The sequence below is a fragment of the Cyprinus carpio genome, chromosome A6, assembly GCF_018340385.1.
Source record: "Cyprinus carpio isolate SPL01 chromosome A6, ASM1834038v1, whole genome shotgun sequence".
Taxonomy (NCBI): Eukaryota; Metazoa; Chordata; class Actinopteri; order Cypriniformes; family Cyprinidae; genus Cyprinus; species Cyprinus carpio.
Genome location: NC_056577.1, coordinates 32,866,590 through 33,010,768, shown reverse-complemented (window position 1 = coordinate 33,010,768; position 144,179 = coordinate 32,866,590). Strand labels below are relative to the sequence as shown.

At 34.8% G+C, this 144,179-nt stretch overlaps 3 protein-coding genes, 2 long non-coding RNA genes and 1 other non-coding gene across 12 annotated transcripts; 5 read left to right on the top strand and 1 right to left on the bottom strand.

The window, feature by feature from the left end:
- Positions 1–32,008: 32,008 nt before the first annotated feature.
- On the top strand, positions 32,009–64,160 carry LOC109092059 (replication termination factor 2-like). Its single transcript, XM_042759086.1, has 9 exons — positions 32,009–32,185; positions 33,531–33,625; positions 34,135–34,228; positions 35,101–35,240; positions 36,249–36,327; positions 57,055–57,168; positions 57,438–57,489; positions 61,157–61,231; positions 63,322–64,160. The coding sequence occupies exons 1-9, from the start codon at positions 32,117–32,119 to the stop codon at positions 63,519–63,521; spliced, it is 918 nt and encodes a 305-aa protein (XP_042615020.1). The 5' UTR covers positions 32,009–32,116; the 3' UTR covers positions 63,522–64,160.
- Positions 43,135–54,867, bottom strand: LOC109068925 (beta-1,3-galactosyl-O-glycosyl-glycoprotein beta-1,6-N-acetylglucosaminyltransferase 7-like). Of its 2 annotated transcripts, none has more exons than XM_042759085.1 (4): positions 54,717–54,867; positions 44,813–45,799; positions 44,568–44,663; positions 43,135–43,848 (listed from the first exon to the last, which is right to left on the bottom strand). In XM_042759085.1, the coding sequence occupies exons 2-4, from the start codon at positions 45,762–45,764 to the stop codon at positions 43,607–43,609; spliced, it is 1,290 nt and encodes a 429-aa protein (XP_042615019.1). In that variant the 5' UTR covers positions 45,765–45,799; positions 54,717–54,867; the 3' UTR covers positions 43,135–43,606. The 2 variants fall into 2 exon arrangements, with proteins under 2 accessions (XP_042615019.1, XP_042615018.1); XM_042759084.1 differs by lacking the exon at positions 54,717–54,867 and adding an exon at positions 53,034–53,372.
- A 600-nt stretch (positions 64,161–64,760) lies between the features above and the next one.
- Positions 64,761–76,671, top strand: LOC109092388 (transcription factor AP-2 gamma-like). Of its 4 annotated transcripts, none has more exons than XM_042759082.1 (7): positions 64,761–64,912; positions 68,936–69,394; positions 69,477–69,528; positions 71,838–72,060; positions 73,633–73,751; positions 74,846–74,987; positions 75,194–76,671. In XM_042759082.1, the coding sequence occupies exons 1-7, from the start codon at positions 64,883–64,885 to the stop codon at positions 75,486–75,488; spliced, it is 1,320 nt and encodes a 439-aa protein (XP_042615016.1). In that variant the 5' UTR covers positions 64,761–64,882; the 3' UTR covers positions 75,489–76,671. The 4 variants fall into 4 exon arrangements, with proteins under 4 accessions (XP_042615016.1, XP_042615017.1, XP_042615015.1 ...); XM_042759083.1 differs by having other exon boundaries at positions 64,771–64,912; positions 68,939–69,394; XM_042759081.1 differs by lacking the exon at positions 64,761–64,912 and adding an exon at positions 67,153–67,632 and having other exon boundaries at positions 68,939–69,394.
- An 11,489-nt stretch (positions 76,672–88,160) lies between these two features.
- On the top strand, positions 88,161–114,128 carry LOC122145381. 3 transcript variants are annotated; one of them, XR_006160312.1, is made up of 5 exons: positions 88,161–88,527; positions 88,667–88,761; positions 88,862–88,988; positions 106,438–106,649; positions 108,825–109,315. It is a non-coding gene; the product is annotated as an uncharacterized LOC122145381 (long non-coding RNA). The 3 variants fall into 3 exon arrangements; XR_006160313.1 differs by lacking the exons at positions 106,438–106,649; positions 108,825–109,315 and adding an exon at positions 89,122–89,559 and having other exon boundaries at positions 88,172–88,527; XR_006160311.1 differs by lacking the exons at positions 106,438–106,649; positions 108,825–109,315 and adding an exon at positions 113,582–114,128 and having other exon boundaries at positions 88,176–88,527.
- A 3,990-nt stretch (positions 114,129–118,118) lies between these two features.
- Positions 118,119–130,630, top strand: LOC122145380. Its single transcript, XR_006160310.1, has 3 exons — positions 118,119–119,295; positions 124,671–124,795; positions 129,908–130,630. It is a non-coding gene; the product is annotated as an uncharacterized LOC122145380 (long non-coding RNA).
- An 8,244-nt stretch (positions 130,631–138,874) lies between these two features.
- Positions 138,875–138,979, top strand: LOC122145436. The gene has a single exon (XR_006160324.1). It is a non-coding gene; the product is annotated as a U6 spliceosomal RNA (small nuclear RNA).
- Positions 138,980–144,179: the final 5,200 nt, after the last annotated feature.

Here is a 144,179-nt window from a genome sequence, read left to right as displayed (position 1 = left end):
ACAATCTTACAAACCTGTATGAGATTCTTTCTTCTGTTGAACACACACACACACACATACACACACACACACATACACACACACACATGTTTGTTTTTGTGAAAAGTGGGGACATCCAATAGGCGTAATGGTTTTTATACTGTACAAACTGTATATTCTATCGCACTACATCAACCCTACACCTAACCCTACCCCTTACAGGAAACTTTGTGCATTTTTACTTTCTCAAAAAAAAAAAAAAAAAAAAAAAAAAACTCATTCTGTATGGTTTATAAGCGTTTTGAAAAATGGGGACATGGGTTATGTCCTCATAAGTCACCCTCTCCTTGTGATACCTGTGTCATACCAATGTTATTATACAAAGTTGTGTCCTGATATGTCAGAAAAACATGCACGCACACACGCACACACACACACACACACACACACACACACACACACACACACACACACACACACACACACACACACACACACACACACAAAGATATTCTGAAGAAAGTTGGTAACCAAACTGTAGATGGGAGCCATTGACTTCCATAGTATTTTTTTTTTTCCCCAATGGCTACCGTCAACTGTTTGATTACCAACATTCTTCAAAATATCTTATTTTATGCTCAACAGAAAAAAGAAATCCATAAAGGTTTGGAACAACTTGAGGTTGAGTAAATGTAGACAGAAGTTTCATTTTTGGGTGAACTACACCTTTAATTCTATTGTCTGGTTAGTCAAGTAATGAGATTCCACACTGTACATTTCCAATCCCTAGATTGATGTTCTAATTTGCATATTTACAAGATTAAAAACATTAATTACACAAATGCAAACCATTTTAATTATTCAAATGCATGCTAAAATAATCACAGCGTGAAAGTTTCTGAAATTGTGCAAAGTGCATGAATATTTAATGAGGTTAGCACTGTATAGCTTGTAAGCGGTTTTCTGTTCCTGAACAACTTGCTGTAACATTTTAGCATCACACGGCACACATTTAGCAATGTAATGTAATTTGGGTTTGCACTGCTGTTGTTCTAAAAAAAAGAACCCAAAGTTTAAAATGGTCTTGTTATGGGGTTAAAGAAGTAGTTCACCCAAAAATAAAAATTTGCTGACAATTTATTCACCCTCAGGCCATCCAAGATGTAGATGAGTTTGTTTCTTTGTCAGATATGGAGAAATGTAGCACTGTATCACTTGCTCACCAATGGATCCTCTGCAGTGAATGGGTGCCATCAGAATGAGAGTCCAAACAGCTGATAAAACCATCACAATAATCCACACCACTCAAGTCCATCAGTTCACATCTGGAGAAGACAAAAGCTGCATGTTTTTAAGAAACAAATCCATTATTAAGACATTTTTAACTTCAAACCATTACTTCTGGCTTCTCCACTGATCTGAATCAGTAGAGAAATCTGCACAGATCAAACACCATTTAGAAGCTAAAACAGTCCTAAACAAATATGTGGGTGCAGGGTTTTGATGTGAGAGACAACAGGAGATTTCATGGTTTGGCACTCATTCACTGCAGAGGATCCATTGGTGAGCTGTTGTAATGCTACATTTATCCAAATCTGCTCCCATGAAGAAACAAAGTCATCTACATCTTGGAAGGCTTGAGGCAGAGTACATGATCAGCAGATAAAATTTTTTTGGTGAGCTATTGCTTTAAGAAATTTATTTTTCTCAGAAATCTGAGTGAAAGGTGTGTACAATCTTCTGTTTAGCTTAAAAACAACTGAAGAAATGTTTCCAGGTATGTTCTGTCAAATATGCACTGATTCAAGAGTGCCTTGCAGGAAGGTATTTGATACAAACAGCACTATTATCCCATGAACTGGTATTCAGTCTTGTCTTGTTGACTGATGTGAAAATGCCATTCAGGAATCGCAAAAACAAGGACACCTACAAGAGACATTAAACAGACACTAATGACACATACCTGAAGAAATGATGAAAATTAAAACCTTAATCAGTGTCAGGAATCAATCTTAGCTTTTGTTAGGCTTCTGGTTTCAAATTCAAGTGGATTTATTGGCATGCTAAATATCTGTACATTGCTAAAGTTTTTATGCCTATTAAATATATTTTCAGTAGTTTTAAAACTTAATGTTGAGAATTTGGTTTTAAATGTATAAAAGAATGTAATTTCTTTAACATTTTCACCATTTTTAATCACATTTTTTATCTTCACTATATGTTTTTTAAATTGCACTGCTCAGAGACAAAGTCGTTTTTAAAAGCACAAATGATCCAAATCTTTTAAAAGAGCAAAATGCTGTTTAATGTACAGTAGTTTTAGATGGAGTGTACATATCTATTGGAATATACTGTACATAATATTAATAATAAAAATTACTGTATTTTTTTTTTTTCAGTGCTTTTAGTACCAAGATGTTTTCATGCATTTATATTCTGTTGTACAGTGTCTTTTTTACTCACATTTGTTGGCCATAACATTTGATTGGCACCTGTTCTGGCCTGTTGAAGTTAACAGGCCCCAGATGATTTATAATAAAGCCGGGCCACGAGTAGTCTGGACACTTTATGACAGATCAGGACTGTGTGAAAGTGCGAGTGAGTGTCTTTCACAGCGCGTCTCTTCTCTTTTCCCAGCCCAGCCCCAGAGCTGAGATAGATACGTTCACACATTTCATTTTGTGGTTCCCACGGCAGTCAAAAATGCACCTGACCCCAGGGCTCATGTACTGGGGGATTTTTTCTATTTTGCTCTTAAAGGAGCAGCCGTGACTAATGCACCTTGTACTGTCTCCTTTATGCTGCTGGATATCATGAAGTTTCATACAACGTGACTGGATGTGCGTGTGGGTTCAGCAAAACACATCCTCTATCACGTTTGTCCATAGGTGTACAGATATCTATGTACGCTTGTGGATGTATGTGATTTTATAGACCCCTTTGTGTCTTTTAAAGGAATAGTACGCCCAAAATAAAAACATTTCTGTCATCTATTCCAGTCTTGTATCATGAAGTGCTTTTGTACGTGTTTCCCACAAAGAACACAGACCCAGCTTACAGGCGACGTTCTCAGAATGTTCTGGCAACGTTTTAACTTTAATAAAACTATAATGCATTGTATGATCTCATGAATAATTGTAACCACAGTTACATACTTAAACTTAAAAATACTTATGTATTCTTACGAGTAAATGACAAACAACCATTTTAAGGTGTAACAAAGAATTTGCAAAATTTTAATGCATTTTAACTTTGGTTACTAAGTTATGAAAATATATTATGTACATTATGAATACTTTCATAATGCACTATACATGGAAGTGTTAACAAAACATTTATAAAACATTAAACTTTAGTTAAATGTTCTTAGAACATATTTTTGTTAGTTGGGGAAACTGAACAACAAGAAGGTGAGCAAATGATGATGGAATTTGTATTTTGTGCATGTGCGTGTGTGTGTGTGCATGTATCTGTATCCTCCCTCGGGCAGAGGCGACTGTTAGGAAATGAATAGAGGCTGTTCTCAATAGCTTTGTGTTTCTGTTTGTTTGTCCCTCTGTAAGCTGGGTGTAGGTAGGAGGGTCTCTGAGAACACTGGCGTTTCGCATGGCCACAGGCGCTGAAGCATTGTTAACCAAACAATACAGCAGGTCCTGGCATTAGCACGTCTCTGTTTAAGAGCTGCCAAACAACTGTTCCTTCCAGCTGCCTTCCCAACAGCAGCACAGGCCTGCAACTGAAACTTATGGGTCAGCCTTGATTTAGGAGCTTGCAATCTCTAGTCTTCACAGGAATACTGTTATTCAATACGCTGAAAAATAGGAGTGAACGCAACAAACATGTAATCATACTCCATTTTAATATTGGATAATTGTTATGATAAAGTGTTGGTGCATATTTACGCTGAACTTTTAGATCACATAGTAAAACTTTATTTTATTGAGGTTGATCTTTCTTTGTTCAGAAGATTCCGTTTCCATTTAATTATCAACTTGTCAGTTTATCTTAATTGGTTGATTATCAATTTTATTTTATTTTATTTTATTTTATTTTATTTTATTTTATTTTATTTTATTTTATTTTATTTTATTTTATTTTATCAGTTATAACATTTAAATATCAACTTGTCAGTATGTTATAACTGATTATTAATTGTCAGTTTGATTTTTAATGATTAAATCTAATAAAAATTCCTAAAAGTAACCAAAGCTAGACAATAACTGACATATAGTAAGAGTATACAGCTATAAAATGCATGTGGAGAGCAGCTCAGATCATTAGATGAGAAATGTTTGAGTTTATATGGAGGTATCTGACTTCGATGGCAGACTTGGGTCTCTTTGCCAATTCTGAACACAGTTTGAGATGTCAAGGGCCTTCCTTTTGTCCAGGAAAGACAACTGAGAATTAGAAGATAAAATCCAATATCTGTCTGAGAAACAGTTGAGATATTAAAGACATCTTTTTTGTTTTGTACAGGCCCTCATATTCTCCAGAGTTTTGGATCAGTTCAGTGTACATTAGGAAGCCATTAGTGGAGAGATGTGATGAGGTAAAGAAACAGTCCTAATTGAATAAAACTGATGGCGAACAAATTTTGGACTCAATCTGAGTTTCAGTGCTGATCATTGGCCAAATTTTTCATTCAAATGTCAAAATCCTCTGTCAATACTGTAGCTACTAATGGTGATCTTGGGCACACCGTATCAATAATCTGGCATATTAATATCTGGATCAATAACCTGACTGCACTTATAGAAAGACCTGGACACTTTAAACCTTTTAACTAGTCATGTAATTAGTTTAGCCTGATCACAGTGGCATGAATTATTGATAAGTTATTGGATTCCAGCTTTGGGGAATTATTAATAATAGATTACGCATCTGGCAGCTGGAAACAGATGTAAACCTGGACCCTCATTTGTTAACAACCTCTCAGTCCTTCGATATGAATCAAATCAAAGGGAGGAGAAAACACTTTTCTTATATTTTGTTTTCAATGTCAATAGCCACGCATCCAATAAAACCATATTTTGTGGTTTATCTGTCACTTAATTCTTCTGACTTTCATCAATTTCATTAAGCAATAGTCTAAATCCAAATTTAAAAATATAAATTACACAATCTATTTAGTTTATTTTACCTAATTTTCTTTCAATTTTCATTAGGCTGAATCACCATAAACCATTATATTTTCTTCTCAGATATGTGTAATCATAATAAATTATATTTATTTTATATTTATGTATAGTTTATAAATTATAAATAAATTATTATACATTATATTATTAAATTGTATATATATAATATAAAAATAAATAATTTAATAAATTATATATATTTATACATGCATACATACAATATATTAAAATATTTTATATTTCTATACTATTATAAAAAACAAATATTTTTAATGAAAAATATTATCTATGCACATTTGTTAAAAACAAATATAAAACATAAAAATAAATGTAATGCATTTAGTAGATGTGAAATGTTGAAGTCTGGGTCTGACGAATGTTAAAGGGGTCATATGATGCTGCTAAAAAGAACATTATTTTGTGTATTTGGTGTAATGAAATGTGTGTATGTGGTTTAATGTTCAAAAAACACATTATTTTCCACATACTGTATAGTATTGTTTCTCCTCTATGCCCCGCCTACAACGAGAATTAAAGGTACACCTTCTATCTTTGTGTGAACATCTGGGCGGTGTTATGCAAATCTTCCCACATACTGACGTAGAGATGTGGGGGGTGTTAGAACGAGCCGTTTCAGAAGGGCGTAGACAAGTGTTAACTTTTATAAAGAATATCTCTTTGGATTTGAGACTTTAGGCTTTGCAACTTCACAGATCTTCTTTATTCACCAAGAGCTAGTAACACTCCAAAGAGAAAGGAAAATTTGAAATCGCATCATATGACCCCTTTAATATTTCCCTCTTTCTTTATGATGAAAATGAGATGTTCGACTGCTCTCATGAAATCCTCTTCTATGTGATGGTTGACAGCATTTATGAAACGTGTGGTGAATCGAAGAACAAAGGAAAAATCTTAAAATAAGATAAGATGACTTTAAAGAAATCATAAATTGCATTGTGGAGTTGTGTCGGTCATGGCAGTCTTGTTCTAATTACATGTGGTTTGACAGGCGTTCCAGCATCTTCCACACACACACACACACACACACACACACACACACACACAAACACACACACACACACACACACACATAAAGTCACAGGGCGTGACGCAGTTCCACTGGAGACTGTTAAAGCTCAAAGGACAAACCGTGTTTGAACATTGAGGTCAGAAACTACACAGCTTTCTGACTGTCTGACTGTACGTTTTATACATATAATTTACCCATAGTTACATTTATTATAAACACTCTCAGAATTTTTTTTACAAAAGCTGTCACTGGGGCAGTACACTTTCTAAAAGTATGCATTTGTACCTTATTAACCCCTAAATGGTGCATGTACTGTAAGTACCTTAAAGATTAGTACCTCATGTGTACATAGTACTGTAATGGTACTGCTCCAGTGACAGCATTTGCACCTTTTTTCTGGGCGCTTAATGTTCGTTATATGGTGTTGCTAGCTTAACAATACACCAATGCAATTTGTTTCTTTTATCTTTTATTTGGGATTGTTTGTATGGTAGATTAGGAAAATAAAGAGAGAACGCTCACTTTTTTTTCTTTTTTTTTTTTTTTTTACCAGCTTTGGTGCTGGAAGTATTTAATTTCATTAATTTCCTCCATAAGAATAAAAAAAAAAAAAACCCACAATAAAACATTTTAAGACTTGAACCAAACCAACCCGCTTACTTGCAATATTACACATTTTAATTTGAATTAAAAAAGTACATGAAAGTGTAAGAAAAAAGACAAAGGTTGAAAAAAGTTTTTACATTATTTTACATTTACATTAATTTTACATTATTTACATTATTTAGCAATACATTATTTTACATTCACTTAATACCTTAATGTATAAATTAAAAAATGTTTAGATATGTGTCTTTCAAAACAAGTCAAAAATACTGAGCAAGGAAATCATTTTTGCAATGTGCACTGGAAATTTGGTAATTAAACACCAAAAGTTTAACTATTTAAGTTGAAATACATTGACTTGTGTTTTCTGCATAAGCGTATATCATCATTTAATAACCTAAGAGCTCATGGATCAGTTCTTTTTGGAGAAAAATGAATGCGAGTTTCACTTCAGGAACTCTGTCATGCTCTACATACAGACAGAAGAATTTATAATGCAAACTGCAGGTAAAAGTGACGAGAAAGAAAGTGCCTGACACAGGTTCTCATGGTGTGCAGGCATTGATAAGCCTCAGTGGGAGGAGTTTTCACATAGGTTTGAGTGACAAGCGAAGGCCAGAGAGAGAGGCAGAGTTTGGGAAATCTTCAGCCTAGAGCCAGTTGGCGAACAGGAGAGGAAATGCACCGAATGTCTTTTTCTTTTTTTGTTCTCACACCTTCGTACTCTCTCGTCACCCCGGGCGTTGAGAAGTGCCGAACACCCCCGCTCACCTGCCCTGCCCTCCCTTGTGTGTGAGAACAAAAATAGTCTAAGGTCTCTGTCTTTCCCCCTTCCTTGAGTTTCTCTCAGGCTTGCGCCAAAACCACCTGAGGCGCGCTTCTTTATAAGACACTGGCAGAAATGAACTTACTCCCCTGACTCTCTCCAGTCTGCTTTTAAGATCAATATTAATGCTTTAAGCAAATGACCTCCGCGTGGCCTTTCACCCCCACTGACCCACAGTTCTGACAGATTCACTTGTATTGACAACATTAGAGCTGCTCCCAAACCTAAGAGCAGCATACTTAGACAGTGTAAGGCATCATATGAGCTTTACAACATGAAGATGGTCCCACAAAGGCACTTTTATAATTTTTTTTTTTTAATATTATCTACTTTACTTTCTGTATTGATAGCTAGTTATAGAAGCCGTAACCAACCCAGAATAAAAGAGGTAATTCTGAAAAAAAAGAGATATAAACTTGCATTTCTGAGAAAAAAAAAAAGTCTAAATTATTTTATTCATTTTTTTATCCAGTGGTGAGGGGGTTAAACAATTGAATTGCATGATATAAACTCAGAATTCTGAGTTTCTTGAAATTCTGTGTTTATTTCTGAGGCTGAGAAAAAAATAGCTTTTCCATGGTGGAAACAAGCTTCTGTAACTATTTGTATTGATATATACTTTTAATCAAAACCAACCAAATTCGTTTGGCAACATTGCATGTATTGGTAATGCTGAAAAATAATAATAATTAATTCCATTCACTACCAAAGAAGTATCAGTTAAAAATCAGTTTTTTAAAAAAAAAAAAAAGTTAATTTGGAAAAAATAAATAAAATAATAATATAAAATAGTACATATTCAATTATAATAATTACATTACCAATATTTGTGTGTGATGTATCAGTGTTATTTCAGTATTACTTAAATACTGTTATAGTTTGTATTAATATTTAAATTTGTAAAAATTTAATTGTTTTAGGAATATATGTTCATTTTTAGTTTTAGCAATTTTAATAATTCAACTTAAACCTTTTATTTCAAGTACAGTAGTTGTTACTCCAACATTTTTTTCTAACATTAATTAATAGTTTTTTTAAGTTTTAGTTTTTTTTTTTACTAATATTTATATTAATATTTACAAATATTATTTGAATAGTTTTATTTTAGTTAATAACAACAGCACCACTATTTATTGTAATGTTCATTTACTAGCTGGCTACTCAGGGTGCTCCCTTAGATGGTATAGTAAAAATAATTTTCTTAACTAATATTTTTTCAAGTCTTGTTATATTGTAGTTTCTGTTTCAAGAATGTGGTGGAAAGCGAGATAAAAAACTAATTAAGAAATGATTTTTTTTGTCTTGTTGTCTCCTGTCTGACTGACGTTACCACAGCAGTCACTCGAATATCAGTGCGTTTTCATTTTGATGAGCTCACAAAGGGAGTGTCCTTCCCTTCTGGCTTCACAGTGAATTTAATTTCCTCAATAAAGGCGGCTTATTTTCATATTTTGCTCCAGACATAACAATAAGTCGTTACTGTATGAGTTCAATCAAATCCAAACCATCAAAACAACTTTTAATTGCATGCCAGACGAAGCGGTTGGTGGACGCAGTCTGAATGACCTTTCGACCGCAGCTCACAGCTAGTAAAGCTTTGTTTTCAAGAGAGTTTGTAGGGTTTGATGAACTCAAAGCGACCAGTGGTTGTTTTTTTTTACCTTCTCCAAAATAAGCAAAAATCAGAGGCAGTGCAGAGATGTGGATTTAAAAGAGAATGAAAGACAGAAAAACAGAGGTTTCAGGGTGGAGTGTTATCTTCTCAGTGGAGATGTTTATTCACTTACAACCCCTGTGCAGTTCAAGCCCTGAGATGGAGAAAGACCTGAATTCTGGATGGTTATTGGACAAAAAAAAAAAAATGTTTTTTGATGTTTACTTGCATTTGGACTCACGCAGATGTAAATGAACAATCTTTCACTGCACACTTCATTCGCATTGCACATTTACTGTCCATTTGCCCCCCTCCCCCCCAAAAAAAAAAACTTTAGAGCACCTTTGTTTTGGTTGTGGTCGATGTTAACTAGTACTGCTATTCACCTCCTCCTCCTCGGGTGACTATCATTATGTTCAGAAGAAAACATCGGGGAATTTCCCCATTGTTATGCTGTCATACACAGAATACTGGTCATGTCCCAAACACACAAAAGATGTTTTACGACACGAGTGACTGGGAAAATACCCACAGGAAAGAACAATCACACATGAGATTCTTTAATATCGCAGCCGTTTTGTCTAGACAGCAATGAGAATCAATGTAGAACTGAATCTCATTGATTCAGTGTTCAATGAACAACTTTTCACATTCTCAGATGTTTTTCATGAGGAAAAGAGAAAAAGTAATCTCAAATGTATCTCCTTTAAAGTTTCAGATCTCAACAATGTGCTCAAAATACCAAATTCTGCAATAAAAGTCAGAGATCTCAACATGATATTCATAAATCTTCATTTTATAGCTCTATAATCTTATTGTATGGCAACTGTTGACTCATAGGTCTAGTTCGTATAGGAGAAACAGCTGACACAATGTTGATATTTAAATGAAACAACAAGTGCGTGAAGATTTTTTTTTAGCTGTCATCTGCTCCTCTTACAGAATCTCATATTAAACAGGAGCAAAATCATTGATCTCACTCATGTGTCAAATTTTAACATCCTCTATAACCCAGAATTGTGTCTCATCGTGAGAAATATCAGCGGTTGAAGTCATGTGAAAATGAGCTCAGTCTGATTTAGGTTTGTTATATTGTGTTACAAAGTTTTCCACGTTTAAATGTTCTTGTCAATCATAACAGTCACATGAAACGTTCAGCTCTACATGTCACTGTCAAAACAACTTATTGTCAGACAAGAACAACAGAAACATCATACTTCTTATCTGTGACTTTTTTCCCCTATAACACATTTAAATGTCCTTAAAACAAGATCAACCTGAGAAGTTAAACTACGTGAGAGATATAGGACCTTCAGAGACTCTGTGATTTAACAATTCTGTCATCAGTTACTCACCCTCATGTTGTTCCAAACCAGCATGACTTACTTTCTTCTGTGGAAAATCAGTGGGCGCCAACGTTATTTCATTGTATAAGCAAAAACTCTTGACTGATTTTGTGACTTAAGACCTTTTAACAAGGTTTGTGCTTCACTAGCAAAAAATAGCAGAGTGATGCCATGTTTCTTTGGAGGTGTATAATTGCATATTTCTTCTGACCTAAGTGTGACTATTTTAGACATTCACTGTGGTAATATCATGTGTCATGATATATATTAGGGCTTTCAATAGATTAAACATTTTAATCATGAGTAATTACGCAATTTCACATGATTCAGTAAATTTGTGTTAACTGCATTAAATATTTTGAATCAATCATGTGTTAACGTTAACAGCCCTAATATGTGTGTGTGTGTGTGTGTGTGTGGTTTATTTTTACATCACTTAGCACCTTATTTTATTTTAATTCAATTTTAATTTTATTGTAATAATATTTCTCTTTCCTTTCACTTGTTTTGTATGATAATACAATAATAAAGCTTTGGCAGTATTGTATGTATAAACACAATCGTTCCAATAGAGTAAAGTTAAAAAAAAAAAAAAAAAAAATCATGGTATCATGGTTTATATCGAAGTGTTTTCATGTAATTTTTGTTCTTCATTTAAACTGATCTTGTTTAAAGCATATTCATTTATTTTAAAGAGGGAAAAAAAAAAACACCTGTCACACCAAAAGCTGAGCTGTAAGTGCCATTCTGATGATTTGACTTCCTGTTGAAACATTAAAAAATGAATAAACAGAAAAGGCAAACACAAGCGTGCTAAAAGGCATCACTTCTACAAAGACAAAAACGAAGACTGACAAGATGAGGAAGAGACCAGAGGGGATGAAGAAAAATATCAGAGTGGTTTTTGGCAAAGCAGCTCTTAAGTAAAGCAAACACGGTCCGTCTGAGCAGAACCATCTGTGGAGAGCGAGCGCTGGCATCTGGAGCCGAATAAAACGCCTGCTAATAGAAATAATAACCAGCAGGGTCTTCCATAAAGCCTCTGCTTAGGAGCTCCAGTCTTGTAAGAGTCTGCCAGGCGGCCCATGTCACCACCCTGACACGGGGATGATGGGATGAACGTATCCTGGTTCTGCCAAACGCACCACTCGGGTAAAGTTGCCATGTTGGTTTTGGCACCGCGCCCCCGAAGTCAGCGACTGGACCATCCACAATCTGGGCACAGGACTCCCGTATGGCACGGAAAAGCTTGCTCGCTCCATCACGGTGAGCGCCAAACCACGGCTGATTTTCTGCCTCTTGCTTCAGGGCTGTTATTTTCCCGTTTATCCTCCTTACCACCCGATCACTCTCCTCCTTCACCACTCACAGCCATTTATTCTCTCTCTCAAATATAGGCATAAACCAGCAGGTAAAACTCACTAAGTTCAGACTGAAATATGCCCAAACAGCATGATTATTTAATCTCATATAAAGGTTTACCATGGTAACTGTGGTTTACACCAAAATAGCAGTTGCTGTTAAACCATAACACATACATTTGGTATTTCTTTCAAACTGTAAGTAGCTTCCAGAATCTTTGTCATTTTTTTTTTTTTATTTGTACATTGGTGGAAATTATACTCAACTTTGTACAACTTTAAAGGTTTTTTTTTTTTTTTTTTTTAAAGCACTATGGTGGTACCTTGGTATTGTGATATAGGTACTGTATAAAATTAAAATAATATGGTATTTTGAAATATGCAATGGTTTTTTATATTGTACCCAACGGTACTTCCAAGAATACCATGGTACATTTCCATAATACTGTGGTAGTACCTCACTACTATTTGGTACTTTGGTAAATAATGTATCTTAGCAAAACCTTGGAGTACTATGGTACAGTACTATGGTAAATTACCATGGCATGACCATGTCTGACATTACTATACTGTAATACCACCACTTACAAAAAAGTACTGTGGTATTAAGTATTATGGACATTCACCATGGTATTATTGGAAGTACAAGTATAAAAACTATGCTACATTAGTACATTTTAGTACCATGGTATATTTCAAGGTGCCATAGTATGTGAACAAATGCCATCACAGTACTTGCAGTATTTACATGGTACACCAAAGAATAACATGGTATTTTGGTGATGCATGGTCCTTGACTGTGGTAATAGTATGGTACTTTTTGTTATGGTAGATAGATCTTACATTTTAGTTACTTTGTCAATTGACTCATAGAAACCTCTGAAGCCAAACATCCTTTTGGATCCCTCAGCCGAGACCTGGGATGGAGGTTAATTGTCACTTTCTTGTATTGACACTATAGAGGCAAGGAGGGAAGAAAAACATGTTGTTGGTGGTGAAAACTGCTAATACATAAAATGGTAAATGAATAACACGGGGGTTTTGGTTTTGTTTTTTGGTTTTGCATTTCAGCTCTTCTCAGTCCCTCAAAGTGTCTGTCTGCCATGGTGGGCTGAACGGCAAGGGCTTCACACTCGTCTGATGAATGAGAACGGACGGAACGCAGTGAAAACAGAAAGACAGACATCAGAATCATAACTCAACATCAACACAAATCCGGTTATTACAAAGCGACTACGCCCTTCTCCGAATGAACAGCCTTGACAAGAACAGCCTAAGTCCAAGAGAAGGGAAGAAACACAAGGGCTACAAGATAAGACAGATGTTTGAGAACATGTCATGATACTGATAATGAAAAATCTATTGTTAAATTATTTCATATTTTATATTTCCATTTTTATTCATTCATAAACACCATGACTGTCAACAGAGGACAAAACAATACCATAAAGGTAGTCTGCAGATCTCTATATACCAAGTCTTCTCGCGTCCTATGCTAGTATATATGTGAACATAATGAAATTTGAATCATCATTTACGTCATATGGACTACTTTTAAAGTTCTTTGCTAATGCTGCTTCCAAGAACCACTGAAGAACTTAATTTTTAAGAGCATATAGACTGTACCACCAGAACAAACATCACGTTTACTCGATTCAAAGCACATGTATGATTCTGGTACATATGAAACCAGCCTTCAGGATGAAAGTGATGAAGGTGTAATAATAAATAAATAATAAGTGTTATTTCTCTGGGGAGGTTAAAGAGTGTCCTCAGACACTCCAGATTTGTGTTCGTTGCGAAAGCTCACAGCTCTGTTTGCTCTTAAGGATTGTTTTAAAGTTTTAAGTAGGGAACAGATTTGTAAACACTTCCTTAGGAAGAAACTATGTTGCTGGTTAACACCCATTTTAAAGCCCCGGGGTAACGAGAGGCACAGAGTATAATGTATATTTATATAACAACAGGTTTGCTTGGGGTTACAGCACTGAGGTTATAGCAACAGAATTCCTGCACTTATTCCCAAATAATGGATACAAACCCCTTTAGGATCATTCTACCAAGTTCACAGTATATATATATATATATATATATATATATGTGTGTGTGTGTGTGTGTGTGTGTGTGTGTGTGATAATAATAATAATTGCATCCACAAAATGCAGGAATGCTGATATAACCTCATGCATATAAGAATAATATAATAAAATGTAGTTCTTAAAACTGATTAAGTTTATATATATTATGTATAATCATTAAAATGGAAAATGTATAATCATTTATAAACTTATAAGTCTTGTACAATTAAAACAAGAAAGAAAATAAATATATTACTTTGTGATAGGAAACGTAAAGTGACTTTTATCATAATATACAAAAGAAATCCATTATCTTTTATTGTGATGAATCTCATGCACGTCATCATGTGTGGCTTGAGCTTAACTCATATGTGCCCAAAATAATAAGGCCCATGAATGGCTTGATTTGAAATCCCATAGCAGTGGGTCATGATGTAAGTGTTTGTAGCACCGCCGAAGTGCCTCACTCGACTGGAAACACATTCATGTGGAGTTGATTAAACTTGTGCTCCTCTTTGTCCTCAACTGGGCTTGAGTATGATTCAGGCTCTGAAATTCACCTTGATCCACGCACACACACACACACAAACACACACTGCCCCAGGGCAGTGTGATTGACAGGTTGGGGTTGTGTGGTGGGATTAAGGGGTGGGTGGGTCAGGAGGGGGAGGTGGGATTAGGAGCGGTGAGCTTCATTAACCCGATTGTTTACACAAGCAGATCCCAAGCAATGAGAGCTTTTCCTTCCCACAAGATTCCCCTTCAAACCCCTGCCATTGTGGCCATCAGGGACTTGTCTGTAGGCCCGTGCACTAGTGTGGATGAGTGTTTAATAGCCATGCAATGTTATTTATTCATTAGACTTCATGTCAATGCAAAAGTGAAAAGTGAAAGTGAAGTGCAACAAGATAAATTTGAATAAAATATTTTTTTTTTCTTTTTCTCACAAAAGTCACACAGCAAGCTAAAGACTTTCTGCTTAAATCTTAATTAATTTTCAATTTTAAATATGCACCAAATCATGACACTTTCCTAATGTTGTGTAGCATGGCATAATGAATTAATATTCATATTGTAATAAAAAATATAATAATAACAACAACTAAAATAATAATAATAATTGTTGGTGGTGTTAAATTGATTTATTTATTTTACTTTTATCAGATTTTTTATATAACATAAAGCTATTTACAGAGTAACTCAAAGAACACAATGCATTACCATTTTTGTAGTGTTTAAAACCATGGTATTTAAAAAATCATGGTAATTTTATGGTATTGTTATTATTTAGCTTTGACTGTAATTTGAGTGTAATAAATGATTTGTGTAATATTTGTGTAAAATATTTTGTTTCTGTAAACATTATTATTAATACTATAAAATAATTATTACAAAATGATCAAAACATTTTTTTTAAATGTAATAAGCTATAATAAAAAAAAGTTTAATGCGTTTAATTAATTGTGTTTTAGTGTTTAATTCATTATGTATTGAACTCATTTACTTAAAGGGGTCATATGACGTTGCTAAAAATAACATTATTTTGTGTATTTGGTGTAATGCAATGTGTTTATGTGGTTAAAGGTTCAAAAAACACATTATTTTCCACATACTGTACAGTATTGTTTCTCATCTATGCCCCGCCTTTCTGAAACGCATAGATTTTTACAAAGCTCATCGCTCTGAAAAGCGAGGTGTATGCTGATTGGCCAGCTATCCAGTGCATTGCGATTGCCGAATGCCTCAAGCGTGTGACAGAAATATTAATATAATTGTAGGCTAGTCTCACAGAAACAGTCCTTGTCCTCCGTAAAATGCGTTGCACACAGCTGAATATTTGGGTTGAACTGTTCTGGAACAGTGTTGTAAATACCACTTAACCACTGATTTCTAGTTGTGTCCTCTTTTGGAAGGCCAAACAAAGTAGCTTCACTTTCACAACGAAACACAGCATCTCCACAACATGACGCCGGCGGAAAAGCAAAATAAAAGTTATGTCTTCTTTCTTTGCGTGAACATTTGGGCAGTGTTATGCAAATCTTCCCACATCGTGATGTAGACGTGGGGGCACGTTAGAATGAGCCGTTTTAGGTAGGAGTGGTTGAATCTTAACTTTTATAAAGAATATCTCTTTGGATTTGAGACCATAGTCTTTTCAACTTTACAGATGCACCAAGAGCTTGTAACAGTCCAAACAGAAAGGAAAAATTTAAATGGCATCATATGACCCCTTTAATTTGACATACAATATCAGTTCTGTGTGATTTCTACTGAAAATACCATTGAAACATTTACACTGGGCAAATACAAATGAAATTAAATAGGATCCAAGCAATTTGTGGCAAAGATTAAGTGCTTAAAAACTATGTAACAGCAAGCAAAAGTGTATAAATGTTAAAAGGTCTTGAAAGTGCACATTACAGGCAGCTTTATTACCCCAAACCTCTCCGCACATCTCGGGCCTCTTTATATGTCAGTGAAAGGGGTAAGGAGAGAAGAAGACAGCCATAAATTGAGCCCCATCAACCTGCCTTGGACTTCAAACGCACTGATTCACTCTCTAAGCGGGCCCAGCACAGAGCCCTTGGGTCCTACTGAGCCCTAAAAACAACACTGGAAGCTATTTGCACTCCGTCATACAGACAGAGAGAGAGAGAGAGAGAGAGTGCACGTGTGTGTTTGCTCTCTTGCTAAGTAGGCTTTATCTGAGAATATGGAAGCTTCCAGAGGTGCTGCTATCACCTCTCAAGTGGCTCTTTTGTTTAGGCACTGCAGGGCTGTTGTTTTCCTATTGCAGTGAAGTGGAAAAGTAAATTAGTCTTCCCTCCTGGCTGAAGGAGCAGTGTGAATGGTGTGTGTCGACAGGCAGGGTGTTGGACAGCTATGGGTGGGCTAATGGGTCGATTTGCTGTCTCTTTGGCAGGAGCTGATGTATACTGTCAGCCCTTATTGAGACATGCTCAGCTTCAAAGAGCTACCAGGCACTGATGAATGGAGGAACTAAATGTTTAATGCATCCTCCTCTAGGTGCTTTTTGTGTTTGAGTTTGTGCATGTATGCACTGTATTGACTTGTATATTTGACATGTATCAGTTTGAGCAACTTTGCATGCTTAAATGCACGTGCATACATGCATGTGTAAATGCATAAATGCATGGTGACACTAAATGCTTCCTCTGAGGGTTTTTTTTTGGGGGGGGTTAGTATGTGTATGTATGCACTGCATATGGTTGTATATTTGACCTGTCAGTTTGAACAACTTTGTATGCTTAAATATTTGTGCATGTGCATACATGTGTAAATTCAAAAATGCCTGGAGACTCTAAAAGTTGAATGCATCCTCCTCTTGGTGGTTTTTGTGTTATGTATGCACTGGACTGACTTGTAAGTTTGATATGTATCTATTTGAGCAACTTTGCATACTTAAATGTTTGTGCATGCATAGAGTGATGCATGGTGGCAGTAAATGTTTAATGCATCCTCCTCTGGGTGCTTTTTGTGCCTTGAACAATGTAAGTGAAATGTGGCAGTTTGAGCAACTTTGCATGCTTAAATGTTTGTGCATGCATGTGTAAATGCAGCAATACATGTCTGACATGCAAGTTTAATTTCATCCCTTACTATGTAACAGGTTTTTAAGATCTCATCTAATTCTCAACAGCAGACCAAATCTAGGAGATCCCGGCAGATCCACATCCTCTCGGAATGTGGAATTCCAGACAGGAAAGAGGGATGGTGGAAGAGAAAAAATGGTTTAGGGACATCTGGTGCTAATTTGGTCAGGGAGCTGTGGACACGGCAGGGCTGGGGTGTTTTGACTGGAATAGGAAGTTGCCGTTGTTTGTTTTTGAATAAGTGATCTCGTTAATCGATGAACGTGAGGGAAGGAGCCTTGGTGCCAGCGGACAAAACGTAGCAGCTCAAACTGGGGTTGACACCAGCGGAGGGTGGAATGCAGACAGCAGGGTACCCTCATCTGATGAAAAATAAAACCCCTCGAGCTTGGCTAGTGAACGCACATCACAGGCCGGGAGGATGATGGTCTGCTGGCAAATGCTCTTCATGCAACACTGAAAACAGGCTTGCTGCCATCAATGTGTGCCTTCTGATGAACCCCACAGACATTTGAAGAAAATGTGAAAGCAAAATTGACCTTGTTTACGGTCTTAATAAAGTCATAAGTGCAAATTATTATAAAAAATACAAGAAATTGTAATCTTTCAAATAAATATGAATGTTCTCCACCTAAATTGTTTAATAATATTAAATAATAATATTATAGCTGATAGATTTCCATCCTTTAATCAAAATCCTTGCTTAATGGAAGTATGTCATATTACAGAAACATTTAATGTTTTGTACTTATTCTGTAAAATATTTAAAATAATTTAAAACTAAATAATTAAAAAAACTTATGTTTAATGTATTAAAATGTATTTCCACCTATACTGTTAAATAAAATATATAATTTTACATAAAATATGTATTTTTTTGAATATATAAAAATATATAATAAAAATGTATATATATAATATTACAAAAACATTTAATGGGGATGCAAATGTTTTTTTTTTAATGTTAATTCTGTGAAATATTTTAAGAATAATTTCTAGTGTTATTTAATGATAAAATGGCCCTGTCATGAAGTGAATGTGTGGTTTTGTTGAGATTCATGGGTTTTGGAGGGAAATAAACTAATAGCTTTGTTTGTTTGCACATGCTGTCTGTTGTTTTAGTGCCCCATTGACTAAAGGAATTATGCAAATCAGATAACAGTGCAAACACACCCACAAAATTAGTGCTGAATGCTATTAACATGACACAGTTACCCATCTTGCGGGCTGGCTGCTGCAGTGATCAATAGAAACAGAAATAGAAAACTGAGGCAGCCTGAATGTGCTGAGTTTTATGCATAAGGGTAGTCAATAAATCTTGTTTACATAGAAAACTTTTGTTTGTTTGTTTGTTTGTTGCATTCCTCGTTTGTTAGTAGCTGTTGAGAAAAGTGCTAAATGAATAAATGTGGCTGATTAGTGAATAAAATGCATGGTTTGCCCTTAAATAAAGCATTTAGTGAATTAGCCATATATTTTGAACTCACTACTAAGTTGCATCTGCATCTCAGAGTCTTCTTAATCAATATTTTCTTATGACTATGAATACTTTGAATATTAGAATGTATATATATATATATATATATATATATATATATATATATATATATATATATATATATATATATACATATATATGTGTGTGTGTGTGCTAGGATTTTGTTTTATTTGTCTTTGGGAGATTCAAATGCATGTTTTTTTGCACTTAAATAGCATGTGCTAAAGTGTTAATTGAATTTGCACCTTTTAGTTTGTTTAATTATGTATTTTGAACTCACAACAAAGTTGCATCTTCATCTCAGAAGCTTGTTTCTGACAGCAAGCCGCTCTGAAAGCATGGCACAGCCGTGATGCCCTGAGAGCCTGAACACACATAAACCACAAACCCGAGACGACTGCCAAAGCAAACGAACTGCAAAGCCTGTTTGGAGAGAGAGACGGGTGGCAAATACGCTCTCGGAAATCAAGGCCATCAAACCTTTCAAAATAATAATTTTGCACGCTGTCTAGTTCCGCAGACTCCTTCATTGTTCCACCATTCTCTGTCGAGCGGCTGGGCGGGAGCGGTGTGATGGCGGGCATGAACCCCATATGCTGGCGTTCCTCCTCCAGGGCACACGGCGAGAGCTGAGGCTAATTGGTAAAGACAGATGTTTGATTTAGTGAGGTGTCAGCTGTGCTGCGCTCGCTGCAGTGATGCGTTAGCTTGCTGTGTTCCTTGAGTTTGGCTGTAGTTTATGGTTACTGTGTGTTCGAGTAAACGGAGAATGTGTGCTGGCAAAGAGCACGAGAGGAAGAGGCAAAGAACATGAAGAATGTTTTTACGTTTTCTGTAGAGTGTTTGCTCGTGCAAAACTTGAAACCACGATGATTAGGTGGTTCCTTACTGGCCCAAATCAACAGAGCCCTCCTTCCAGGTTTTTATATTCAGGGACTTCCCACAATGTTAGTATACACTCTTTAAAATAAAGGTTCTTTATTGGCATCGATGGATCCAAGAAGAACCTTTAAAATCCATGGAACCTTTTCAGTAATCTAAATGTTCCTTAAAGTGAAAAGGGGTTCTTCAGATTAGGAAAATGTTCTTCAAAATTGAGGAACAATTTGTTCTTTGAAGAGCTGTTCACTGATGGTTCTTTATTGGCATCAGTGGTTCCATTTTTCCATTAATCAAAAGGTTCTTTAGTGTGAGAAAAAGTTCTTTCGATTATTAAAATGTTCTTTACCTACACTAAGAAAAATAACTGTTTACCGGAGAGTTCTTTGAGGAAGTAAAATGCTTCTATGGCATCGCTGAGATAAAAAAAAAAAAAAAAAAAAAAAAAAAAAATATATATAATATATATATATATATATATATATATATATATATATATATATATATATATATATATATATATATATATAATTTTTTTTTTGGCAGACAATTTTTCTTTCTTTTTTCACAAAGTCCGAGCACATCTTTAATTTATTGTTTGAAAGGCATTTCATGTTATGTAAAATTATCACATTAGCTGCACTGACACAATTGGATGAACAAAACTTGAACTGAATTGAAATGAATAATGACTATCTTTGCAGCATCGGCACTGTTGTTGAATAAAACCGAATTGATTCAACATTGACTTGAGCTGAATAATGACAATTTTATCTTTTTTTAGAGCTGCTTTACAGCTGAACTTTATTTGTTTCTTAATTGATCAAATTTACAACATTAAACCAGCTAACAAGGACCGTTCTCAGATCTTTGACTAATTTCTGGTCAATTTATTGTTTTATCAGAATTATCTGGTCTTTAATAATGTTCTCAAAATGTTGACAAAAAACATTGTTTATACTGGCTTTCAGTCAGACATGTGTCAAACATTTTTACTAGCTGTTTCAGAACATTCAGAAAACATTCCAAAATAATGTTCCTGTAATATCTGCAAAATGATAATGTATTAAACATTTAGAGAACCTAAAGAGAACATTAGCAAAATGTTCTCAGAACACATTTTTGTTAGCTGGGAACACTGTTTATTTTCCTGATTATTAATGTGAAGTTTCTTTGAAACAGTCTGTTTTGTATTGCTATATAAATAAAAGTTACTTGATTCGCTGCATCATTCATGTCTGTATCACAACAAAGTTTAATAGTAGATCAGCACTAAACCAGCATGGAAACACTACTAGAAATGCAATAGTGAAAAAATATTTGGAGAAACTTGGCTCGTCTTGCAGGTTTTGCTGATAAATGAGGAGCTCCAGGGAAAGATAGAGCTGGCGAGGTGAAGAGACAGACGCCTCTGAAGGCTTTTTAGCACAGAGTGGGGATGGGAGTGCAGATGAACTCACCTTCATCATCATCATCATCACAGTCTGCCAAAGCGACTTCTATGTTTTTGGCCGATCACTGAAGGAGCTCCTGCAGCCATGAGCTCAAGCTTAACCTGCACAATTATGACAAAAATTGTCACTGCATAATATTTTTGAGGTTTATTTGAAAATTGTTTGGATTTACATGATTTCATCATGTTCACTGATTCCAACCAAATTAAGTTTGTTACATTATAGTTTTTTTTTACGATTGCTTGGGCACAATTTTAAAAACAAGGCTCATTTTGTCAAAACACTACACACAATTAACACATCCACACACACAAGTATCAGAAAATCTAAGATATTTTGCAAACGAAGCACTTCATTCAAAACTTTAAAATAATTTAACAAAACCCAATTTTGGTACCATATGGCACACACATGGTTCATACAGATAGATTCAGACACTGCTGGGCACAATCTTAAACACTTTTAACATTTCTATTTTGGATGCAGGTTTTTTTTTTTTTTTTTTTTTTTTAAGTACATGAATATATTGACCAAACACAACACATGATAAAAGTACTGTACATTCATGTAAATATTTATTTCCCAGCACATTGTAAAATCTTTCAGTACATCATTGCAAATAGGCTGCATTTTGCACTGAAAATCAGAATGTATTCCAAATACAATATACATTAGTACATAAACTTTTGTGGAGATGAGTAAACAACACCTTAGCATCATCTCTTCATATGGCTGGGTATGGCCACTTCATCCACATCACAGTCAATGTCGTCCTTTGCAAAACAGCGAGAGAAGAATCTTCTCAAATGGCGAATCCATCCTTACACAGACTCTGCATCTGTTAGGTCACAGGCCTCCTCCATTGCTTGAATGAGGGGTATAACATATAGGGTCAGAGATCATAAACCTTCCACTGCCATGCAGAAGGGGAAAAGGAAAGGAAGGGAGAGTGTTGTGGGAGGTACTGGAATAATGGAACCAGACACCTTGTCTGTCCACTGCTTAGTCTGTCTAAAAACGTATGTGGTCGGTGTTGTAAGGACCTATTTTGGCATGCCAGTAGAGGACCCCATTCTTCATGATTGCAGCATATATTGTGATGTTACCACCACGTCGACCCGGGACATCCAAAAGAGATCTCTGGCCAAATATGTTTCTCCCTATTCCTCTTCCTGCACCACTGCCTTTCATTTTTGTTGAAGACAAAAATTCATTTTTTTTATTTATTTTATTTTTTGTCCCTGACAGCTTAGTTTACAGTTAAGCACCTAAGTGTCTGCACACCAGATGCCTGTGTTTGATCAATAGGTTCATATGTGTAGTATTTTGGAAAGCAGTGTCTTGAAATGGCAAAGAAGTGACATAATGTTAGATTTCTGTGTCTAATGTAGAGAAGTGTGTGTAGTGTTTTGCAAAAAGTGTGAGGCTGAGAATGTGCTTATAGTTGTGCAGATCTGGGCTGAGGTTTTGCTCTTTGCATGTAAGGTTTCACTAGCTGTGTGTTATTTTTAATTTTAGTGTGTAAGCAATCGTAAAAAACTGTAATAAAATTTGCTTTAGTTCAACTATTCTCAGAAAACATGACAAACGTGACTCACTGACTCAATAAAGTGTGATATTTTTCTCTGTACTGCACACAGGTGGGATCATAGCAATGAATCGCTAAGAAAGAACGTCCTCAGAACTGGAAGCACAAGGAAACATCTCACATCCTCAGATCTTCAGAGCTCTATATAGGGTAGATGTGTGTGTGTGTGTGTGTGGGTGTGTGTTTAAACCCCTGAGTGAATAATGAAGTGTGTGGTAACACAACATTCATGATTTGCAGATCACTTCACACTTACAGGCCATTAAAGTTCGGAAATATCTCAGTATGTTGGACTGCTGTAACTGTGTTTGACTGGCAGAACTAAACACTGTTGAGCTCATAGCAGCCCACAGACAATGTATATCACTTTCCGACAACCCAGTAGTTACTGCTTGTTTATTTATTGTTCTGTTGTTTATTTATTGCAACTTTTTATTTTATTTTATTATTGTATTTTTATTTCTTATTCAAATTCTGAAATTGAATTCAAGATTCAAATTCTGAAATTGAATTTGCAGCTATTTTGTCTTATATTTTTGTTCCCTGAAATGGGTTAACTGAGTTTTAATGCCCAATGCAGTAATATGTTTATTTTATTCCGATCTTCATTAGTTTATTTGATTTTGTTTTATTTTATGTTATCTTATTGTAATGCCATACTTTAGACTGACTTTGTGTAATGAAATCATATTTCAATAGGTAATATTTTGTTGTTCAAGAATGAATCCTGGGAGGTCCTGAAATTGAATTTGCTGCCATCTATTTTTCTTCCTTATTTTTGTTCCCTGAAATGAGTTAACACCCAGTACAGTAATGTTTTTATTTATTTATTAAAGTGTTAATTAGATCTTGTTCCTGCATAAGCAGAATAAATAAATTAATAAATAATGTTTGTTATTTTTATTTATTTTATTTTTATTAGTAATATGCTTTTTATTTTAATCCTTATCAGTCTGAATTTGATGCTGTTAAATATTTTTATTAGTATTTTATTAATATTTATTAGTATTTTTAGTATTATTGTGTTTTATATATATATATATATATTTTATCTGTATGTCTAATGCATAGGCAGCTGCTCCAATATCTTCCATCTCCTCTCCAGCAGCTCTTCTTATCTGCTCTAATGAAGCCGTCCGCGGGGCAAGCGAGCACAGGCCTGACCTCCAGCGATCCCTCCTCACCTCATCAAGATCTCATTCATCTGGAGCAACAGCCGCCCCTGGCCAGCACAGGTGAACTGCTTAAATCAGCTTTAACAGACTGATGACTAACCAGCAAGATGAATGGTGTGGGAAAGTGAGAGGACGGGACATTTAAAGGCTCAAAGGCCCGAGCGCTCCAGAAAGAAAACAGAGAGAGGAGGAGGGTTGGGTGGAGGGGAAATGGGACAAACCTGAGCGGATCGTGAATGTAGGAGCAGTAAAATATGACTTGTACAGAGGCTTGTTCGCTGTGAATGTGAACTGATGTCCACCTTGTGGATGTACTGAAAATATTGCTCACAGTTTGCTCTTTTAATGAGAAATGTTTGAGTTCATAATTGAGACTGCTGACTTTTGATTGCAGACTTTGATATACTGGCCAATATTAGCTTTGAGACACACACACAAATATACATGTACAAAAGCATAATGTTGTTTGGGTTTTATTTTTTGGAAAATGTTTGGTTTTTATTTATTTATTTATTTTTAATTGCAACGTTTCATCTAACAATTCTGTCTTTTTCTTGCATTTTTTCCCCATCAATTTTACAAATATGCAAAATATAAACATTTCTGAAAAGAAAAGTCAGAAGAAAACTTTTTTAAATTAATAATAACAATTATTATTATTATTTATTCCAAAGCGGCAAAAAAATATCTGAGAAAAAAAGACCAAATTCTGATTCAAAACTTTAGAATTGTGCCGTTTATCCCATAGTTAAATCTGCCAATATAAATATAAAAATCATGAAATACTGAAAAGGACACTAACATCTAGTTTCTTGTCATTGTTGCTTTTGGCTTTTTCATTAGGGCTGTTATAAGACACTGTTTTCTTTTCATTTACTTTTCTTTCTTTTTACATTTAATCTTCCATTTCCATTTAAATCCATTTTCTTTCCTTTTCTATTTTTTTAAGCTAAGTGCTAAACAAATAAATTTAATTGAGACATTAAAAGTCAACAAATGGCAAGTTTTATTGGATCAGTGTGTTCATCTTGTTAATGTCTGTTGGGGAAGAAAAGTCTTTCCAAACTTTCTGACTAACTAACTAACAAACTAACTAAATATGCAAGAACAGCCTGTTTCTGAATGGGAAAGTGTCATAGTATATTAGGGTTGAACAGAAAGTGCATAGACAAAGACTAATCTTGTATTTTTCCCTGAAAATCCATTAAGCATTTTATAAAAAGGCTGTTGACAGTATATGTATACATATGCAGCATGTTATTGTACTTCTGTTTGTCTTGCTCTCAGTTCTAGACTGGCTGCTACTGATGATCTTCCTCATGTGAGCTACTCTCTGTTCTGCTAATTTATTGACAGCCTTTAAAAATATTTACCCATACACTTCCTCTTCCCAGTGGGCGCCTGGCCCATAATCCTCCTGCCCCTTTATTAGATCATTTGTCAAAGCCCAGAGCTCTTTACTTGTCTTCTCTTTCTTTCTGGCCCCTCCTTCCTGTTGCTCTCCTCTCCTCTGCTGTGAGAGAGCTGTTGTGAATCAGCCTTTGGTGTTCAACTCCTGCCTCCCTTCTCCTTTTAAAAGAAACATTTACAGCTGATTAGTCTGCACCGTAAAGACAGAGCTGGTCCTGAGAGGAACGCACCGAAACGTTTCTGCAATACTAGACGTGCAACGTTATGAGAAACACATGTAAAGAAAGAAAGAAAGATTGCAAACATTTTGAATATTGGAGAAAACTTGAGGCTGTGCTTCAAAACCTAGTGAGCTGCTTAAGACGGCATCATAGACAATAATGTAAAAGCATTGTACAGTATGCTGCCTTATAAGATAAATTGTTTGGGCCAAAAAATAAAAATAAAAATTACTTTGTGACGTCTTTGTCTTGCAAACAAATAAACAAATAAATAAATAAAGTTATAAATAAATAAATAAGTATATATATATATATATATATATATATATATACAATTTTTTTTATGTGTAAAAACATTTTAATATTTTAAAATATATTTTTCTTACCCAACTGACATAATGTGAACTACATTTCGTTAAGGTTCTTTGAAAATGAGATTTAATATAATTTTAGTATGCATTTTTTAAATAAAATAAAATAAAATAAAATAAAATAAAATAAAATAAAATAAAATAAAATAAAATAAAATAAAAATGTTATAGGAAACACATGGAAAAAAGACCTAAAACCTAGTGACCTGCCTAACTAGACAGCATCATAGACATGTGCAAAAACATTTATGCTGCCTTATAAGAAAAAAAAAAATAGTTTGGGTCAGAAACAGGACAAGAAAAATTAGACCTTTGTGACTTCTTTGTTTTAAACTGCAAACAAACTAACTAACCAACAAATAAATAAATGCAATATTTTTTTTAAATATTAATATACATTTTTCTTACCCCACTGGCATAAAGTTCATTACATTTTGTTACATTTATCTGAAAATTTGCATTTGTCTTATTATTCTTATTATTTAAAAAAACATGACTAAAACACTGCTATTTTAATTGGATATTTTTGTATTTTATTAATTTTATATTTTAAAGTGTTAAAACATGTTAAAAATTGTTTTGTTATTTTAATTTGTGATTAACACTATCACAAATTATTATTATTATTATTATTTCAGTGAACATGCAGAGCTCATGGCACAAGATGTGACACACTGGCCAAAAATGATGATTTGACGGATGTGCATGTCAACCAACAATTAAAACTTGCTCACATGAAACACATGAACGTGTATGTGAGCGCCCTCTCAAGTCAGCAAGGCAGTTTTGGGAAAAAAAAGATGGTTTCATTTGTTTAAGACACCATAGTAATCACAGCAAGCAAAGTGTGTGTTTGTTCAGTGTGTTTGTATGATACACAACATCGAAACCACGTGGACATTCTCTAACAAGCCTCTCTCCCAACAATTAGCATTAAGAGCCTTCGATGTTCATCCATCTGGCAAACGCATACCCGCAGATTCCCAATATGGAGAATTTCCCTCTCAGTCTGAATGCTGAATGTGGAAAAGCAAAGTAGTGCAGCTCATTGATATGCAGAAGCATGCGGCTCAGACAGGGAGTGCTGTTATTATAGGGGTGCGCGGAGAGGAGGTCTGGCAGTGGCTCTGCGCATGTCTGCGATGCTCACAAACGTGCACACACACTTGCCCCAGCCACAGGTATGTCCCCAGCCCAGTGGGTAACCCCTACCCGGCCAAAGAGCTGTCAGAAACCCTCCGCTCTCCCGTCAGCCTAACCAGAGTGGAAAAGGCCTGAGCGGCCGGTGAGGAGTTGGGGGTTGAACGCAGATGCACTTTCAGACTTATGGGTTTCCCTCTGTATTTCAGGCTTCAGGCCAGTTACAGATACGCCACTGCAGTGGAAACAGCACTTTTGCAAAGACAGATGAATTATGATTTCGTCTTGATGAGGAAAAATTGGTGTGGGCGTGCATCATCCGTATGGGTATTGGAAATATCTGTTGTGGGTGTTCCTGTTTCGGTGATACAAAATAATCTGGAAAAATTTCAGTGACTGGTACTAAGTTGCCCACAATGCACCAAGATCCAGCAGATGGTGAATGATGCTTTGGAAGCATTAATTTCTAATTAATAGAGAGAATAGGAACTTTGCAAAAGATGAGGGTGGAATGATGTTCGAAGTCTCTTAGTTATCCAACCCCCCGCAAACCTTGGAAACTGTATGACACTGTCTATTTATTGTTCTTATTGTTATGATTAATTTGCAAGGTAATTGCAACTTTCAGGTAAACTCACAATTCTTGTATTATTTTGTTAGCGATTTTGCGAGCCCTGGAGATATAAACTATAATATATATAATATATTATAAACTTAATATAAAAAAAAAAAAAAAACAATATATATATATATATATATATATATATATATATATATATATAAACAAAATGAGACAAAAACAGATTTCTGTTCTAAAAAAGTATGCACATTTCTGCATGTAATGCCTCATTTGCATACTCTTAGGAAGCAAACATTTATAAGAATATACTAGAAAATATAATACAATATATTAAATAATGCATTTCCATAAATGGGAAGCTAGAGCTTACATTTTTCAAATATATTTATAAACACAGTATTTTATATTTTATCAAATGCACAAATATATCATGAAGTGAATATAAAATTACAGGCATTGCGATATATAAGTACATACTGTATATTGTCACATATTTTTTAATATATGAAGAGCAGTAATTCCTTATGTACAGTATTATTCAATGTTGTAATAGATTTGCACAATATATTATTCTGCATATTTTCAATCTACATTAAATAATTTAATATATTGATTGTTAACATATACAAGTGATTTTCCGCTCTCTAGATATGGCTCAGGTATGATATGGCTCTATATATGGCTTTTTAGTCTGTGGGGGGTTTTGTCCATTTTTATGTCGTATAATAAGAATAATTAATTTTAATTATAAATGATTGATAGGAAATAAAATCTGTGTAATGAGCACTTTCTGGAGCAAATTACAGTGACTGCGGTTCAATGACCTCCTTAGAAATCCACAAATATTTTACAATTTGCCATAATAACTGACAAATTGGCTCTGTGCTTCACTTATCCAGGTGCATTCAGAGGAAATAAGGCGCAGAAAGCCTCTCGTTTTCAAAGTGTCTGCCATGAAATGCACATGGCCCTCAATATTTTGATGGACTACTTCTTGAAACCTAATCAAGATATGCTTTCCCCTCCCTGAACGCACTATGAGGCTTATTATTTTAACCCTGAATGCGCTGTATGGTGTCTATACCATATCTGCCGGCCAAAATTTCTTCGCTTCCTGCTTTAGTATGAAAAAAAAAGAAAAGAAAAAAAAAATCACCATTCCTCTGGGTTCCCGATTTTGGCCTGCTTGAAGCAGCAGAAGACTCGTGGAGTCAGGATGGGATGCAGCCAATTCAAACACCCTGATGCCTGGCCAATTAGACATGCTAAATGCATTTGATTCAGTGCCCTGCGAGCCCTGATGTGTTCAGTTAAACACGCCTCATCTCCGTGCGCCCGTTCAACCTGATTAAGCTAACGCTTCAATCTCATGAATGGGGTTTGTAGATTCTCTTGAAAGTAATTTAGCTTGATAATATGGAGTTTTAGGCTCACCCAAGTGAGGTTTTGTTGTAATATAAAATAGTTCTGTTTTTTACTTGCATAATTTTACATATCTGAGAGGATATTCATGGAGAACTTGATTTTATCTGGTTAACTTTTAGCTTTTTAGACACTGATGGAAATTACCATTGTGCACAAAAAGCATTTCTCTATTGACAGACAGCCATTCAAAAATAGCCCTGTATTTTGATGAAAAAAACTTTTTCTTTTTTTTTGCATGCAACATATAATTCACATTAGTGTCTTTATATTACAGTAATTGTTCCACCACTACCCATTTTTGGATGCAAACTGAAGAAAAAAAAAAGAAAAAAAAAAACATTTAAAAGTCTATGTTCAGTAAGATTTGTTAATGCTTTTGAAGGAAGTTTCTGATGATCAGCACGGCTGCATTTATTTGAACAAAAATACAGTAAAATTAGTAATATCGTGAAATATTTTTACCATTTCAAATAATTGTTTTCTGTATGAATATATTTTAAAATGTAATTTATTTCTGTTACAAAGCTGTATTTTCAGCATCCAGTCTTCAGTGTTCCATGATACTTCAGAAATCATTCTAATATGATTAATCAGTATATCAATTATTCAAGGTAAATGTCTTTACTGTCACTTTTGATTAGTTTAATGTGTTCTTGTGTTCATTTCTTCCAAATAAACAAATAATAACTTATCTTTAGAAGTTACCACTGACCAGTTGCTTGAAATAGACTGCAAATAATTATAATATAGATTGATCAGTCACATGATGCATTATAGTTCAGGTGATTGGCTCAAAAAAACTGCCTTGAGATTAACTGGGATGCTAATTGAAAGCTCTGTCCACTTATATTAGAATTCCTTCAAATGGAAAAAGTGAAATTATTATACTTTGATAATTTTTTTTTTTTTTTAAATCTTTTAAATCTTTTTAAATAACATGCATAGCAAAACCAGGAACATGCCTAAGAAAGCGCATGAGGTCAGTTTTGATTTCATGTTGACTTCGAGCTAAACTCGATTTGAGGGGTAAATGTAGTGGCAATTAAATTGAGATAAATGGCTGTACTTTTCCGAGCGCGCTCAGACGTGAGTCTAAGAGAGTGAAATTGTTTATTACAGCTTGAGAGCGCAAGAAAACGCATATGGATCCGCACCACTGTGTTGAAAGACACTTTAAAGTATTTGAAAGAGTGTACTAACAGATTAGAGCACTCCTTGATCTAATGAAAATCCATATTGCAAAACATTTAGCCATGAGAGAGCCATACGTAATCTAATAAGACACGTAACGCAATTTCTGAATTACTGGTAGAGCAAATAGATCATGGAGATGAGCTATATAGGCCTCATTTGATAATGTCAAACAAAATGACTAATTTCTGATTCATTATTATTACACCTCATATTATAAAAATAAACACACACTGGCACCAACTCAACCATATTCATGGTTTTACACTGTAATAAATTACACAGCCACAGTCGTACTTTACATACCGCTGCACAAACTAATGGTCACTCTGATGTCCACGTCAATGTTAAACCAATCAGTCGTTCCTGAAGGCACAGGAAATAGACTTTATTAGCACTCACCTCCACTCCTAAGACAACTTTTAGCTCTCATCCACACGATTAGACTAAGTGGCCTGCCACTGACCATTTCGATTCATATTCATTGTCCACAGCGTCAGAATGACCATGGAAATGCTTAATGTCCGACTGCAACATACGCTCAGATAAGACATTCCTAAAAGACATCAGTTAGTTAAAGGGACGAAATAGGCAACTTAACATGCATTAAAACATTTTTTTCATGCTTGTATAGCACAAGTTTGTCTTTCAAAAGCTGGTTGTATGGTATTAGATAGCCTACTATTTATTGTCATGGCACTGAATGATCCCCATACTCATTATAGCACTTTTTGTTCATTATTGTGTACATTAAACACCACCAAAGGCAGCTGAAGAACAAAGTAGATTTGGACACCTACCTTCCAGCTACCAAAAATGTGCTCTGAACATTCAAAAAGTAGTTATTCAAATAATAATATTATTAATAATAATTGTTCTTGCTTATATGACCTTTAAAGACAACATTCTATTTTCAAATGGAACATTCTATTTCATTATTTTTCAAAATAATAATATGGGAATTACTTTTGAATGTTCTCCTGTGGAATGTCTAACTAAAAATGTATACGTACAATGTATAAATAATGTTTTTGTGCTAATGTTTTGAGAATGTTATGATAACTTTGAATGAACATTCGATTTTCTGGAAGAATGTTTGTTCATAACTTTGAGAGAACATTGCCAGAACGTTTATTTCCCAATTTCTCTGTAGCTGGTCTGGTGGTATTCTTAGGCTACCATGTAAAAACCATGACTGTACACATGAATTTCATTTCAAATAACGGTATTTTTAATATTTTTCTTGGTGTTTTGTGTCAGAATAAATAACTGGTGCACTAATGAAAAACATTTCTGAAATTATTATTGATATTGTTTTATTTTAGCTCCACTTCAGTCATCTTGCATCGATCGCCATCTAGTGGCGGGTGTTGAAACAACATCTAACTTAGGTGTATTTTTTTAACCGCTCTCTAGGCGGCGCTGTCTGAAAAACAAACGCAAACTCGCCGCTGACGCTCTTCACTGAAGCTCCTCGGTTGTTTACAGTTTTGCAGTTTAGCTTCAAGTCAAGTTCTCTCAGTACAACCGCTTTAATCGCATTTTCAGCATGGGATGCGACGGCGGAACCATTCCTAAAAGACACGAACTGGTGAAAGGCCCGAAAAAGGTCGAAAAGGTAAAGACGTTGCGCTAAACGCTCGATTATTGTCATAAACTTAGCGTGTAGCGTTAGCGTCTTAGCATGTCGAAAGCTCGCGAGTTTAAATATCTATTATTTTTCTTCATCAGCTGTAAAATTTCAAAACACTATGGCTGATTAAATGTGTCTTAAATAAGCTTTTATTTTCTAGACATAAACATACTGTAGTATTTGGAAATACACCCTTGTACTGAAATTCACGAACCCTGGTGTTTACATCGTATACTATAGTAAATTACTACCATGGTAATGTAAATGGTGGTTAGATCCTCAATGTTATATGCAATATATAAGAGAATGATTTAATATGCTACTGTACTTAATGGAATACGTGCGTAAAATGTCAATAAATTGATATTCCCATTCAATACAATGTATCTATACATTGCATCTAATTTGCATATTAATGTCTTCTTGGGCAAACCCTGATGAAAAAGAAGTGTAATAATGTGTCCTCTACAGAAGTATGAACATGATGCCCTGTTTCATAACCAAAAGTCATATTCTGATTTGAAACCCCATAACATTTTTCTGAGATGTTTATTTACGACAAACAATTTGAAAATTAGCCAAATCATCACATTTCCCTAAGAGTGCTAAATTTGACCATTCTGTCAACATCGGACGTATTTATAGACCAAGGAGAGGGAATGTTTATGATCAAACCTCCCTGAATGAATGTGCGCTGTACAGGACACCCAGACTCAAAACTGTGGCATGCATGGTCTCAGAGGAATTCACTCAAATATAATGTCCTCTACAGAAGTTTAGACAGAAGTCCCAGGAGGATCACATGGTGCATGAATTTCAGTGCCATGGCATATTTCAAAGTATCACAGTATTATAATCTTTACTTTGTAGTATTATGGTATTTCTTGAGGTTCTATTGAATTTCTTACAGTATCACTGGATACTAAAATACTGTTATGTTATTTATTTGCATGTTTATAAACCCTTGAAAAAAGTGCAGATATTTTGGGTTTGTAAATACAAATAAATGTTAGGAGTTTACATAAAAAAATATATATATGTACGCTAATAAAAAATATGATAATTCATGTTACATATTTTAATAATTTATTAATAGCATTTGGAATTGAATTTTGTAAATGTGTAGCTTGTTTTTTTTTTTTTAACTCAAACTTCACAACATGCATTTATTTAATCTGTTTTAAGGCTTTTTCTGAATGCATTTAATATTTGAATTAACTAGACTTACTTGAATGCACTAAATATTTTTATGTAGGGCCCTCATACGCCAGGTGTTTTTGATGTGTATAGTTATCACAGTTAATAACTAATAACTTTTTTTGTTTTGCAGGTCGATAAAAACGCAGAACTTGCTGCCAAATGGAGATATTGTGCACTGAGTCAGGAGAAGCTGAAGCGGCCCATAGTCGCCTGTGAGCTGGGCAGGTACGTTAAATTCAGAATTATTCTAAGTTTTAATTATTATGTTCAAGTTTTTACTTATACAGCCTGCTAAAACGGTTGATATTTATTTATATATTTATACACAACATAATTATCATCAGATGGTCATACATTATCACGAAATCAAACCCTTCAGGCTGAAACAAGACCTCTGCTTCATGTCCTGATCGCCTTTATGGGGTTTAATTTGACTGATAATGACTTTCTACCTTAACCTCTGTTCAAAAGATTTACGATCGTTATTGCATAACAACCAACCATTGTTTAACTGTGGTATCTGAAACACGATCAGATTAACCACCGTCACTCACGTAAATGCTCCACAGTTTTCAATAGAATTTGAATTTTTTTTGAATAAGCATCTTTTAGCGACCGATACGAATGTTGAATTAAGAATTAATAAATAATATTATTGTATTGTTTAGTATGCATATAGTAAAACTATGGTGAATTTTGCAGTATTTACGTAAAAATAATTTTTCTTCCACCAGACTGTATAATAAAGATGCGATCATTGAGTACTTGTTGGATAAATCAGCGGAGAGGCCGAACTCTGAGGTTGTGGCACACATCCGTAGCATCAAGGTCAGTAAACGCTGACAAATGATCATCATACTCTGAATGACGCTTCATTGGTTTATAAGTTTTTAATGTCATCATTGACTACCTCTACATGCACTCATACTGCAATTATAATATGGCAATTAAACTTTACCTCATGTAAACACAATTATTTGATAAAAATGTTGTGATTAAGCTCATAATTGTCGTAACCGTAATCACATTAAAATATTTAATTGCATGTAAACGGTAGTGAAGAAGTTTGCTTATGTCATGTAAATATCTTACTGCAATTAAGTCTTTTGATTATTGGATAATCCACAAACACTGGGATACTGTCAAAATTTCTATTAATATTTTGAAATAGTTTTTATTTTTATATTTTTAATTTCAAATTGTTTTAGAAATTTTCTTGCATTTTTCTTTTTTTTTTTTTGTCTTTTTATTTATTATTATTTTTATGTGACCTGTTTAATTTATTTTAATTTATTTATTTTTTTTGGCCAAAAGAATAATGACTATCATATATTTTTTACCATGTTTTATAGATGACACCCACTAAAATGTCATTCAGTGTAACATAATGTTCTATTTAATATAATTCTATTTAAGCATCATAGTGCAGCTCTAAAAACTAATTCATTGTATTTTAAATCTTTACCAATCTTTGTCAAGATCATTTAAATCACTGTTTTACCCATTTGTCTGCTAGAAGTCATTGAAATAATAATAAAATATAGTATGATTACATATTCTTTTATATATTTTCATGAGTGATGGTCAGAATAAGTAACTAGCTTAAAAATGTTTTTAGTTAACGTTTATATAATTTTATATAACAGTTTTTCTTATCGCTTTAGTTAACTTTAACTCTGTAACTCTGGTGTGTTTGTCAGGAAGTGAAGGAGCTGAATCTGACAGATAACCCGGCGTGGGAGGGCGAGAGGCACAACATTAAAGGGGACTGTTATGAGGACATGCACTGCAGCATGTTCATCTGTCCTGTGGTTGGTCTGGAGATGAACGGAAAACACAAGTAAGACCACATCTCACAGCTCACATGCAGCTTACAGACTGCTTTTAAACATGATCATGTACATGCAGCCGGTTGTTATCACAGAATAACCCCAACAGGATGATCAGCACCCCGACGCGAAGCAGAGGAAACCTTTTTAAAAAAAAAAGCAAAACTATTAGTGCCTAAATGACATGTTTCACTTACAAGAGAATAAAAATAAAGGTTTAGACACTGAAAATCTAGTATAATACAGTACATTGGTTGGTGGTAGTTTGGGTGTATTTTCTCAGTATGTATTTCTGTAATGTAAGAGTGTCACTTGATCAGGATGAATAGCATAACACACTTTTTTTTTTTTTTTTTTTTTACTTTTTTACTTTTTCCCCACTTCACATTCACAAGTATTTGGACACTAAATGTTATTGCATAGACCATAGAAAGAAAGAAAAACCATTTTGCTTACAGTATGTTTAAGTTGTTCATTAGTCAATGCATTAGGTATCATGAAAAAACAATGAACAATTTCTACAGCATTTATTAGTTTATAAATATACTAATAGTCGTTTTTAATTAGTGTTCATATATATATTTACCATATTTATACAACTTTAAACAATAAATGTATCGCTATATGTAGAAATTAACATTAATCTATATTAATAAATGCATTAAAAATGTTAATTTCAGCATTTAGAAACACATTTTTTAAATTTAAAGTTGTATATGTTAACAACAATTAATGCACTGTGAGCCAAAATGAACAAACAATCACCAGTTGTATGAGTGTGTATATATATATATATATATATATAATTGTAATATTCAAATCACTTGGTTTGATATTTTTCTGTCTAATACAATTTAAAGTGTGACTTAAGTGGCTGCTGTACTTTAAAGTTTAAGGCTTCCAAGTGGAAAATACGTTCATTTTTCCACATTGTTAAATAAGCCGTCAAACCGATGACTCTTGACATTTAGGTGTTTTTTTGTTGTTCTTGTGGTTTTAAGCAGTGTTTTTTCCTGCAGGTTTCTATACCTACCGACCTGTGGGTGTGTTTTCTCAGAACGAGCGCTCAAAGAGGTCAAGACTGAAATCTGTCACAAGGTTGGTGAACAGTAGTGTTCTCGATTCTCTTGAATCATTCGCGTTTCTGTGGCCTGTTTTCACGCTCATCTCTTGTTCTTGTATTTGCGTAGGCTCTTTATTAAACCATTTGTATGTTAATAATGTTCCTGAAACCTTAGACCGTAAATGATCAGTGACATAAGCCGTATGTAATTCATTGTTTACTTCATGGAAGATTATGTCCACAGAGATAATCTTAGTTAAATGTTGATCAGAGGTAATGGTTTTTAAGAGATCGTGCTTTATTCAGCGTTCAGTTTTTCATAAAGGCTATTTTGTTTGTTTGTAGTCCTACTTTGCAGTATGAGTTTTTCAATGCGCTTTTGTCTATGTGTTTATGCTAATGTACATGCACGGCCTGAACAAGCCTGAAAAATACTGCTAATTTGAATAATTAGGATTTTTAAAAATGTTTTTGGAAGAAGTCTCTTCTGCTCACTAAGGCTGCGTTTATTTGACCAAAATTACAGTAACATTGTGAAATATGATTGCAATTTAAAATAACTGTTTTCTGTTTGAATATACTGGAAATGGTAATTTATTGATGTGATCAAAGCTGAATTTTCAGCATCATTACGCCAGTCCTCAGAGTCACATGATCCTTCAGAAAATAAAATTCAAATACATGTAAATGATGATTTTTTATTTAAACTTGCACGGCTTACGGTAAGCCTCCTTCGCATCACAATCAAATAAATCTCACTCCCTGATATTTTGTGATGTCATTATCAATTAAAACATTTATTTCATATTATTATACACAATCCCTTAGGAAAATTAGCAATGGTATTACTATAGTAAAGGTATAGTAGGCTAACCAAGGTTTTTTTTTTTTTTTTTTTTTTTATTACCAATTGTAGCCCACAGTTTTCCTACAAATACCTTGGTTAAACTGTGGTTAGTGTAGCAAAACATGTTGTTTTTTACTATGGTTTAAGTATAGTAACCAATTACCGTGTTTTTTGGTATTTTATATATATATCTTCATGTTATCTTTTTATTTTACAGCATGTATTTGTGAAAATGATTAGGCAGCCGCAGCACACACACCACAGAATAATGCTGCGCATTTCAAGGCACTTCAGTGGACCTTAATGTTACCTGTTTTGTCAATGTTAAAAATGTTTTTAATACATCAGTAAGAAAGTGTGACAGGCTTTTACTCAAGTCTTTATCACTTTATTAAAATTAAGCAAAACAAAACGACACCTCTGGCCAGACGTTTGTCCAGTCACAGAGACCCAATACGGCTCAGTTTTTATGCGTATGTTGCTCTGTCGAGAGGCAGAAATGATTTTATGTAGGCCATTCTGAGTCATCACCATGCTTTTCCAGTGAGGGGGAAAGTACTGTTTTCCCACACGCCGACTCTGCCCACACAGCTATGACGCGAAACCTAACAAGTCTGTTACAGTTTTTGCTGTATTTTTGATCAAATAAATGTAGCCTTGGTGAGCAGAATACACTTCATAACATAAAAAAATCCTAATTATTCCAAACTTTTGACCGGTAGCATATAGGTTTATAGAACTAGTTTAACAAACAGTCAGATTTCTATATAAAAGCTATACTTGCTGTTTGGGAGTGTTAAGACGATGCACATGCGTTGGTTTTCTAACTGTGAGTCACACTTTCACCCACTAGTAGTCACTCACATGTGTCTTGTTTGTCAGTTTCAGATGTGGATAATGAGATATTATCATAGGTGAAGATAAGCTCTGAGTTGTGCAGTCAGCACCTCTGGCTGTGTTTTTCTTTGTCCAGGTGATTTGTCACCTTCTCTGCTGTGTTTGCAATTGGACGGAGTTGGACCGTGGCTAATGAGTGCGCTCAGTAGTGAATCATTAACCTCTCAGTCCCCTGCCCCGGTCTAATTGGTTTTAGGCTCAGCTAGCTGGCTTTTCTCTCTGGTATTTGTCTCAATCCAAGCAAATAAGGGAGCTGCATCCTGCAGTCCGTCTTTTATCCAAACCGGCATAAACAAGTCAGACGGCAGCATGGCGTGCTGTGCTTGGACAAACATTCAGTAATATTTGAATATAGTATATAAACCTTTAATGGTTATCCATTTTCAAGCAATTATTTAACTATTCTTAGTGCTGTTAATCATAACCTGTGGTTATGTATTGTGTTACATGCAACTAGGTTTTGAATTTTGAATTTGCATTTTTCATTCTGTCTTTAACACCAGGGAAAGCTGATAAGATTGGAGGCTTCAACATTGTTTTTTTTTTTGTTTGTTTGTTTTTTGAGGTGCCCAAACCATTTAATACAAAGGGCCAACAATCAAACTTGAGGACCATGAGCCAAAATAAGTATTGTAATATAAATTTATAATTTTTTTTTTTTTTACATTTACGTAACTTTACTTTTTTTTTTTTTTTTTTTGGAATCAAATATCATCTATTTTATAACTATTCAATGCAAAATAAATAAATAAACAAACAAAATATAAATTAGAAATAAAGAAAGGCTTCAGTGGCATGTTTTTTTTTAATATGCTAAGATATCTTTTGCATGCGAGTTGTGCTTGCTCACCTGCTTTCCATCCATCAGGTGAAAATGATCATAAAGTCTGAATGTTTAATAAAGTAGCAGCACATCTCTCCTCAAAAACACATGAATTGAGAAACCATTTATGTCTCTATTTGCAAATGGATGACACATGGATGGCAGTCTATATCGTCAGCTGTAGTGCCACTTTGTGCTGATATGTTTGACTAAATGGCTAATATAGGTCATGATGTAAATGTTTAAAATATGTAGTGGCTATTATACATATACAAATAATGGCTAAAATAAGTTCCTCTGTCATTGTCAAATAATTTACATTGTTGTTAGCTGATAATTTTTTCTATCCAAGTTACTAAAGAGGCACATTTATTAAGATCACAGTGGAAATGAAAGTGCTTGATGTGTTCTGCTGGGGTTTCAACGATTCAATATAGTTGACAGCACCGAAAATGAAGCAAAAAGACTAAACAATATGAGCACTGTTGAAATCAAAATTGACGAGCAGATGTTCATGTGTACAGTTTACATGAAAATTTACATAGTGAAAATATACGGCTGACATTATGAAAGTATTATAGTGACATGCCATAATGATGCTCACTAAACATGCGAGTAAGGATTGGCTATGTAAGTGAAAAATAAAAGCACAATATTTTCTAAATGTTTGGTCAGTTACTGTGTATATCACAGTATAGTGCCCTTTGGCTGTTTTTAAAAAGAATGTTTTATGGTAACACAATAAAAAATAAATAAATGTTTGAATATGTCTCTCACAGACTGGCAAAGGAGTATACTTTAAAAGCTTGTGCACTCAACTGTTTGCGAAATGGAGCTTTGTGTTCGTGTTTCCTACCTCTCTCATTCAGCACAAATCCAAATATTATATAATATTTCCATATTTGTGATGTAACATATCTGAATGCTAAACTATTACTTATTATGTAAATTATAGGCTTTGTATTTTAGTCGCGTTCCAGCGGTGACACAGAGGCGGGCGCACTGATGTTTGGTTCACTGTATTTTATTTTGTGTTTTAGTGGCAACTGTGCTTTCAAGTTAGCAATGCTGGAACTGGTGTGTGTGTGTGTGTGTGTGTGTGTGTGTGTGTGTGTGTGTGTGTGTGTGTGTGTGTGTGTGTGCGCGCGCACTGGTATTGTCTTATTAATAATGCATCACTGTATAAAGGTCTGCTTTTATTTGTTTACACTTACAATGAAAACAAAACATTGTGCTTTTGTAAAATGAAAACAAATAGGATGTCGCTTTCTGTCATTTGAGTTTCCTTTCTGTGAACAAATTAAGAATGTCACAAAAATGAACTGAAACTCAGCATATATAGGCTACATTATATAGCCATGTTTTTTTCCCCGTTTATCTGTAAACTAAATCTAATATATTTCAAGAATTTATTTCTTGTATGCATATATGTACTGCAGATTATATATATATTTAACATAATGTAAAAATATTTAGTTTTATTTATTTATCCATTTTTATTTATTTTATTTTATTTATTTTCATATCTAGGTGGAATTTTTTTAATTTGTGCTACTTTTTGTTCAAAATAAATGAAAAGAAACCGAGCATAGTAGATTTTTTTTTCCCCCTGTTGAATCGAAATCAAGGTACGTACCGAATGGTGACATCTGTTCCACTCCAAAAAAATAAAAATAAACAAATAATATATATATATACATAGAGAGAGAGAGAGAGAGAGAGAGAACAGAGCCATGGTTGAATGATATTACTCGCACTGTCAGACGTGAGTGTAGGAAAGCTGAACGTCAGTGGAAAAAAGACAAGCTGCAGGTGTCTTTTGACATCTTAAAGGAGACTTGGTACAAATACCAAAAAACTGTTAAAGCTCAGAAAACAAAATATTTGTCTAATGTTATTCTTAAAAATCCTCATAAACCTAAAACTCTTTTTAGAACAATTAATTCTGTACTGAATGCCTCTCAGCCTACTTTTTCTGATGTGTCCTCTGACACTTGCAAGAGGTTTTTACAATTTCTTGTGGATAAGGTATCAGTTATCAGAACACACATTATACCTCCTTCTGTGGACCCCTCTGTACTTATCAATGGCTCAGCTGTTTTCTAACCAGTTTGAGCCTGTGTCTCTTTCTCTTTTGAAAGATGTCATTAATCAGATGAAACCCTCTACCTGTCCCACAGATGTACTTCCACCACATCTTTTAAAGGGGATTTTTGATACCATTGGGCCTGTAGTTCAAGAAATTATAAATAGCAGTTTGACCTTAGGTGTTGTTCCACTAGATTTTAAACACGCTGTGGTCCAACCTCTGATAAAAAATAAATCCAACCAGGACACTACGGTTCTGTCTAATTATAGACCAATCTCTAAACTCTCCTTTCTTTCTAAAATATTAGAGAAAGTAGTCTGTACGCAATTGCAATCTTTCTTAGACACACAATTTTAGAAGTATATCAGTCGGGTTTTAAAGCTCTTCATATCACAGAAACTGCACTTTTAAAGGTTTTTAATGACCTTTTATTGGTTACTTACTCAGGAGACCCAGCAATTCTTATGCTTTTAGATCTCACGTCTGCTTTTGACACCATTGATCATAATATCTTACTTTCCCGGTTGGAACATTTTGTTGGTAAAGGTACTGCTCTGAAGTGGTTTAGGTCCTACTTATCAGACAGGACTATTTCTCTCTGCCTTGATGACCATGTTTCTCCATCAGCACCCATTCCATTTGGAGTCCCTCAAGGCTCTATTCTCGGCCCAATGCTGTTTTCCTTGTATATGCTCCCATTAGGGTCAATTCTCAGGAAATATGACATTTCGTTTCACTTTTATGCAGATGACACACAAATTTATCTGCCACTGAAACGGAAAAATGCCAGTCCTTTTAAACTTCTTTTTGACTGTCTCAAAGACGTTAAGGATTGGATGGCCTTAAATTTTTTACATTTTAATGAGAGCAAGACTGAAATCATGATATTCGGTCCAAACTGTACTCTAAACAAGATCTCTAACATTGATTTGGGCCCTTTGGTTCCCTATGTTAAATCTACTGTTAAAAATCTGGGGGTAATAATGGATACAGATTTTAAACTTGACGAACAGATAAACTCGGTAGTCAGGTCAAGTTTTTGTCGGTTAAGGCTTTTATCTAAAGTTAAGCCTTTTTTGTCATTTAATGATTTTGTAAGGCTTATACATGTTTTTATTTCATCACTTTTAGATTATTGTAATGCTCTCTATGTTGGTGTCAACCAGGCATCTCTCTCATGCTTGCAGTTAGTGCAAAATGCAGCAGCTCGACTTTTAACACGAACACGTAAACGGGAACATATTTTGCCCATTTTGTCTTCGCTACATTGGCTTCCGTTTCGTTTTAGGATTGATTTTACGGTTTTACTGTTTGCTTATAAATCCTTAAATGGCCTAGCACCAACTTACCTTTCTGACCTTATACAATTGCACGTCCCATCAAGGTCTCTGAGGTCTGCTGATCATATGCTGCTGACGTTCCCTAGAGTAAGACTGAAGCACAGGGGTGATCGTGCCTTTGCAGTAGCTGCCCCTAAACTCTGGAACTCACTACCTTTGTCTGTGAGGATGGCCCCAAATTTATCTGCTTTTAAAACTAGTCTTAAAACATATTTTTATTCTTTGGCGTTTAATACAGTCTGAGAGCTGTGGGGTTTTTGTTTTTGTTTGTTTTCCGATTTGTAATGTTTTGTATATAACCACTTTTATTGTTGTTGTTTGTTTTATGACCCTTTTATATGTACAGCACTTTGGTCAACTACTGTTGTTTTTAAATGTGCTTTAGAAATGAATTAAACTTGAAACTTAAACTTGAAACTTGAGATATATATATATATATATATATATATATATATATATATATATATATATATATATATATATATATATATATATATATATATATATATTACTGCTGTCAAATGATTAATCATGATTAATAGCATCCAAAATAAAAGCTATTGTTTACATAATGTATGTGTGTCTGTGTGCTGTGTATATTTATCATGTGTATATATATAAAGACAAACATACAGCATATATTTTGAAAAAAATTACATGTATTTACATGTATATATTTATATTCATATAAATTATATCATTTAAATATATTTAATATCTAAACGTAACATATTTTTCTTAAATATATACATGCACGTGTGTGTATACATATATATATATATATATATACATATACATATACATAGAATTAAGAAAAAAATTGTAAAACAATTTGAAATAGCAGTATTTGTTGTACCTTGGAACTGGCCAAGGATTTTTATGCCTTTATTCTTTATTATCTATCCACTTGTAACGGTGCATTATGCTGTGGTTAATAAATAAAAATAAAAATAAATTACGATTACTATTAACAGTGCAACAGTTATATTACTCATCACTCACATAACAATCAGTGTTCACGTTTTCAACATTTACGCATCACGAGCTGCACTGCCATGTGGCGTGAATATTGACGCAACAAATTTGCTCCGTAAAGCAGAAAATGTTCCAGTGAGGTTTCTGTTGTTTATTCCTTCATGTCTGCTCTGTCCATGAGAGATTGTACTTTGACGTCAAGAGGAGGAGCTGGTGCTTACTGATATCACAGATCATGTAGTGATATGCGTGATTCAGGGTTTTGAGCATGCAGAAGTTGACCAGCCTGTAAATGGTGTGAATTTCCCTTTCCTTGGGACTTTTTCTGGTTGTTTGCCCAGAATCAGTCCTCTGGTTTTGAAATGAGTGTGCTGTTGATGACTTCGACCTCTGTGGTTAGACGCCATGATGGTTGAATGGGAACTGTAGCCTGCTGGAGAACTTTATGTCGATGCCAAAGTTCCAGACAATCCAGGGCTTCTGGGAAACTTGCGGTCTCAAATTTATTCGCAAACATGCTCTCACTTTTGATAAGCCATGGTAAGTCGCCAATCCCATAAACACAGATATCCCTGATGTATTGCCCTGTAGAAACAAATGCACTGGTTTTTGTATCCACAGACACAAGATTGAAATCCTGTATTTACATGAAAATACAGACCGTTGTTAGGAACATGTGTTATGATGTTGGTGCAAAAGCCTTGATTGGCACAGTCTTAGTTAAGTGTAGTATTTTAATGAAGAGCTGTAATATGTAGCTTTATATTAAAAGGGTTTCTGTGGGTCTTATAAAGTCTTAATTTGCCCCTTCCAAAAATTAAGGCCTAAAAAGGTCTTAAATCAGAGCCGAAAGTCGTAAATTCATGAAGGCATTGCATTAAATTAAAGTATTTTTGCTTTGTTTTCCAATGCAAATGTCCAAACAACCTTAAATCAAGATCCATTTACTTGAGATGCAAACTGAACATATTCAGTCTTGTTTTCTGAGAAATTGTGTCCAATGAATTGAAAAGTCTTGTATATCTTGTTTGAAGGGTTGCTAATACAAGAAATTTACTTTTGGAGACCATATTGAGGCATTATGTTCCTTACCAATTATTTCTTTGTCTTAAAAATGTAAAAAAAAAAAAAAAAGCATTACATTTACCTTAATAAAACCTGCAGAAACCCTGAAAAAAACGTGACATTGTATACTAGAAATATTGTTGGTTCTGTGACCGATTGCTTTGGATGAACCTTTGGATACAACTGTCTGCTAAATGCTTTAATGTCAGTGTAAAAAGTGTTCACAGCTGGTCTCGTACCTTTACAGCCCTGGTGTGCTGTTCCTTCTTGGTCCCTCCATTTGATTGCACGAATGTTACCATCCCATTCGCCTTCGATGTAACTGCCAGGTGCTTCTGAATAAACATGCAAGACCAATTTTATGATTGGGTGACCACATGCTTCTGAGCAGTTGCTATCTTGCTTAATCACTGACTTGAACTAACACTGAGTCATATTCCATTTAAAAGGCAACCATACACATGATTATTGTGTTCTGACTTACCCTTCATGTGATTTAGAGTCACCCAGAAATGCTCATCAGGGCTGAAGGTGTCTCTAGACCACTCCAGCAAGTCTTTGGCCACCTTGTCGTTGAGGACAAACTCCACAAACGGTCTCGTTAAGGAGTAATAAGCAGTCCCAAAGTAAATTGTTAGGTTGTGAGGAGGTGGTCCCTTCTTTTGAGCCTTGCCTTTTGGTGCCACATGGGTGCCTTTTACCTCCTCGTACTGAAACTCAGTCCTGTGCTTCATAGTCAGTGGCTGCTTGATTCCCGGAGTCATGTTCCTGTCTTTCCATTCGGGTCCTTGCATGTACCGGACCAGCTCCAGGTTGGTCTGGATTGGGAAGTCCTGGCCGCAAAGATTTATAACTCTTTTCCAATTTGTAGGAGACTTCACCAGGTCCTTCATGCAGTTGATGTCAGCCTGCAGACGGGAAAATCCAGCGTAGGTCACTTTTTCATTGACAGACGCCACAAAGACATTCGGGAAGCACCCAGCTAGGTTTCGGACGCTCGTCTTGTATTCTTCTGGTGCTTTAGCATCTATGTGAATGCAGTAGACATTCTGTGGAGCGTAAATGGCTCTCAGTAGCCGCACAAACGTTTCCAGCTCTTTGTGGATGGTGATTATGAAAGCCAAAGGGAAGTCGTCTTCTTCTTTGCTCAACGGTTCCATGATAAAGTGCAGATCTGACTGCAATAGAGTGCAGTTTGCGTCAGGTTTGGTCTCATAGCTGATATTTTTACAGTCATTTTGCTGCCATTTAAACCCAGAAGTTGCAGGTGGAAGAATGCCACAGCTTTGGGGGACTGGCGTGGTTTGGCTGCTCAAATCAGTTGATGGAAGGGGGGTGTTGGGTATTTTGGCTTTCAGGTAGATCGCAAAACATATTAGGATGCAGACTCCAAGGCAGAAGAGAAAACTGCACTTGGTGTTCTCAAGATGGACCATAATAGTCCAGCATCTGAAAAGCAGCTATAGACCTCCTGAAACAGAGCATATAAGGAAAATAATAAGAGAGGAACTTATCTCAACATCGTGAAGTACTCAAATATACATTCCCCTTTCTGTTAATCATTAAATAAGCACAGAAACTTTTTTAGGCAAAACAGTCCGTAAAGGACCATTTACAGAGACTAAGCTTGATCATGTATTCGTTGATGAAGCCTGTTATGCTCACCAAGGCTACATTTGTTTGATTAAAAATACAGTAAAAACAGTAATAATGTGAAATATTTTTACAATTTAAAGTAGCTGTTTTCTGTGTGACTATATTATAAAATGTAATTTATTCCTGTGATGTAAAGCTGAATTTTCAGCATCATTACTCCAGTCTTCAGTGTCACATTATCCTTCAGAAATTATTCTAATATGCTGATTTGTTGCTCAAGAAACATTTCTGATTATTATCAATGTTGAAAACAGTAGTGCTGCTTCATATATTGGTGAAAACTGATACATTTTATTTTTCAGATTTTTGATGAATAGAAAGGTTAAAAGAACAGCATTTATTTGAAATAGAAATCTTTTGTAATATAAATGCCTTTACTGTCTTTACTGGCACTTTTGATTAATTGAATGCATCCTTGATGAATAAAAAGTATTAATTTCTTTCAAAAAGTAAATATATATATATATATTTTTTTTGACTTTTCAGTAGGGCTGCGCGATATATCGAAATTATCGAAATATCGCATATAATAATTACTGATTGTTTACTTGCCTTTAATCATGTTTGAACTTTCTCAGACTATAGTTTTTGCTGTGGTATATGAAGTAGTACTTAAAGTGTATGAAAAGCAAAGTAACAATGATATAAAATTACTGTCATTAATCTTTTTGTTTGTATGTTCACACTAATGTTAAAATGACATTTTCTGATTTTTGACATTTCTTTTTTTAATGCTAAAACACTGCTGGTCAGAAGTTATAGTGATTCTTTCTTTTCCAAGAATGAATGTGAAAAAAATTGGTAAATAAATTTTTAAATATTTTAAAATATAATTGAAATTGATTTTACATACTTTAATGTAAATATTGAATATCGCATTTTTTAACAAGGTATCGCATATCGCATTTTTCTTCAATATCGCACAGCCCTTCTTTTCAGCTTAAATAATACACATTTGAATAACATTTTTATTAAAGATTTTTTGTGCTTTAAACAAATAAGCCTGACTTTTCCATTTTTACCCAAGTCCCATTTATTTTTTGTGGTAATTAATATCACACAATCATTATTTAAACATTAAGTGTAACACTTTACAATAAATATCAACAGTAGTTAATGCATTAGAGATCATGGACTAGTAATAAACAACAGTTTTTTTAGACTGCATTTATTAATCTAGGATAATATTTGTTAATTAATTCAATATTATGTCATGTACATTCGAAATAAAATGTATTATTTTAATTTATACAAATATAATGTTACTAATTTATGTAGAAGTTAACATTAACTAGTATTAATGAGTGCTGTAAAAGTATTGTTAATTGATATTTTGTTTTAGCTCATTTCAAACTTAATTTAAGCTAATAAACATCTACACATCTAGATGTTTAAAATGCTTATAATATTTTCGAAATTATTATCATTTTTTGTGTTATTTATTTCAGTGATATGAAGGTGGATCGTGTCATTAGATTAAACTCCAGAGCAGTTTTAGAGCACATGTTTTGGGTGGCTCCGTCTTAGCTGTGTTGTGGATAGAAGTTATCATATCATTATGCACATGGATAAACATCTGGGGTATTTTTGAACGGGTGTCTCTAATACTCTGGAGCATTTTTTGACTCTTATAATGATGCATAAAGGTGTGTTCCCCATCACACTCTTTGACAGTGACAACGATTGGCTTCACATCTCTATAAGGGTACAAACGTTTTTTTCCACCTGGATGCAACTCTGTTGTGTCACTCTTTTCTAAGCGCAGCAACCCTTGGGTTTCCTTTTAATAGCACTCCAGAGAGTTGCGTTCACTGCTGGAGGTCCCAGTTGCTGGACACAAATGAGCTTTGGAGATCAGTTTTGTTAAGTCGTTTAATGAACCCTCAGGGGTTTATAAAACACGCTGACATTGTCCATTGTCTCCTTAAAGAATGAAAAGCACACACCGTTCTATCAACATCACATAGTGTACGACCTGTTAGTTACAATTTAGCTCGAGTTTAAGATATTGCTATCAAATCAGTTCAGTTTAAAGGCACCCAGAGGATTGTAAAAATGGTGCAATGCGATTTTGAGAAGTACTTATGGATTACAGAACTGTTTGACATAATGTTTCTCTTGAAGTTGTGACTGAGTTTCACTGAAGATTCAGTATGTCGCAGTGAAATGTGGTTGGCTTAATGTTAGGGTGTTTTGCGACAAACAAAAAATGAATCAAAGAAGGTGATGAAGCGATAAACATTTTTGAGTATACTTGAATGATACATATCACATGAAAATATACTTCAAATATACTTTCAAAACTGAAATGTATTGATAAAACAATTATTTAACTAATTATTTGGCTAAGAAGATCAATGTTTATAAGGGTGCTATGTCACCCCAGTATTATTTTACTCTCATTGAGATATTATTATATTTTTTGATTAATATTTAACATTTTTATTTTAAATATTAATCATTTTTAATTAATTTATTTATTTTTTGTGTGTTGTCTTTTTTTTTTATTTGTCTATATAATTTTTATTATTTATTTTAGTTTGTTATTTTTATTAAAAAAGTAAAAGTAGTTTAGTAAAATGTACTTTTTTTAAAGGTTTTAGTTACCTATAATTGTGATTTAGTTATCTATATAACGATTACCCTGAATCACCTGTATGCAGAGTGTTTCAAATAAGTCACTTATAAAGTTCCTTTTTTAGATAGGACGCTCCCTATATAGACAGTAAGGCAGCAATCAGTTCCTTCTTACACGTGATAGAACAGTTTTACAGAGATTCATGTATGCAGCAAATGGATTAATATGGCAGGATGCTGTGGTATTGGTTAATGTTTTTAATAGAAAGCGAGTGTATTTCTGAAGAAATGCATCATCAACACCCTGTTTAATAGATCAAATTGTTACAATAAGAACACCGCAAGTCGGCAACATTTTGCATTATTAAAGTCATCTGGATGTCTCTTCTTGACATAATTGATGGTAATTGATGATTACAACTGATGGCTGTATTATATAGGGCCCTATGATTTCCATGATGTGGAAAACACAGATGGAATTGTGGAATCCAGTCATAAAAACGGAATTCATAGTTTAACACGGAATGTCACAGAATTTGTCAAATTTTGAATGAATTAATCAAAAGTAGGTCATTACACTTAAATCAAACCACGATATGGACTAGTATCTGTAAATATTAAGCTACAAAAGTCCATTTAAATATAAATCCTGCATGTTCTGCGCATCTCTGTCAATGAATGTCACAGACGCGACGTAAAAACAAAAACAAAAACACTGTAGCACGTGTGACGCCCGCGGTGATTTCAACGTCTGCTGTCTCTCTAAATGAGGACGTAAATACATGAACAACATCTCCAGAACTGCTCTGAGAATCACTTCATGAGCATTTGACCGCTTGATTTGAGTTAAACTAGCGTCATATCACATACACAGAACTGTAAAGGTATTCACGGCAACCCATCAAAATAAAAGTCCGGTTTGATTTGAAGTCTGTTTTTCAGTAGAATGTACATCAACTAAGAATCTACTACTACTAAAATAGGCTATGAAAAAAACACTTTATAAGCAATAATCACACAACATTTCTTCCATGTTTTAATTTTAATAGTAAATCCCCTTTATTTGCCAAAAAATAAAGTTTGCTTAATTTTCAATAATTAAAAGATAAATTAATTTAATGTTTTATGCCTTCATTTGATAACCAGAAAAATGTAAATACACAACACAGAAGGGGAAAAAAAATAAAAAATCACAAGGCTACTTTTATGCATTCAAATAATTAGACATGCTAAACACAGAATCTGGGAAAAATAAAAAATATGGTGAGAAAAAACATCAAAACATATAACAAATTAAAACGGAAAAAACGGAATTTGGAAAAAAATAAAATGGAATTTAGAAAAAAATAATAGGGCCCTAGTTATACTATATTGACTGCTGTTGTTCTTTTATACAGAGAGATTAAAGAAAGCGTCCAATCTGACACCTTGTGTACTCGCCATTTAGCTGATATCTTTATTAGGAATTGCATTATTGTAAATTTTAAGAACAATAGTCTGGCCTTTGCTCAGGTAACTGATGGCAATTTTCATATAAATTTTATGTCAGATTTATTTTGTGCATTTTTTTTTCAATTATACAAGCAGGCTACTTTTAAAAATAATTACAAATTAATAATAAATCAAAACAATTGTTAAGAATTTAACCAACTAAATATAGCTTCAAAACATGCAAGCAAATATAAAGTAGTAAAGGTGACAGAAAATCATAGTTAATGGGTTTTTCTTTTTTCCTCAGCATTATTGCTGTTTGATTATTAGGGATGAAACAATTCACTCAAGTTATGATTCGATTCATGATTTCATGATGCTTCTATTGTCCTCATTTGTAAGTCGCTTTGGATAAAAGCATCTGCTAAATAACAAAATTTAAATATAATGTAAATTTAAATAACAAAACTAAATTGAAATTTTAAAACAAGCCCCAAATCAAATAAATAACACAAATAAAAGAAATCTCTTCATGTAAACAAAATAAGGCTTTGTCTGTGCGCTTTCCATTTAAAATTAAAGGCAACCATTGCATTTTAATCATAATTCAAACAAAGATGCTGCATACATGCAACACGAGCAGTTTTTATTCTAAATTAGATTGAATAATTTAGAAATTCGAAGCAAAAACAGAATGATTTGAGTTTGGTTTTGTGAAACTATACATAAAAAATATCTGCATGTAAACAAGGCAGCGCTGCACTTATGAACTTTAATATGCATTATACAGAGGCATGATGAAAATAAAAAATACCCTCTAAACTTTTCTAAAGACAGTAAGTTCCCCTCAGACATACATTCATATAAACTCCTACCCCTAACTGAATCGCGATTTGTTTAGCATCTCAACCGATTTGAATCGTCACATATTTGAATCGATTTTCAACCGCCTCAGGGTAAATCGTTACATCCCTATTGATTATTACTGATGAGATTATAAACAGTGGCAGCTTTAATAGGCTGCATTCACACTAATGCACAAAACTATTTCCACATATCAGACTTATCATGTATATTCGGAGATGCAAGTGCATTTAACCACTGCCGCGATCGAGCTTCAGGACAACAAACACAAAGCACACGTGAAAGTCTGTCAGAGTTTCGTGCATCTAATACATACTGCATTCCAAACTGCATTAAGGAAAGCATATCTACAGTAAAACACTGAAATAATGGTGGGTGGAAGCACACATTGTCAAGCAATGCACAGGTGTTTCACAGTCCATATCCTGTGCAGTGAAGTCTCTAGCACACACACACACACACACACACGTGCCATACGCAGGAGAAAAGACATGTTTAGAATCGATTCCTTATCGTTGAAGAGAGAATCGCGATGGATTACCATTTACTAATGAACACATGTGCAACTTCTACCTCAATGGAAAATTGTTCATCAAGGATTTATCTAAAATTCCAAAAACGTAATATTCCTCACATGCTCAGTTGCTGACCGCAAGGCACTGCAGAGGGTGGTGAAAAATGCCCAATGCATCACAGGGACACCACTTCCTGCTATTGAGGATATCCAGAGGAAACGCTGTCTACGTCAAGCTCGCAGCATTCTTAAGGACTCCTCTCACCCTGACCATGGACTGTTTAACCTCCGGCCCTCCGGGAGGCGCTTCAGGAGCCTCCGGAGAAGGACCAGCAGATCCAGGAACAGCTTTTTCCCTACAGCTGTCTCCTTACTGAACTCTGCCTTCTGACACCCCCCACACCACACACACAGACTCCTCCCCCACTTCATCACTACATCTGACCGATTTATTTATTTATTTACAAGCAAAAAACAGTAAACTTGCTATTACTTGCACTACTGTCTGTTCATCCAGAAACATTGAGTAATCCATTTGCACACTGAAATATTTTCTATGCACTTTACTGACCATTGCAATAGTGTAAATGATGTTCATAGTTCTGCCTATAGTGTACATACACTTTCACATATTCCATCCGTATAGTATGTTCATAGTACACCTATCTGTATATCATGCTGATAGTATTTAAAATCTGTAAATTATGTCCATAATACTTATCTGTATAGTTATTGGACATATTGTAGACCTTGTATATTCTGTACTTACTGCTTATTGCACTTCTGGTTAGATGCTAACTGCATTTCGTTGCCTTGTACCTAACATGTGCAGTGACAATAGAGTTGAATCTAATCTAATCTAATAAAACCATCACCATTTAAATATATCATGAGCACGATGCATTTTCATGTTTATGTGCGACAGGTGCCATTTTTGACAGAGCTCACATGTGATCATTTGTGTAACACAATGGTAAAGGCAGCTGTTTTTCCATTGTAATATATTTTTATAAAACAAAGTAAAATACAGTTTCATGGCTTGTAGGAAATCTGACTTAATTTTAGACCCTGGAAGCAGGTTTGAAACACATTTGCACAGATGAACTGATTCATTAATTTTGTCTAAAGCAAATGTAAATAGTGTTTTTGAAAAGAGTTTTGCCATCTAGGAAAGTGGATTGATGACTGTCTGAAATCTTGACTCTTGATTAATTTAAGGAAGTGTTTAAACAGCACATGAACTTGAACATAAAACTCATTCCAGCTCGACATTGGTGTTGATTATAAAGCACAGTGCACTTTGAATAGAAAACCTCCTGAGCTTTAGTGCATATGCTTTCATTGGTGATACAATCTCAGTGCCATTACATGGGTTTGTGTTGAAAGAGGAATCATTGTCTAGCTATCTCGGTAGCCGTTAGCTAGCAAATGAACTTATAAAGCACCTTCTAAGATAACAAACGTGTCCAACCTCAGGCTTCAAGAGCAACAGATTAGTATCGCTAACATTGTCCTGATGGAGAAAATATTATGTTTCGCCTGTATTTCCTCTAAGAGTTGGTAACCAGCCTATGAACATTATACATTGTTTTGGTTTTCTGAAGCATAAACATCACGTGAATTAAGCACAGCCCAATAAATCCACGAGTCAGAGTGTGCTTACCTTTCAGCTCAAGCCGTTCCCACTCCTGTAAATGAGCAATGGGATTAAACATTCACAAACGCACTGACATCAGCATGACCTCTGTCTAAAAGGCTCCTCCGTGAGCAGAAATCCTCCGCCGAGGGCTTGCTATCAGTGCATCTGCCTTTCTGTGAGAGAGTGAAACTGCTCTGAGCTGGTTGTTGCTGTAATAATCGCTGTGTGCGCACGGTCCTTCCGCGACTATGTGGGGCTTAGCTGCTTGGTTTCTCTCCCCGTGAGAGAAGGGGAGGAGGAGCATGAGGAGGTGGAAAATGATTGGTCCAGTTCCCGCTGTAATTTGCACCTCTTTTGATCTTTAACACTCTTATCTCATGAGAATTGTATTGTCTTGAAGCATGGTCTTTCATCTTTAGCACAATGTCTAACCAGTTATGTAACCTGTTATATTCATCAGAACTGGATGCAAGGTTTTACATGGTTTCAGGCTTATGGTTGACTAAAGCAGTTTTAGTTTCAGTTTGGTTCTGGTCTTAATCCCTTTCATACACAGACGCAGTGGAGAATTAGTTGGTTTAAGATGAAAATGAATACTTGCTAATTCTGTCATACTTTAGTCATTTCTTTTGCTGTTTGCATTTTGAGTGTGAATAAGGCTTCAGAAATAACACAAAGGCTAAAAATGTAGCAGTCCATGTATAGACCAAAATCTTAAACTATTATCGCAAAAATGCTTTTTAAATGTTCAATAATGCGCATTGAGGAATTTATGCAAAATATGATCCGGAATGTGGGAACTGGTTAATAACTGGTTCATTTTCAAAACAAATAGTTGTTGTCATGCATGAAAATGAAAATTCTTGTCATCATGTCATCAATTTAGAATGTGAAGAAGTACAGTCAAGCTTCAGATAACTCGCAGTCCATGAACAATATCTTTGTGTGAATAACAGACCAAAAATGTTCATTTTTATTGCAAAAATTCTTTTTAAATATGCTATAATGTGCATTGAGGAAGTTGTGCACAATCAGATCAGAAATGTGCATTAAGACTGTAAATCGTGTTCATTTTGATTTCAAATTGACTTGATTATATTTTTAAACAAATAGTTGCTATATTGCGTAAAAATGAATATTTTGTCATCATTTAGTCAATTATTTTGATCATTTGAATTTTAAATGTGGACATGCAAATTGAATTTAATGTGAACAGACCTAAAATTTATTTATTTATTTATTGTGCAAAAATAATAACGTGCATCATAAGATCTAAAATGTGTTCATTTAGTTACAGTTAGTGATTTTATACGGTTTTCAGTTTACAGTTGACTAATAATGGTCCTGTACTTAACCAACGGCTTTAATACGATTTGTTTTTTGCCCTCATTAATTAAATAAAAATTCTGTAATTATTTAGTTATTTGTTTGTCATTTGCATTTTGAATGTGAACAAAGACAGTCAAGCTTCAAAAATAACAAAAAAAGCTTGGTAAAAATAACTACTTTAACAGTCCATTTAAAGTAGTTTTTTGTAAACAACAGACCAAAATGTTACCTTTTTTTTGCATTTTTTTTTCTTTTAATATTAAATCATGTGCATTGACCAAATTGTGCATTTTGATTTCATGTTAACTTTAAATCATCAACCAGATTTGTTATTGTTTGCTTAGTAGATGCTGCAGATTTGTTTCTCTCCATCTTTACCTTCATAATCTTCATGTCTGATTGGTCTCTCCACCTCCTGATCTCTTCGTTAGATGCCTGCTTTGCAGATAAATATGATTCCAGATGCATTAGCTCCTTGTTTCTTCCCAGCTGAGCGCAGAGGTAGAAGGAAACTGCCCTGTTGTGAGCCTGAGGGGCGGTGGTCTATGTTTGCTGATGAGTGAGGGAGATTAGTGCTCTTGTGTGCGCAGGACAATAGCTACTGCTGAATGCCTGTGTCATTGTGTGTGTGTGTGTGTGTATATGTGTGTGTGTGTGTGTGTTTGGCTTTCAGTTAACTTTGTCATCATTGCAGCATTTTTTCTGCTTTCCAGGCAAAGCCATCATACCTGCTTTATAACCTGTTTTGTCACATATTAACAGTTTTCTGGTTTGTGCACTTTGCTTTAAGCCAGTTATTTAGTAAATTGGTAATTTCAACTAATATTTTCTGACATTTAACAAAGCTCTGATTTGTTTATTTTAGGTCTGTGGTCACATAATATTTCCCATACTTCCATTGTGTATTATCATAGATTTGATGACTTTACTACACTAAAAAGGTTTTTTTTTTTTTTTTTGCAGATAAGTAAAAGATTATTAGAGAATGTTTAACAAGAAGATACTTGTTTAGTTTTTCTGCTTCAAAATGTTACATTTAATTCAATGTGTTACAATTTGTTAATATATTAGCAATTTCTTAGTGAAAATGGTTTCTACAAGTTTTTTTGTTGTTGTAGTGTGAAAAATAGTCATAATTGAGTCTAAACTTGACAAGTAGTATACATTTTTGGTAAAGTATAGTACCATGTTTACACTTTCATCTGGACAGGATTGTGTTTTACTGTAATTTCCAGTGTTTCAATCTTTGTAAAGACACATAGGTTGCATCTGCTTCCAGTGAAGCTGTATTATCTCAAACCTTTATCTGATCTTAGGGATTGGCATTTTTCAAAAATATTGCATTTCGAATATTTGAGTTCATAAAAAATATTTTAATATCGGTTTATTTAAATGATGTTTAATGAGAGAGATGTTATTTTTTTTTAATCAAACATTATTTTTGTCACCATTTCTGAACAATATTATCAGGCTATATTCACAACAAGCTTATAAATTATTTATCCTTTTTTTATTTTTTTTTCATTTGAAAACATTAAACAATGTCCACACACACACACACACACACACACACACACACACACACACACACACACACACAAAAGAGAAGTAAAAAAGCTTTCAGCGCAGAGCGAATGGAAAAACGGCTATAAAGCATGTACATATACACTCAAGTCGGCATATGGTTATCGTGTTTGTATTGCTTCACACTCTTGCAAAACAAAACAAAAAAAACACATGTACGTCAACACGAAAGGGTGTTTAGCCAGCTAAAAGCGTAGCTGTGAACGCATGCGAGCACTATAGGTGCTTTGGTTGCTGTGATACAGAACAGCCGCTGAAGTAATGTGCCAGACACATCACGAAATAAAATGCATTATTTTTCATATCAATGTTAACTTCTCCATTCTCATTCAGGCGTGGTACTGTACAAGTGATGGGTCAATCATGAACAATTCGTTCATTGCGTCTGTCAGTTGACAAATGAACAAAAGACTCAATGTAAAGTAATTATTTATGTTCTCTGTAAATTATCTTTGACTGATTAATTCAGAATATGATCAAGATTGTGTAGGTGGATGTGTTCGGGGGAGTTGGCTGTTCAAAGTATAACATTTAAAGCCACTTCAATGAATGAAATGACTTAAAGATTTGTTGATTTTGATGAATGAGATTGAACGAGAATGTCAGTAAAGTCATCCGATCTTCCCATCACTGTTTATTTGCCCCGCCGCTCCTCCACTGTGATTGGACGGCCGATTGAAAACTAGACGGTGATGAGCGCTGCGTTTTGCCCAAAGTTGATCATTTATTAGCACTTTGTTGTGCTGCTGGCGTCTTAAAAAACGCAGCACACCCATTGAAAACTATTGAAAAAATATGCAAGCCTCAAGAAAAACGCTTTGGTGGAGACACGTCCTTAGACTGTTAACAATAAAAAGAAAATGAGTACATGCAGTAATGAATGCAGTGATGGGCCGCTGATTTTCTGATGATGTTCCTGTGCTTGTATTTCATATGATTCCTCATTTTAGTGATAACTCAGTTTCACTTGACAGAGTTTGAGTACTCAGGATTTATCAGGGATTTACAGCATTCACGGCCAGCAAAGCAATTCAGTCATTTCAAAATCAGTCATGTGATTAATTCAATTTTCCAGTCATTTTAGTTTTCACATTCTTGTTATTGTGTTTTTTTTTTGTTTTGTTTTTTATAGTGTGGAGATCCTTTCCAAGAAGACAACCTTGTGATGCTGAATGGGACTAAAGAGGATGTGGAGAAGCTACAGAAGGCCATGGAGGAGCGCCGATCAAAGGCTAAATCTGCAAAAGTAAATTTTGGAAATTACGAAAAAAAAAAACTCAGCTACCAGTAAAAGAAAAGTCCATTACCGTAGTGTAATTTGTAAGAGATAAGGAAAAGAAAATGCACCCTGACCATACTGAATAAGCAAAAACTGCTTTCACTTCCTTTTTTTCTTTCTTTCTTTCTTTCTTTCTTTCTTTCTTTCTTTCAATTCCATGTTATTTTATTTCATATGATTTCAGATGTTTTTAAGAACACATTTCATGTTAGGCATTTTTGTTTTTATCTTGGCAGAAATCAAAGAAGAGCAAAGATACTAAAGTCTCCAAGGCACCGGATTCAACAGGTACAGTAACATATAAGATTTGCATTAGAAATCACATTAAATCACATGTGACATGCTTCATCCGTAGCTTAAAATTAAAGCACTAGTTCACCCAGGAATGAAAACTGGGTGTCATTTACTAACCCTTATATCATTCCTCTGTGAAACACAGATAGAGAGCATAGGCAGGAAGTTTGAGCTTCTGTTTCCTGTAAAAGTATGAAAAAATACATTTCATTATTCACCGATATTTAAGTGCTTCGCCAAAGCTGTCAAGTTTTATCTGTGCGTCACAAACAGTCACAAAGATTCAATGCCACCAACTCTCTGTGATGTAAAATACTGAGCAATGCAATGCTGCAGATGCCTTTTTATTGAGAGCATGAGAGAAACTTTAGAGCTCCGACAGACCAGTGTTATTTTAGTATTATTTATGCACTATTATAGTTTTTATTCATATTATGAATTAGCTTTTTAGATTTTCGGGTTTTTAATTTTTACGTTTTTTTTTTCTTCTTTTTTTCATTCTTAGCAATTTTATTAGTTGGTTTTGCCAATTTTATTAGTTTTTGATTATTTATTGATTTATTTTTAATTTCTAGTCATTTTAGTGCTTCAGGTTAAAAAAAAAATAGTTGCTAAGACAACATTTCTAATTTCCTTTCAGTGTTTTTTTTTTTTCCCATCTGAAATTTATATTTTATTTTATTTCAGCTTTATTTCAAAAAAATAAAAAATATTTTTAAAGTTTTAGTTAACGATAACCTTGTGAAAGAGAGGAAGGTTTTCGGTAAATAATTTCTTATTTTTCTCTGTTCTTTACAGAAAAAGTGACTTGCCTTTATAAGACTGGAAATATAGTGTACAAGTCATATATGCTGCTTTTGTGATGCTGTTCTATCCATTTTAAGGCTTATTAAGGTTTTAAATCTCAGTTTATTGTTTGAGCTGTTGAGTCATCTAAAGTAAGATAAGGAGACGTTTTTCCTTGGTAGAAGAATGTTTAGTTTTGCCTTACAGACATAATTCCTGTGGGTGGGTGTTTCTGTATGTAAGCAGCCCCTGCCTCGATGCACATATTGTGTGAAAGCTGTACCGGCTTTTCCAGCATTGCATAATCAACAGCTTTGTTGAAAGATTGAGAGTGACTTTACACAGACAAGCTCAGTAAGAAATTCAATCACACTAGTCTCACAAAAGCACCTACAATGGCACAGTAGACGTTTGTAAGGACATTGGTTTCATATCGAACAGTGTTTGATTATAATGAACTCATAATTAAAGATGTAACCGAGTCACAAATGCATAGCTGGACCAATATAAAGCTTGTGATGAAAGTCTGCTTTTTGAGTCAGTCACTAGACAGATGCAAAATATACAAAAGTCCCCCCAAAAAGCCCCATAGGGCTCCATTGAAAGTGCATTTTTTATTAAACTGAGGGACGATTTAAATTGCAATACATCACCGATGCTGTGGATAGATTTGACTTTTTATTGAACCCATAATATTCCTTTCATATTTATTACAAAGTGTGTGAGGAATAAAGGTTGAATTTTGTGTAGAAATGACAGACAGGCGTTATCAATGTAGGACAAAATGTCAATATTCACTGACGTTTGTATCTACCCTTTTAGTATTGCTTCAGTATGCATCAGGCTAAAGTAAACTTTACACGTGATTATCCGTGAGATAATCACAGATCAGCTGAGGAGACATAGTTCATTCAAAACTATGACAAAACACGCTGAAATAAATACAAATTTAATTAAAACCGGAATTAAACTGTAATTATCCATGATGCATTCAGAGAAGGAAAGACTGCCTGCCTTTAATCCTGTTTAAATAGAATTTTTCATCAGATTTCTTGTATCTGCAGCAGATTCATTTTTTAGTTGTCCTAGCATTTAAAGAAAAATAAAACCGTTTCTGGGTTTTTGCTGTATTTGAAGTAGGGATGCACCGAAATAAAAATTCTTGGCCAAAATAAATTATGCCGATTATTAGTACCATTGCATTTATGGCTATGACTGTGTACTAACTTTACTAAAATCAAGGCATTGCAATTGCATTAATTAATATTAAAATTTCAAAGAATAAATCAATTACAAATTATGCAAATATTTATTTAGCACATTGCAACAATGCACAGTATAAAATAAAATTCAAACTAAAATGTTTAACTTGACCCCACTCATGTGTACATCGAAAAATATTGCACTGGCCTGCAGAAAGGTTTTAAAATGAAATGTTCTCTCATAAAAACAATGTGCATTTAGGTCAAGTGCATTTGAAATTTTTCTCTGTAGGACTGCTACAAGAAAGTGCATTACTTCTCCAGCAGGCACGAGGGTTATCACTTCTGGGAAGGGGGGCTTCAGACAGATAACCATCTAGCTGTTGAGTTTGTCATCTGCCTGACATTTGAGAAAGATTGAGAAAGGCCAGGGCATAAATACACATTTTTATCAAATTAAAAAAAATATCTAGCAGAAATATGGCTACAAATATGATAGTCACATATATATAGTAGCCTAAGAACAGAATAGCCTACGTATTATTATTATTATTTGAGGCACTCTCTTGCAGGATTTCACTTAACATATCATACAACGAGAAATAATACATACGATTCTCTTTCTCCCCACGATCTCATCCTCCGTGCAATACAACACTCCCTGCTCTGCCCCCTCCACCTCTCCACGCGGGTTCCCCGCATCCATCGCGGTCTGGATCATTTCTCGTGCGCGCTGCTTTATTTCCGCATTCAAGTAATGATCTTTATAACGCGGATAAAGTACAGCCGCGATGAAGTGCAGAGGATCAGAATAGATCTCAGTGAAACGTGTGCTGACAGACTCTAAGGGTGTACTTTTCTTTGTTTTCACTCCGTGGTCCCTCTCAACCTCTTTGCTTAGGAGACGCTTTAGTGCTGCGATTAAAGAAATAACGTCCGCTTCAAAGGGAGCAAGAAGAGAGAGAATGTTCTCTATTAAGACCCACTGGTTAGAAGTGATGTCGCGGGGAGCTCGTGGTCTGTGCTATGCAGGTGCACGTGCAGGTCGCGGTTTCTGTTTGCATCATCACAACATTTCGGCCGTATTTTTTCAGTGATAAAAGTCTTTCCGAAAATTTTCGGTGGCCGAATATTCGGTGCATCCCTGATTTGAAGTGACACAACCTTTAGACATGTTCCTCCACAGAAATGGGGAAACCACACTGACTGCGTTAAGTGCAGTTCATACATGTGCTATGCCATGTTTCATGTTTGCTTTTTGATTGTACATTAACTAATGAGCTGTTAAACATTACACAATATGAGCTGGATTCTCAATAAGCTTTTGTAAATACATATACATTTCTTTTGAAATGGTTATGCATATTTTTGAACATTTAATGTGAGCTGCATGTAAAAAGAATTAACAAAATGAAATATATATATATTAAAAAAATACTTTTTATTTATAAATAAAAATTACAATTAATACAGACTGTATAGGCATTAACAACTTCAATTTTAAAATTAAAAACTAATTTAAAATATTAATAAAGCTGTATTAGTATCTCAGTGATCGTAAAATAAATAACACTGGTTTGAACTTCCCAATAATGGTTGAACAACTAATTGTAGTATTTTATTAAACTAGTACAACTACTAAATATTGTCTTCCTCTTCTCTTGTAACGGCAGGAAGCTGCGACACCTCAGAGACTAAATCTACATCTCTGAATGGAGAGGGCAGCAGTGCAAGCCACAGTGATTCAGGTATCCCAGCATGCCACAGAGTACAGAAGGGCTAGATTTCCATGTGGAATTGAGCTATGTGTGAATGTTTTTGAAAGCACAATCATATCAGTGATGTTTTCACAAATGCATAGTCAGTGATTGCGATGTATTTCATCATTTTGTAGAAAAGCAAAGGAAACTGCTCTTGGTAATCTGATGCAATTTTTAAAAAAAAGTGTATGGCTGCAATAATTGCTGAGATTATGCAACATGGTCAGGTCATGTGAAACAGGCATTGCATACTGGTTCACATGGTGTTTTTAAATGGTAGGCTGGATGCATACTGTGCAGTATGTTTTAAGCAGTTTTTGGTAGTATTTCATTCCGACAGTAAATAGCAACTCAAGCACAGGCTTTAATGTTTGCAGTGACCTTTTGCTGGAATATATGATGTGTATTAAAATAATTTGTACGTTTACTACTGTCCAGAAATCTGGGGTTAGAAAGTTTTTTTTTAATGTTTTTTAAAATACTATTAAAATAACTCTTTTCTATCTGAATATATTGTAAACTGTAATTTATTGCTGTGATGCGCAGCAGTATTTTCAGCATCATTACTCCAGTCTTCAGTGTCACATGATCTTCAGAAATCATTCGGATATACTGATTTGCTGCTCAGGAAACATCTCTGATTATTATTATTATTGTTGTCGTGCTGCTGAATATTTTTGTAGAAGCTGTGATAATTTTTTTTTTTCTTCAGGATTCTTTGAGAACAATTTACTTGAAATAGAAGACTTTTTACTGTTCCTTTCAAACTTTTACATTTAAATATAATATGCATTTAAGTACACATCATACAAATGTGAAGGTATAAGTCCTCAAAAATATAACCATTAAAAATACAACACAAAATATCTTACTGGCCATCATTTTCTCATAGTGTGGTGACCTCGCATGAATCTGCAAGCCACACGGGATATTAAAAAGCAAATGAATTTCCCCTGCTATACAAATGAAGTGGTCATGTCATTCAGGCTTCTTTATTGTCTTGTCCTCAAAAAAGAGACAGCTTTTATATCTGGCAGCCTGTATGTGCACAGTAGGTTTAGAGAATATAATCTAAAAAAGACTTTAAAATAAGTTTATAATGCTTTAAAATAACAATATAATCATGTGCAATGACATATAAAGAGGACAGTCGTACAGAACTGTGATTAAGGGTCAAAGGCAAATTACATGTGACATCACATCCTGAAGAGTTAAAGGAATAGTTTAGCTAAAAATTTAAATTGGCTGAAAATGTCCTCACTCTCAGGCCATCCAAGATGTAGATGAGTTTGTTTCTTCATCAGATTTGGAGAAATGTAGCATTGCATCATTTGCTCACCAGTGGATCCTCTGCAGTGAATGGGTGCCGTCAGAATGAGAGTCCAAACAGCTGAAAAAACATCACAATAATCCACACCACTCCAGTCCATCAGTAAACATCTGGAGAAGACAAAAGCTGATACACATCCATCATAAGACGTTTTAACTTTAAACCATTGCCTCTGGCCAAAATATGAGTCCATAATAACGCTTCCTCCAGTGAAAAAGTCCATCTCCTGTTGTCTCTCTCATCAAAATCCACACACATATTTGTTTAAAGCAGTTTTTGGACAGTTTTGGCTTGTAAACGGTGTTTGATCTGTGCAGATTTCTCTGCTGATTCAGATCAGACGACTTTTTCAGTGGAATAAGCATTATCATGTATGGAGTATTTTATCCGGAAGCAGCGGTTTGAAGTTAAAACGTCTTAATGCTGGATTTGTTTCAGCTTTTGTCTTCTCCAGATGTGAACTGATGGACTGGAGTGCTGTGGATGACTTGTGGATTATTGTGATGTTTTTATATAAGATGTTTGGACTCTCATTCTGATGGCACCCATTCACTGCAGAGCATCCTTTGATGCAATGCTACATTGCTCCAAATCTGCTCTGATAAAGAAACAAACTCATCAATTTTCAGAAAATTGTAAATTTTGGTTGAACTGTTCCTTTAAGAATGGATGTTAAAGGTCAGTCTGCCCCAGGAGAAGTCACGCATCCGGTTTGATCGCTCCAATCTCTTGTCTTTTTTCTTCTCAGCTCCGGGACCGTCCACATCTGGCGAGTGCTCTAAGCCATTAAAGGCCCCCCCGGGACCCATCATTGGCAGTAAGAGATCGATCCAGGACATGAAGGACAAATCTGAGACCTACAAGTCACTATTCACCTCCCACAGCTCGGCCAAACGTACCAAAGACCAGATATCCAACTGGGTCACGCACACGCCTTACCACTTTTGAGTGAAGCTCGCTCTCTAGTGGTCTGGCTTTGGAGGAGCAAAATTCCGGCTGGTGGATTGATGCATTGTTTAAACCTCTTTTTTCTTTTTTCACCATTGCATTTTTATTTACCTTTTTACAAGATTATCTTAATTTAGTTGCATGCTTAAGTGTTCATTTTCAGTAAACTCATGTTGGCTTGTATTTTTTGACTGGATTGTGCTTTGCAGCATTATCTTGTCTTAAAATGCTTTATTAAGGTTTAAACATGAACTGTATTGCAGTAAAAACAAATTTAAAGGCTGATATCGTTGTATGTTTTCCTCCACAGGAGCATAAAATCGTGTTCCTGAAGCACTGTTGCAATTATTGAGCATTTCACAGTATTCAGAGAAATAGCTACAGTAGTTACGCGGTGTGCTTTTAAACATGCATTATTTGTGAACGCAGTAAAAGTCCGATCTGGGAGAAATCCTGCATCCTCAATACTGCTTTTGTCCACAGGGCGGCAGTACATGTCTACGAATAAGCGCTGCCCCGGTCAAACTGTATTAGATCTGATGTAGGTGTCTGTTTCTTGACTTTTTGCGGTTCCCCATAATGTAGTCTGTTATGTTCATCTGACAAATGCATAAATAAAATCCAGACTCTACATTTTCAGGTATGTGTCTTAATTCCTGAGTGCGTGAGAAAGCATGAGAAAGACATGCTTGAAATGTCAAACTTGAAATACTCATTCACTGGAACAGATTTTTGTGCTGAAATCATGTTCTGTGGAACACGAAATGCCATTCAAGGAGGTTATTCCTTATTAGACATGCTTAATTCTTTTACTTAAAATATTTAAAATAATTTCAGTATTGCAGGTGATATTAAATCCCCAAAATGTTGTTACGTTTTTCCCCAGATCCTTTTCCTGTAGGTCTGTCACTTTATATATTCAAGGTTTCCAACGTCATTGAAAACATGGAAAATCAGGTAATTTGAAATGTAGCTTAAAAAGTCGCAGACACAGAGATGGATTTGAAAGGAAAATTCGTATCTCTCAAAAATCCTAATTAGTACAGTCTCTCTTAAATGAAAACGAACTATTGGAAAAGTCTAAATGTGTGTGAATTCTTTCGATCGTCCTGACTTGTCTTGATTTTTAATATGGACGTTTCTTTAATGTAGTGCGCCGCTGTTGCAATAGCGTGTTGCTCCACAGAGCTGATGTGATGACTAATCATCCTCATCGATCGGAATGCTGCGGCCCCCGTTCAGGTGTTTTCTGCGAGTCCGCGCATGCGCTCTGCCTGCCCTGCGCATCCAGGTGTATGAGCGGCGGGAGCGCGTGATGAGAACATTCGCTGCTTCACAGGGGAACTGAACAGTTAAAGCAGATGTCGATGCTGGAGAGGCTGGACTGGCGGGTACGTTTCCATTCAATTCGTATTGCTATATTTATACCAAGAGGAACTATAAAGCCTATACATACAACAGCCATTAACAATAATAATAATAAAACAATAACAAGTAATTTCCAAATTGCAGAGCTTTTATTTCTTCAGGTGTGAATCTTAACACCTATCTGAACATTCGACAGTAAGGCATGGCAGTTTTATCAGAATGAATGAATTTAGCAGACGCCTTCATGGAGGAAAACCGCGCTTTATCACACTGTCAGATTTGCAGAACGAGAAGAGAAATGTTGGGAGTAGTTCAACACCCAACAATTTAACCAATTAGAAATGAGCTACTGAAATCAGTAGCAAGTGAGATCATAAGTCTCTGTAAAAATCATAAAGCATTTACAGGCTTTAAGAAAACAAACACACATTTTACTCCTTGGTTAGAATTAGATTTGTGGTGATGTTAATAGTGTTAAATGACAAACCGTGCATCTTATTCATCAGCTTCTCTTCTTTAATTTGATCTATTCAACTTCTATGAAAAAAAGCTGTGTGATCAGACGATGATAGTTCCAGTGTTCTTTATGCATACACGCGAACACATTTGTAATTGTTAGCCTGTTACTGTATTATGTACCTGTTGATGTTTTAAAACAAGATATTTTCGTGCGTTTTAACTAATTAAATTGCTTAAATGCGGTAGTGGTTAATAATGGTTGTTTAACAATAATTCTAAAGTCAGTTTAATCAAATAATTCATGCACAAAATTTAACTGATTTATTCCTTTTTTTTCCTCTTAATGTTACAAGCCGTATTCTGTTACTGTTACTGCGTTTTTTTGGCTTTTATTTACACAGTTTAAGGTAAGTTGTACATTTCTCAATTTGTAGCATAAATGCGAGAAAACATAAAAGTATGAGGAGCTACAGACTTTAAATCAAAGAGAGTTACGACCATCTCTGGTTTTCATAGTCACACTAATAAGAGGAAAAACACATAACACAAACTATTGTTATGTGTTATTAATTAAATGTTATATTTCTAATTGTATTTTTTAATATTCTGTAGGCCTTATTGTTTCAGTGCATCACGAACCTGTATGATCAGTGATTGTTGACTTGAAATTATTTATTTATTTGTAATGTTTTACTAACTTATTTATAATGATCACAATAATTTAATTCAATAAATTATTACATCATACTACGCTTATTTGCGGATTTCGTTCACTTAGCTATTTCCATGCAGTGATCACTTTTGAGCTGAAATAAAACGCCACGGAAAAAAAAAGTCAGTCGTTGCTTACAACTAAGATCTCATATTGATGATTTATCAGTTCGATATTAAATCATTCGAACTGATTCTGTTTTGCACAAAATAAGAATGTTACAGACGCTCCAGGTTAGGCCTGGGTAAATAATTACTGTCTTACTATAATTCACGCATTCATGCGTTTTATTATTGCCCTGAGTGAATGTTTCGCTTGTGCTTTCAGCAGGTTACATAAGCAGATGTTTGTCCCTCGGGGTTACAGTAGAGTCTGAGTGTGTGGAAGTATCTGACAGCAACTTCATCCAGATTGCAGAGTATTCAAACCAGCTCGTGCGCTTCATTTATCACAGTCCAGCTCGAGCCGCAGGCGCTTTGACCCACAATACATTTAATTCACCTGCAATTACAGACAGACGAGTCTAAACCCGGATTAAGACCTTCTTTCATCTTTTTTTCTCTCTCTCTTGCTATATTTACGGATTTTTAAATCTCTAATATAGACATTTTCCACTTTAAAATATGTTGCATTTATTATTATTATTATTAGGCTACTGTTATTATTACCATCTTTATTATTATAAGCCTATAATTATATTTAGTTTTTAAAATTAATTTTCTATTATAAATTAAAAACGTTTAAAATGACACATTTAAATAAAAACAGGCCTATGCAGTTGATCTGTAAAGTCTAAAATCATCATTGAAAACGTTTTATTTAGCATTTTTCTCTAATTTAATGCGTTTGTTGTATTTACAAAGTGTATAATCAGCATACAAATTGAGTGGGAAAAAAATAACATGAATATCAATCAATCAATCAATCAGAATCTATCGATCGATCTATCGTTCTTCTGTTTTATCGTTTTGTCTATCCTTTTATCGTTCCATCAATCGTTCTATCTGTTATTATAATTGAGTAAATAACATTTAATTTTAATTAAAATGTTTTGTTTGTAGAGTTTTTTTTTTTTTTTTTTCAGTTAATGGCAAAACCTCGCAACTTTTCGTCCAGGATTAATTTGCCCTCTGAACAGACGGACAGTTCTGCGATTGGTCTGTTTTTTTGACAGTAGCCAATCAGCAGCAGGTTCTTCGCTCTGACGTAGCCAGCGCGCAGCAGGTCACCGCCCACCGCTGCCTCATGCAAATATAGTAGTGAGAGTCCAAAGAGATTCAGTGAGTCGACACTGAGCCGCTCTGTTGTCCGTCAGAGGGAGTCTGTTTGGACCGGAACCCTCGAATTCGTTTCGTGTCGCGAGCTGCGCGAGTTTCTCTTCATTCGTTCTCCTCCTTCAAACACTGAGTTGATGCTTGAGTTCTGCGCGGCGCGCGCCGGACTCACTGGATTATATTCTAGACCGCAAACAAACATCAGCAGCACAGATACACACATCTGAGATCCTCGCGCGTCAAAGACACAATGTTGTGGAAACTAGCAGATAACGTGAAGTATGAAGATGACTGCGAGGTAAGAGGAAAAGAGAACCACAGCGAAGACGTGAAGAGCAGATTCTGTTAGAGAGTGAAACACATGCAACTGTCTGGTTTTAATTTAAAATATGGAAATTTGCATTGTTCTATTTCCAAATATTATGAAAAGTAAGTTCTGGGAAGTTAACTAGATACACTTGCAGCCTAATGCACGACGTTTCGTTCTTATAGAAAGAATCATATACCTATAAGCTAATCTTTTAGGTTTTTATTTTTTTTTTTTTTAAAAAAAGAAGATATTTTAAATGTGATGCGCCCGTTTAAATAGCACATGTGAAAAAATATTTTACTTAATGTAAATTTAGTATAGTCATTTCATAAAGAATTTACTTGAATGTATAGTTATAATTAGTTGAGCAGTTAATAATAATAAAGTAGCTAATTATAATGAAATAATAATAGTTATAACAATAATAATGAAAGTATAAGTACAATTTAATTCGAGACGCAATTATTGCACGTATTTTAATTGCACAGTTTTGAAAGAAATTAAGAATAAGAATTCTGCTTTTCTTTTTTGGGCGCAAAATTCCAGCGCGTATCGGTTTTGAGTATGAATATACGTGGAAACTCTGAAGTGTGACCCGTGTGGTCTCAGGCTGTCTAGAAATGGCCCGTCGCTCATTGTCATTCATGTGTCTCTGGTGACAGTGACTCTCCAGGCAACTTTGCCACACAATAGGAGTCATGAATGCACACTATACAGTCCGCTCAAGAGCTGAAAAGACGAGCAGTTGAATTAGAAAGAGAACAAATGACTGTAAAAATATTTGGTTTGGTAGCCTTATAAATGCGTTGCATATGATAACATCTAAATTAACAGGCCAAATGCATTCGATGTGACTAAGTGCATAGGGTTAAATGAACGAAAGTGCATTTAAGGCTTCAATCGGCTAGAAATAGATCTTTAAGCCAACAACTGCATCTTTTTAATTTATTCTAAGATTTTTGAGCTTGCATTTAATTTTGCATGATACATTAAAGAACATGCAAAGCTCTGTTTTTAATTTGCATAACAGATTTTATGATTGCAGGATTGTTAACTATCTGTGAGAATTGTACCATGTTCAGGAAAAAAAAGCAGGATTTTTTTCCCATGTAGATTTGTTTTTATTTTTATTTAACTCATATATTAATTGCTTCTTCGCCAAATTTAAGCATTTATACTTATGCATTAGTCAGATGCTTTTTCTCCAAAGGTATTCATGTCATCAGAATGTGGCAAAAATCTAAGAAACTCATTTTAGTGTGGTTTTAATGTGATGCACTCTCTATTCCAGCAGGAAAGACATGATGTTAGCAGCAATGGAAACCCCCGATTACCTCACATTCCCGCGGTGAGCCAGCACCTCTACAGCCCGTCACCGTCCCTCTCACACACCGCCAGCTCGGACTTCCAGCCCCCGTACTTCCCTCCCCCTTACCAGCCTCTGCCGTACACCCAACCTAGTGACCCGTACTCTCACCTGGGCGACCCGTTTCATATCAACTCAATACACCAGTCTGCAGCATCTAATCAGCAACAGTCATGGCCCGGACGGCAAGGTCAAGAGGCCATCGGGTCCCACGGCCGGAGCGGACTCGCCAGTCCCCTTCTGGGCCTGGAAGGGGGTTCATCTGGGATGCGGCGGGATGGTTTTAGGAGACCGGAGCTTCTGCCTCCACACATCCATGGAATTGATTCCATAGGTGATAACATCGGTTTGCACGATATAGGCCACGGATTGGATGATGTTCAGGTGAGTTGATATGATTAATGATTTCATAATTATTTATTTGGATTAAGTGGAGAGTGATGCATTTCCCGGTTATTTCTTGCAGCACGAAGGTGATCACAGTATTGTAATTCCTGATCACACAGTCATCAAAAAAGGTTGGTTGCATTTCTGTTTTCTAGTATAATTATATCTTTGGGTAGTTTTTAGGTTTAAATTTATATGGAAAAGACGTCAATATTAGTATTGCAATTTTACATTAAAAAAAAAAAAAAAAAAAAATATATATATATATATATATATATATATATATATATATATATATATATATATAGTACAATAGCATTATAAAAATATTTTTGTTTAATATATTTAATAATAAAAAATTTAATTATTATAATTATTATTTTATAGTCATACTGAATTGATCAAAAACAGCTGTAAAGTGACCTATAAAAACGCGAGTGGAAAGAGATATTTTTAAAATAAAACTCAATTGTCGAGTTGTTTTTGTAGAGTAAGCCCAAATGTTTAATTTATGCAGCCTTCTATCATTTTGTGAAGTGTTTTGAATCAAATAAAATTGTGTTCTACAACTATAATTCTATAATAATCATCATTTTGCATTTGCATTTGCAACTTATGCAATGCACTCGTGTTAATAAATTTATACTGATCCAAATCTCCAGAAGGACTTGATCTGCTTTAAAGACTAAAATCTTGCACCTTTGCTGTTTATGTGGAAAAAACAAAGTCAGCCTCCAGATTTCGGCTTGTCCGAGCCAACGGCTTAGATGGGTGGAGTTGAGGTGGTGCTGGTTCATACATATATCGCTAATCCTTTTGGTCATGTGGTCCATTTAACTAATCTAGCATTGATCCGTGGAGCATTCTGCCTCTCTGTCAGCATGAATGGAGAAAGAAAGGATTCCTCTCAAAATGGCAGACTAGCCAAAGTTGTAGATGTTGGGCAATCCTTAAAATGGTGTGTTTGCTCAGAGAGAGGAGGCCTAGGCCTGCTTTTTAGTCTTTTGAAGCAGCACTGTCAAAATGCAATTCTGCCCCACTATACACACACGAACACGCTCGAGGAGACAAGAATCAACCGTAGTTGGGGTGTGGCTGCTTTTAAACATGCATGGGTATTTTGTTCAGTCATATGCTGTGACACGAAATCGTCTTAAATAAGCAAAACCGAAAGATAGTTTTGAACGTCTGTTTGTTTTGTGCGATCACTAGTTGCTGAAATGAATGGTCTGTATCAGTGGATCTCAACAGGTTTTGCTTTAGGACCCTTCGGGACGTTACATCAACCCTATTCAGTACTAAAACTGTGTAGCATGGAAAAGTAAACAAGAATGTCTTTACATTTGCGATGGAGTAGCATTACAGTGTTTTTTTTTTTTTTACAATGCTTTCTTTTACTTTGTTTAGTTTTGTTCATGGTTTTTGAGGTTGAATGCATGCATTTTGACATCTGTTTAATTTGAAAAGCTTCTACTAAGTTACAAAGGCATGAGTGTAATTGGACCCCATGACCTTTCCATCATAAAATAAAAGCATTTCTCCAACCTTTTAAAAGTTGCTATTAATTCCTGTTTATTTGGCTGTGATAACTATGTATGATCACAAATTTAGTTGCATTGTATAATGTCAGAACAGGAACCCGTCAGTTAAGAACCATTGGACCAGTTCGATATTTGCTCTTTTTTTTTTTTTTTAGATTCAAAGCTGTCAAATAAATTGTAAATGTTGAGGAGGAGAGTTGAAGATGCACAAAAAATCACATTTGAATGCAATATGTTTGGCAGCAAAAAAAAGAAAAATTTCAGAGTCTATATTTTTGATATTGTTTGGTGGTCTTTACCATTTCCTGCAGTGTAATTAGATGTATTTGTTTGCAGTGTCTGTATTATGTTGTGGTCAGAAGTTGACTGACAGATTCTGGCATGTATTTTATTCAGTCAGTAATTTAGATTTTCTTTCGAGTCACCAAAGTGACTTGCTGAATTAATGTCTATGCCAATATTTTAGTCGACATGATTAAAGCATGGATGACTGCTCTGTCCCGTTCTGGTTTGGCTTGAAATTATTCCATTTTCATCCATACCATCTCAGCCTCCACTTCGTATAGATAACATTCTCTACAAACTCTTTTTTTTAAGCAAAATCTGAACACCTTGTGTTTTTTCCTTACAGTTAGTTCAACTTGTTCCTTGTTAAATAATAATAATAATAATAATAATTCAAATGTGCAACAGAATCAGAGCTTTCTCAAACATTTCTGATCAAATTCTCCCAAGATCTTATGATCTGAGCTGTTAAACGCAATTATTTTTTAGCTCTGTAGTGGTAAAGTATGTCATTTGTCTCTATTTTTTGTCTTCAATTGTGTTGAAACAGACAGTTTCTTTCTCACCTGTATATCTGGATCTGTTGGGCTGACCGATATATTTCTCATCTCCAGGTCCGGTGTCCCTGCCGAAGGGAAGTCCGTTTGGGATTTCCTTTCAGAAAGAGCAGCTGCTGGGAATGGTGTCAAATCCCACTGAGGTCTTCTGTTCAGTTCCTGGTCGACTCTCTCTTCTCAGCTCCACTTCTAAGTACAAAGTGACTGTGGCAGAAGTTCAGAGGCGCTTGTCCCCACCGGAGTGTCTAAACGCATCCCTGCTCGGAGGAGTATTACGCAGGTGAGCAGTTACTGCACATTCAAAGTTGAAAATCTATTAATATGGCAATATGAATGCACTGAAAAAAATTGGTGTACAGTACAAACAGTTTTCACTCAGAAGCTGCTAGTAAATTTCACAAACAGTTACAAAGAAACGGCAAGTAACACATTGAATTAAATTTGCAATTTTGAAGTAGAATAACTGAAATGGTGTTTTCTTTTAAAACCTACTCCAATAATATTTATTCTATTTACAACTTCAAAAAAATTACTATTAATTATTTACATGTAAGACTTTTAAGAGGTTGGTGAATGTATATCATGAAACCAGTCAACAGCATGCAGAGGTCATAATCCACCCCAAATCTAAAGCCTATTATATATTAAAAGGAAAAATACTAATGTGACATAATTTTTTAAAAACAATTTTCACCACAAATGTTCATTGCCATAATGAACAAAAAAAAAAAGTGAAAAATAAATCTAATGAGAGTCACTATTGAGAATAATATGAATGGTAAAACCCTCAAAAGTATAAATTCATGGGAAATTGTGCTTAATTGTCAGGAAGATTATGCCAAAATGCTAAAAATCTGAATGGTCTTATAAAAAGCTTCTTTTTATTTTAGCTAAATGTAAAATCTCTTGATTTTTGGTTGAAATGCAAACTGGACATGTTTTTGTGAGATTCCCCCCCATGCATTTACCAGTCAGTGGAAACAAAGTGTTAAATTTGTGTGTTTATCAGTCTTTGCAGGTTCATGTTTGGTACCATCAAGTTCCATTTGTGTGTGTATTGATGAGATGTTGCTGATTTTAATTTAATTTGACCCCATATGCCAGCATGTGCAATGTTGGGGGGAATTATGTCACCAAACACAAAATCTAATCTCATTGCCCCTTATTAGTGGGAATATTTTTCTGTTCTCATGTGTCTGATGCAAACACACTGATATTTGTTAAGTAGGTCATATAACACAGGCGTTAGGAGGGGGAGGTGTAGGACGGAAAAAGGGGGCACTTACTCATGCCTCCTGCTAACAATCCCTTACCCCACATGTGAAGGGTGATGCCAGGCCACAACTCTAGTCATGCATATCACAGAGGCCCAAACAGCAAGTGGGGATTTTTTTGTTTTTTTGTTGCAGTGCATTTTAAACACTTGAGCTGTGACATCACTTTATTTCATGAGCCTGTTTATTCTTGTGAATCTGGGCCCAAAACCTTTTTCCATATTGGCCTCTAAGTCATATAACACAAACAAAACAAATAAAATCCATGTGTTTCACCTGCAATAATTAAGCCTTTGTTAAGCTCTGCTCTTCTGGTTACTGCTGTTCGATCGGAACATGTTGTTGGAATTAGTTGGAGATTTTCAGTAAAATATGTAGTTTTCTGTAAAATGTGCTCATGCTAAATGTTTAAAGATTTGGAAAAGTGGAAAAAAAAGCTGTGCAAGTCCATCTGGGTTTTCTAGGAAACCGACAAAAGCTCAACTGATAATATGACAGGTGGCAACAGTTTCTAACCTAGCAATGGCAGGTTTAGCAAAAGGTCACTAATGACACTCACTGTCAATTTTATTATAAAGGGCAAAGTCAAAGAACGGCGGCCGATCCTTGAGGGAAAAACTCGATAAAATTGGGCTGAACTTGCCGGCGGGTCGCAGAAAGGCTGCTAACGTCACCTTACTAACTGCTCTGGTGGAAGGTAAGTGCCTTATGACAGTCAAATTTTCACTATTGTTACTGTAAAATCAACCACATGGCAGAGGTTTAGCATATTTCAGTCATTGCAACAACAAAATCTGTGGAGGATGTCATTAAGTTCTACACTGAAAAGTAGATGTTAAAAGCTGGAATACACAACAGGACTTTTGCCCCGATTTGTAGTCTGAATAAGTCAAGGGTAGATGCTGAAAAGCAGTCTGAATTGACAGAAAATCACATAGTGTATGACAAAATCTGTTCAGATTTGAAAAGTCTTCTAGTCTTAAATTGCATTAAATACATCTAAATTGGTTTAAAAGACCCGCAACAATACGGAAAGTTTAATCGATCTTCGCTGTGCAAAATGCTAAACAAATGCTTTGGCTTGATTTTTTGAGGTTCGAATGTCCTGATCTTGTTACCAGGTCACTTTTTGTTCTGTCAAAAGTCTAGCATCTAGAGAACTACTAAGAAAACCAAAAGACTGTGCGATCACATGCAAGGGCTGTAAATTTTAGCTCTACTGATGCATTGGCAATCTTTAAATTCTTGACATTTCATGTCTACCTTTTCGCATGAGAATAGCTAACCAATGAGTCACAGAGACATTAGCGTAAAGATCACGAGTTAACTAGCACCAGGAGCAATGCAGAATACTTTTAGTTTTCTCTTTTAATGTCACCATTCTCACCACTAATGGGAGCATGGGTCTGAAGCAGGAGCATGACTAGAAGGCGTAGTTATTTACAGACCTTCAAAGCTGAATTAGGGCTTGTTATCACATGTTCGCTAGCCAAGAGGAGAGACTGACCTTAAAGACGACTACTGTGAATAATGTGCTAGTCCATCAATAAGAGCCTGTTGGGTCTAGGGGACCATTAGACCCCTTGAGCGACAAAGGCTCATTAAAGATATGCAGTGTGACCACTGCAATCCACAAAAGAGAGTCTATTCCTCTGACCTCATCTTAGTTTAGAGAGGAAACAATTCTTTCTGTGAGTCATTTCCAAGGAGATGGATCTGACGGTGACTCATCTTTGTGGTGCACTCATGTGCTACGTGAGTCAACTGATTCTCATCTGATCCTGTCTGCAGGTGAGGCCGTACACCTGGCGAGAGATTTTGGGTACGTCTGTGAGACAGAGTTTCCTGCTAAGGCCATCGCGGAGTACCTTGGCCGACCACACGTGGAGCGCAATGAGATCAACTCACGCAAAACCATGCTTTTGGCAGCCAAGTGAGTAACCATCCCATTTAACATGAATCCCAACTCTTGAAGCATTAAGGCTAGGGTGGCCAAGCCCATTTTGATGGAGCCATTAAGCAGTCATCAGGCTGGAAACAAGTCCCCCCGCTTCTGAGGGTGTCTCCACCTAAGCAGAACAGGCTTCTGAAATCTCTGCTTTATGGTTTAATACTTTAACCGGTCATCTAATCTTTCAGGCAAATCTGTAAGGAGTTCACCGACTTGCTGACTCAGGACCGATCTCCTCTGGGAAACTCTAGGCCAGCTCCCATTATGGAGCCAGGGATTCAAAGCTGCCTGACTCACTTCAGCCTCATCACCCATGGCTTCGGCTCTCCGGCCATCTGTGCGGCCATGACCTCGCTGCAAAACTACCTCAACGAGGCGCTCAAGCAGGTGGACAAAATGTACGTGAGTTCGACCGGAGACTCCTCGCAGGCCTCTTCCGACAGCTCCAACAAAGCAGACAAGATGGACAAACACAGAAAGTGAGGCTGAGCTCAAACCCGATTGGACCATTTTGAACGCAATAACCGTTTTTGTAGCGGAATTACCTTTTTACCAGATCTGACTCTTCGTCGTCATCGTCGTTGTTGTAGTTGTTGATTCTGTTTCTGTTCTGCTTTGTTTTCCCACATCAAGATTAAGCTTAAACTCGAAGCCCTCTTGGTTGACGTCTTGGTCTTCCAGCACTTTCTCCTCCACAAAGACGCAAACACATTTCAATGCTTAGCCTTAGTCGAGACTGTTCTTTATTGGGTTTACCCTGCGGGGCTGCGACGATTCAGACGGTGTTCAGGAAGTTGTCTCTCAGAGGGGAACTGCAAAGAGGAAGTTGTTGAGTTTCCCAAAGACACCATTTCAAGAGTTGTTGTGGATTTTCTTTTGCTACCAATCTGGGAGGAGGAAGTTTGGTTTCTCCCTGTCCTCCTCCTTGGTGCTGACCTCCTAATGGATTGCCAAGGATGTGATTATGTTTGAGACTTGTTCCACACTTGACTTGATTGGGCACAGTGTTATTGTTCTTCTCTTTGTGGGAGTGTTATTGGCACGAGTGACGAGTTTTGTGTGCTTGGAAACACATGATTACTAAACAACCCTTTATCCACCTATCAGTGGATTTTACTATATTTGGCATAGATCTCCATTAAAAAGACCGTTGATTAAGTTAACATGATCAAATCAAACATCAAATATCAGTTGGGTGTGTGTGCATGTTCACTTTCGTATGAGCGTACAACCTTATTGTTCACCTTTTTTGATGTCTTTACGTCAGACTAGAAGTTAAATGTTCCATTTATCTTTCCCCAAATGTAAATATTTTCTAATTTATGTTGTAATTTAACGGGATTTGTAAATATTGGTATAATTATGGTGTTTGGTTCCACTTTTTAAAAAGACGTGTTAAGCTTTTATAAAGGGTTTTTTGTTTTGTTTTGTTTTTTTAATCATGTAGTGGTTAGGCTATGGGATCGATATTCTTTATAGAAATGTGTAATATTGGTTTAAAGCTGTAGGAATAAAAACTCAACACTCTTGATTTGCATCGACCAAGACTCCCATTTATGGCGTTGAGTTGTACACTTCACTACACGCGTGCCCTGCCAGTGAGGCATGTCAACATGGCTAATTCATGTGTATAAAGATTCCTTTTTAAAATAAATGTCAGCAATGCTCACAGAAAGAGTAGTGGTCGTCATTCCACTAAATTGGGAAAGCAGGTCAAGCAAAGGCTTTCCTCAGAAAAGAAGAGTGTATTTGAGAACACCTGTCTTATACCTGTATTACCCTTCCAATGTTTGTGTTAGTCATTTGCTCGAAACAGACAGTTCCCCTCTTTTCATAAGCATGCTTATCTCGCAAATTGGCGTGACAAGACAACAGTTATGTGTGTGAAGTTTCCGCATCGCTCTTTTCATATTTAAATGCTCTACTGTAAATTTAAATGCTCTTGCAGTGCGGTTTCAAATAAACTCACAGGACTGTTGAGAAGAGATAAACAAAGCCATGAGAGAATGTTGACCCAATGTGTTTCTTTTTTATTTGCTGTACTGCTTTATTATTAATGCACCATGTGGTCAGATGTGAAACGGTTTATTCATAGCCTTTTTGTTTTTAAAGTTAGCATGTAGAAAAGTCTCTTTGTTTAAACCTCAAGTTTCAAATGGTACCGGTATACAGATGCAACTATCGCATCTCTTTATCAAAACTATCCCCTATCTTGTCTCGTTCTCACAGCAAATGCTCCCAATTTCTCGTATGCAATGAAATCGCAGGTGTGCGTGTTTGTCTCCATTGAGTGACTGACTCATGCAACTGAATTGACAGTAGAGCAAGTGTGAGCTTCTCCCTCAGAACCCGTTGAACCAGATGTGTGGCTTTGCTGCGTGCCCACAGTTGGCTGTAACCGCCTGCACTTACTCGGATTCTTTTCCTGCACAAGGCTGTAAGTTGAGACATGGTGACTTTGATGGACTTGCTTTGATAGTTGGCTGTAGGTGTTGGTGGCAGAACTTCCTCTTGTACCTGAAAGGTGTTGATCGGTGTGAAATGTGTATGCGGAAAGACACACACCCACATCAACACACACTTCGAATGTCCCATGATGAGATGCCTACATGGAAGTGCTACAAAAATATTGCATCTCTTTAAGAAGCTTTGTCTTGAGGATGCATCGTGCTTGTTTACACTGGTTGCAGCCCAACTCTGAAAATGGCTACTGATGTAATTAAAAACATATGGAGACAAACATAAGGCCTAGTCTCTGATACCGCTCTGTTTAATAATTACATTATTTGTCCTCATATTAAATCTTTAGCACATTGATACATTTTGTCGGTGCAACAGTGCTAGTGTGTTCTAGGTGATGGCTAAACCATTGCTTACTAGGATAAGTCAAAAATCCCTTTGATAAGTTTATTACTTCAGGTTAAGGGTTTCAAATCACCGACCACTAATCACCCAAAAAAAATTAAATGTTTTTCAACATTTACTCACCATTATGTTGTTCCAAACTTGTTTGAATTTATTTCTTCTGCTGAAAAATGCATCAGATTTTGTTTTTCCCCATAAATTGTCCGATAAAAGGTCTGATGTTGTTGCAGTCCAGTGACTTTCAGTGCATGAGCAGTTGAAATATTCTTCAAAATATCTTCTTTTGTGTTATATTGATGAAATGAAGTGATTCAGTGTTTTGTTTTAATATTAAATTTACATAAACATGTAAACATTTAATACTTTTAAAGGAATAGTTCACCTCAAGTTGTTTCAAACCTGTTTGGATTTCTTTCAGCTGTTGATCTCAAAAGAAGATATTTTGTAGAAGATATTTTGATAACCAATTAGATTAACCATTGACTTCCATAGTATGAAAAAAAAAAAAATACTATGGAAGTCAATGGTTACCATCAAATGTTTGGTTACCAACATTCTCCAGAATACCTTCTTTTGTGTTTAGCAGAAGAAAGAAACACATAGAGGTTTGTAACAACATGAGGGTGAGTAAAATATAAGAGAATTTCAATTTTTGGGTGAATTATCCCTTAAAGGTATAGTTCACCTTCAGTTGTTGGTCTGGACTGAAGGTGAACTGGAGCAACTGAAGGTGAACTATCCCTTTAAGTGATCTAGATTTAGTTAATAATAGCCTCTTAACCTTAATATTTCATATTATTTATCAAGGACCTTAATAAAACAGCTTATATGCACAAAATTTAATTAGCCAAATAGCCACAGGCATTAGGCCTCTCTCAGAAGCCGTGTTGCTAAGCTAAGCTGACATCATCTCTTGTTTTCCCGTTTTGCATACTTACTGTTAATATTTGCAAATGTCCTTAAATCTAGGTTTCTTGCAACCCTTGATTGGTTGACCTATGCTAACAGTAGAGGAAAATGCTACGCTTCCAGATGACTACAAGCTGCAGAGCTTTATACATGCACAAAAAGAAAACAAACCTATTCTCAAACTAAAGCTCAAGCACATAAACGTTGACTTGCTAATGCTAAATTTGTTGTCTGTAGCTGTGCTTGAATAAACTCACATTACTGACTCGCAGCATTGTATTTTTTGTTTAAATTGGCAGTGATGTTTGCTGTCATGCTTTTATTTCTTGAATCCTGAGGCTATATTTGGATAATCTCTCTTAGATGAAACCAGAACAGTAACCTACTTAGTTTTGTAACACATTTCCTTTTTTGCATTTCTGCAAAAAGACATGCATCTCTAGAGACGTCACAGTCTGGTTTGTGTTAGCAGTCATTAGCTGCGACACTGATGGAAATAGAAACTCCAAACCACTGTAACCGCTCTTTAAGACACTTGCTTTAAATGGGGTTTGTTACTCCAGCGCCTGGATGTTTTTGCATACTCATTCAGAAAGATGTTTCCGAATAAGCTCTTGTGTTCAGAACATTAGCAGCACATGTTTGACTTGGATGTTGTCGTACAGATGGTTTGCGAGAGCCAAGCCGAGCAGTTGCTTGCTGGTATGAGGAGGCCAAATAATGGGAACATAAAAGTTGTTGGAGGGAGGGATGTGTGTGCGTCTAACGGGGGCAGGAACAACAAAGAATTCCTGCAGAAATGCCGAGAATGAACTTAAATTACAGACAACGAGGAATTCTTCTGCATGTTTGGGTGGAGCAGGAGCTTCCAGGGAGGAAATACAGACACTGATGGGGGTTTTTCTCAAAGAACAGTCCTGTTCACATCAGATTTTACTTTCTCGAAACTTTTGCTTTTGTGTTTTGGAAGGGACTCTCTGTTTTTGGTGAACAATGGAAGACTAATGGGAACTACGAATAACTCTGTTTCTATTTGTGGAAAAAAAAAATATCTATCAGAAAATTGTCTAAGAAAATGTTTGAAGGATTTAGAATTGTTCATTAAAATAATGATTTTAAAATGTATTATTTTAAAATCATTATTTTAAATGTAAAAGTATTTACACACACACACACACACACACACACATATATATATTATATATATATATATATATATATATATATATATATATATATATATATATATATATATATAATTATTTTTTTAAATTATATTCTAACATTATAACATGGAAATTATTGAAGCATTTAAAATTAATCAGAACATTATTTTAAAAATAATTTATATTTGTCATTTTAAATGAAAAAAAAAACTTTAATATATATAGATATATATATATATATATATATATATAGATATATATATATATATATATATAGTATATATATATATATATATATATATATATATATATATTAAATATATAATTCAGTGGGGACATACAAAGATTTTTCTTTTCTTTCCTGTTAATTATATCAGCAGTAAATCATAAGAGACCCAAATAGTACACAATAGTTTATGTTCCTGCTTCTTCATAATTGGGTAAATTCTGGTAGCATAACTTGAAACGCATGAAGCATTTTAAATTAAATACAATTAAATTTAATAAATAAAAAATATTTTTGAAACCAAATGTTTTTATTACATTTTATATTTTCAATTTTTATTATTATTTTAAAAAATATATTTAATCCAATGAAGACATACGTCTTTTATTATTTATTAATTTTTTTACTTTTTTTTTTTTTTACTTTTTTCTGATAATTTTTTTATTTTATTTTTTGTAGTAAGTAATAAAGGTCAGAAATACTACACAATGGCAGTATTTCCTGAAAATGACCCATGTCAGGTAGGATGGATCGTGTAAACTATCATGAACTGACTCTCCTTTTCCTCCTTTCTTCGACAAGTTCTGTGGGAAAGCGATGGTCTGCCTGCAGCACCCAAACACTCCCTCCCTCCATCACAACATGTACCGCCAATTAGCCTGCACTCTAGCTAACGAAGCCAGGGCCTCCTCACCCCTCCACGGCAGACGGCAGATGTCCGTGTTTCTGCGGGAAGCGTCCGTTCCGCCACACGGACGGAGACGTCAAGATGGTTCTTGCTTTCTTAGAAACGACCATTACCTACTTTCCTGCGCAAGAAATTACTCCACGGCTCACAAGACATATCCAGCTTAATTAAAAGCATCTGTCCTGCCTAACGATACACAGCTAGTCCTGTTTATTCTCCTATAATGCACTAAACAGAGCTAATCAAAACAACCTGGCTGAATTCTCTGGCCAGCCTTGAAGCCATTATCAGATGTAAGGGATTTCTGTTTTCTAAGAGTACTTTGTTCAGACTTTTCTACAAAAACACTCCCTTGTTGTAAGTAATTGACTCTAATTGGCTTAAATTTGATGTACAAAAATAAGGCCATGTACAGTAAGTCTGTTCAAAAGATTATGAAGTTTTTTATGTTTTAAGTCCACTCCAAATTTTAGATGTATTTTCTGTTTCAACAGTTGAACTATTGCCATCAAGTCTTGTTGGAAAACAGTCCGATTCTATTGATTGGATATTTGATGTTAATCCTGCATGTTCAGCTCCACCATATGCTTGATTCTCATGGTCCAGGGACGCTTATTTAAGCTGCAGTGCTTATGATGTGACGGATAGGACGATGTGAATGACTGTTAGTAAACCACCTGTCACTGATTGTGCATGCTTTTTATTTTTTATTTTGATGATCACTTTGAATCCCAAATACATGTGTCCTTTATGAAAAACGATTCAATGAGTTCAGTTATTTACACATATTTTACGGTTCAAAGTTTTTTTTTTTTTTATCTTTTTATCATAAATGTTTCTTGAGCAGCAAATCAGCATATTCGAATGATTTTCTGAAGGATCATGTGACACTGAAGACTGGAGTAATGATGCTAAAAAATCCATTTTTCCATCACTGGAATAAATAATATTTTAAAATATATTCAAACAGAACACAGTTATTTTAAATTGTAAAAATATTTCTGTTTTTACTGTATTTTCAATCAAGTAAATGCAGCCTTGGTGAGCATAAGAGACTCCTTAAAATATAAATAAATAAATACAATACATAAATAAAAATCCTGATGACCCCAAATGTTAGAACAGTAGTTTATATACATTAGCCTTTTTCATTTTAAGAAAATATAACTTTTCTAGAGTGTCTTTCACAATACAAGTTGTGTTATCCAAACTTTTTTTATCTTTATTTTTTATTTTTTGGTTATAGCTGTATGCAAAATAGTTAGCACATATTTACATATGCCTTCCAGCAAATAAAAAGAAATCACATAATTTAATTAAAATTCATATTTATTAAAAAAAAAAAAAAAAAAAAAAAAATCCCATCTTCAGCTGATAATTTAAAAAAAAAAAAAAAATCCACTTTTTTCATAACTGATCCAAAAGGAAATGTCTTCAGCTGATAATTTGGTTTCCTCCTCCACCACACACATCAGGATTATCTATTTTGTGACAAGTAACAATGCGTTCTCTGATTGATTTGTACTCCAGCTGCTTTGGTTACTGGAATGTTGTTTGAAAACGTTACAATGTTCCTTATCTAATGTGTGCAATTATAACTGTTCATGATATGTGTGTTTTAAGGCCCTCCCTCCAACCTTTGGTTTTGTGGGGGGGAATCAGGCTTGGGACACAGTATTTCTCCTCCTTGACTCAGATAACATGACACCTCTCATTATCTCACCATCTCTAAAGACAATTTCATTTTCCTCATGAGTCTGAAGAGGGTTCGAGGAACCAAAACAAACAGGTTGTTAAAGACCATAATTGAGCAACTATCAGCATTATTTTCCAGCATCATCAATCAGGATTGCACATGCTAGAAAACTCTGGCAGTGTTAGAGTGATTCAGATTTATTTTCTCAGTATGCTCTTTCAAAGCTCAGAATACGTTCTAGGGCTCAATTAAAACGAAATAAAACAGATAAAAAAAAAAAAATGTAAAAAACTACTGATACAAATTAAAAATGAACCATCACACGAAAACTGATAAATCTAAAAAGATGGATAAAACTATTGCTACAAATGAAAAATGAACCTTCATCTTCATATGTCTAGTTCTGTCAAATTTTGCTTTGCATTCATCAGGTTGCATTTCACCAGAACTCTCCATCTTGGCAGCAAACACATGGCAAAGCTCCCAGTCCAGATACAGGTGTAATTCAGCTTGGGTTGTGCTGGAAAAAAACACTTTATGGTTTATTTACAGTAACAGCAACAGATGTGAACGTGTCTTCATTCTGATCGTTATGAATAATGAAATGCTAATGAATAATCCTGGATAAATGTCCCCTAACATGGAAATTCCCATATTTAAAGGAGTTCCTTGGCTCAGATTATAACTGGCAAAGCTTTGTTGTCATGCAAAACATTGACATCTGCAACGTTTAGACTTTGAACACTCTCAGAGAAAAAGGTACAAAAGCTGTCACTGGTGCGGTACCTTTTCAAAAGCTACACTTTTGTACCTTTAGGTACTAATATGTACACTTTAGGTACTAATATGTACCTTTAAGGTACCAATATGGACTCTTTAGGTACAAAGGTGTGCCTTTTGAAAAGGTACCGCCCCAGTGACAGCTTTTATACCTTTTTTTCTGAGAGTGAAGATTATTAACTGCAACACAATAACTCGTATTGGCACCTATCCAAGATGAAATTGAATGTGAAATTTTGAATTAAATCGACTGAAATAATATTTTCTTATAAAACGCTCTTCAATAATCTGTTTTATTTACAACTTTTAAGTATTATTATTATTATTATTATTGCAATGATCAAATAGTATGAAATAGTTAGAATTAATTGTGGATTTTTTTCTGTGCCATGCATTTTACTAATATACTCTAAAGTTGAACAGTGTTTTTTAGATTAGTGAGCTCCTCAGTTAATGGGCTGTAAGTGTTAAAGCAATAGTCCACCCAAAACTTGCTCACCAATGGATGATCTGCAGTGAATGGGTGCCGTCAGAATGAGAGTCCAAACAGCTGATAAAAACATCACAATAATCCACAGCACTCCAGTCCATCAGTTAATGTTTTGTGATGTGAAGACAAAACAAGTCTATCATTAAAACATTTTAACTTTAAATCATTGCTTCTGGCTAAAATACCAGTCCATAATCCATAATAATACTTCCTCCAGTGGAAAAAGTTAATCCCCTGTTGTCTCTCATGTCAAAATCCACCCACATATTTGTTTAGAGCTGTTTTGGCTTGTAAACTGTGCTTGATCTGTGCAGATTTCTCTCCTGATTCAGACCAGACCACTTTTTTTTTTTTTTTTTTTTTTACTGATCTAGAGTTGTGAATTATAGAAATATAAGCGAGACAGTCAGCTTTCATGAAACAGTTGAAAATCCAGATTTATGTCAAGTTGACCTGGAGATTACTGAGCTAACTCACTAAGCCAGTTACAAGGAACAGGATCCCTCGGTAAGCACCGTGTGGAAGGCTGCACTGGAAACTAAGAAAGACGGGCGAGTGAGGCACAGCGCCTAAAGGCGTAGACCAGTCTTTATGGTTCAACGAAAGGTAAAACTCATTACTCGTTCTGCCATCTTCAACCAGCTGTCTTACTTGACTAAAAAGAGGTCTCGAGGCCTTCCGCCTTCATACTGATAACACGCAAATTTGGAACTAGTTAAGTCAAAAAGACAGTGATACAAAGCAAAATAGACTAAAATGAGCACGTGAGGAATCGCTCACAGATAGATCTGAACAAATTCAGGTTTGATGATAATGGCTTTTATTGTTTCTCTTTCATAGCTCACTATGTGTTTTTTAACTTAAGCTTTTCTTTTTTTTTAAACAAGATATTAAAACACTGTAAAAAATAATTGTACAGGAAAATTTCAGTTTTTCTTCTTATAAATATAAATAATTTCATATTTAATTCAACGTTTTACCTGTTCTTTCTTTCTTTTTTTACTAGCAATTTCGGAATAAAAATTAGTGTACAATGTTTTTTTTTTATTTCAGTGTAAAAAAAGACTTACAGTAAAAGTAAGGAGCTATAAAACTAAATATAAATTTAATTAAAATATATAAATTAAATAAAGATATTCAAAATGATTTTTTAAGTTGTAAAAAATTATTTAGGCTTCAAAATTTCATGTTTAATTCAATGTTACTTGCTGTTTCTTTGTAATTGTTTGTTAAATTTACTAGAAATTGTATTTTGATAACATTTTGGATTTTTTCCCCCAGTGTAGATATATATATTTAAATATAGATATAAAATAATTTAATGTTTGTAAAAATTAAGATTTGAGTTGCATTCTCTTCAGAGACTCCAGAGGAGGTAAAAAAAATGTAGGAGACAGTATCAAGTCTCCATTTGTTCTCCATTTAGTATTATCAATGTGTAGGAGATACAATGCAGATTCTTATTTTGTGATTTGTGATGTCCATTAAGTAAAATCCATTCATTTCTCCACTTTCTAATGGGAAGCGTTGACGTTTCCTGAGAGAACTGCAGAGTTTAAATGCACTCATGTGAATACCAAAATTAGCAGTGACTTAAAAGTAGGGCTCTTTCCTTCAAGCTCTCACAATAAACAAAAACAACAAATAACCACTAAAAAATGTCATCTGGTGCAGTAAACATGCCACACTTTGTCTAAAACCTGGAATGAATCTCAGAGACATTAAGTGTTTCCAGTCTAGGGTGAATCATGGCTCAACCACACTCATTTCCTGTATGTGTTTATCTGGGGGGCGTGTTAGCTGTCCGGGCTTGTTTTTAGCGCAAAACTGGGTGGAAAGAGGGAGGATGACTGTAGCTGTAGTATCTGTTTTTTTTATAAAAAAAAAAAATTAAAAAAAAGAGAGAGAGAGAGAATGTTCAATTTGAAAATTCAAATCGAATCCAACACAAAAATGAACATTCCGTCAGCAGCTACATCATGGAATGTTCAGCGGAATGTTTATGTTGCTGTTGTATGGGCTGTAATGTTCTTAAAATCCTCAACTGTATCACAGTTTTATTTTTAGGGTGAACTGTATTAAAAACGTTAGGTTTCAGAATCAGCGCCATCCAGTGTAGGCCATAGAATGATTTTCGTTCAGATTCAGAACTTGATTACATACTGAACAGTCCCATAGGTCAATGGTAGTGAAGACAGACAGCGCCAGTCTTGCGGAGTACCAAGCCAATCTTTTTCAAACCACACTGTAAAACAAGTAAATGCAAAGTATGTTTATAAGCCGTGGAAAATAACCTATAAATACATTTGACTTGACAAGATGATGCCTATGTGTTTGCTGGAGGTGAACTATACCATAGATGTACCGAATTACTCTGGCTTTTTGTTTGTCTTTTGTTTAGGTGCTGTTTGACATATAAGGCCACATTCCAGGGTAAAGACTTCTGGCAGAAGGAGCTGCATGCTGTTGAAATCTGTCTATGCCACCTTGTCAGAAAGTTCCCGTCTTTAAATAACAATGAGAATGAAGGGAAAGAGCAAATTCTTTATCAGATCTATCAGAATGAGACTCCATCCTGTGTGTGTGGATGAGGGCGAGACCGGTTATTCATTTTTAAAGGAATATTTTTCCCAGAATGAAGATTTTGTCATTATTTACTCGCGTCATTCCAAACCCACAAGACTTTCTTTGTAGCATGAAGCTATTTTGAAGAATCTCTAAACTCATATTTTATATAAAGAAAGAAATAAAGAGTAAATAAATAAATAAATACCATACATGTTTTTTTAGCATAAAAGACAAAGCAAGACATTTTGAAGAATCTCCAAAATGCCATTTCTATACAGCAAAATAATAATAATAAAATATATAGACAAATCATCACCATTCTAATCATATTAATCTTAAATAAATAAATAAATAAATAAATAAATAAATATATATATATATATATATATTATATATATATATATATATATATATATATATATATATATATATATATTATACATACAGAGTAAGATATTTTGAAGATTTTCCAAACTGCTCTTTTTTCAATAAATAAATAACATGCATGTTTTTAGCATAAAACACAAAGCAGGATATTTTGAAGAATCTCTAAAATATATATATAACTTCTATTATGAATCAATCAATAAAAAATGCATCATAAAGGCAATGCAAAACTAGTCCATACAGTTTGTGCACTATATTCCAAGTCATTAACATCATATTATATTTTTCCTTTTATTCCACATAAGAAAGAAAAGTATATAGGAATGAATGTGAGTAAATGATGACTGAATTTTCATTTTTGGGTGAGCTAGTCCTTTAAAACGAATGCATTAGTGAGAGAATAGACTAAACATCTGGGAAGCCAATATTTGTGGTTCACTGAGATTCTCTCAGACCAAAATGTTTTGAAATTCAACTCCCTAGAAAATATGCTGGAATGCAATGGGAAGAAGAGAAAGCAAAGTCAAGCAGCGGTACAGTTAATGTTACAGTAGAGTAGACTGGCACGCCGGGCGCAGGTTTGTTCACACTTATTTAGTGTATTTTGTGTGTGTGCTTCAACCAGCATGCACCTGTCCAATCTCACTTGACACGGCTAAACAAGCGTGACTATTGCACACACACTGTCTGCTGACACACACACTTCTGCAGATAGACACGGCTGTATCTGACGAACAAAACAAGCACATACAGAGACATGAGCGAGAAAGAGATGAGCAGATTGTAAAGAAAATGTAAATCAAGTAAAACAGTTATCTTGGAAACGTTCAGCAGCGTGTCTCCAACTGTTCTCAGATCCGACAAGATACAAACCATAGAAATTTCTGATCAAAATCTTCCAAGATTAAATGATAATCCATATTACTGTAGGCTACTGTAACAGGGCTAAATTACTTTTTTAGTTTAAAATACAGAATTTCTCCAAAACAGTACATTAGAAGTGATTTATTAATTCAGTGGTGTCATTTTAGTTGTATTTGTGCCACACAAATTGCCACTCTGTTTGTAAGAATATATCTGATATAAATAAATAAATAAATAAATAAATAAATAAATTTTGCAATTACTGTAGTTAAACTGGACCTGATGTTGCTAAATAATAATCAATAATATTTTTTGTGAAACATTTACCTCTTTTTCTTTAATTTCTTGTTCAAATAATGTTGAGCAATCAGTTTATTAAGACATGCAAAATATGAACACAACACAACAGAATAGTATGAATGCTAGTAACAAAAAAAAAAACGCAAAATAAATAAAGAGCACAGGTCAGTTCAGGCAGTTACATATTTTTTCGTGAAATATAAAAAAATATATATTATTATTATAACAAGACTTAATATGCGACTTTAATTTCGGTTAATCGTATTTTTTGTTTCTAAGTAATTTTAAGTAACTGTTCCTGGTTTACGAGTTTGTGAATCTTTTTAACTGACTCATTTAAACGAACCGGTTCCAGAGCCATTTGTTCGCGAATCGCACATCAGGATAGCTTTGCGTGAAACTGTGTCGCGCGGATTGTTTGTGGAAAGTTTTCCGACTTTCTCAATTTTAAGGGATCGTCGCGCACTTTTACTTTTTGCGGTTGCGAACATTTTAGTCTTTTAGCTTGTCTGGAAGCTTGTGAATGACAACAACTCTGACTGAACGAAAACAGACTCGTTTGACTCAACTATTCGGAGACAAAGTATGCACTAAAATGAAAAGAAACGTTAACCGAAAGCTCCTATAAGGCTCCTGAACCCCGAGCTTGACTGTATAAATCACTTTCTACTTTTGCTGAATGATAAACAGAAGCTCCGACACAATGCTTTCTCCTTTCACAGAAATAGAAAGTCACGTGGGACTGGATGGACATGCATAGCCTGGATGCACTGCAAGTCGCTTTGCTTTGATAAAAGCGTCTGCTAAATGCATAAATGTAAATGAAACCATTTCTCGTTTTCCTCGTTGAGCAATGTAAGAACACATCAGCTGTCAGACAAATCATTCTCTCCTTTTGTGTGTCACTGTCACATCAGCTCAGTTGATCTTTAAGACAGTTACTATGAATATAACATCTACTGCTGTGAAGAGAGGAGAACCAGAAGAAGACCAGAAAATCCGGTTCGCAGAAGTGTGGAGTCCCTCCCAATGCATCTTTCTCAGGTGTGTGTGTGTGTGTTTTGTCTTTATCGCAGATACATTAGAACTCGACTCCTTTCATGTTGTGTTGGTTTGTCATTGTCTTGGGTGTGAGAAACAAATCCAACTGTTCAGATGCAATGACTCACTCATTCAGAGGCATCATGGGCAGGGACGCACACTGAAGAACAAGGTGTGCTGGTTTTTGGCAGATGTTTCAGCACAAGGAGCAGATCAGCTATTGGGAAATCACATTTCTGGGTGGTGGTGACAAACAGTGAGGAAAGACATATTATTGTTTATGATTTCCAGTGAACAGTTGCAGAGACTTTATTCCGCTATTACTTGTGTGAATTTGTAGTTGTCTTCCAATTTGCTCTGCACAAATTGATTTTCATACTATTTTTGTCTTTGTTCACAAGTACAAAATATCTGAACATGATTAAATTAAGATACATGTACTGAGTCTTGTTTTCTGTTAAATTAAACATTAAAGAGTAAGAAAAATTAATGTTTTCTTTTTGCTTCTCAAGTGAATGTATCTTAATGTAACAAAATTCAGTGTGGATAGAACTGTTCCTAGTGAGCTCCCACCGTAGGCTGTATTTGAAGAAAAAAAAAAAAATCGTAACATGTTAAGCCTGTTTACGGAAAACGAAAAAAAAAAAATTAAATTATAAATTTAAAGGAAAAAAAAAAATCGTAACATGTTAAGCCTGTTTACGGAAAAGGCAATTTCATAAAGCATTTTTGAAGAAAAAAAAAAAATTAAATTATAAATTTAAAGTTGGTATAATTTTGAGTTTGATTTATTTTAATTTTTACTTTTTACATTTTTTTTTACTCCAATTAAATAATTATATATAATAAGTATTTAACTGAAAAAAAAAAAATTTCATTTAGTTTAACGATGTTCTATAATAATTCAAACTAAAACTGAAGAAAAAATGAATGAATCGTAAAGACGCAACACACAGAAACTACTAAAAAAATGAAAATGAAATGAAATAAAAATATATAGACACATATTACAAAAAAAAGAATAAAAATGTGGATAGAACTGTTCCTAGTGAGCTCCCACCGTAGGCTGTATTTGAAGAAATGTGGAATTGTCCTATTATTTAAGAAACTTAAAAATCCTAACATGTTAAAAAAAAAAACGGAAAAGGCAATTTCATAAAGCATTTTTGAAGAAAAAAAAAAAATTAAATTATAAATTTAAAAAAAAAAATGAAATTATAAATTTAAAGTTGGTATAAATTTTGAGTTTGATTTATTTTAATTTTTACTTTTTACATTTTTTTTTACTCCAATTAAATAATTATATATAATAAGTATTTAACTGAAAAAAAAATATTGAATTTATATATATTTAATATATTTATATTGAACAGCGGGTTGCTAATGCAACATTTCTCATTTTCATTTAGTTTAACTAGATGTTCTAAAATAAAATGAAAATGAAATGAAATAAAAATATATAGACACATATTACAAAAAAAAGAATAAAAATGTGAAAAAAAAAACTAAAACTTTAAACTTAAATCAAAAGAAAAAATAGTGGAAAAAAAGCTTCAAAATATTATTAAAATAGTATAATAATATCCCAGTGATACTAAAATAACACTGGTAGCTTATTCGCTGCATGATTTGTACTTCAGACATGAATGAGACCTCAAATTTCATGACTTTTATGAATATTTGTGCAGTTTTCTAAGGAGTCAGTTGTTTTGGTGGATGATAAAACGGGCGGTAACTGCACTGCAATGCCCTGCCAGCCACCCACAACACCCTAACACTGCAGCGGGGAGTTCTGCAAACATCGCTCGCGTTTTCATCTGAAAATAGACTGATATAGTTCTCACATGATTGCTCCCAGCATTTAAACCCAGCCGGTGTGTCGCATAGCGTCCTCAATAACGGCAGAAGTATGCGGCGCGTGAGAGAGTTCAGGTCTGAACGTGTCAAGCTGTGACATGTTTTGCTGAATTTGCACAGTAGGTTTAATAAGGCAAGATGTGTAACCCTTTACAGGCAGCATGAGACAAACAAAGCCCTTAATTCCTCTTAATCAGCCGAAAGGATTTACAAAACCAGAGAAAACAAATGTTACCGGATGTTCCCAAAATACGTGGAGTTAGGTGAGATGTTAATCAATGACAGGCTCTTTGTCATCTGAAATTAAAAAGGCCACTTCTTTGTTTTTCCTTTGCTTCTCATTTTCTCATCCTGTCATGGGCTGTTGTATTTATTCATGGTTAGTAAAGGCTCGCTTTGAGAATCTAAGTGCACTCACTGACCTCTCAGTGTTGGCCTTCTGTTAGGACATGCAACAAAACCAGATCTAGAGTTATGAAAGACACTGACTTTCAACTAGGGCAAGACAAGACAATGAATTAGACACATGGGTCATCCTGTTTCATCTGGACAATGTCCAGATTTTGTGCTCTTAAATACATTCCCTGTTGGACGTTAGAGCAATATTTTGCAGCTATATTTGAAATGTTTCTTGTCTCGTTCGCATTGGCGGTCACTAAATTTTCTCTTGCTAGTAGGCATTCATACAGCTGCATACACCAATATAATCTAATGTAATCTAACTAAACATAACTAAACAAATCTTCACAACTTTACACACTATAGATGTTAATATTATTTAATTTTATTTAAGTAGATTACAACTTTTAGTTTTTTCCTTTTTATCACAATAAAACTTTTTATTTATTTTTGCTATTTTTGCTAAACACACACACACACACACACACACACACACACCACACACACACACACACACACACACACACACACACACACACACACACACACACACACACACCAACACATACATATATATATATATATATATATATATATAAAATTAATTAATTAAATAATTATTTAAATATTTTATTGTGGCTCTTGATTTATTGTGGATCTGGGACAAGAAAAACAACAACAACAATAATAGTATTGATAATAATTCATAATTTTGAGGTAGATTTGCAGATTTTATTTTGCAGAAATTCTGGATCTTGGAACAAAATAATAATAATAATAATAATAATAATAATATTATTATTATTATTCCTTTTGAGATAATAGTAAAAATAAATAAAATTAAGTTATTTAAAAAGTATTATTAAAATAATAAATTAAAATAATAATAAAAGTATAAATAATAATTCATATTTTTGTGATTTTCAGATTTTAAGATTGAAATTGTGGATCTGGGACAAGATTAAAACATCAACAACGATAATAATAATAATAATAATAATACAAAAATACATAAAAATATTTTGTCCCAGAATCTTAATTTTTTATTATTTTAATAGTATTTATTTTTATTTATTTATATATAAAAAAATACTATCCAAATAAGAATGAAACAATAAACTATTTCAATATTTTATTCTGTAAAATCGATGAGTTCTATAATTATTTATACAAATTTAATCTGCCCTTCAGCTGTGGCGTCACTGTCTCCACTACTAACAATTTTGCCCCAAGTAATAATTTATGTTAGTGTTCTTGTTTATCAAGGAGACGTCAGTGCCAGCAAAGAGCTTGAGATGAAATATGAGACATGTGATGTGGGAGGAAAACAAAAGACAAATACAAAAAGTAAATATCCCTGAACAGAATAGCATTAGTTTGCATCACTTCCAGTCAAGCTATAATTTTTCAGATGATGCCATTTAAGTGTAAAAATAGTATTATCTGTGTGGATTTAGAATGCATAAAAATGCTGGACGAAATAGGAATAAAATGGCCAGTTCCACCACAGAATGCATCAAATTAAACAAACCAGTTGCAACATTTCAAGTGTTTTTTTTTTTTTTTTTCTGAAAGTTAGTGAAACATTCCAGCTATTTTTTATTTTTTTGCATTGTTTAAGCTTGCACAAAAAATTATGCTTTCCAGATGATGCGCTCGTCCACAGATGTTGATCTAAAAAATGATCAAATAAATACCTGCTACTTTTATTTCCTTTTCAGTCCGTTGATGTTTATTTTAGACATTCTCCAGTCTGCAGTATCATTGTGTTTGTCTTTTCTTCTCGGTTTGGCACAAAAGCTGTTCAGCGTGCTATGCTAGGCTAGACTGTACTCTATGCTAACTGACAGAGCCTGTTTTGTGTACTTGGCCTACAGGGTGAGGTCACACAAATCTGGGGCAAGACAAGGAGGTCAGAGGCAGTTGAACCAAAAGCGTGTGAAGGTGATCTGCTGATACTCGCTGTTTGTGTTTGTCTGTGTGTGTCTGGGGGGCTGAAGCAAAGGAAGGGGATGAAAGAGGCAAAGCCAGGCCAAGGGTGGGAAGGGGAGCTGCGTGTAAACATCCTGCGGGCAACGGCACTCGTCCTGGGAAATATTTGTCTTAACTGGTAACGCAAAGAGGCAGCCAAAGCCTTCATCTGGCCCTCAGCTATTTTCTCAGAAAATCTGGAGGGATGAAGGTCGGAGAGGAGACGGACAGAGAGAGAGTACAGTGATGGGTAAAGAGCAGAGACGTCATTTACAGTGCATGGGAACATGGACAATTTTGTCCCCACCACTTTATGTCACCAAAAATTTTGGGAAAAACGTGTTTTGTCTTGTGGCATTGGCAAATTTTTTTAGTGTCAAGTATAAACCAGTTAAAAAGTTTTTTACATTTTTGAAAGAAGTCTCTTTTGCTCACCAAAGCTGCATTTATTTGATCAAAAATACAGTAAAAGCAGTAATATTGAGTGAAATATTATTACAATTTCAAATAACTGTTCTCTATGTGAATATATGTGATAATTTATTCCTCTGATCAAAACTGAATTATCAGCATCATTACGCCATCCTTCAGAAATCATTCTAATGTGCTGCTCAAGAAACATTTCTGATTATTATCAATGTGGAAATAAATGTGTTGCTTTATATTTTTGTGGAAACCATCATAATTTTCTCCGGATTAACCCCCGCCCCCCATTTTTTTCGGGATCTTTAGATGAATAGAACGTTTTAAAAAAAAGCATTTATTTGAAATAGATATATTTGAACTGTCATGTCTGATAAATTGAATGCATATTTAATTATTAATATGAACAATAACTAGGCCTGTTGATTTATTTAAAAAATGTAAATAAATAAATCTTGCTGACCCCAAACTTTTGAACAGTAGTGTATATATTCAAAATCTCTCCTTAAAAAAAAAAGTATATAATGTTATATAGTGGTTGTAGACCAATCCGAGAGGGCAAGAGGAGTCGAGGAAGATGGATGTAGACAGGCGATGTTGGCGTTGTGGGCGAGGGACCGGAGGGCCGGGCGTTCAGGCGTGAGGGATGACGGGCATCATGGGAGCCCGAGGGTGGCAGCGAGCAGTGCTGGGTGTTTTCGGCTTATGGAGGTGGAGAAAGTGACCTGCAGGTCTCATCTGAAGAACATTGCAGAGGGCTTTCGGGATCTCATCTGACACTCGGCATGCTTTTCAAGGGTGATACACACAAACGCAGAAGGAAACGATCACATCTTGTAGCTCTCGCACCATGTACATGCTTACACACGGTCATACGTGTGGACAAGTGCATACATCAGCTGCACAAGATCCTCATTATTGAATAAAACGTGACATAGAGGAGCATGTATTTATTTCCCATGTATGTCTGTATGGGCTCAAGCCCTGTGGCGTAGCTGTTCCTTACACTGATTAAATGATACAATGCATTCATATTACACCCAATGAGATCCTCTCAGAATATATGGAAAATGATGCTTATGTTTGGTGATATTGTGCTTACATTTGTGTACGCTTTTGTTTAGTTAATATGCTGTAAATTTTTTAGAAAACACTGATATAATGCAGATACATTTTTCTAAAACAATTTAATAATATACAACGAGATGTAAAATATTTGTAAATACTCCAAAAAAAATTACATTATGTCTGGATAATGATGCTCATCTTTGGTGAAACTGCTTTATTTTTGTATGCTTTGTGCTTAATACAAGTTGTCAATATCTGGAGAGCACAGCTGCTGACCAAAAATGGAGATAAATATTTATAAAACAATTTAATAATACAACAAGATGTAAATATTTGTAAATGTTTTAAATACGTATTTTACATTATCCTCCAAAATTTTAGTATTTATTAATTGTTTATTTTAATAGAATTTTAATATTTTTTATTATCTTTTTATTTTATTTTAATTGTAATTTAAGTTTAGGCAATTTGTGCTTTTGTCAATTTTATCATTTATTTTTAAAAATTCTAATTGGCTTATTTTTATTTCAATTTTAGTTTTACTTATTTTAATACTTGCCTATGCAACATTTCTAATTTTTCTTCTTTTAACAAGTTTTTCATCTTATTAATATGAAAGAAATATTCTGAAAAATATGCAAAATATTTTTCAAAAGAATGGATGGCATGTCCTGCCACATACTGCAGAGAGAGCTTTATATATTTAGATATACTTGGGATAAATTTGTCCTCATTTGTGAAAAACAGTATAAATAAAGTAAATGTTTTTTTTTGTTTTTTTTTTTAAATGACTCTATTCTGTAGAATGGCCCCAATTAGTGTGTGTTAATGCAAGCAATTAGAGTCAGTTCTTAGTGTAATTATTTTACAGTGTTGTAGAGTTATTTGAATAGTGCTGTAATTCATTCACAGCACCTAAAAATTTGCCTTCATCATTTTAGATGTCAGCACATTCCTTGTGATCGTTTGCAGTTTATTCTTTGGAAAGGTTCTTGATCAATCACTCTTAACCACACATAATACCTTAGCAACTGCATAGCAAGGCCCTAGCAGCAGGCAAATGTCACTCACTTTTCTTAAGAGTTAATGTAGAAATCTAGTTGTAACCTCTGTGCTGTATTCTGAGCAATTTTGAGACAATGCTGAGCTGGAGAGAGACGTGTTTAAACACGCAGGGTTTCACTGAAGGGAAAGTGATAGAATGGAAGAAATTAACACGCACACACACACACACACACACACACACACACATACACACGCTACATGAGTAAGCAGGCTGGTTTTTATTTACAGGGTTTATTGCAACAAGTCCGTGTTGGTTTCTTTACTCTGTGCTGTGACTAAATTTTATATTTTCACTTTCTCATAAAATCATCTTTATGTCTTAAACATATGCATCTTTCGCCACGCATGAATTGCAGTTAAAGGAAGCAAACCAAGCCAATTTATCATAATTTGTCTCTTCTAATCGTTCTCATCTGGAGTGCAGCGGCGCTTTTCACAATTGACTCTGATTCATTTTTATGACAGGGGAAAATGTCATAGAACTGAATCTCATAGACAGAAATAGAGTAGAAACTCAAATCTCACTGCATGCTTGTGATCTTGAACTGGGTGTTAAATAACACAAGTAACACAAATCCATGCTGTTACAAATATGGCAAGTGCTTATATTTACATCATGATTTTGTTGTTTGTTATACTAATATTTATATTAGAGAGACTTTAAGTGCAGGCTTAAAGGAATAGTTCATCCAAAAATGAAAATTGGCTGAAAATGTTCTCACCCTCGGGCCATCCAAGATGTAGAATAGTTTGTTTCTTCATCAGATTTGGAGAAATGTAGCATTGCATGACTTGTTCACCAATGGATCCTCTGCAGTGAATGGGTGCCGTCAGAATGAGAGTCCAAACAGTTGATTAATACATCCACAGTAATCCACAGCACAGTCCATCAGTTAATGTCTTGAGAAGACAAAAGCTGTGTGTTTGTAAACAAATTCATCATTAAGACGTTTTAACTTTAAACTGTTGCTTCCGGCCAAAATATGAGTTGTCCAGAAGTGATGGTTTAAAGTTAAAAACAGCTTTTGGGTTCACAATATGTTAACTGATGGACTGATGTGTTGTGGATTATTGTGAAGTTTTTATCAACTGTTTGGACTCTCATTCTGACGGCACCCAATCACTGCAGAGGATGCACTGGTGAGCAAGTGATGCAATGCTACATTTCTACAAATCTGATGAAGAAACAAACTCATCTACATCTTGGATGGCCTGAGAGTGAGAACATTTTCAGCAATTTTTTTTTTTTTTTTTTTTTTGGATGAACTATTCCTTTAAATCCATATTTCTCCCCAAAATGATAATTGTGTTATTTCCTCATTCTCAGTCTATTCCAAACTCATGATTTTCGTAGAATGTACTGTATAGCGTTTTGATGATACATTTTCCTTCAACTGATTGCCAGAACAGAATGTACCTTTGTGTTGTTTGAAATGTGCAGCTACCACATCTGACATACAAGCCCTTGTATGCTCTGCAAGTGGAAAGGGGGCATATTATGCAAGAGCCTGTGGTGTTGGAAGGGCAAATTACATCGCTGTCTCTTCCAGTGAGCGTCACATTGTCACACACACTGCTGTCCTTCCCCAGAGCTCAGTGTAACCCTGAAGAACACACACACACACACACACACACACACACACACACACACACACACACACACACACACACACACACACACACACACACACACACACACACACTACTTATCGGCACAGAGCAGTCATTGCACACCATAAAACACAATTTCTGTTAAAGTGTAATGGAGTAAGACAGGCTGGTTACACTCTTGGAAGACTAACATGATGAAGAACTTTACCACCAGATTAGCTGGATGTGAACCAAGCTTTATTTAATCGCCAGTAAGACTTAAAAAGAAACAATCCATCAAATGCAAAAAATCTGTACCAAAAACTAGTGCACTGCCTTGCTTTTTACTCCCTACATAGGCAGTTGGAAGCATTCTAACTAATAAAACATCTTTAGTTAGGTATTAGAATTTGAAATGTTGCAGAGCTACAGTAGCATTGTGATATATATATATATATATATATATGTATGTATGTATATATATATATACAGCATATACATAAAGAACAGCATAAATGAAGAAAATGCATATCACACACACATATATGGAGTTATTATTATTATTACCTTAAAACATAAAGTTTTGGACAAAACAGTGTATTCTGAAGTAGATTGAACTATTTTATCGATAATTTTTTTCAGCAGGCTAAATTAAGTGCATTAATAATCAACCTTTTTAATCACGGTCTGCCATCTGAAGTATATATTTTTATATTTTTCACTGGACTTTTACATAATTTGGCCAAAATGAAGTTTCTTGGCAGGCAGCATGATGTTGCAGTCTACATTCTTGAACAGTCTTTGCGTTGGGACTTGAGAGTGCACTTACAGTTCCATGAAATGCAGTTGGCCAGGCGCTTACTAGGTTTTGAAACACAGCCCTACTGTAAGAACTGAGAAGGTCAAAGCTTCCAATGAAACAGAAAACAGTTCATTTTTATTGTCTCTCTATCTATCCATCTTTCTGTCTTCCCTTTGGTCATGCAGATGAGTCTTGTGAAGATTAATTAGTAAATTAACTGAGCCTCCCCCAGGACTTTAGCCACGCCTCCTGCCGTAGGAGGTGCACTCAATTAGATTTAAACAGAAGCTTTCTCAAGTTCCTGTGGGGAGGGGGACCTTTTAATTGAATTATCATTACGCCCTGTCCTGATTATTCTCTTTGCATTGTCCTCCATCGTGTTAGACGTCCTGCCTTCAGCGACAGCTCATGAGTTTAATGCGAGTAGAGAGGGGAACACACATACATGCATGTAACCCCTCTTCAGCCGCGTGACCTCAGAAATGTACAGTAAGGCACTCTGTAAATGATATGTAATTGGAAGTATTATATACAATACAAATGCTAAATAATATGGACATAAGCCTACTTTTCAGCACAAATATTTTGATTATAATATATATAAAATAAAATTTTTCCTTTAATTTAGAAATTCATGTCTACTACATTTATTTATATTTTATATAATATTTAAGTATAAGGAAAAGTGCATACATTTTTTTTCCCACCATTTTATTTGCTCTTTATTCCATGCAGTCTCTCATTTAAAGTCAACATGAATCAAAACTGACTCTGTTTACTTTAATGTATGATCCTGATTTTATTATGCACAAGTTATTTTAATGAAAAAGTTAGTCTTTTATCAAAATCTAATAACTTGCTCTGCCTGGGAAATGGCTTTCCTGTCAGTTGACATCGCAAATCGCTCTTACGTTTTCAATGGCTTCCCAATCACAAGACTTCATTCTGATTGCGACATCCACTTTTAAGGATCCAATCAATTCAGATGCACTTATAAGTCTGCAAACTGTTGCTCAACATGGATCATTTCTTACATGTAAATGTATGACACATGCACACAGATGCAGGTTGAGGCATGTTCTGGCTCCTGTGTGGAGTCCTGTGTGCTGATCAACAGGTGATATACTGCACTGGCCGGTGTAGCATATAAATGGTTAAAACTATGATTTTCTGTTTGTTTGATTCCCTCCTAATATATATATATATATATATATATAAATCGGAACTCATTTGATTTTTACACTCTGAAGAGCTTTTTTTATTTATTCACCCTCAAGTTATTCCAAACCTATATTCATTTCTTTTTTTCTGTTGACCACAAAAGAACATATTCTGAAGAATGTTGATAACCAAACAGTTGCTGGTAGCCATTGACTTCCACAGTATTTTTCCATACTATTGAATGGCAACCGTTTACTGATGGACTGGAGTGCTGTGGATTATTGTGATGTTTTTATCAGCTGTTTGGAATCTCATTCTGACGGCACCCATTCACTGCAGAGGATCCATTGGTGAGCAAGTGATGGAAAGCTACATTTCTCCAGATCTTGCTGAAGAAAAAAAACTCATCCACATCTTGGATGGCTTGAGGGAGAGGACATTCCCAGCCAATTTAAATTTTTTGTACAGTGTTCTAAATGAGAACTTAACTGAAGTCATCATGGTTCTAAATAGATACGATTCTGAATTCTGAGGGATGTTAAAACTTTCTCCAGGGAACCATATAACCAACTTGAAAAACCCAAATGGTACTTGATAAGACAACGAACCATTGACTTGCCAACTATGCTGTGGCACACAGCCCTGTGTAAATTTAGATGTTTGTTCCTCTCTGCGGTGATTCGCAAGGCTCCTTCTGTGATAGCCGACAGTGTGTCTGCTTTCGGTCCCTCTACATCTGCAACTGATCTCCAGCAGACCAAAGATTCTCAGAGAGCGAGAGAGAGAAAGCAAAGCGAAGTAAAAGAAAAAAGGGGAAAAAAGTAGTTTACAGCGCATTGGTACATCCTGTCTTAATGAGAACCCCCATCTGTCCCCAGCAGGACGGAGAAAGGGCCGGTGCTGCAGAGAGGAAGGACAAATAAAAGAGGAGAAACCGAGGAGCTGAGGAAGGGGCGGCTCGGCTCTTAGTCGAGGGGGCCCTGTTTTGACCCCTGCGTATAGACGCTTCTCATTAGTTTAAGCCGGGGAAGCTTGTTAACCTCGCTAATCGCAGAAGGAGCTCACAGAAAGAGCTGGAATTTACTGCCAGTTTCTTTCTCATCAAGGGACAACATGTTGCGGAGAAGCGAGGGGGGCGAGTGTGTGTTTAGGGAAGGTGTGGGTTTGTGTTGACAAGACCATGAAATAATAGCATCCCGTGATGAGGCAGGTGTGAGAATTTCAGTTGTTCATGCATTTGTAAAAGTGAGTCGGGAACCGCTTTGCTTATGCTTTGCAGGGCGAATGAAGCAACCAAAGTGCAAAGTTATGGTTTATGTTTGCTAAGATGATCGAATTGAGGGTTGCTAGATAATTACTTACTGGCCCAAGTCAAAAGAGCCCATCTTCATGTCTCTGCATGCTGCTTTGCATTACCAGGTTTGAGTGTTTATAGTATTCTTTTGGAATCTCACGATTCAAATCAAATGATTTGATGTAAAAATCGATTCTCAATTTTTTATTAAATTCTGTGTTTGCATAGATTTAATTTTTGATTTGATTCTAAATTTAGAATTTTATTGAAACTTATACTTAAATTAATGAAATGTGACCATTATAATGTTACAAAATATTTCTGTTTCAAATAAATGCTGGTCTTTTAAACACTAAATAATCATCAAAAAAAAAATTCACAACACATCACAACAAAAATAAAAAACAGAAAAACAGAAATCAACAATCCTAATAATCAGAAATGTTTGAGCAGCAAATCAGCATATTACAATGATTTCAGAAGGGTCTTGTTACACTGAAGACTGGAGGAATGATGCTGAAAATTCAGCTTTACATCATTGGAATAAATTGAATGATATAATAAACAAAAACACTACACAATTAAACTTTTGAATAAAAGTAGTGTGTGTATAGAAATTATATTTTATACACGCATATAAAAAAAAGTGTATGTAAAGAAGTGAGCATCAGGAAACTTGTTTGTTGGGCGTCAGAATGAAGCAACCAAGGGCCAATGAATCAACTTGTTAAAGTTTTACGAGCGCAGCTCAACAGTCAGGATGGCTTTTGTGTTTCTTCCTCTTCTGAATGCACACACATTAAAACGACTTTCTAAAACAAATTGTCACAGCCAAGTTAACATGTTTGCAACCAAAATACACAAACTGCAGGTTAGTAAGTGCAGCTAAACTTCATCAAGTGCAGTTCCAGTGTTAATAGTGAAGTGTTTCGCTCCTGTCATGCATGAACATCTTCAAGCCTGCAGCGACTTGTCTTGTTTACCGCAGACGTGAGGAACGCTGCTTCCAGGAGACTTTCCACCACTCACCTTTTGCATACCTCTCATGGTGCGTCACTCACAATACTGCTGATAGATCAGTTTTAATTTGCATTCAGAAATATGTTCATCGTGCATCGCTCATTTAAGAGCTGTTTCAGACCAGATTCACGGTTCAGCGACTGGGTTTCGGTGCATTGTGGGAAATGTTGTCAGTAGGGCTGTGTGCAGAGGGTGGCTTTTGTCGCTTTGTAAACTCTGAAATCCCGAAGCGAAGACAGAAGTGTGTGCAGAGAACATGTAATCCATAAGCTGAATCTTATCTGTTGCTTCTTGAAATCCTGCCTGTCAGTTTTAGGGAGGTTGTTGTTTCACAGTCATCAGCACAGGTACAAACTCACCTTAATGAAGCAAGAGAGCTGGATTAAAAAAACACACAACATGCATATACGTGCATGTTTGTATAAAATGATAAGCACACTTTTAACAGCGGCGCCATGTATCCATTTTTTTTTCTCAGAATGACTCACTGTTGTTGTAAATAGATAACAAAAGTTTAGCCTTGTACTATGAAAAGAGTGATACCGTGGTACTTGAATTCATACCGTATGGTTATCAGATTAATAAAAAATCATATTTTATGTCCAAAAAAACATGGTAGCACTTTTTGGTTATATAAAATAAAGAAAGAAAGAAATGAATGAACAAATTAATTTGTTTGTATAAAACAACTAACTACAGTATAAAATTATGAATAAGGAAATAAGGCATTAATTAAATTTAATGCTCAGGAAATATATGAAAGCATGAAATATGTTTAGCCCATGATACGGCTCTGATTTCCCACTTCCTTTGAGTTTTCAGTGTTGTTTGCACTTATGAGTTAATTATATTTTCATCCACTGTGCACTTATCGCTTTTTTTCTTGACATCTCAACAAAAGATTTAAAAAAATAATTAAGAAGAAGAAGATTTTTTTAAATCTTTTGTTGAGATGTCAAGAAAAAAAGCGATGAGTGCACAGTGGATGAAAATATAATTAACTCATAATATATATATGTGTGTGTGTGTGTGTGTGTGTGTGTGTGAGAGAGAGAGAGAGTGTGTGTGTAACTATAACATTTTTTTGAAGGCCCTCAAACTGAATTACTGCCAATTATTCTGCTCTATTCATTTATTGAGATGTTATTCTTATTGTCAGCTGTCTATTAAGCAATTGGAGCAGCTCAGTTTTGACAGTTCTCCATCCAGACACTGGCTGAGTGTCTCTGAGCCCTGAGGGTCACTGTCTCTCTCTCTCCAACCGTCTGATGCCACCAGCACCACGCGTCTGTCAGAGCTGTCAATCACATCAGAAACACAACATTCCTTTGAACGTGACAGCGCGAGAAAGACGCTAGCAGAGCAGATCCTGATGCTTAGTTTCAAATAACTAAAGTCATGACTGAGTTATGTATTTTGCATTTGACGTTAAAACAAAATGCACAATATTCAGGGTTTAAAAAAGTAGAATAAACCCTCTCTTATTTGGCGATGTAAAATGGTACGCATTTACCCTCATATTATTCGAAACCTATATTACTTTTTATTTTTAAGTGAAATTTTTTTTGTTGTACATAATATAACAATTACTAAAAAAAAAATGGTTAGCGGTGTATTTTCAAAATTGTGGTACTTGTGTACATACTGTACTGTATGATTACCATATTTCATGTGCAAAAACATGGTGGAATCATATTGCATTTTTGTTGGTAAGTAAATAAATGTAATTTATTTAGCTTTTTTGGTTTGTATAAAACACGCTAAACTTCATTATTGGGATAAAACCAGCATATTTATTTATTAACTTTATTTATGAAAATATAGACAGTCATTTGAGTGAGTTAAGCATTACAAAAATGGTAATTTTTGGGTGAACTTTCATTTACCTTCATTTCATTGTAAACTTGTATTACATTTTATTTATATTATATTTTGATTTCTCAGTGTTTTTGCATCAAAAAAAAAAAATTACTAACAAAACAAAAAAAAAAAATTCCCACAGAAGAAAAAGAAAGAAGGATGAAAGTCCTACAGACAGTCATGAGAGAGTAAATGCATGACAAATTTGTAATTTTGGGGTGAACTGTCCCTTGAATTTTTCTTGCTTTGAAGGTGATATAAACTCTAGAGTTGGCGTGTCGACTCTTTTAAGGAAGGTTGTTCGAGGACAGGGAAAATGAGTGCTGTGTGTGTTCGGAACCAGGGATAATCAGGGAATTACTCTGGAAACATCAGTTTCATCTGGATTTAATTATGGAGCGCATCCTCATGTGAGCCGCTGCTATAAACGTGCCTTCAGCACGCTGGAGACAATATGAAGCTCTTCAGTCTCTGTGTGCACTTTATTAATAAAATCTGCAAAAAAGAGAGAAAATAATATGGAAATAACTTTTACTGAACCTTCTGATCACACAGCAGAAAAGTTCTCCTCCAGTGCAAATGCTTAAAGATTCTTAAATCAAGATATATTTACTTGAGAAGCAAAACAAAGATAAGAATTCTTGTTTTCTGGGAAATTGATCAAAATGAAGTGAATTTAAGATAAAAACAAAAACAAATGCCAATGGGCTAAAAAAAGCAACTTAATTTAAAGAGAAAACAAGTTTTCATAGCACATTGACAGATATTTGTTTTCGTTTTAAGCATAAACTCACTTAATTTCGATAAACTTTTCAGAAAACAAAACTTATTCATTTTGCATCTTCAAGTAAATGTATCTTGATTTGCGGATGATTAGATATTTGTATCAGAAAATGATCAAATACTGTGGTAGATATATTACATTTTTAGCAAATTTAAGACTTTCTGCTGTGATTAAGGACCTTTTTTGGCCTTCATTTGTTGAAGGGTGAGTAAAGACTCACACAAGGATCCACAGAAACCCAGTTTTAAATCCTGTTATTCAACAAACACATGCAAATCTGTACATAAGCAGATGACAAACAACATGAAAAATAATCTCACCACAAATATGTTGCATTAAAATCTATTACATGGCAATACCATGTTCAGGCCATTTTATTTTTATTTCCACCAATTTTAAACTTTCTTTATTTGCAGTTCACCTAAATAGCTCTGCATTGCAACAAATCAAATTTTGAAACTAGTAATTATAGAGTTTTTCTCTTTATTTTCCTTTTCAGTTTTGTATGCAGTATATAACTTGCCATGCAACATGCCAACTGCAAAAATACTTTTTTTATCAGACAAATTTATTGCACCCAACATGCTTTGAATACCAGATTGCAATCTTGCAAGAAAGAAAGAAAGAAAGAAGAGCAAGCTGTCAGTGCACTTGTCACTTCTAGCTTGTCATGTTATAAAGGAAGCGTATGTAAGCCTCTGGCACTCTGACCTTTAGGAATCCAAAGCAAAGATTTGCTAATTAACCAAGCAGTTTCTTTCTATCTCGCACACACACAAACACAATTTCTGTCTTGTTCATTAGCCGGACATGCAGATTAGAAGATTAATCTGCATAAATGCAAATGACATTGGGATTAGGTTTGGTCGGCTCTTGGAGGAAGCACATTAAAACGTCAAATGCCATTGACTCGCTGATTTTATGGCATGAACTCGTTTGGTGAGAAACCAACTTGTCATAATGTCATTGCAGTTATTCTCACGAATATTAAAATCATAGCACTTGGTGCTTTGTCTCCTGGTGCAGTATTTGCTCAAATCTGACACTAATTAGTGGGACACACAGTGTCTTAATTAAAACAGTGCTGTTGCAGCCTCATCAATACTCAGAACATGAATACATTAAAACAAATAAACCTTATGCATTGTGTCTGATTTTCTCACGTTGTTCAAGAGAGCAGTGAATCTGGTTCTTCTCAAGACGCAGGATTACGCACAGCACACTAAAGTAATATGAACCAGGCCACGTCATTAGCTTCTGTTTATTTGTGCACATTTATAAACAAAACACACTAATTCAAAACTTTTGTAGCAGTTACTTCTGTTATTAGGAATAAGAGACTGAGACTGACATTTCACATCTCCCACACTGTAAAAGAATTTATAAATTGGGATTATATCAATTTTAAGATGACGTACCAGTGCACATATATACATATGTATATAAACAACCGTTCAAAAGTTTGAGATCAGTAAGTTTTTTTTTTTTTTTGAAGAAATCTCTTCTGCTCAGCAAGGATGCAGTTAAGTTAAATTGTGAAATCATGCTGATGTATTATCAGTTTAGGAAACCGTTGTGCTGCCTTTTGCCTTTTTATGATTCTTTGAGGAATATAAAGTTCAAAACAACATTTATTCAAAATAGATTTTTTATTTTTTGAAAGAAAAACTCACCAAGGCTCCATTTATTTGCTTAAAAATACAGTAAAAACAGCAAAATTGTGAAATATTATAACAATTTAAAAAACTGTTTTCTATAGAAATATGTTAAAATGTAATTTATTTCTGTGATGCACAGCTGAATTTTCAGCATCATTACTCCAGTGTCACATGATCTTCAGAAATCATTCTAATATGCTGATCTGCTGCACAGAATTTATTTATTATAATTATCAATGTTAAAAGCAGTTGTGCAGTTTCAAGTTTTTGTGTAAACTGTGAGACATTTTTCTTTTAATTAATATTAAAGTTCAAAAGAATGGCATTTATTTGAATCTTTTGTGACATTATAAATGTATTTACTGTCTGATTTAAAAATAGTAACATTATAATTGAAAATGTTCCTAATTTGTGATCTTTATTTTCACGAAAGTGACTATTACAAGAATAAATGTGATTTCTAATTTTTAAATAATGTTCAAATTGTTCCTTTTTCAAAGGCATTGCGACCTGAGGAGAACGGAAGGAGAATTAAATTGGAGGCCTAACAGAGAAGCAGGCGTTTTTCAGTCCAGTTAAAAAGGAATGTTAAATAAACACTGTGCTTTTGTGTCCGCGCGCCGCTGGTGCTCCAATAACGCCACGGACAGCCGTGTGAAAAGGTGGAGTGAGGACGGAGCGTTTACAGCGGCTGTGGGAGGGTGTGAATGGGGTAAGGCGGAGAATTGGGTGGTTGTGTTCATTAGCTTTGTGTGTGTGTGTGTGTGTGTGAGTATGTGTGTGTGAGGGTCCTGAGAAGCATTTGATCTCCTACCGAGGGCCCACTGAGATGCACTAGCTAATTATTATGATCTAATGGCCGCTCCGCATGGACGGAGCCAAACCTGGATTCCCACTGTGAGCCTTTACAGACAGACAGACAGACAGACACACACACACACACACACACACACACACACACACACACACACACACACACACACACACACACACACACACACACACACTCTCTCTCTTCACACCCAGGCTGTGATACACACTCCAGCAAAAAGACTGAAAAGAGCTGAGGTCAAGTTCAGAGAGCGAGAGAAACTGTGTGCTGCCTATATAGACAGCTGCCTTCTGAGGGAACTTCAGTGTTGGAGAAGTTACTTTGAAACTGTCATTCTACTCATGATTTGAAGCAGTTCATCTACAGTCAAACTACCCTTTTTAAAAAGTAGTCACTACATTACTAGCTATAAAAGGTGCTTACTACACTGAATCTATTTCAGTGAGCACAATATCTTTTAAATGTGTTTGCATGTAATTTAATACAGTTATATTATTTCATAGTCATATATTTAAAGATATATATAAAAAAATGTTATTATATTATAATACATGTGTTATGTATTACTGTATTTGAAATATGTATTTTAATATTTTGAGGTTATATTATTTCCCTGAGACAGAAATGGGAATCTCGGTTAGGGTAACTGCATAGAAGCACACTAAAAGCCACTCTGAATATCTTAGCAACTGCTTAGCAACAACCCGGCAACTACATAGAACACTCTAGTAAAACATGGCAACATGATAAAAACACTCAATACGTCTTAGCAACTGCATAGCAACGCCCTGGCAACTACTCAGAACACCTTAGCAACTGCATAGTAACACACTAAGTCACTCTGAATATCTTAGCAACTGCTTAGCAACAACCTGGCAACAACATAGAACACTCTAGTAAAACATGGCAACATGATAAAAACACTCATAACATCTTAGCAACACCTCTCTGAACACCTTAGCAACCGCATAGCAACAACATTGCAACCACCTAGACCACCTGAGAAAGCACCCAGAACACCCTAGCAACCACATGATACAAATGTTCAAAGCACCTTAGCAACAGCATAGCAACAAACTTAAAACATCTCTGAACATCATAGCAACTGATTAGCAACAACCTGGCAACCACCCAGAACACACTGGAAGCAGCTAGCAACATACTAAAAACACCCAGAACACCTTAGCAATGGCATAGCAACACACTTGAAATCACTCTGAACATCTTAACAACTGTTTAGTAACAACCTGCAAAACCAAAAGAATGCCCTAGCAACCACATAGTAATATGTTAAAAACTCTCAGAACGCAGCAACGTACAACACACTTAAAACCGTTAACAACATCCTGGCAACCACCCAGAACACCTTAGCAACCATGTAGCAGCATGAAAACAACACGCAGTGCACCTTAACAACAGGAGAGCAACTTTGAACATTTTAGCAACAGCTTAACAACAACCTGGCAACCATCCAGAACACTCTAGCAACCACATTGCAACATACTAAAACACTCAGAACACCTTAGCAACAGCATAGCAACACATTTAAAATCACGCTGAACATCTTAGTGACCACTTAGCAACAACCCAGCACCCACATTGTAAAATAATAAAAACTGTCTGAACACCTTAGTAACACACTTTAGTACTTTAGTAACAGTTTAGCAACAAAGCCGCTCAGCAACAACCTGGCAACCAACCCAGAACACTTTAATAAGAGCATAGCAATGTAACATCTTAGCGACTGCTTAGCAACAAAGCTGCTTAGCGACAACCCAGAACACTGGGTTGCAACCACACAGTAAAATGCTTAAAGGTCTCAGAACAGCTTAGCAACAAAACTGCTTAGAAACAACCTGGCAACCACATAGCAACATGCTACAAACACTCAGAACATCTTAGCAACTGCATAGCAACACCCTTGCGACCACCTACATCACATAAGCAAATTTACTCATAATTTCATCAGGAAATGTAAATCTCTGGTTGTAGTGGCTCATGCTAATTTATTGTGGTAACTGTGGCTGTTCTCTCGTTCTCGTCATGTAACTACAGTTGGCAGCAGGCGTGTGTGGGATGCCAGAGTCCCACACAGAGCAGGAGCACAGAGCCTCCAGGTACATTAGTGTCTCTGTTTATGTGTGTGTGTGTGTGTGTGTGTTTCCATGACTTGTGAAAAGTGCCGTGTGTGGGATCGTAAGCAAGAGGGACAGTCGTCAGAGCGGCGGGTGTGTGCTCCAATGACACCTGTCACCACAACTTACTGTGAGGACCTGCTGCTCAACACCTCCAGCACTAGCCTCACGCCACAGCTGGGCTGACGGGAGACGGGGCCGGGTTTACCCCGCCCCCGAGCAAGGTTTACAGCCATGGACTGGAGAGGAAGGCATGGGATGGTGGAAGAAAACACGCCGCATTCTTCAAAACAACGTGCCCTCGAGAACAAACACGAGAGACGAGAGCGAGAATAGAGAGAGAGAATATTCATTGAAACTTTGCACCATGATAATAGATGGAGGAAATTAACAATTCTGGAGTTGTTTGTAAATACACCAAGAGGACAATTGCTTTTTCATAGCAGATGTTTCTCCTGTGATTCTGTTTTATTCTACAATAATCTGTTTTACGATTCTGTAAAAAAAAAAAAAGATTCAAATGAGTCAGGAGTTGTCATTCAGTAAGAGAACATTTGATGAGAAATGTTTGAGTTCAGAATGAGATCTTTGAGCTTTGATTGTAGACTTCTGAGCACAGTTGTGTTCAGTGTGGCTCAGTGGTAGAGCATTGCGTTAGCAAAAGGTTGTGGGTTCGATTCCCAGGGAACGCATGTTAGGTGAAAAAAATGTATAGCCTGAATGCACTTTAAAGTCGCTTTGGATAAAAGCGTCTGCTAAATGCATAAATGTAAAGTTTGAGATATTGAGATCTGTTCTAACTCGACTGGGTTTTGGGAAAAAAAAAAAAGTCTTCACGTAATCTCATTCCTGTCTACAAAAATTAGATGAGATATTAAAAAGATCACACTTGCACTTTAAGTTTTGTATGGTCTGAAAAAAATTCCGGTTTTCGGTTGCTCTTTAATAACTTATCAGACTTAAGTTTAGACTAAAGTTCTCAGTTTGGTTTCATTTCAGTATTAACTTTGTCTCAGATGTTTCTCCTGAAATTCTATCAGAGCAATAAAAATGAGACTCGAATGAAACTGAAGCCCGGGAGACACCAAGCTGATGGTCAGCCGTCGGCTTTAGTTTTTTCGGTGTGTTCTGCACCATTGGGTCTAGTAGTCAGCTGTTATCGGCTAATTCTGTGAATCGTGGTGGAGCTCATTGGTGAGAAAGAGAGCTCCGACTGGCTATTCAGCTTAATGTATGAGATCATGAGAAAAAAAAAATGGAATTGAAGAAAGCAAACCAAGGATGGAGTAAAGAGCTGCTTGCTTTGTAAATCCACAGTTCTAGCTCTTCCGGTGTCCCTGTTTGAATGCCGAGCACAGACTGCTGCCACCTGCTGGTATGGGAGAGTTATGTTCTTAAATGCAAGCACAGAGTGCACATGCTAGTTGGCCATTGGCTCTAGTCTGTCCAGTGATTCTAGTGCAACTTTTTTACCCTGACACAGATGATGTGAGGCAACGCCACAGTCAGCTTTCCTCAGCACTAGTTCTTCAGCGTTGGTTTGCTGTGTCCCTAAGCTTAAAGGAGATTACGGAGTTTTAGGATAAATATCAGAAGCAAAAGTCTAAATGTTATCTAATTGATGTCTAGAAGAATTAGATGAGATATTAAAGAGATCTCACTTGCACGTTTAGTTTTGTATGGTCAGAAAAATGTAAGTTCTCAGAAATACACTTAACAAATTTAAAGAATTCTTAATTTTGTTTAATTTCAGTGTTAACTTTGTCTAAGATGTTTCTCCTAAAATTCTGTTGGAGATATAAAAATAGACTAAAAATGAGTAGTTATCATCCAGTAAGAGTATAGAAATAAAAAACGGATGTGGAGAGCAACATTTTAAGAGTAATATTTGAGATCTTTGACTTTTGATGGCAGGCTTTGGTATCTTGGCAAATCCGAGAATAGTTTGAGACATTGTTGAGATCTCTCTTCTGAAACTCTATAGGAGCCATGTTTTCTTCTGAAACTCTAGGAGCCAAGTTCAGATAGAGTTGAAGTCAGCTGAAATAGTTGAGATCTCATTTGAAGTTCTGTATAACCTCCTCTGAGGTTGCACTTTAATAGTTCAGACTTAAAATAGTTCTGTTTTGTTTAATTTAAATACCAACTCTGTCTCAGATGTTTCTCCTAAAATCCTGCCTGAGAAACGGAAGACACTCATTTCTTAGCACATTTTGAGACATTGTTTCTGAATCTCTAGAGGAGACACGTGAGATTACTGGGGTTTCAAGAGAAAAAACTAAATCAGCATCAAAAGTCTCCATAATCTCAATGCTGTCGATTTTCTATTTGCTGAGAATGTTTTCGCTGAGGTTGCTTGTTAATATCTCAGACGATTTAAAAGAGTTCTCATTCTTGTTTCATTTAGTTACCAACTTTGTCAGCCTTAATATTTTGTTGTTGGAAGTAAAAGACACTCACTTCTGAGCACATTTTGAGACCTTTTCTAAACTCCAAAGTAGACGTGTGCTTACTGGAATCTTTATTCTGGAGAAAATCCAACTTCTGCATTTTCTCTCTTTTCAATCTCATTGCTGTCTCAGAGAAGCTCAGAGACATTCTAGAGATCTCATTTGTGATTTTCCTTGGCCAAACTACTTCTTAAACATCTATCCCCTGGTTTTATTTGAAAAACCCCTGACAGCTTTCCCCTCATTAACGCGAACACAGTGGCTTATAAATGCGATGTAATGTTCTGAACGTTGTTGTTGGTAATGGCTGTTAAAGTTGGTGTGGGGCAGCGCTGAGATGGGGGTGAGAGCGAGGAGAGGGGTTGAAAAAAAGCTTGTTTGGTTCAGGAACCATTTAACAACTTCCTCTGGAAATTGAAAAAGGAAATAGTTTGGGAAAGGACTGCAGGAGGGGGGAGAGATGAAGCCCATATGAATTCCAGATGAAAAGACGTATGGGGGGGACGCACAGAGATATCGATGGCAGACACAGACGAAGCTGTTCAGGAATCGTGTGTGTGTGTGTGTGTGTGTGTGTGTGTTTGGGGGGGAGGGGTGAGGTTGGTGTTTATGAGGTCATTTACCAAACTCATGTTTTCAACATTTCCTCTTGACTTCAGTTTTTTTTGCTTTGTTCTCTGCTAATTGTTTCCATCCCAGCGAGACGAGAAAGTTTGAGAAATGTGCTTTTCTGCAATTCTCTTGTGCTTTTTAAATTACATATACACTCTAATTCTTGAAAATGCTTCTATTTTGCATTTGTCTGATTTCATGCAATTTTACAGATTATAATCTCAGCATAATATGAGTGAAAAGGTGATTTGAAAAAAATCTAATTCAGTATTCATATTGGCACTATTAACTTTTTAAATACATGCTCTTAGTCTTTTTTAACCCATCATCATAATCTAATCTATTCACGTTTATTCTTGTTGAAATTGCAGAAGCAAAATGTGAATGACTGACTTAAACATGCAAATGAAAAAATGCCTCAGTATTTAGCACCACTGAAAATGTATGAACAAAACCTTGAGATAATGTATTAGTATTTTCCAAAAAGCATCTTAAGCTTCAGTTGAATCAAGAAAATCTGGCTACTGTATCTAAGCAAAGAATCACACTCATTTACTTACATTTCATTAGTCACCTTACAAATAGTGCACACTATTTGTAAATGTTCTCATTTGTATTATGAAATATTTTATTTATTGTATTTCTTCTTATATGTATTATTATTACTTTAAAATAACTTTTGTATATTCTTATTTTAAAATATATAATTTGTCTTATTATTTTAAAATTAGAAAAGAAAACATTTATTTTATTTTAAAATATATATTTTATTTTTTATATTGTTATAATTATTAGCGATATATAATTTTAAAATACCTTAATAAAAAAAAAAAATAATTATTGCATGGGGAAAAAATCCAGTTTTCACTCTACACACACACACACACACACACACACACACACACACACACACACACACACACACACACACACACATACATACATGTACACGCTCTCCCAAACACACATTTTTGCAGTGTTTAAATTAGATTATCTTAAATCTAGTAGGGAAAACCCAACCGCTGTATGACATACATCAAGCAACAGTCGTTTTCTGATCCACTGCGCTGATAATTCATGAAGTGTTTCACTGTCAGTCTGGTTTACAGTAAAGCTCTATCATGTGAACTGTTTCTGTTTTCACTTGCATACATCCAGATCATTCAGAGCATGTGCACAGTGACAGACATCTGTCATGCTTTTAAACATCAGTGTTTTTTTCTTTCCTCAATCAACCACTTATTGATCCTCGACCTGTAGGAAAATAGGAAAAACCATAGTGTGTTTTATGAATAGTTTAGTAAGCTATGCAATGCATGTAAAGCTGGTAACTGGTAACATTTGTACTAAATGTGCAAAGATGAGAGGAGCTGTTACATAAAGAAAAATCCACCCGCAGGAATTGTGTGTGATGCATAACCAGAATTTCATTCACCTAGAAAAGTTGAAAAAAAAAAAAAAACAACAACAACAAAAGCATATTTTTCATTTAAGGGCTAAAACAACAATACAAGCATTACATTTCTGCATGTGCACTGAGAATTAATTTGTCACATACATATTTTACATTTAAAAATAAATAACAAGACTGGATTCGTGTGGATTTGTTCCACAGTTTTGCAGACTAGAAACGTGAGACAGATTCCATTGATGCAAGAAGCCTTCAGGCCTGAAATTAGAGTTTGACAGAGTTTGACATGGAAGCTTTCAAGCCAACATACTTGTACCGAGAGTGTTTTACTTCTGTTTAATGTTCACTATTTACATCCAAATCAATTAATTTATGTTGAACATTCATTTTAACACATGCAGCAGTCTTGCTTTAATAATGCTTGCTTTCTCATACGTTTGAGTCTTTATTAAACAGCTTATTTTGTAGATGAGAATATTTCATATGGCAATTTTACTAATTCGTGTATTTGCATTTAAGGAAAATGGTGGCAGTTTTGATGTCTAGCTTTAACATAGCATTATCCCTTACGTAAACTACTAAACATACTGAAAACAACCAATGATGAGTCATTTTAAAATAGGATCAAAGCCAAGCGTAGAAGATTGATGAGGATAAAGGGTGCTTGCCCTGAGGTGAAGGAGCTGTTTTTTTTTTCTTCAGTCTCTTTGGTGAATGTTTTATTTTTATCAGGCTGATCAGAATGTGAACTTCAAACGAGAACTTTGTACTAAAAAGAGCATGTGTGTGTGCGTGTGTGTGTGTGTGCGTGTGTGTGTGTGTGTGTGTGTGTACATGTACTGCTTTCAACATCCAGCACGTGAGTAAACACCACTGATCAGTGTTGCTGTTTTATTTTAAATGAAACATACATCTATTGACCAACGGATTTTATATGACTTTTCTTATTGCTCATTATTACAGATAAATATAAATATATTTTTAGATATATTTAACTGTAAATAAAAGGATTTTTTTTTTTTTAATTCCAAAATTTCAAAAATTTTACTCACAAAGAGTAATTTTTAGCTGGAGACATAATGCTGAGAGAAAGGTTTATATTGCCTATACATATCTTTAGGTATATATTGTGTATAGGTAAGTTACAATTTTATAATTTCCTCATATTTCAAGGTTCTTCATTACTGAATTTTTTTCTTACCATGAAAAACAGGGTTATTATAGATAACTAATAGCTAAAACTGAAATTAAAACCAAAAAAAACAAACAAACAAACAAAAAAATTGTTACGTGCAATCAATTAAATGTTAAATGAAATAAAAGAAAGTTCTCATTCATATATATATATATATATATATATATATATATATATATATATATATATATATATATATATATATATAAATATAAATATAAAAAAATAAAAAAACATATAAACAACATCACATGCTACAAGTGTGTGTATTCAATTGTATTCGTCTGAAAAAAGAAAGTCAAACACACCCAGAATGCCTTGAGGGTGAGTAAATAATGGGGTAATTTTCATTTTTGGGTGAACTATCCCCTCAACAGCTGAGCCCAAGCCTCTGTTACTAATTCGAAAACATCACTTTAGAACATTAGTAACGAAGGAACATTGAGTTTCTTCATTAAAAGCTCACTGTATTTAAAAGCACACTGTATTATATAGAGTATTATGAGAGAGAGATGATCTGAGCGAGTGATTACCTGCATCTGATACAGCATTCATTCTTCAGCTCAATCTCATATATAAAACATGAGTTTGAATGTCCGCTTAAGAAAGCGATATCTTTGTCGTACTATCCTGATTTCTGATGACAGCGCTGCTCACAGCATTTGTTAACTGCATCTTACAAGCTGTTCTTGAAACTAAAAATAACTTCCCTGTTTACAACTGTGTTTCAGTCTCTTTAAAGACTATAGAATAAGATGTGTCACTTGTATAGTTTTGAATGGGGAAAATTGCAATGCTCAATATGGCTGCTCTATCGAAGGAAGCCCCACCTTCTGAATAAAATAGCCAATCGGTAAAGTCATAGACCCGGTTGCTATAGAAAGAGTCAGTGTTCTGAGACGCACGCTTAGGACTGCACATGCACACTGGCTGCTCTAACCCGATAAACAAGCTTTTTAAACGCTTTAAGAGTAAAAGAAACAACATTTATGAGACTTTCATTGGTGATTTCAAATATGAAGTTTAATCGTAAGCTTGGTGAAGAGTTTTGGAGAATTTGATGTTTCCCCATTCAGAGAGACAGGAGCTGCACTTGCATGACCGAGGGGCGTTTCAAATATGGCCACTGAGTGAAATGATTTGCCTTAAAGGGACTTTTGCTGTGTCCGCAATCGCATACTTCCCTACTATATAGCAGGCAAAAAGCAGTATGTGAGGCGAGTAGTATGTCTGAATTCATAGTATTCGAAAAACAGTAGGAAAAAAGTACCAGGATGACCTATTTATTCTGCCCGGATTCTGAAGCGCGCATTCGATTGACACTTTGCTATCCCATGAGGCCACGGGAGAGGATTTATAGGATTTATGAATGTCAGTGAAGCGACGCAACTGACGCTGGTAGGTCATGTAACTACATGGTGGATGTGGAACGTCCAAATACTACCCATGTTCATACTATATATAACATACTTTTTTTAACGGCCCTTAAGTAAATTTTAATTCTGAACCGCTTGAGTCTCTTTCAATATAAAAGTCTTTAAAGCTGACTCACTTATTAAAACACTCTCTTGTCGTCATCTAATGGCAGAATAATGTAAATAAATTCACCATCACGAACAAACGAACACAACATTTCTCAGTACTAAATAATATTATTAAATACTATTAGTATTTATATAAAATATTTTATATTGAATGGTAATATTTAATAAACAGCAACAGCCATCATAAAAGTTGCTCGGCAATTCAGTCAAAAGTACAAAGGCAGCGCTCTGATATATAGCACTGAAGTTACATAAAATATAAGATGATGAGATTTTGCTCTCAGTCAAAACGATTTTCTGTGGAACAAATAATAGATTAATGAGACCAAAGACTGCCCGTTTGAATGACCCAAAACGAATTATATCTCATGTTAAACCACTATAGAGACATCAGAGCCAGCGGCAAATTCCAGAAGATCTGGCTGAGGTGAGGTTGCTCTCGGACCTGGAACTAATTTCTCCGAAAATGTCGAAGCAAATTTTCAAATAGACATTATCGCTACTAACAAACCACATATTTGAAGTCTAAACAATTACATTCTCGCCTAAATAAACTCTTAAAACTACATTCCATGACACAAAAACAGTATTATTTTTTAAATGATTTGGGTGTTCGTCATAAATCTCCATGTGAGAAATACAGGAAGCGGAGTGATACAAACTGTGAAGCAGTTGGAGTTCTGTTATCACTAGAATATCAATATGTTAAAGTGAATATGTCAATTCACTGAATAATATTTCACTTATTAAAAGATGTCCATTAATTTGGGTCTCTTTATAAAACGTGGGAGTCAAAAAAAAAAAGAAAAAAGGGCCATAAGTAGTATGCGGTCATATTGACTCATATTGATTTTTTTTTATTAAATTTAAAACAAAATAATGTAATAATGTCTAATTTTTAAGAAATATTACAGATGCTGAACTGTTTTTAGGTAAATGAGTGAAATATGTTGATGTTGTCCTTCCATTGAAGCTCAAGATGCTCTTTGAACATCTCAAATAATGCTGGAGAACATGATCATCAGGTCTGTGTTCATTTCAGCTCCAGTACTGCTGCCATTAAAGCAGAAGAGGAACGAACAACAGATACAGTGACCAAACTAAGCACCTCATTACATCTGCCTTATTTAACTAAATTTATATTCCCGCAGTACACTGATTATTATGTTTGTGAGAGTGGTCCATGTTTAAGTGTGGTGAACCTCAGAGTTCCGCGTGTAACCTGGATGTGCTGCGAGTTCCCAGAGCTCACATGGGTCTGCCTCTGAACCGCTGCAGACGGGACAGTTTAGTGTTCCTGTGACTGCAGAGCAGCTGTGATGACAAGCACTTGTTCATTCACACACACAGACCTCGACCGATTTAAATAACCAGTACTTAAAAGCCTTTATAAAATTATATGACACACTATGCCTCAGTAAAAAGTACTGAATATGAAAATCAGCACAGACAGATGACAATTTAATGGAAAAAAATACATCAATTAAATGGAGCGGAATAATTTGAGGACTTTGTAAATATACTAAATGATTCCCTTCTGAATACCACGGTACTTGGATATATATCATAGTTTTGAAATTTTATGCATATATTATAAATATTTATTTATATACTTTTGATAGTAAAAGTCTGTGGTATTACCATTCAGAAGTGAATAATTTAGTGCATTTACAATCACAATTTAAGAAAATGTATAATTTTTATATTTATTTCTGTATTAATTTTGTATTTTAATATTTATATATTTTATTTAATTTTTATTATAATTAATTCGAAGTTTTATTAAACTATCAAAAATGTATATTTTAAGACTTGAGTCATTTATACACTGTATTTAAAGGCTATGTATATACATTTATATTGATTTTAAAATCCGTGCACAGAGCACAATGAAAATGTAACAGCAACTTTTTGTGATTACGTCATTATGCCCTGGCGGGAAATGGCTGCAATTAATTAAAGATGACCTTGTTGAGGCCGTCATTTCCACTCAGCGGACAGTCGGATGGCAACCTTTGCTAACTCACATTTGTTTTAATTTACTGCCGTGGTAATGGTTGTTATAAGGCAGCCGTTGGCTCTGAAGCCTCCTCATTAATTAAAAGAGCATCATGGGTTGTGTGAGGCTCAGAGGCAGATGTTAAGTTGCTCATGGCTGTCAAACACTCGTGTACGGCGGGCAATCGTGTGTTTATCTGTCTGGGATAACCTCAAGACATGGATATTGTGAGCAGCGTTTCCATATTCTGTTAGATATGTATAGGATTGAACAAGATCTGGCCTCTGCGCTTCAGATAACGCTTCAAGTTATAATAAGAGCTAATTGAGAGAGTTTTCTTTTGACGTTTTTGAGGTATAAATGTGCATATTTAGAATTTGGTGAAAACACATGAATGAGATCTCTGGTAATCTGTTTCATCTGTTTCTCCTAGAAAGCAATTAGATTAAACATAAAGACTTTGATTGAGTCTCCTGTTCTCCTTCAGTAATCTTCAGTAAGTCTCTCCTTGAGAGTTTCAACAGCATCTCCCAAAGTCTGCAATCAAAACCCAGAGATCTCAATATGAGCGCAAACATTTCTCATCATTCTTCCAGTATCATCTGATCTGAATTGCCTTGCACTTTAATTTTATAGCTTTATACAACATTTTTATACTTCTACTGAATTGTATACATGCTGCATGTCAGCTGTCTCATTTGTGTGCAGTTTTATATGTCCCAATGAATTTTAAGTGAAACCGCTAAATTAAATGAAACATATCTGTAAACTTTGTTACATTTTACAATCTACGAGCAATATAATTTTCCTCTGGGCAGCAAGCACACACACCATAATCACATTTCCAGATTAACCAGATGTCAAACAGACCTGTATAATAATATAACTTTTATTACACTACAATTTTATTAAGCTGCCTTAATTAAAACTAATCTCTTTATTTACTGTATATTTGTTTTCTATTTCTAGACTTGATTTACATTTATAGGCTGTTTAAATTATTACCTTTTTTTTTCCTGTTTAAAAAACAACAAGAGGATAGGACTTTATTTTTACTTTATGTCCTCTCATTTATAGTCATTTATATCTGAACAGCAGCGTCCCAGAGAATGAGAGCGCTCTCTAGTGGTCACTGCTAACCAAAGACACACCCCATCGCTTGTGAGGCTCTTTTGACAAGGTCAGTTTTTTCTTGCTTCCGTTATTTAATGTGCATATATGCAAAGTGCATGCAAGTGGCAACTACTTTGACCAGCTATATTTGCTTGTGGCATGACATGTTATACCCAATTTAATTTTAAGATGGATATTTAACTTAAAAACAATTAACTAATGAAGAAAAAGACTTTTTGGTATTTAAGGCACTGGCCACCATTTTATTTATAAATCTTAATGGACGCTATTCAAAAGTTTGGGGTCGGTAAGATTTTTTTCTGATGCTGTTTAAAGTCTCTTATGCTCACCAAGGCTGCATTTATTTGAACAAAAAATACATTAAAAATTTTGAAATATTATTACAGTTTAAATAATTGTTTTCTATTTAAATATATTTAAAAATGTAATTTATTGCTGTGATCAAAGCTGAATTTTCAGCATCATTATTCCACTCTTCAGTGTCACATGATTCTTCAGAAATCATTTTAATATGCTGATTTGCTGCTCAAGAAACATTTCTGATTACTATCAATGTTAAAAACAGTTGTGCCGCTGAATATTTTTGTGGAAACCACAATGAATATTTATTTTCAGGATATAAATCTTTTGTAGTGTTATAAATATCCATACTGTTACTTTTGATCACCTGAATGTGTCATTGCTGATTAAATTTATATATATAAAACATTTAATGCACGTGTATGCATGCATAAATGAATCAGTCTTGGAGGTTCGTGTAACAACACAAATGCAATAAAATATTCTACTGAAGGGGCAACAACAGTGCATGAGCACAACAATAGCTGCTACAAATGGCTCTCCAATCGGAATTCCAAGGTTGTCCCTGACCGATTGTTTGCATGATTGAGGTGAGGTCAGCCGCAGTATGACTTCTGCTCCTCACAGAGTGTTTCAGGCTGGGCCGCTGAATAGCCGTCCCGGCCTGTAATTACCGGGTCCATTGCCCTGCCTATTGTCATGCATAGACGAGCAGGCACGACCCAGGGAGCACAGACAACATGCCAAACTAAATGTGGGGTGTGGCGGGTCACCTAGATCACCATCTCCTGATAATTACCCACAAGCCTCAGTCAGTAAAGGTGGAGGGGTCTGGGGGAAGGCGCAGGTTCCCACACAAAAGAAAAAACCGACAATAAACACATAGCTACATAATGACTCATCTTACCTTGCCTTTTTTTCTCCTCCCTTACAATGGAACTTACTCATTTCTTTTGCTTTATAATTACCATGAGTGAGAGCAGGTGGGGTGAAGGTACAAGTGAATTGTTACACAAGTGCAACCCTTTAAAGCCCAGATTGGCTTATGATAGGATGAGAAGATCGCTTTTGTTGAAGGTGTCGGCTTTGCAGAACATCCACATTTCAAAACGTTGTGCAATCGATTTCAAATGAATGTATACAAGCGATTCGGAAATGGGCATCGCGGGATGAAAGTTGTGGCACATCCCGTGTGGTTTTGCTTAAGCTTTATATAAGGCATAAAACCACTTTCTACCATCCTCAGGGCAGTAGTTACCAGGTGAGCCCAAAGAGTATAATTAACTAAGACTGTTGCAGTTAAAGAATATAGAGCGTGTCAGAGAGGCTTCTGTCAACTTTGGCCTTTGGCAGAAAACAGGGATTAAATTAGTCAGAGGTTCTTCTTTGTGTGTGCACATAGCCAGAAGGTCTGTGTTATGAAGAGATAGATAGATAGATAGATAGATAGATAGATAGATAGATAGATAGATAGATAGATAGATAGATAGATAGATACCAAAAATATGTTATAGGAATCAATCCCATTTTTATTTTATTTTTTTTACATTCCAAATGTCCCTTTTTTATTGTATTGAGAATGTTTCTTTTTATGGTTATGTGAACATTTGAGCAACATTCCATTCTGTCTTTTTGAAAACGTTACATTTGAATGTTCTCTCAACGTTTAACACTCTCGTTTTTTATATTTAAAGAACATTTGAGTAACATTCCATTAATTTTAAAACCATTCTAAAAATGTTATTTCTGTATGGTTTTCAAATGTTCAAGATGCCTTTTTTTAAATGTATTTACAGTTTCTTCATGGTTATGGGAACGTTAGAGGAACATTTCATTCCATCAGTTTGAAAAAGTTACATATGAATGTTCTCTCAACATTTAAAACACCCATTTTTACATTTTAATATTTTTTTCTTGACTTTGCACATTATAACCACATTCCATTTTATAATTTTGAAACCGTTATGACAATAAAAAAAAAAATTATGTTTTTAAACGTTCAAAATATTAAAAAAAAAATGTATTAAGAAGGTTTCTTCTTGATAATGCAAACGTTAGAGGAACATTTCATTCTATCATTTTTAAGATCTTATGAGAATGTAACATTTGGATCTTAAAACATCATTTTTTTTCATATTTAGTACATTAGAGAAACATTCCATTTTATAATTTTGAAACCATTATGATAACATTATTTCTGAATGTTTTTTTTTTTTTTTTTTAAATGTTCAAAACAGGTTTAAAAATAAGAAGTTTTCTTCTTGGTTAAGCAAACATTACATAAACATTCCATTCCATCATTTTGTAAGTGTTATGAGAATATTGCATTAATTTATTAATGAAGAATGTCATCAAACAGTTCTGAACAATTTCTGAGAATGACAAACAACATCATAATGGCGTTCTGAGAATATTGTTCCAAGAATGTTTCCTCTCAACATAACGAGAACATATATCAAATATTAATAATGTAAGAATGTTCCATAAACCTCATTTTAGGAATGCTTGTCCAAACATTTACATTAGATAGATAGATAGATAGATAGATAGAGTTCTTCAACTGTCCACCACAAAAACAAAGAGAAAAGAGGCAGAAGAAAGCAGCATCTAAACACACTGACATTTGCTTTGGATTTAGGATGTCTCATGAAAACTCTCTCATCTGGTGAGGATTGGTTGAAGTGGACAATAAGCCTCTGTCCCATGTATGCTTTTGTGTTGTTTTGACTTTTTTTGTAAAGTGGTGGCACATGAGGAGGGGGCGGGCTGGACATTTTCCCTCCATTATGTTTTAATCATCTTTGTTTCTAGCAGTTCAGAGAAGCTTTTCTTCTCCTGTCTCTCTTTCATTCTTCACCCGCCGCTCTTTTAATCGGCTCTGTCAGCTCAAAGCAGCACAGTCAGATATGATCCCTTTTAGTGTTTATTTACCCCTAAACAAGCAGATAAGCATATGAAGAGAAACGTCCCGAGGGCTGAGAGAAGCCAAACGCAGGCTCTTGAATTACCCCTGAATTAGAGAATACCTGAAACAATACATGAAGCAGCAGAACAAAGGCAATGGAGACGATTGTTGTTTGCGTGTCTCAAACAGGCAGCTGTGTGGAGAGCAGGGAAGGTGGTTTGTAATATAATGAGCAAGGTGAGACGTTGTTTAAGTAAATTACCAGCACTGGGACTCTAGCGTGACAGCGCTGACTTTGTACACTCAAGTTCTGACTGACAGATGCATTTGAACGGATGGGACTCTGTGAGAAGGGGACGCTCTCTCAGAGCATAACAGAACTGATGTATCTTTTACAAAGTCAATCACAATATTTCCATAACATATCTCTACTTAAAGACAAATATATTCATGTACAATACTGAATCTATCCCAGAGAAAATGTGTATTGCTCTTTTATAATTTGAGACCTTTCATGTGTTTAATCATATAAAGTCTATGTGTCATATTTAATACTAAAATTTAGATCTCTTAATGATCAACATGATCACACAGTCTGCTACATGCATGTCAAATATTTACAGATTTTTATACATGTAAGAATAACTGTGAGATGAACACTTACTGGACTGAAGCAACTTCGCTTAACTTGATCGTCCATAAAATCATGTTCAAATGTGAGTATCAAATAATAACAAAACTCATCATAGAAACATCATCTAACTAAACACACATTATTCAAAGAAATACATTGCATTATATGTTTTGATAATTTAAATATCATCTAAGAAATATTATTGGAGATATAGAGTGACAACTGCTATTTCTATCATTTTATGTAAGTATCTGCTATACTGTCATAAAGATCTGATTGATTTACATCACAACCATCACAATTTCCTACTTTTTGTCCATATTAATATCAGCATCTGCACCAAATTACATGCTTTTGCTCAGTTTTTCTCTATATTCTCACTATATCATACTGTATTAGCCATAAAAGACTGATGTAACAAATATAAATAAATATAGATATATAAAATATAAATTTATATACATAAAAAAAAAAAAACATATGCTGACTCCTAAACACATATAGAGCTTTTTTGTCTCAAGGTTATTTATTTATTTTTTTAATTTTAAAAGGGTTTTCTGATTATTTTTTATTGTAATTATTTAATTAATTAGGTTTTACGTCGTTCAGTATCAACTTGTCTTAGATTTTTCTTCTAAAAAAAGTATTTTAGAGATATATAATTAATTTCATGAGAAATATCTTGAGATTGGTATTTTACCAAATACAACTAACATTTTTTTAAATGTAGATTACTGGTCTTTCTCCAAGAAGACACGTCTAAACGAGAGACTTTTGTCTTGATTTGTTCTCTAGTTTATCTCGGTGCTCAAATATCTTTTGCATGGTTATCTTTGCAGCTTTTATCACCATATTTTGAGCTGAGACATTCGAACGTTAAGCAAATCCTCACAATGAGCCACCAAACGTGTACTTCCAGAAGAGCAATGCATTTGCAAGTTGCAAATGATGGTGCAACTTGTAAAATTAAGTCAGTAGTAAATGTAAATTACAAACCGCTTTATATTTATATGCATAAAAGCTGAAATGTTGAAAGAAAAAAAAAAGCTTCAGGAATGCATGGGTTTAATCAATTGGCCAAATATGCCACCTATTTTAAAAGGCTTATCTTGTGAAATAAGATAAATAGTTTGTCTTAATGAGCAGAGATAGAGCACACAACAGGATGCAAATGAATTTGGGCCTGGGGTGTTTCCAACACGATGCATTCAAGGCAATTAAGACTCTGCCGCTTTCTACAACAGGGGTCAGATTCCCTACAGATCATCCCAATATGACATGAAAGATCTAAGAGAGCAGCTCGGCGTGTCAGAACTTGACGCGAATCAGGGTGGCGATGAAAAGGAAGAGTTGGATGAACTTTGATAGACATCAGAAATCTGGGAAACAAAAACAAGGTCTAATTCTGCCAAGAAAAAAGGAAGGCCGTTTCTTTTGGAGATTGTTTGGATGGGAAGGAGTTAACCTTAAAGGCTTTAAGGTTGACCTGAGTTGTAAAACTTTTTTTCCACTCCACCTTTGCATAAATCAAATGAAAAATGCCAAAGTTAAGGACCTGAAATCTATCTCCTTCTCTTTATAGGGCTTGACTAGACCGATTAGGTGGTCACCCCACCCCAAAAGCTTCCCTTCCCATGATGCCTCGGGCTACGACGCCACACCCTGCGACAGCACTCCCCCCTCCTGAGTGGGACGATCTCTGTGCAGGTAGGACGGGTAATTAAACTTTTACATCGACTCTCTTCTCTGGTGTAAATCAGCTTACTGTCACAGATCCATTCTGCTGGAAATGACAGTAAAGTGAGGGCTGGAGCAGTTCAAGCTAAATAATAATAAAAAAGCTCTTGTTATTGACCCACCCTCATGTTGTTTTAAACTCATTTGACCCACAAAAGGAGTATCTTCACATAACACATATTTCATAGTGACCAAAAAACAAAACAAAAAAAGAAGTAAAATAACAATATAAATTAAACAATATAAATAAATAACAATATAAATTACTTATATTGCATAAACTAATATATTTATATTACTTATATATATATATATATATATATATATATATATATGTTGAAAATTGTATTTAAAAAAAATTAAATATATATATATTTTTTTTAAATAAATAAAGAGAAAAGAGATAAGTAATAAAGAGAAAAATAGATAATAATATACTATATATATAAATGTTATTTATATATAAATTTGGTTTTTGTTCTAATCAAAATAATTTTCAAGCTTTAGTATTTTGAGTCTGTATATAAAGTATATAGTATGAAATATAAAGTGTGTGTGTGTGTGTGTGTGTGTGTGTATAATTTTGCAATTTATTAAACAAACAATTTTGTCATTATTTTTAATTATGGAAGTTGACATCTAATATATAATTTTGTAATAAAAGCTCAAGTTTAAACAATGCAAAATATTGACTTTTGTTCAATTATTCTTCTTTCGACTCCAAAAAAAAAAAAAAAAAAAACTTTCTCATTGTTGCTATTTACACAGACCAGTTCACCTAAGGGGTCAGATGGATTTCACAGATGGCATATTTAGTTCTAACAGTGTTTTGTAATTGGAAATCATGTATTTTAGTGTTGACATGATTAGCATGCTTCTGTTTGCTTCAAAGCTGTCTTCTTGCAGCTGTGTTGACACTGATGAATTTACTAGCGAAGAGCCCGAGGCAGACCATCACATCAGTGGGAATAGCTCACATGCCTCTCACTGCTCTCACTGCCAAAACATAGCTCAGCCTCCATGATAAAACTGCATGAATGGTGCTTTATTTCTTTCATTTGACCCCCTTTTTTTGCTATAGGTTTTGATTTGAAACCTGTTTGTTAGAAGAAATTTTTTAAACATGCATTTCACTAAAACAAAACCTTCGAATATTGTGATCCAAAATGTATCTCGATAGAAGCTTTTTGAAAATAAAATAAACCTCCTATTCCATTCCATACCTTTCTCAAAAGATCCTAACCGTTAATGAAAGAATGTTGACATCCTAAAGCAAATATGTACATATTGCAAAAATATGAGTCAAACAAACCCTCTTAAAATGTTTGCAAATATATTCAGAAGGAAATAGAATACATTTCAGGGTTATTTATATATGTTTTGTTTAAAAATACATTTATGTGTGTTTACACACCCATCTCAGAATGAGCTGCTCATTTGCAGCACGCAGATCACGCTATAAACTTCTCACTGAATATGAATCAGGAATCATTTGAATTGGCCGCCAGGAGGCTGAATATGTAAAATATCAGTTTAGAATTTATTCAAAAAAAAATAAATAAAGATCTCTTAACTAAGCTAGTGTTTTGAGTCTAAGAAAACAAGAAAAATACTTTATATTTGTTGATTCTTTGGGGAAGGTAAAGTTTCAGGAAGAGGAAATGGTGTGCCAGGTTAAGATCCCCGTGTCTGATGAGTGCAACATCAAAACCATGCCAGCGTTTGTGAGTCAGAGGTGTTTTGCATACATATATATTGACTATAATGAGCTTGCCTTCCGGGTTTAACCCTTCAGCTAAACGCAGCTTGAGAATCAGACTTGATTTTCTTTTATGTGAACATTATATATACACACGTTTGGAATTTTTAAAAATATTTTTTTTTTTTTTGGAAAAAGTCTCTTCTGCTCACCATGACTGTATTTATTTGAATAAAATGCAGAAAAAACCCAGCAAAATTGTGAAATATTATTAACATTTAAAATAACTGTTTTCTATGTGAATAAACTGTAAACTGTAATTTATTCCTGTGATCAAATCTGAATTTTCAGCATCATTACTCTTTAGTGACATGTGATCCTTCAGAAATCATTCTAATATGCTGATTTGCTATTATTAATGCAGAAAATAGTTGTGCTGCTTCACATTCTTTTTTTTTTCTTTCTTTTTTTTTTTTGTGGAAACCGTGATGCATAATTAAAAGTACAACTGAAATGATTAAAAACTAAACAGGCATATTTTTAAAACAACAAAAACTAATAAAAATGGCAAAAAATGGCAAAAAAAAAATATATATATGAGTTAACTCAATATGAGTTAAAGTCATGGAATAATAGGTTGCCATGACACACTGATCATATTTTTATTTTTTTTTACAGTGTACTTTCTGGTGACCCGGTCTTGAACATACAGTATTATTGTTATGCGTTTGAAGGACACTTAAGCCTGTAAAAATGCAGTCTGACTTACAGTAATTAAACTGCTGTGAGTTCGTCAGAGATGCTGTCAGTTTTGGCAGGTAATTGATGTGTGATTATCTCGCTTCTTGGCTCACGCTGAGCCGATTGTGAATGTCACTCATTTAAGCAGGACGTTAAAAAGTTTCTTTAAAGTAGAGTTTAGGGAGCTGCCCCGACAAGTTATGCAGGGCGAGAGGTTAGGAGTGTGTGTGTGTGTGTGTGTGTCAACACTGTCATACGGTGTTGAGTCTCATTTAAATAAACTCTCCGTGTTCCACTTAACAGCTTTCAGAAGTATTAATAGTGTAAACTAAATAAATGCCCTCTGGGTTCACCTTCATTGTTTTGTTGTCAATATATTGCCTTACGAGGACAATACGCTTTATTAGATGTCACACACGAGTCACTTGTCAAACAAATAAAATATAAGCAGGATCACTGATCGAATTAAAGGTGCTGATCGCGTTTAAGTGAATGTGTTATTGTAGGAAAATTCAATATGAGTTCTGCACAGTGCACTTTTTATACAAGGTTTCAGAGTGTTTAAACATCATTTGTGAAATGTGCTGATTGTATTTCATGATTATGACCATATTTAAGCATTTGTAAAAATGTGTGTGTATAAAAAGTCAAATATCTTATACAACTTTGTAAAAAAAAATTTTGTGGTGTAAAAATGAAATTTTCACAATTATTTCACAAATAATAACAGAGAAACAGCAAAAACACTGAATTAAACAGAATTTTTCTACTCAGAATCAGTAAAAGGTGCTCTAATACATTTTATTTACAACTTTGAATTTTTTATTTATTTTTTTTATTACAGTGCACATCTGCATTTGGCAGTCTCTGTGTGGCCCTCTTTTTCTTTTTTTTCCCAGCAGAACCACAGGACCCAACTTATAATTATGCTCTTTGAGCACATCCAGGCCTTACCGTAGTAAAACCCTTTCTGAGAAGGGCTAGCGAGCTCCAGATCTCCCCTGCATTGAAGAACTGTACGTGTGATGGAACATACTGACTCAATGAATCACAGGTCGGCTTGTTGACAAGGAACTGTCATGCTTTTGAAAATGAAACAATAACTTTAGATACCAGCTTATTATATTAGCGGTAGAACCCAGCACCGTCCTTTCATGCTGCGTAACAAACGCCCTTTCATCCCATAGCTGAATGAACATCGTTTCATTCTTTAAACAACTTGAACATTCATCTAAAGTCACAAAGTGCTTTTTATTATCACATGTGACAATGATACAAATAACATTTTAATAAACATTTTAAGGAAGGAGCAAAACTGTTAATAGTTCCCACATCTATAAGATGTAAATAATAAAAATAAAAAATAAAAACTTTAGCTTACACATGTTTGAGTAATTTTGTAGCTTCGGAATCCAACGTCAACGATTATGAAAATTAAATATTTTTAATATTTCGATTGTTTCTCTTTCAAAAATGGAGATCAAATTGAGCTTAGATATCTTTCTTAGAATTCACAATGATTTTAATAGCTTTGATTTTAAACATTTCTTTAGGAATTTTCAAGTTGTTTCTCAGAATGTTCTTAAACATCTGATCAAATCACTTTATATCCACATTGATTTTATAGCTTTTTGTAGTTTTACAGCTTTGATTTTCTATTTGGTTTTATAGTCAAAATTAAGATTTCTTTAGGAATTTTCACACATGCGTTTTCTCTGAAACAGAACTGGAAATAAATTTAAAAATAACAAATGACATGTTTAATATCTCATTTGTTTCTCTTGCAAAAAAAAAAAAAAAAAGATTAAAGGGTGAACAAATGGAAGCTTCAGTTTACGCACATTTTTCAGAATTGTGTCAAATATATATCAGAGTAAATAATATTCACAATTACCTTATATTCACATTAATTTCATAACTCTGTACTTGTGAACTTACATTTGTTTCTCTGAATTTTCTTATTAACACTTTATAATAAGGTCTCATTTATTATAATTTATTAATGCATTAACTAGCATGAACTAATAATGTGCGATATATTTGTACAACATTTATTAATAAAAATGTTCATGTTAGATCACTCTGCATTTACTATTTTAAACAAAAACAACTTTTGATTTTAATGTATATTTTGAGATTAACATGAACTAAGATTAATAAATGCAATGCAACACAAAGTATTTTTTTCATTGTTAACTAAAGTAGTTAACTAATTTTAGCCAGTGAAACCTTGTCGAATTACCATGTCTCTTCAAATTAGAGTAAATGACCTTATATCCATATCCTTATAACCTATGACTTTTCTCTGAAACTGAATTGATACTTAAATTGTAACATGAGCTAAAAACCTTATTAAATCTCCAAAGTTATGAAAACAAAACATAAGCAATATCCAGTGAATGATGCAACTCCACAAACTCTGTTCAGGGCAGGGTTTAGTAATAGACGCTTGTCGTGTGCAAGTACAGCGGTGTAAATGCTCACACTAAATAGTGCTAATGTGGTTAGAGCCCTTTCTAGGGAGCTTGTCCACACCCTCCTCACCGCTCTTCCCTCAAAGTCTTCTCCTCTTCCTCACGTCTGTATGAAAATATGCCTTACGAGTTGCTAATATATCAACGTGACTAATCATGCCTTTCCAGTTTGATTCATGGCTCGGCTGACAGGTTAAATTGCCGGTGTGGATCTCTGGCACGGAATAAGAAGAAATTGAGCTGGTTTGGTCCCGAGGCGATGGACGGGGGGAGGAGAACGTGCTGGTGGGAAGCAACCCACTGCGGCTTTCTATCCTTTCTGATTTATGCCTCCTCTGATGTGCAAAAAACAAATGAAGCAGTGTAATAAATGTTCTTTCTGTCTCCATATATATACATGTTGGCCGTTAAGCTTCAAAGTTTGTGCAGTTGTCGGCCTTCCTTTATCAGATACTGTGATTCCTGAACTCTTTGGTGTGTAAATCTACCTGTAGGTTCTTCCGTGAGAGAACGAGTGGGAAAAAACGTAATATGCTGTATACAGAAAAGTGTATGAACTTCATTCTTTTGTCATGGAAATGAGGGTTGACTGGACTGAAAAGAAAATGAAAAGCTATATCCTGGTCATGCGTGGAAACCTCTGAAACAGATGGAAAACTGGCTTGAGAAACCTGGATTCAGTAATCAAAAATATTTGGAGGATGTAAATGCAAAAAAGCCCCCATGAAATCAGAATTGGAGTTTTATGGGTTGTAGTCCATTGATTTGCTAGACCTGTGGTTCTTGACTGGTTTTGCTCTAGGAAGCTGTTTAAGCATGTGCTTGTTCTGCCTTAGTGTGCATTTATTTTAAGAGATGTGTTAATCTCTAAATACTGTGGATAAGGTCTTGTGATCATCCATATTTTATCTACTAAACAATGTAGATATGAAACAAACTGTAAAATTGAGCAGCAATGAGAATAATAAAAAAAAACGATTCTACTAAATATTGTAGAAACTTAATTTTCTGTAAAGTTGCTTTGCAATGATTTGTATCGTAAAAAGCACTGTTAGATGTGGCGACGACTCGGGTCGTATCTAATATGTAATTTAGCTGTGCTACAAACTGTTAGATGTGGCGACGACTCGGGTCGTATCTCTAAAAGAACTAAAGGAACATAAAAATGAACTTGTTAAGGTCTCTGAGGTCTTACACCCCGTCCCACATTCACAGTAACACATGTGGCTCGAGCAAATTAGCACGTCGCTGGCTAACCCAAACCCTCCCGCGTCTCCACTTACACACAGAGCTTTCTATTTCCAGCCCGTCTTTACGGTGGAGTTTTACAGTTCATTGACTCGACAGCTTGTTTACATGCAATAAATTGATGTGAAAATTGCCGCTGGAGCAGCTGGTACATTTGAAAGCCATTAGAGGGACACTGATGATGGAGCGGCTTTATAACCTCGTAAGACCTTGCTGACTCAAGCTTTCAATTATCTCGGGGTGAATAAATCAACTTTAACATAGTTTGGTGAAAAATGAGTCGACGTTGTAGGTCTGCAAGGGTCAGTTTTTCCAGAGTACCATAATCCCGGTCGACCAAACCTGTTGGGGAAGAAAAAACACCAGCCAGATCTGTTATATCTCAGTCGTTTGTCCCAGACTGCAGTGCGATTAAATGGAGAGCAAATTATGAAAATGACCCCATTCATTGTAAAAAAAAAAATAAAAAAATAAAAAATTATTCAAACATTATTGGAGTATGTTTTACAAGAAAATACTTTATTTCACATTTACGTTTTGTTTGTTTTTTTAATCTCACATGCATCTGCTTTCATCATTTCATGTGTAAATAAATCATCTCAAAGTTATCATTGCTAATTCATTATTAAAGAATTTAAATAAATAATAAGTTCAAAAATGTAATTTCTCAGTCTTTCTTAACCAAATTAGCTTCATTAGAAGTTCTGTATGTCAATACATTGTAAAAAGTTGTAAATAAAGAGTTTGTTTTACAAGGAAATAGTTTTTGTCTTCCTCAAAATTGCATATAATTCAATGGTTTACTTGCTGTTTCTTCGTAATTATTTGTGAAATTTACTAGCAATTTCTGTGCGAAATGTGTTTAAAAAGTAAATCCTTTAAAAACTTTAAAAAATATTTTATTTTATTTTATTTTATTTTATTTTATTTTATTTTATTTTATCTTATATAATAATATTTCATATAAATTAATATTATTTTATATTATTTTATTTTAATCTCACATGCATTTCCTTTTTGCGTTTCAGAAGAGAACTCAACCATGTCTCAAATTATGCTCAGATCCGACAGTCAAACATTTCTCAATCTTCATAGTTCTGTCTGTCCACACACGTATTTTTTTATTTATTTTTTTTATAATTTTTATTTTATTTTATTTTAAAGATTATTGGAGTACATTTTACAAAAACAAAAAAAATACAATTTCAGTCTTTTTACCTCAGAATTCATGTTAAATTAAGTTAAGCTCTTCTTACCTAACTAAAAAAAAAAAAAACAGTACAGTTGTGATGAAAAAATAAAAAAAAAAAACTTCAAACTTTCATGTTTAATTTAATGTGTTACCGTTTCTTTGGGATTATTTGTGTGTTTTTTCAGTGCAGTTGTTTTTAAGTGTTTTTTTTTTACCTAAAAAGGAGAAAAATATCTGCCAGAATGTTGTCATGTAAATGAAACACTGTCTGATTCATGATACTGATAGAAAAACTGTTACTGATGCCAAATGCACGCTATTATAAATAGTATAAAGCACTAAAAAGTCCCCATCAGCTCTCTGCGGTCTCCGAGTGAATGGTGATTTTGTTGGAGGCCTTGCATGTGGCATCTCAGGCAATTTGTGTTGATGGCTTGGAAATTTGTTTTGCGTCCTAAATGTAAAACAAAAAGCACCACATCAGGAAATAATGGATTTTCAGAGGAGGCTCTGGTGTGGGGTACAGTAAAAGAAACACTTGCATTGTTACATCCAGCGTTTCCATCTCACATTTTTCCAATTACCGCCGGCTCTGAAAGATGTCAGTGTTGTATACAGAAAACATGTTTCCACTAAAATCATGTTCTTTGCTGCCTCAAATGGAGTTGGTTGGCTTGCGCACATAACGGGCAGAACACAGCCGGCCTCCAGGGCTTTCTGCGGCCCGGTTTCCCACAGAGAAACAGAGTCTGACTGACAAATAACAGGGCCCAGCCGTCCCTCGGGCTGAGAGCGGCGCAAACGGATAGGCCTAATGGTTCATATCAGAATGGGGAGAGCCGTGGAGATCGGGACCGGGACTCAGTGGACATCCGTACCACCATGACGGCTCAATGGGAGAGCCACAATGTGGGCTGCTCTTCAAACGCCTGTCTAATTTAGTCATATGACGCCGAGGGTAAACGTCCCAGACAACAATATGTCATTTTAATGTCATTACGGATGTTTTATTCACAGAGTTCTGCGGTCAGGGCAGGGATTGTGAGGACTGGGAGGGTTTTTCCATCCTTTTCTTTTACAATTAATTTCACATGGCACCGTCTCGGTGTGCGGCCATGTCTTTCAAGTGTAAAGTAGCAGAATGATGCAAAAACTGACAATTTATATATATATATACACACGTACACCATGGCAGAGTTAAAAAAGACAGAGTTAGATATGGTGTGCACAGCTGAAAGGTCAAATGTATGTGGTTTTGTATTGCATATTCAACATCATTTCATGTATTTAAAAAAAAAAACAGACAATTTATATTTATATATATATATCTATATATATAATATATATATATAAATACAATATATATATTATAAATATATATATAAATACACACACACACACACACACACACACACACACAGATATATATATATATACACACATAAACACATTTAAAAAAAAAATAAAAATGCCTGTAAATAAAATAGCATTTCTAAGAACTGGACACATGCATTTTAATACATACATATTTATACTTATTTATTTATTTAAACAGATCTTTTAAAACTGACTTTAGCCTGAGAAAATGTATGAAAGAAAATTGATTAATCCTCAATGCTAGAATTATGCTGCATGAAGCTCATATGGAAAATGCAACACCGCTCTTTTTTTTGGCTAAATTTTAGCAGTTTACAATTATAGCATAATTGTTAAGTTGAACCATCAAAAATAAAAATTAATTAACTATCAAAAAATCATAATTTTTACATTTATCCATGTATGATCAATAGAGCATGCTTCATTCAACATTAATATCAGTTGTGTGTTTTCTCGGGTCTTCATGTATTTCTCGCTGACCGCTCTAGACAAAACACAAGACATGACCGTTAAGCTTGTCCCTTTTTTTTGCCTTTTATTTGTCACCCAATCCTACAGTAATTCAGATCATGGTACATTTCTCTGTGGCATTCCCTTAGAAAACAAACCTAACCACAAACAAACCTGCACAAAAGCAGCAGAGAACGCCTCACTGAGACAAAAATACAATTGGATTTATTAAAAGCATTTAGATTGTTAGAGCGGCTGCTTCATAATCACCTTCAATTAAAGTTGAGTTGGATCACAACATACTACTTCAGTTGATATTTTTGCATGTGTCTGTTTAGTCTTAGAAGAAATCCTTAACTTGTCAAAATGCAAAATACAATTTTCTGCAATCAAAAGTCAAAAATCCCAATATAATCTCAAACATTACTCATTAAATTCTTCTAAAGGCAAATGATCTACATGTAATGCACATATTTATAGTTCTGTATTCTTACTGTATGACAACTATTGACTGGTCTGTTTTTATTCTATATTTTCTTTTATATTTAAATGCATTTAAACATATTTTAAGAGAAACATCTGAATATCAGAAAAGATTTGGAGAACTAATATTGCATCACTTGCTCAGCAATGGATGCTCTGCAGTGAATGGGTGCCGTCAGAATGAGAGTCCAAACAGCTGATAAAAACATCAATGCTACATTTCTCCAAACCTGATGAAGAAACAAATTCATCTACATCTTGGATGACCCGAGAGTGAGCACTTTTTTTTTTTTTTTTTTTTAAGCAAATTTTCATTTTTTATGTGAACTATTCCCTTAAGGAGCAATAAAGTGCATAAATACTTTAGCAACCTCTAAGCATCTCCCTGTAAGACCCTATCAGCTGCACTCCAGGCTGTTTCTCATAAACAAACACTTGCAATCTGAGATGCTACCTAAAGGCAAGCAAATCTGTATCCAGTCACAGGTCAATCTGGAAGACTGTGGTCATCTGGGACATTAAGAGAGTGTTGGAACCGGAGCCCAGAGGTCATTCTGGATGGGGATCGGGGTCGAGCATGCCGTGGATCTCTTTCACCAGTGTCTGATGCCGTAGTGAGAAGCTATTGTTCAGAACTACACGCAATCTGACCAGTCTGACCCTATTTGCTACCCAAAACAAAACTGCTCCATTTCTTTATCATTTACGTCTGGAGCACAAATGGCAAAGGATGAATTACACACTAAACTTTATTACTATAAGTTTGAACAAACTCCTGAGATTTTGACATTTGCATGTATCGTACCTTCAACTTTATGCACAGTAACCTTTAAAGCATCCAAAAAAAAAAAAAAAAAAAAACCCACACTCTTGTATTTCAACATTCTTCTTGAGTCTAAATCCAGTTTTCCATGATGCAACTCTCTCACAAACACACACACTTTCAATGTGTTTTTAATCTAAAATCCCAAAGCATGCAAAATGTACACAATCCCTTGCAGATTCTTTTCTAAGGGGCCGAAACGGAGACGAGAAACAAGAACCACTTTCTCCGGTGCCCTGGGCCATACGGATGGAGAACGTGAAGGAAAACACAGAAGAACATCCACAAAGGGACGATCTATGATGCTTTTGTCTATATGAGGGTTTTATTACAACACATTGTTCCTAAAACTGGCCTGCGAAATTGTTTGGTTGAAACGCAAAATGAAACATTAAAACATCTCCTGTGGTTTTTCCCTCCCAATGTCTGTGTCTGATTACACCTGTCCATCATTTTCAGAGCCACGTCCTTCACGCCAGTCATCCATTCTACATGGACATAAGGAATTCTGTCAGGAAATGAGATAATGTGATTTTACTTTGATTTCCGTGCACGGATTAAGATACAGGATCCTTATTATGTTGCTTTTGATTGGCTGATTCACGTGGGCGATACTGTGTATCAAGTCTTGTTTATTGTGCAGTTTTCAGTACTGGGGCATGTTGTCACATAAGGTCACCATGGCTTATGCAACTCAAAGGTTTATGCAACTGAAATGCATAATTTTATTTTTTTTTTCTCGTCAATAAGGATGAAAATGTTAACATTTATTATTTTGCCGTCAAGACTTTAAGGCTTCTTTGCATACAGAAAAAGACTGTAAACTGACTTCGCTCATGGAACTTTTTTTTTTCTTAAACATTTTAGTAGAATGTCTGTCTTACATTTTTTAAATGTTACTACTTGTTTCAGAATGTTTAGGTAACATTCAAAAGTAACGTGCAAAATGATAGAAATGGAATGCTCCCTTAATGATTGGATAAAACGAGTTTTGAACTTAATGGGAACATTAGCAAAATGTTCTTAGAACATATTTTTTGTTAGCCGGGTTAGTGTTTGTTTAAATATGTGCATTTTATAAATTAATTGTTTTAACGCTGACTTACTTAAACATCGAGAACATTCATTCTTGCGTGAAAACTTCATGAATATTTAAAGTCGGAAAAACATAAGATCTCGAAGCTAAAATCTCCTCATTAAATGATTAAGTTAGAATAAAACCTTCATAAAAAATGTCGAATCGACTTAAAGTTTCCTGAGTCTGTGCTGAAATCACGAGTTGGAACAGATCAAATAGTGAGCAGTGCTATCAGTTATAAGATAAATAAAAGAAATGTGAACATCTGAAATGGTTAGAAAAGAGAAATATGATTATTGCCTAAAGCTATTTACATGACTGTAAAACACTTAACCGGGGTCCCATGTGTGGTGTACTTAAATCACAAAAGCACTGACAGTTCAGTTACGTGTCTAAAAAACACTCAAGTCGCAGCATACCGCACATTTTTGTCATGACTTATTTTCGTTAAAGCAGATTGATAAAACCGGTTTGTAGAATTTAACTCTGAACGAAAGGTTAAACCGATCTTTGTGAAATGTAAATTATTGTAAATAAATATTGTAATAGTGTAATAGTTTTCTCCTGATCGCAGGTTGTTCAAATGAGGTCCCTGAATGGAGTTTGGATATCAAATGTGTATTTGGGGCCCCATCTAGTGGTCACTGCTTGTGTGTAGTTGAAGCTCGATTATATTTGTTTCCATCCAAAATGTATTTATAATACTATTGGATATGCGCCATAGTAGCATGGTTTGAACTATAATAAGTTGGAATACAATATCAGATGGACAAGAAAACAAAATAACGTTATATTTTGGGTAAAAATAAAGTTAGTAGAATGTTGTAAGAAATATTTTTGCATCCTTTAAATAACACTATGACCAAGACAAGAACACTGAACATTTGAACGTTTAACAAACATTTCAAAACAATGTTTCCGCAACGTTTTTAGAACCTAAATTTGTTACCTGGGAGAAGAGACCGGGGCTAGTTGTCACACTTTAACTCTAGGGAACATTTCTCAGGGTGAGTTTATTTTTGAAAAGTAATTCCTTTATAGAAACAAACTTTTAAGTTATAGCTACAAAATGCTATTGGACAAGAGAAAGGTATATTTGTAGAGAGCGATTCTCTAAAACAATTATACCTTGATACACTGATTTTAGAATACTATCTTTGCTTAAAAAATAAAATACTGAAATAATAAGAACAGTTTTGAACTAAAAACAAATTCACAACAGAAAAACAGAAATAAAAAAAAAAAAAAAAAAACAAATTCACAACAGAAATAATAATAATAATAATAATAATAATAAAAGAAAAAAAGAAAAGAAAAGAAAAAGAAAATAAAATAAAACACAAGTGTCCCCAACTCATTTATAAAAAAAAATACCCATCCTGAGAAATGGTGTAACCTTTCAGTTTAGATCTATCAACATTCTCAGAAAAAAAGGTACAATTCAAAATACTGTATGTATCATTTAGGTATAAATAAGGTACAAATATGTACCATTGAGCTACCGTTGTACCCACATTTTGGCCTATACATCAAAGTATCATAGTATCGTATCTGGTACCATCACAACCACAGTACTTTATTGTAATGGTACGTTTCGAATTCTGCGCTGCATACACAGTTTGGCCACTTGGTGGCAGCAGCGTCCTATTAAAAAAATGGAAAAATGCCTCTCAAGCTTCATCTCAAAGTGCAGTAATCCATTCATCACAGCACTACACACACTCACAACACATCAAAGATCTGCTGCACACTGTCCATCAGACTAATGCATGTAATGAGCAATAACACTCAGAATCAGAATGCCAGTGTCAAGTTAAGTCAAGTCAAGAATGCCCCCCCCCCACACACACACACACAGTTGTTGTGTCTGGCCTCAAATCCCTTTAATGTGTTTTTGCATATTAAACTATAAAAGAATGGAACCCCTGAAATGAATGTACATGCATCTTCAGAATACTGCTTACAATTTATTGCTGTATTCATATTTAGAAGTAAAAAACACAACTTTTCTATTCATTGTTATTATAATAAACTTTCAACAGAACAACAACAAAAACTGAACACTTCTTTGAAAGAGATCTAAGATTAATTAATTACGTTTTTATCGTCGTAGAAATAAGTGTACAATATACTAAACTGTCATCTAAATAAATAAAAAAAATACATGAATAAATACACGACGAATGAGGTAAGGAGGAATTTAGGTAATTTAAATAATTTAGATTTTACCATAGTAAAAACTGCAGTAACTTTAAATTTTGGCAGAAATGTATGGCTACCATAGTAATTTTTATGTAAGTGTTGAATAAATATTAATAGCTCAGAGATTGCTTAATTATAATTTAGGAGACTTACTTGAGGTCTCAGTGATTTTTCATCACTCTGTGTCTGACGCTTCTGTTTTGGAGATTTAAGACTAGACACAAATAAAACAATTGTTAGCATACATTAATAAGTACACAACTATAAAACTAACAGCATAGCATATAGTTTGAGTTAATTCATGTTATGTTTGAGTTAATACAGAGAAGATTAGCATGGCCCCTGTGAAAGGATGACACGCAAATCCGTGAAGTGCTCCAGCTTTTTGGGGAAGTCGAGGCCTAGAGGTTGGAGAGTTTGACTCCTTACCCTAAGGTTGTGGGTTCGAGTCTCGGGCCAGCAACACCACGACTGAGGTGCCCTTGAGCAAGGCACCGAACCCCCAACTGCTCCCCGGGTACCGCAGCATAAATGGCTGCCCACTGCTCCGGGTGTGTGTTCACGGTGTGTGTGTGTGTGTTCACTGCTGTGTGTGTGCACTTTTGATGGGTTAAATGCAGAGCACGAATTCTGAGTATGGGTCACCATACTTGGCTGTGTGTCACGTCACTCACTCATGTTAAGATGTTTGACTTTTGCGAATCGCTGAGACATTTGAGATCTCCTCTGCAACTCCAGATGAGACATATGTGAGGTTGCTGAGTGTTTTTTCCTCAGGAGCAACACCTCAAACACCTCAAATTTCTCTCCTCATTGCCTCTAGGAGACAGAATTGAGATATTGAACAGATCTAATTTGTGATTTGTCCATGCTGTAGGTTCACACACACACACACACACACACACACACACACACACACACACACACACACACACACACACACACACACACACACACTTTCTCTGCACTTTCAGCGTGGTCATGCATGCCAGTGGTTGTACTTTGAATCATTACTTTAATAAGGCTTTTAGTAATACAGGTTAGAACCCGTAATTGGCTTGAAAGGCACAAATGCACTCTGCTTTTTCAGAAACCTGCTGGACTTCTCTGGAAGTTGCATTGTTTTTGCTCCAAATGAACGGAAAGTTATAATTACGTGAGAGGCTGTTGTGATGGAGCGGGTGAGGAGTCAAACATTCACACAGACTTGATACTACATGACCCAAACACACATTTAAACACATGAACGTTAATGCATTAGATGCACAGAAACAGAAGTACAGTTTGCAATGCTAAAAATATAGATCTAGGGTTGAACAAGTGAATTATATTCAGATTTAATGTGACACTTGATCTAATGAGTCACATTCATGTTAAAGGATGATTTAAGTATCCTAATGCCTTTTGTTTGATGTACAGGAGAAACTAGCAGAAGTTTTCAGAATATCAGAGCGAGACAGAATGTTTGGATTTCACATCGCTGAATCGATATCTCAGATGTGCAAACCTCAGGGAACACAAACCCAAAAGCAGCTTCTCCTATAATATAAGAGTTTTGAGTTGTGATTTAATATAAAGTTTTGCTTATGTTTTTCTCCTTAAAGAAATACATTTACCCAAAAATGAATTAAATCAATTAAATCTGTATCATTTACTCATCCCCATGTTGCTGTCTTTTTCTTCTGTGCTTAAAATAAAATGTTTTCAATACAATGCATGCACGCAGAAGGAAACCAGTGTAATTTTAGTATCATTAAGATACTTTTAAATATTATACTATATATATATTATTACATACAATTGTGTATTTTTCTATATTAGTTTTTATTTTTCTATTTTTGATGTTCATTAACTTTTACATTTTAGTAATTGTACTGTATATTGTGTTTTGTCATTTTTGTTAATAAGATATATCTTATTAGTTATATTTTTTATTAGTTTTATATATATATATATTATATATATATATATATATATATATATATATATATATATATATATATATATATATATATATATATAATATTTATAATATATAATTTATTTTCTAAATTTGTATAATTTTTTAAATTTAATAAAAAAATATTTTTGTAAAAATTATATGGATTTTTAACTTTCCTAAAGTGTTAGACATTTTGTTGTGTTTTTGTAATTTTTTATTAGAAACTCTTTAATACATAGTTTTTTAATTCATGTTAGCCACTACCTAAAATAAAATAAAAATTTTCTTTAATGTCTTATTTTCAGTTAATATTTATTTTAAGTAACAATATCTATCTATCTATCTATCTATCTATCTATCTATCTATCTATCTATCTATCTATCTATCTATCTATCTATCTATCTATCTATCTATCTATCTATCTATCTATCTATCTATCTATCTATCTATCTATCTATCTATCGTACTTCTGAGTCTCCATTACATAATCATCATTTTTCACACGTGCAATTCTTTGTAAAAGACTGCAAACGATCAAATGTGGCATCAGTCTCAGTGGTTTGTTCGCAAATAAAATGCTCTTTGTAAAACACACTGACACCTTTGCAGTATTCAGACATAATACCCAGCATACCTCTGTGCCTCAATGAATCAAACCAATGCTGTGAAACAAAAGTTGATGCGGTGGAATATAAAATATTGCCTAGTGAATGTTCTGCTCTGCTGTTATTGCTCTGAGCCACAGCGTTGGCTCTCAGAAGCAGGATCTGGATGTGTGGCAGATCGCGTGGGCGTCTGCTGTTTGACTGATTCCTGCTCTTTAGCCCAATGTGTCTCCAGCTTCGGTGCTGTCAGAGCAAGACCTTGTCTCTGAATGCCGTACCCTCTCAGACAGCTAGACAGGTGGGCTGTCAGGAGCTTCCTTATGTGCCGCAGCAGTAGAATGCGTCCGCATCTGTTTGAATACATCTTTTATTAAAAGAGTATCAAGAATGGCATTTAAACATGATAGGGGTGATTAAATATATCTTGGTTACTTTTCATATAGTAGTTTATCCTTTAATACTTATACTATACTCATTTTACAATAAAAATATTCTTAATATATATATTTGTTGACAAAAAAACTGCATAACGGGGTTATTATAGTTAATTAAAACTAAATTTAAACAATTAAAAAACTTTCTTTTTTTACTTGAAATAAAATAAATGTTAACTGAAATAAAATATTTAGATATATTTAAGAATATTTCTATTAGTTGCTCACATATATATATATATAAATTAAATGGAAAATATTCAACCAAAACTGATTAAAAATATTAATAAAAACCATAATAGTTTCTCAATACTAAAATAACCCTTATCCATAAAATACTATATATATATATATATATATATATATATATATATATATATATATATATATAATAACCCCGTATATATGATTCTAAAATAACAGTTGCATGAAATATTTTAGTAATTTTTTTTTTTAACATTTTTTACGTATTTAATTCATTTTTGAGTCTGTTTTAGTTTTACGTATTTCAGTATATCAAAAACTAAATGAAAATGAGAAATGTGTTAAAAAAAGTTTAAATAAGTTAAAGCCGATTAAATCTGATTGGGAAACAAAATTATATTTTTATCACCTGCTAGTGACAGTAACCGAAGAAAGAACATTTCCATTGCTGTAGAATATTCCATTTAACATTATATATCAATTGTTTCCTTTGATTTAAGGGGTTGCTCAAAGGTCAATTTAACATTATAAGCAAGTCTATTCGACACGCTTCTCAACCACATTTGGTATTCATTCAGAAGGCTTCTATCTTCCCTCAAGCCCATTAATTCCGGCTTAACCGAATTTGTCGTCTGGTCAATCTGACACCTGCGTCGCTCCATCAGAACCCCCGAGATAAGGCAGATCGGCGGTCCGGCCCGACTGATGTATGTTCACATCCGCCGTACTGACAAATTACACTTGCAGTCAGTCAATATCTTTGAGAGCCATTCAATGTAATGCAAAATTCATGATGCCGCTACACATAGAGCCAGACCAGAGGAGGTCAGTTATGATTTCATATCAGGAAAAGATTTCCTGACACTCCTATTCTGAAGGGACCATTTAGAAAATTTACATTATTGAATATAGTAAAGAAGACATCCCGCTATGTAAATGCTTTAGTGCGTCTGCAAAACTCTCGGGAGAATACATTATTGAGCCGCTTAGAAGTGAAGATTTACCTTCAGATTCTTTTTATCCGTGTCCCATGATACTCGGCTGCTTAGACAGTGCTTTGTTCTGTCTGATGTGATTCTGTGAATGGATTTAACAGACATTTGTCTATCCAGATGGGAATTGTTACTTTAAATCAAGGTTAAATGGACCAGAGGGCCGTCTTATCTCACGCCTTTGTAACGGAATGGAAGTTGTACAGTTTGTTAGAGGGAGGCACGTTGAACGTGACTCTCCTAATTTTGCTTCTTTTCGCAAATGGAGGAGCGTCATTTTTGCACGGCTAGCAAAGCTGGAATTGCTGGCCATTCCTCCTGTAGGTTTACTAATGATTACTAAGTGTTTTTGGAAAATAGGTGAAAATCTGCAGTGTGGAATTCAAGGTGAAATGCATGTTTTTGATGTTAAAACAGAGTTTGAATCAAACCAAGTATAGTATTTTTTTCCATTGGCTTTTGGATTATTGCAGAAAATAAGCTCTGTGACCAACAAAACAAGAACAAAACTGTAACATAATTAAGCTGGATGCAATGCATTACGTCTTCTATAGATCTGCTTGACAGATGAAACGCCAAAGGAACTGGTATTGAATGAAATCAACATTGAACTGACTCGAGCTGAATGATTACATAGCTGAACTGAACTTCACACTGCTATTGATCTGAACTGAACCAACACTGGACTGACTTGAGCTGAATGATGACACTATTGTCCTTTAGGCCACATATACAGCACATGGTTTAAGTGAACCAATTTCCTCTCATTTGGCAAAGATCAGATATGACCCACAAACATGTAAGCAGGATAAAAGCACATGGATTCTGATATAGTCAGATCAGTTTCAGGCCTTATTCATATGTGGAAATAAATCTGATATGAATCAGATACCTGCATTTGCGTCTGCCGTGTAAACAGACAGATTGGATATTCCCCTGTCAGTGCAAGTCGTATATCACTGAAAGAGCGACTGTGGCGAATGGCATCTACTCAGGTGGATGCAGTATGCAGTGTTGCCAAGTCTGCAGTTTTCCTTTTTGGAACTGAGCTACTTTTACACTGCTGCCACGGGTTGTTTTTGTCCGCAGGTTAAAGCAATCTCTCCCCTCACTTTGACAACGCAGGGGAACCCCTGCCAGAGAGGGTAGTTCTGAATAACAATTGGGCTGATTTGTTATGCAGACCTGGCAAACCTTTAGTATGTCAACCCTGGGTTTTTTAGCCAAGTGTATAGTGTAAATATAGTCAACAAATTGGAATTGGGCATCAAGAACTGCAGTGTAAATGCTGCCTTAGTCTCGATAGCTGAGTTTCCATAATTGATTTTTTAATTGATAATTGATAAATGTTTCCCCTTTTTAAAATCCTCTTACACAAAATCTATATTATAAAAACCTATATAAAAAAA

Bases quoted from the DNA above. Each gene is read 5' to 3' on its own strand.
- LOC109092059 (XM_042759086.1), top strand. From the start codon at position 32,117: ATGGGATGCGACGGCGGAACCATTCCTAAAAGACACGAACTGGTGAAA. The intron at 32,186-33,530 runs GTAAAGACGTTG...TTTGTTTTGCAG, and splicing joins GCCCGAAAAAGGTCGAAAAG to GTCGATAAAAACGCAGAACT. The intron at 35,241-36,248 runs GTAAGACCACAT...TTTTTCCTGCAG, and splicing joins GAGATGAACGGAAAACACAA to GTTTCTATACCTACCGACCT.
- LOC109068925 (XM_042759085.1), bottom strand. From the start codon at position 45,764: ATGGTCCATCTTGAGAACACCAAGTGCAGTTTTCTCTTCTGCCTTGGA. The intron at 44,664-44,812 runs GTAAGTCAGAAC...ATGTTTATTCAG, and splicing joins GACTCTAAATCACATGAAGG to AAGCACCTGGCAGTTACATC. The intron at 43,849-44,567 runs GTACGAGACCAG...TTGTTTCTACAG, and splicing joins AGCACACCAGGGCTGTAAAG to GGCAATACATCAGGGATATC.
- LOC109092388 (XM_042759080.1), top strand. From the start codon at position 67,585: ATGTTGTGGAAACTAGCAGATAACGTGAAGTATGAAGATGACTGCGAG. The intron at 67,633-68,935 runs GTAAGAGGAAAA...TCTCTATTCCAG, and splicing joins AGTATGAAGATGACTGCGAG to CAGGAAAGACATGATGTTAG. The intron at 69,395-69,476 runs GTGAGTTGATAT...TATTTCTTGCAG, and splicing joins ACGGATTGGATGATGTTCAG to CACGAAGGTGATCACAGTAT.